Source organism: Myotis nattereri (assembly GCF_964212035.1).
Source record: "Myotis nattereri genome assembly, chromosome: X".
Lineage (NCBI taxonomy): Eukaryota > Metazoa > Chordata > Mammalia > Chiroptera > Vespertilionidae > Myotis > Myotis nattereri.
The window spans coordinates 119,041,693-119,185,871 of NC_138078.1; the positions used below are offsets into that span (position 1 = coordinate 119,041,693).

General features: G+C 44.3%; 3 protein-coding genes across 3 annotated transcripts; 2 read left to right on the forward strand and 1 right to left on the reverse strand.

The window, feature by feature from the left end:
- The first annotated feature begins 3,705 nt into the window (after nt 1–3,705).
- Nucleotides 3,706–19,123, forward strand: SASH3 (SAM and SH3 domain containing 3). The gene is made up of 8 exons (XM_081081213.1): nt 3,706–3,890; nt 12,111–12,206; nt 12,914–13,060; nt 14,595–14,736; nt 16,085–16,233; nt 16,365–16,574; nt 16,725–16,875; nt 17,584–19,123. Exons 1-8 carry the CDS (start codon nt 3,834–3,836, stop codon nt 17,772–17,774), a joined length of 1,143 nt encoding a protein of 380 aa, XP_080937339.1. The 5' UTR covers nt 3,706–3,833; the 3' UTR covers nt 17,775–19,123.
- Nucleotides 19,124–28,597: 9,474 nt separating this feature from the next.
- Nucleotides 28,598–60,023, reverse strand: ZDHHC9 (zDHHC palmitoyltransferase 9). The gene is made up of 10 exons (XM_081081831.1): nt 59,806–60,023; nt 57,949–58,249; nt 46,509–46,669; nt 41,355–41,513; nt 35,602–35,739; nt 34,600–34,648; nt 33,749–33,851; nt 32,605–32,708; nt 32,106–32,202; nt 28,598–30,158 (listed from the first exon to the last, which is right to left on the reverse strand). The coding sequence occupies exons 2-10, from the start codon at nt 58,113–58,115 to the stop codon at nt 30,045–30,047; spliced, it is 1,092 nt and encodes a 363-aa protein (XP_080937957.1). The 5' UTR covers nt 58,116–58,249; nt 59,806–60,023; the 3' UTR covers nt 28,598–30,044.
- A 43,622-nt stretch (nt 60,024–103,645) lies between these two features.
- Nucleotides 103,646–129,028, forward strand: UTP14A (UTP14A small subunit processome component). The gene is made up of 15 exons (XM_081081305.1): nt 103,646–103,772; nt 104,642–104,717; nt 105,400–105,470; nt 106,172–106,236; nt 108,993–109,135; nt 109,427–109,582; nt 115,325–115,444; nt 115,542–115,636; nt 116,548–116,671; nt 116,752–116,829; nt 120,342–120,735; nt 123,573–123,967; nt 124,928–125,121; nt 125,235–125,334; nt 128,422–129,028. Exons 1-15 carry the CDS (start codon nt 103,747–103,749, stop codon nt 128,683–128,685), a joined length of 2,301 nt encoding a protein of 766 aa, XP_080937431.1. The 5' UTR covers nt 103,646–103,746; the 3' UTR covers nt 128,686–129,028.
- The last annotated feature ends 15,151 nt before the right edge of the window (nt 129,029–144,179 follow it).

Genomic DNA, 144,179 nt, shown 5'->3' on the forward strand with positions numbered 1-144,179 from the left:
CAAATATAAGCTTGCTGCTCTGCCTACGATCAAACTTCCAGGTGCAAAGGACCTTGACAGCTGTTCCTATCACATCTTCTCAAGTTGCCTTAGCACTGCCTCTGCCCAGAGCTATGTCTGCCAGCCCATTATCAAATTTGAGTTGGCCTTGCTCAGTAAACTACTGACCTGCATCACTACTTTAGCTGAGGGCTCTGTGTACCTAGTAGGTAACCTATCAAATGCAAATATATTGCCCAGAAGGAACACCTATTTTAAAAGTGTTTAAGACCCATTAGCCAGCTGGGGCTTAACCTACTGGGACTCAGGCCAGAGCAATCTGCTGGGAGAGAAAAGCTGGGGGAAGGTAAGTCCGGTTGGGGGAGCCCTGGACCCCCAGAAGTTGGGTCTTTGGGCCAGTAGAGACAGATCTAAAAAGGCCACAGAGGGCGGGACTGAAAACACTGAAGGCTGGCCCTGGCTGATTTGGCTCAGTGGATAGAGCATTGGCCTGCAGACTGAAGGGTCCCAGGTTCAATTCCAGTCAAGGGTACTTGGGACATGCAGGAGGCAGCTGATCAATGAGTCTCTCTCATCATTGATGTGTCTACCTCTCCCTCTCCCTTCCTCTCTGAAATCAATAAAAATATATAAAACAAAACAAAACAAAACAAAACACTGAAGGCTAAACTTCTTCTGCGCTCCTCTCCAAGGTCCTCTCACACACCCGCCCCCCGCTGCCTTTTCCCAGGCGGCCTGGTTAGGTGGCTGCCTTTGAAGACTGCGGTTAGAGTGTGAGCTCAGCAAGCTGCCTGGGCTGAGCAAACAGGAAGCGGGCACATCCTGTGCGCGGGCTGGGGACACGGAAGGTTCTGAAGGTTCTGCGAGTGAGCAGCTCCCTGCCTGGCCGCTCCTGGCGCCCAGCCCCCGGTGCCCTCGAGGCCTTGCAGCCCCTGCAGCCCCTGAAGCCATGGCCCTCACTCAGCGTACCACGAGGCTGCACTCTGGGCCCCGATCGCGCCGCCCCCAGGCATCAGAGGCCCAATGGGTCCCTTGCATCGTTGTCAGGACTCCTTCCCACGCAGCGCAACCTCAGCAGTTTACACACTAGGGCCCAACGGACAGGACCAGGCAAACAGCGAGGGGCCTTCAGGCTGAAAAAAGCAGGCCCTCGGGGAAGCAAGCCTATCTTTTCATGTGTCTGCCCAGCAGGCTGAGCCAATGAAGTGTTGTTTCAGCTTGGGGAGGACTTAGTCTTTTCTGAGTTCACCCCAACCTATTCAGCGGTTCTCAACCTGTGGGTCGCAAACAATGAAAATACATCCTGCATATCAGATATTTACATTATGATTCATAACAGTAGCAACATTACAGTTATGAAGTAGCAACGAAAATAATTTTATGGTTGGGTCACAACATGAGGAACTGTATTAAAGGGTTGCGGCATTAGGAAGGTTGAGAACCACTGCGAGATGGTCGGAGGGCATGGGGCAGGCTAGAGAGGTAGGAGAGAGGAAGTCACGAGAACATCTTGGGAAAAGCAGAGGGCCAGATCGGGATTTCACAAGTGCTACAGTGCAGAGCTTTAAAAGATGTATACCTTTCAATAAATAAATTAAAAAAAGAAAAATGTATACCTTTTACTTCAGGATTTCCCTTCTGGCAATCTAGCCTAAGGGGAAAATCATGATTGTGAATATTTACCTTAAAGATGTGCAATGAAGAAGATATATATATATATATATATATATATATATATATATACACATATATATATATAATTAAGCCAACCTAAGATCATCAGTAAGGGCTCAGTGAAATAATCATGGTACAGCCACACAATGAGCTGCTTGGCAGCCATTAAAATCACGTAGTTGAAAAATATTTCATAGTGTGAGAAAATCTTAATGATACTATGTTCAGTGTCACAAGCAGATACCAACACAGTTTGTGAAGTGTGACTTTAATTTTTTTTAAATATTAATATTAACCAATAAATAATAAAAACAAAATAAAAATATATTAAAGCAGTTTTATTTAGGTATAATTGACGTACAATAAACTCACATTTTTAAAACTATATTTTTGTTGCTTTCAGAGAGGAAGGGAGAGAGAGAAGCATTAATGATAAGAGAGAAACATTGGTCAGCTACCTCCTGCATGCCCCACACTGAAGATTGAGCCCACAATCCAGGTATGTGCCCTGATTGGGAATCTAACTGTGACCTCCTGGTTCATAGATCAATGCTTAACCACAGAGCCACACCAGCCAAGCAAACTGCACATTTTTAAAGTGTATGATTTGAGTTGAGACTGTGTATATGCATAAAGCCATCACCACAACCAACATAGCAAACATATCCATCACCCCAAAAAAGTCCTTCCCCTCTCCACCCCCAGCCACTCATCTGCTTTCTGAGCAGTGTGACTTTTTTTAAGCACAAGCAAACGCGCTCACACACACAGGTAGTTAAATGCTCAAAAACAGAAAAAAAAATCCTTCCAAATAGTATTGAGGAATGCTTGTTGAGCATGGGACATTTGCTGATGGTGTGGAGTTGCCTGCAAATGCTTTTCTTTTTCATGTTGATGGCTTTTGTGGTGCTAAATATATAGGTGATGGCCAGAGGGTTTTTACTCGCATGGTTCTCAACCTTCCTAATGCTGCGACCCTTTAATACAGTTCCCAACCATAAAATTATTTTTGTTGTTACTTTGTAACCCTAATTTTGCTACTGTTATGAATCGTAATGTAAATATCTTATATGCAGGATGTATTTTCATTGTTGGCGACCCACAAGTAAGGTGTGACAGCTCTAGTGAGGATGACTGTAGGCTTAGGGTGGTAACTGAGAGGTAAGGGTTGTAGAGTTGATGACTCTAGGAGTGATGTTTGTAAGGGTGAGGGCATCAGTGGGGGTGACCAGCTGTAGCAATAGTGTTTGTAGGGGTAATGGCTGTGAGGTCATAGTGACAGTGATAAGGCAGATATAGGAAGGTGGCTGAAGGGTATTGACTATAGGTAGTTCTAGCAATGATGGCTGTAGCCATGCTGATGCAGTTGTAGGGATGACTGCAGAGGTGATTGTTGTAGGAGTGATGGCTGTAGGGATGATGGTTGTAAGAATTTTGTGGGGATACTGACTCTAATGTCTATAAGGGTGACAGTTGTGAGGATGATGATTATAATGGTGAAAGCGGCAATGATGATAACTATGTGGGTGATGGCTGAGGGTGTTGACTGCAAGGGTGGTTGCCATTGTGATGATGGTTGTAGGTGTGCTGATGGCAGTGAGGATGGCTACAGGGGTGATGGTTGTAGGGGCAATAGTAGTGGTAGCGATGGAAGTGGTGACTGTGATGCAAGATGGCCAGGAGCATTGGCCCAACAGGCAAAGAGATGGTCCAAATTCTGGTTTCTGGATTCTGGTCAAAGAGATAAGAGGCCTGAGTAAGTCATATAATGTCATGTTGATTGGCCACCTCTGGGGGGGATGAAGCAGAAGGATGATTGACATGAGATGGCAAGGTAGGGACTTTTCTCTGCTTGTTCAACCCAAGAGCCGTCTGCATCAGAATCTCTAGAGACTGAAGCTAGGACTTCCTTCCTCCCTAGGGGCCGACAGGGGCTGCGATTGCTGTAAGAGCAGGTCACGTGGTAGGGTTTCCTGTATGCTGCTGCTGCCGGGTGCCCATGGCCCTCACCCCCAAGCAGCTACTGCAGCAGTCAGAGTGGCAGCCCGAGGTTCGGTCCATGCTGTGCCCCCTGGACAGTGCTGGCGAGGCTGAGCAAGAGGCCACCACATCTCGACACCTCGGAGAGTAGGGAAGGAGTGTCAGCAGGGCAGAGGACCATGTTGCGCCGCAAGCCATCCAACGCCAGTGAAAAGGAGCCCACTCAGAAGAAAAAGGTGAGGAGCATCTCTGGGAACTCACTTCTTCCTTCCCTCTGCTCTCATAATCCAGCCCCTGGACTTATAGAAGTGGGAGGACCAAAAGCCATACCTTGATTCTGTACGCTAGGGCTCCCGAGAGCAATGGGACAGGAACCCAGAGGTTACTAGAATAACAGAAATACCAAAGAGACTTCCAGAATTCCAGAGATATGGAGTTATAAAATAGACTCTCAGAAGTCTGGAGTTATAGAATTTAATCCTATAATGATGGGCTAGAGACCTGATATTAAGGGCTAGAATCCTAGACTAGAATTTGAGAATCACAAAATGCAATTCTCAAGTTGAATCCGAAGACCGTACTTAATTGTCTCTCCCCTACACTGGTCCTGCCACCATTTCTGTGTGAGCATGGCCTCTTAAGAGCCATCTCAATCAAAGGGTCCTGCTGGGCCACCCCATTTGAGCCATGATGTTCCTAGGACCCCACTCTTCGGCTGTAGCCAGATTCTGCTCACTTGGTTCAGTTCTGTTGTAGCTCCCCTGGCCCACTAGAGAGAAATTATTTGTTAAGAATGGAAAATGAAGCTGGTGAGATGGGGAGTAGGAGTGGGGGTTGAGGAGGAACAATCTGACGGAGAGATTTTAGAGGCCAGGAATAAAAGCAGCTGCCATGGACAACTGAGGTATTCATATTCCTGGAGCTAAAGCCAATCTGGAAGATCCCTCGAAGGCTCTGCCAGATCTAAGCTTCTCTAGTTGAATTTGAGGATTTCCAGACTTAATTCTTTGATTTGATTATAGGATTTTCCCAGGCAATCGGCAAGTACATCCCACATATCCAGCAGAACCCTAAAACAATCTCAAAGCAGGCCTGAACCAGGTCCAAGAGGTCCAGGCCTAGCTGCAGGCCAAGGTCCAGGGCCTCCAGGCCCTCTCTGTTTCCCCGGAGCTTAGACCAGGGAGCCCCCTGGTCAGGTGAGCACCTCTTAGCCCAAGGCTGAGCTTCAGATCACTGGTGTGTGCATCCTGCCCCATCTCAGCTCCTGGGGTGGCTGCCACTTCCGCCTATAGTCTCCTCACCCCAGTTGCTTCTGTAAGGTTGCAATGGAGGTGGGGGGGGGGTGGCATGAGATTTATGAGTTTTCTCACAGTCTCTGTCGCCTGCCTGTTCAAGCTCTGCACAGCACTGGACCTAGCAGACTTGCCATTGACTGTCTCTCTTTGGTGAGCGGTCTGCTTCCCCTTGCTCTTTGCCTAATGGGGATGGGAAGCCAAGACTGCTCGAGACACTGCTGGGCCCCAAACCACAGGGTAGCTGAGCTGCAGCAAAGAGTCTGAGAAAGAGCTGACACTTTAACACTAGGGCCCTGCGCTACCTCAGGCAGAGGTGCAAGGCGCACACAGAAGCCAGATTTCCCATTTTCTTTCCTCACTTCCATTATCCCAATTCTGTGTTTGGCCACTGGGTCTCTGGAATTTTCTCCAGGCCTTTCCCAGGAGAAGCAAGTCCCATGTGGTCCTCTAGGGGAAGGTGGTCCAGGCAAAGCCACTGCTAGCCAGAGCCTGGGCCAGCCTTCAATGCGACTCTTCAAGCCTCAAACCTTGGAAGTAGCCTTAGAAAAGCCAAAGTATGCTTCCAGAAGGTGAAGACAGGATCTTCCCTGGGCCTGGAGGCAGTGGCTGGATTCAGCACTGTGACCTTGAGTAAGTCCCTTCCCCTCAGAGAGTAAAATGGCATGGTGGAGGAAAAAGCACAAAAGCAAGCAAGTCCTCTCTCTCCTGCCTCTGCTCCTCCTCCCGGGCCTGCCAAATTGAGAAAGTGCTGTGCAGGGGACAGGAAAGCAGAGTTGGAATCCTACCAAGTTCTAGCTGTAGGACCTTGGACAGTTCATTGACTTTCTTTGGGCCTCAGTTTCCTCATCTCTGAAAAGGGGGATAGCTCCTGATCTGTCCACCTCAGGAAGTTACATGGATCACCTGAGACAATAAATGTGAGATGCTTTGTTGAGTGTGCGCATGTGCATACGAGGTGTTGCATGCTGTCAGCATGGGTGGGGGTGGGGAGCACACGGCAAAGAAGAACAAGGCCTGGGTCCCAGCCCTGAAGTGAAGAAAACAAGACTTAATAGCATCAAGAGCCAGCACTGAGTAAGAGCTCATGAGGATCAGGTACCAAGCACTGTGCTGTGCACTCCACCCATCTCTTAGCTCCTCAGCTTCTCATGACACCTTGTGAGTTAGGGGCAAATATTGTCTTTATCCCTATTTTAGACCCAAGACTCAGAGATTTACCCAAGGTCACCCAGCTAGTAAGCTACAAAGCAGAAATCCAAACCAAGATTAGTCAGTCTCAGAATGTTAACCATTTCTCCTACTCTCTTGTCCACTACTGATTTCCAAAGAATGTGATGAGAATGAAAGACTGAACACATCGTTAAGAGAACTCTGCAGGGCAGAACCAGATGACTACTGATTGTGGGACTTTCCAGGCAGCAGAGGCAGGAGCAGGCCCTCTAGGATGGTGGGGTCAGGATGTGGCACCTATTGTTCGTAATGAAGGATTGAGGAGGCCCCTGAGTTGGGGGTGGGGACATGCCGCTAGGCAGATTTTTGCCTCTAGTGAGGTCTCTCTCTATCTATCTATCTGTTAGGGTGTAGGAAGTGGACTGAGGTTTGTCCTGGGATGGCACCCCTACTTTCCACCACACCCCAAACCTCCTACCAAAGGAAATGGAGAAGAATTCTAGTGTCCACATGTTCCCTCCTTCCAGTCTCTCCCTGCTCCTCTCTCCTAATCCCAGCACACTACATCCCTATGGCTCCCTTCCTATGAAACACCTCCAGCGGGACATGCCTACCAGCATGCATTTTGTATTTTCAGTGGCTCCACATTGCCCACAGTTCCTTGGCATAGCTGGCAAGGGTTTTCCATAACCCTTTCTGCTCTACCTCCCATCACGTGCACTGGCATACCTACCATTCCATTGCCACACTGGAGTGTCTCTAACTCTCACAATTGTTTAAACCTTTCCCTGCAACTCCTGGAAAAATCCTGGCTCCCCTACATGGCCTAGTTCAAATCTGCCTCCTCCTCTATGAAATTTTCCTGAGCCCTTCCTCTTCCATACTCCCACCTGCTCTCCCAGTTGTTCCCTCCAAATGCCACCTGAAGTCGCCACTGCACTAAATTCATTTCTAGTGTGTGTGTGTGTGTGTGTGTGTGTGTGTGTGTGCGTGTGTGTGTGTGACTGTGAGCTCTCAGTGCAGCAACATGCAGTTTCCAGAGCAGGGGTGGGCAAACTTTTTGACTCGAGGGCCACAATGGGTTCTTAAACTGGACCGGAGGGTCGGAACAAAAGCATGGATGGAGTGTTTGTGTGAACTAATATAAATTCAAAGTAAACATCATTACATAAAAGGGTACGGTCTTTTTTTCCAATAGTTTTATTCATTTCAAACGGGCCAGATCCGGCCCACGGGCCGTAGTTTGCCCATGGCTGTTCCAGAGTTATAGACATGGGTTCAAACCCCTGCTCTTTCTGCTGCCAGCTGTGTAACTGTCTAGTGTACTTTGTTTCTCTGTCTCAGTCTCCTGAGCTAGGAAGTGGGTATGTAAAACAGGGCTGTGGTGAGGTTGGAATGAGCTAGTACACATGAAGCACTTGACAGGATGCCAGGCACAAGGGAGGTATTTAACCTCTGATTACTGGATTCCCATGCACACATGGCCTGGTGCCTAGAGCTCAGAGGGTGCTAGGTATGTGACTGGTACAGGAATGAGCTGAGAGCATAGCTGTGGAGATACCTAGGTGGGGAAAGCCAAGCTTGCTTAGGAAGCAAGGTAAGAAGATGGCGCTGTGAGGTCCTGAGAGGGTGATCAGGGGAGGCTTCCTGCAGGGGATACTGCCTTTAAAACTGGATTTGAAAAATCTATTTATAATATTTTCACAAAGAAGTGCATAAATCATAAGTGTACCAATCAATGAATTTCCATAATGAACATCCCCATGGAAGCAGCACCCAGATCAAGAAACAGAACACTTGCCCTAGCTGGTTTGGCCCGGTGTCAGCCTGCAGAATGAAAGGTCCCAGGTTTGATTCCAGTCAAGGGCACATGCCCAGGTTGTGGGCTTGATTCCCGGTAGGGAGCATCCAGGAGGCGGCCAATCGATTGGTGATTCTCTCTCATCACTGATGCTTCTATCTCTCTCTCATTCTCCCATTCCTCTCTGGAATCAATAAAAATATATTTTTAAAAAAGAAAGAGCCCTGATCGGTTTGGCTCAGTGGATAGAGCGTCTGCCTGCAGACTGAAGGGTCCTGGGTTTGATTCCAGTCAAGGGCATATACCTTGGTTGTGGGCACATCCCCAGTAGGGATTGTGCAGGAGGCAGCTGGTCGATATTTCTCTCTCATTGATGTTTCTGACTCTCTATCCCTCTCCCTTCCTCTCTGTAAAAAATGAATAAAATATATTTTTTTAAAAAATAAAAAAATACAGAACACTTGCAACACTCCAGCAGCTTCCGTCATGCCTCTGCCAGTCACTACATGCCCTCTTTCTCCAAGGGTAGCCACTAGCCTGACTTCCAACAGCATAGATAAGTTTTTGTTTGTTTGTTTGTTTGTTTAATATATTTTATTGTATTTTTTACAGAGAGGAAGGGAGAGAGATAGAGAGTTAGAAACATCGATGAGAGAGAAACATCGATCAGCTGCCTCCTGCACATCTCCCACTGGGGATGTACCCGCAACGCAGGTACATGCCCTTGACCGGAATCGAACCTGGGACCCTTCAGTCCGCAGGCCGATGCTCCATCCACTGAGCCAAACCGGTTTCAGCAGCATAGATAAGTTTTGACAGGCATTGAATTTTCTATATGAGGAACCATATAGTATACTCTGGTGGCCGGACCCTTCTGCTCAAAGTGTGTCTGAGAGTCATCCATGTTGTTGGGGAGAGCTGTACAAAGCTCATCACCATGTCCTAGTGCCTCGTGTGACTGCCACTACTCATGTATCCATTCTTTTTTTAAAATTTTTCAAATATACTTTTTATTGATTTCAGAGAGGAAGAGAGAGGGAGAGAGATAGAAACACCAAAGATGAGAGAGAACCATTGATCAGCTGCCTCCTGCACACCCCACACTAGGCATAGAGCCCACAGCCTGGGCATGTGCCCTGGCTGGGAATCAAACCATGACCCCCTGGTTCATAGGTCGACGCTCAACCATTGAGCTACGCCAGCCAGGCTCATGTATCCATTCCACAGTTGATGAACCTATGGGTTGTTTCCAGTTAAATCGGATTTTGAAGGAAGGGAGAAACTTCGGTTGACAGAGTGAAGGGTGAAGTGTTCCAGGTAGGAAATGCCTGGTGAGAGCCTGGAGGTGGGTCAGAGGAAAAGCTAAGCCATACACAGACATTTGGACATCTGCTGAGGGGTGGCTGTGTCAGGCACTCACTCCCTTCATCCTCACAGCAACACGGTGAAGTAGGTGCTCTTGTCTTCATTTTACCCATGAGGAGACGGAAGCCCAGAGATGTGAGGAACTCACCCAGCTTTACACAGCTGGTCAGTGGCAGAACCAAGATGTGAACCTTTGTCTGCTGACACCAAGTGAAGAGACTGGGGTTCAGGGAGGTTAAAGAACTTGCTGAAGATCACACATCCCAAAGTTGAACTCAGCGAGCAACACCTGACATCAGATAAATACTTCTTTCTAAGAGGTCCACGAATTACCCTTAAACATGAAAAATAATGCTTGGTTCTACCACCCCCCTGGGCAGGACCCCCAGGAAGGCCTCCCCCCAAATGGAGGACAAGCAGAAAATCCAGAGGCTCAAGGATTTCAATTCATATCTTGGTGTCACTTCAGAGACACCCCAGGACATTCAGGATATTTGGGGCTGCCCCCGAGATTGGAGATCGGCCACTCTGGTCGGGCCCCACCCTTAGTCACCTGAAGAACTGTACAGCCTTTTCCATGTTCCTGGGCTGAGGATCCACCAGCAGCACCCAAGTCCCAGCACCACCCCCACAGTCCTTTTTGATAGTTTCCTCTGCTTTTGGCTAAAGCTGGGCTGGAGGGGCCCTGAAACAAGGTCCCAGGAGTCAAAGGCCCCCCTCCTAGCCCCCTGACTGCAGATTAATGACAGGAAAAGGAAAGAACTGCGATTAGAGGGAGGCCTGGCAGTGAGTTTACTCTGCCCCAACAAAGCTCACTTCTGGCCCCATGCCTGCCCTCCTGCTTGCTTTCCAGGCTTGCCAGTCCCTGGGGCTTCTGGGGCGACTCTCAGCCTCCTGGTCTGCAGACCAGGCCAAGAGGTGATGGAGAGAAGGTCACGCTAGGCCCCATTGACCTATAAATAGCAGCCCACTCTGTTGCCCACCCTCTCTCTGTTCCCTCTTTTCCAGGCAGTAAGAGGAGGAAGTCATCGGGGCAGCTGCATCCTAGCCATACAAGAGGAGGAAATCAACGGAGAGCAGAGAGAAGGGGAAAGAAAGGGAGAAAAGGAGGAAAAAATATCGGGTGGGGAAAAGCAATGAAGGAGGGTAGAAGGGATACATGGGAACCAGAGCAGCCACCCCACAGTCATGCTTGTCCTTCCCCACTCGTGGACCCCTTTTCTGGCTCCCTAACATAGCATGGAAGAGGCTTCCTGATGGAGGCTGCAGATGCCCCACCCAGGAGGCCCTTGTGGTTCCAGTGGCTAGCGACTTGGCCTGACTGCTGACCCAGTTTCTGGTCAGCTAGCTTGTTGCAACCTCTAGAATAGTGTGGCCCCTGACCCTGATTGCTGACTTGCCTTGGGTCAAGACCCACCAAGAGAACAGAAGTGCTCCACTGCAGTCCTGGGGAGCTGGGGCCAGTTGTGTGTGTGTGTGTCGGGGGGCAGGTGACATTGCCCCTGCCCTAAGAGGTTGTCACTGGAACCCCCTTCTTAGAAAAGAGGATGTGAAACTTTCAGCTTTGTGCAGGTTTGGAACTTTGGTTCCGCAAGGCCTTATCTCCGGTGTCTGCAGTCTATCCCGCTCTATCTGTCTGGCCATCTGTGAACCATGGTTCCTGTGTGTATCTGTAGTCTTGACTGTTGATCTTGATTCAGGCTCAGCCTCTGCTTCTTGTGTTGAAAGCCTGCCCTCATTACCTGTCTGGCCCTGCTTCCCGTGGCCGTCTTGGCATGTGCACACATACACAGTTAAGAAAGGTCATTTCCTGAAAACAGTCTCATCAGCACAAACAATAGGTCAGGCCAAAAAGTCCAAAGCCCAGCACCTGTCAGCAGTAGTCATGTCATCACATTAGTGGCTCAGATTAAAAGCTGGGGTGAAGAAAGAAAATGGCAGCTTTCTTTTACTCAATGATTGCCAGTCATTTGTGTCTCAAATCTGTGGGCACCTTCTCTGATGGCTTCTTTGTTGTTGTTGTTAATCCTCGCCAGAGGATATTTTTCCATTGAGGGAGAGTGGAAGAGAGAGGGGAAGACAGAGAGAAATAGCCATGTGAGAGAAACACATCGATTGGTTGCCTCCTGCACTCTCCCCGACCAGGGACTGAGGAGCCTGCAACCAAGGTACCTGCCCTTGACCAGAATCAAACCCAGGACCCTTTGTTCTGCAGGCTGACACTATCCACCGAGCCAAACCGGTTAGGCTCCAATGGCTTCTAATGTGATTTTCCAGAAAACCTAATGCCACGTCTTACGGACTCCTGGGGGGAGTGCTTTGCTCTTCTTGGGACAGATTCACCAGGGTGGGGGCCCTAATGTGCTTACTGCTGTCACTGTGACAGGAGACTATTCTTGGAGCTGGCCCAGAGCCCGGAGGCCAGGCTGTGGGGCTTGGGAGGGTTTGCTCTGTTACATAAATGCGACGCTATTGTTCTTGCCAAGGTATGTCTAGTAGAAAATATGTCTTTGATTCATTTAGTCTTTCACGTCAGGGTTCTGGGGACCAAACTTCAGGTATTGGTGGAAATGCGGCCTTCATCTGAGGCCTAACTGAGGCTCCTGACGTCAGGAGCTTGCTCTGGGGCAGGTATTCTCTGCTGTGAAACAGGATAAAGCCAGGTATCTCCAAAGTCATCTTGGTGTTTTACCTCAATAACGCTGGGACCTCAGGGCACATGTGGCTCTGTTCAGCCCTGGGGTGTGTGCATGTGTGTTGGGAATGGGAACAGCTCCTTACAGCCATTTTAGCACCACTGATTGCAACACCTCTGCTTCTTCCAGCTCTCACTGCAGCGCTCCAGCAGTTTCAAAGATTTTGCCAAATCCAAACCCAGCTCCCCAGTGGTGAGCGAGAAGGAATTTAATCTGGATGATAATGTAAGTTTCAGAGCTTCCTTGGAGTTGGGAGGCTGGCTGCAGGCCCTGGGCAAGGGAGTGGCTGGAAGGGAGAAAGGGAGGGAGGAGGGAAAAGAGGAGTTTTTTAAATTAAATCTTTATTGTTGAACGTATTACATATGTCCCCTTTTTTCCCCCATTGACCCCTTCTAGCCTACTCCTACCTCCACCCCCACCCCAGGCCTTCATCAGCCTATTGTCTGTGTCCATGGGTTATGCATATATGCATATAAGTTCTTTGGTTGATCTCTTCCCACCCACCCACCACTACCTTCCCGCTGAGATTCAACGGTCTGTTCCATATCTCTGTGTCTCTGGGTCTGTTTTGTTCATCAGTTTATTTTGTCCATTAGTTTCCACATATGGGTGAGATCATGTGATACTTGTCTGGGAAAGAGGAGATTTTAGGATTGTTGAGGCAAAGTCTGCTTAAATACAGAAGGTCCACCTCTCCCACCCACCAAAATCCTGGACCCCAAGAACTCACCTGCATCCTTTTCAGTTACAAATTAACTATAAAATTAATTACCCATTAATAAGGCTGAGGACAGGACTGAAACTAAGAGGGAAGGGGACAGGAACTTCCCATTCCCACCCCTCCATCCTCTGCTGGGGCCCGAAGCCTCCTTCTATCCCTAAATCCTAGACACAGGCAGTCACCAAGGTTCCTGGACTTCTTGTTGTCACAGATTCCAGAAGATGACTCAGGTGTCCCTACCCCAGAGGATGCTGGGAAAAGTGGCAAAAAGCTGGGGAAGAAGTGGAGGGCTGTGATTTCCCGAACCATGAACAGGAAGATGGGCAAGATGATGGTGAAGGCCCTGTCAGAGGAAATGGTGAGGCCTGGGATCCAGGGGAGGGGTGGGGACAGGTCCCACTCTGACAAGGTATGAGCATGGCTACCTTGACAGCCACTGCTCAGATACCATGTCTGAAGTCTCCATTAAATATGAGAAGAAAGGTCACATGGGAGGAGAGCTCACTCAGCCATGGACAAGGCACTATGGTCCAGAGGGAATGGGGTTAGGGTGTAATGAGGGATGAAAGTTGGGGTAACTGGAGCTTCCTGAGGAGGCAAGCCTGAGGAGAGTGGGCATCTGGGATCGGGAAGACTTGATTCAAAGAGGGGCCCCTACGAGAGAAAATTGGAGAAGGCTGGCTTTAGCCCAAGGAGGGAGGGTATGACAGACATCTGTAGGGCAGTCACAGCCAAGCAGCTGAAGTCACACAGTGAGTCTGGCATGTTCTGAAGTCAACTAGTACTGGCTTATACCAGCTCAGGAAAGCAGCTGGCCAAATTTTCAGGAATTTTGCATGACACATAACATTATTGAAAATTAAATGATATAAACTAAGAATTACATAAATGATATTAAAAACAAAGGGACTACAGTCAATGCTCAAAACTGATCCCTTCCTAATTCTTGGACTCCCTTTCATTGTTCTCTATACCCCTGAAGTTATTTGCATCTGTAGTTTCTGTGTGGAGGAAATAGCCTCTGATGATGATATGCTGCTTGGTCAGTGACTTCACTGTGGTAGCATGACATTGGTCATGGTGGGGAATATTAACAACACAGGAATTGATGACCTCTACACATAAAGGAGGAGTTCCCTCTGCACTGAGGTATGGTGAGGCGAGGGGTGCTTTGGAGTCAGGTGGACTTGAATGGGGCCTGGGGCCTGGCCTTGGGAATGTTCCTCCATTCTCATCTGAAAACTTGGGATAATCACGCACTTATCCTCAAGTGAGGATTGAATGAAATGACAGATGTGCTTGGCACAAGGGAGCACAGTCAAAGGTAGTAACTCTTCAGCACTAGTGTCTGCATGACTGCATCCCAGTGACAGCTCGGAGTCCAAGCTCTGGCACCAGCCTTCTTTGTATGTGTACTTTATTTTTTAATACATTTTCATTGATTTCAGAGAGGAACGGAGAGGGAGAGAGAGATAGAAACATCAATGATGAGAGAGAATCATCGATTGGCTGCCTCCTGCACACCCCCTACTGGGGATCAAGCCTACAACCCAGGCATGTGCCCTGACCAGGAATCAAACCTGGGACCCTGCAGTTCGCAGGCCAACGCTCTATCCACTGAGCCAAACCAGCTAGGGCTACAATGGCACTTTAAATGGACAGAGTACATTCACAGGGCCTCATTCTGTGAGATGGGCAGGGCAAGGACTTTTCATTCCCAACTTACAAAAGAGGAAGCTAGGGCTCCGAGAGTGCCATGCCGCCTGTAAGCTGAGGATCCAGCCAGGGCCCAGTTCTCTGTCAAGCCCAAGCCTATTTCCTCTGCACCTGGGCTGCCCCACGTGCACCCCAACAGAGACTGCTCAGGGCTTCCTGTCGCCCTTCCCCTGCAGGCAGACACTCTGGAGGAGGGCTCAGCTTCCCCGACATCTCCAGACTGCAGCCTGGACAGTCCTGGCCCTGAGAAGATGGCACTGTCATTTTCTGAGCAAGAGGAGCGTGAGCTGCCAGCACTCAGCCGCCAGACATCCACTGGTAAGTAGGGGAGGTACAGGGACATCTGTCCAGTCTGGAGAAAAGGATTGGGTTAGGGCCCATTGTCTGGGAGGGGCTAAGAGAAATGAACCTTTACGGCTTACCTGCTGGGAACTTTCCGAGCCCGCTTCATGTTAAATCTTTACGACTTCATGGGGCCAGTACTATTATTATCCCCACTTTATTGATGTGGAAACTGAGGCTCAGGGAGGTTCAATGATTTGCTCAGTTCATTTTTGTTGATTTCAGAGAGGAAGGGAGAAGGAGAGAGAGATGGAAGCATCAATGATGATGAGAGTCATTGATGGGCTGCCTCTTGCACACCCTGCACTGGGTTGGAGCCTATAACCTGAGCACATGCTCTTGACTGGAATCTGGAATCAAACCTGAGACCCTTCAGTCTGCAGGCCGACGCTCTATCCATTGAGCCAAACCGGCTAGGGCTCCCTTGCCCTCTTGAACCAGCCCACCCCCACCCTTCTAAGCAGAGCTAGAGGCTCCAGCTGCCTGGGCCTCTCTCATCCCAGGCTGGTGTGGGGGTATAGAGCCTCCAGCTGTGAAATTCAGCCTCTTGGACCCCAGACCTTGGATTGCTGAACTTAGGGCACCACTTGGCATCTTCTAGATATCCATGGGGCTAGGCAGGGGATTCTGACAGCCCTGCCTAAAAGAGTGACTGAGTCCTCTGGGCTGCAAACCTTCAGAGGCACTGCCTTTCCCACCCCTCAGGCTAGTTCCAAGTTACCTGTTCTTTCTCTGGTTCCCCAGACCTGCCTGACCTGTCCCCCCTCCCCTGCACTGAAAGCCATTTAAAATAAGCTTCATCCTGCTCTTCCCTGAGAGAAAGACCCCATCTGAGTTTCCAGGTAACTGGACATTTAAGCAAGTTAAATATTAATGAAGGGTGTGGCTTCCTGGGTGGAAGGAGCACTAGAATGGGAATCAGGAGACCTAGAGCATAATAGACCCAGTGCTGCCAATTATAAGATGAGATGGGCAGGTCACTTGGCCTGTCTGGCCCCAGTATTCCTCATCTGTTTAGTGGGGTGTTGGCCCAATTGGTCTCTAGAGGCCTCCCAATTTGCCTGTTCTTTGGACTCTGAACCGTTTCTCCTGTGGTCAGCTATTCTCATGTCTAAAGCCTCAGAAGTGAAGCTGTGCTCCTGCAGGGTGGCCCAGGGGATGGGCCAGAATCTCTGCCACAATGTGAGACTAACCAGAACCTAGCTTTTCCCCCCACCGTGTAGCCCTGGGACTCCTAGAAAGGCTCCCTGCAAGGCACCTGCTGAGCGCAGCCCCAGCTGTCCTGGGACAAAGGTGACTCTCCTCCCTGCCCCATATCCTGCAGGCAGTGAGCTCTGCAGTCCCAGCCCAGGCTCTGGCAGCTTTGGAGAGGAGCCACCTGCCCCCCAGTACACAGGGCCCTTCTGTGGCCGGGCCCGAGTCCACACCGACTTCACTCCCAGCCCCTATGACCACGACTCACTGAAACTACAGGTAAGATTGGAATCCAGGTCCCAGGCTGCACGCATAGAGGGGGCTGGACTGAGTCGGGGTAGGACAGTGTCAGCAGAAGCCGCGGGATCGCCCTGGCCTCTCTCCTAATCCACTCTGTTCTTCTCCCACAGAAAGGTGATGTGATCCAGATCATTGAAAAGCCGCCTGTGGGCACATGGCTGGGCTTGCTCAATGGCAGGCTGGGCTCTTTCAAGTTCATCTACGTGGATGTGTTGCCCGAGGAGGCTGTGGGGCCTGCCCGCCCCAGCCGCCGACAGAGCAAGGGCAAGAGGCCCAAGCCCAAAACTCTGCATGAGCTGCTGGAGCGCATTGGCCTGGAGGTCTGACCTTGGGCCTGCATTAGTGGCTAGGATCAAAGGCGGTGCCCTTATCCCAGGGATGGTGGCCAGGGCACATCAGCTAAGTGGGGAGGGAAGGATTGGTTGGGGGGCTTGTAAGCAGCCTAGCTGGTGGCCTGCATCTGCCCACAGGAGCACACATCCACCCTGCTGCTCAATGGCTACCAGACACTGGAGGACTTCAAAGAGCTGCGAGAAACACACCTCAATGAGCTGAACATCACAGACCCACAGCACCGGGCCAAGCTGCTCACTGCAGCCGAGCTGCTGCTGGACTACGACAGTGAGTGGGCTTTGGAGCTGGGTGGGGCACCACTGGCGGTCCAAGGAGGGGAGGCCTCTGCCCCAGGGCCCTGTGCAGTGGATGGGAAGGCACTTTCCACACTTATTTTATCTTATTTTTTTATTTTTTTAAATATTTTTATTGATATCTGAGAGGAAGGGAAAGGGAGAGACAGAAACACCAATGATGAGAGAGACTCATTGATTGGCTGCCTCCTGCATGCCCCTGGGGATTGTGCCCGCAACCTGGCACTTGCCCTGACCTGGAATCAAACCATGACCTCCTGGCTCATAGGTCGATGCTCAACCACTGAGCCATGCTGGCTGGGCCCCTTTCCACATTTTAATCCCAGTCTCAGGCAAAGTTTGTGGGGAGAAGGGGTTTTAGGGATGATCGGGCCCCACTCCCTTTGGAATCCCAGGGGAGACTTAAGGCCAGAGAAGGTAAGGCAAGTACTCAAGGCCTCAAAGCTGGGCAATGACAGAGGCAGGTTTTGGGCCTCCGGGCTTAGTGCTAAGAAGTTAAGTTCTTGAGCCTGTAAACTACAAGAAGGGCAGAGATGGTGACAGGTGCCCAGAGGGTGAGACTGCCTACAGTGTTCCTACCCCCAGGGCCCCTACTCCCATGCAGGGCTCCCTGGGGCTTCTGATCCACTCCCTCCCAAGGCCCAAGGCCCCATATTCCATCTCCCATCCTTGTCCCTGGCAGCCGGCAGCGAGGAGGCAGAAGAAGGTGGCGACAGCAGCCAGGAACCAGCAGTGCACACCCTGTCAGACCCCAAGGGGGACATCCCACGTGACTCAGGCTGCTTCGAGGGCTCAGAGAGCGGGCGTGATGAGGCAGAGCTGGTGGGCACTGAGGAGCAGCTGCAGGGCCTCTCCCTGGCCGGGGCACCTTGAGCGCAGGTGATGGCGGGCCAAGGCTGGGCCCGAGCAGCACATTCAACAGGGATGGGCCCGGCCTCCAGAGGTGGCCCGGGCTAGAGGACTGGCGCCTAGCCTGGCCCTGCTCCCCTCCCCTCCCCCCTTGGCACCAAGGGTCGCAGCAGCTGTCCAGGGCCTGCAGGCTTGGCTGGAGTGGACAAGGAGCTGCTGAGGACACACCACACCTGTCTGGCCCCCTCTCTCCACCAGCTACTGACAGTACAGCCCACTCTGGCCACGGCTACAGCAAGTGGAGCACGGAGGGGTCACCTCACTCATGTCCCTCAGCAACAAAGCCTCCAAGTCCTCCTCACTCCCACAGCACCTTCCGCTGTCGCACTGTTTCTGAAAAGAGACCAAGTATTTCAGGTCTGTCTCAGGACCCTAAGGAAGTTGGCCATTTAAAAGGACTCTAATTGATCACGGAGAAATCCAGATTGTCCCCAATAAGGTTTGAAGAGAGCAACATGTACCTTTTCTACTTTCCTTCTCCTTAACTTCCTGTGAGGTTTAGCCACTAAATCACTATGTGACTCGAATCAAGTGCCTTCCCCAATTTGGGTCTAGGACTGGCTGGCATTAGAATGGATAGACGCTGAGGGCCTTGCCAACTCGGACATTCTGTGACAATAAATGTCTGCTCTCCTGTTACCTGTGGCCCAAGATACCAGTGGGGCTTACGAAGGAGGCTGGGGGACCTCAGGCTCCCAAATGAAATGCCTGCTCCCGCTCATCAATTCTATATCTCCCCACATAACTCAGGCCACGCTGCAACTTACTCCAGCTTAAAACAATGCCCATACCTTTTAGAGTATGCACTCTCCCTTTCCACTCCTGGCCCCCTCCAATGACATTTCTCTCAAGGATGATGGCAGATGGTCAGACCTGGCTTCCAAAGATAAAATGGTCCCTCAGAAGCTAGATGCAGGTGCCAGCCCTGACTTGGCCTCTTGTGTGGGTCCTTGCAAGCCAGGAAAGCACAAACTTGACATTGGGGAATCCATTACCCCACTTTGCTTGTTAAAGGTTTTGATGTGCCCTGAGCTCCTGAAGGGGAGGGATAATATCTACTGGTGGGGGGGGGGGAGGGTCCCTTGACCCCAGTACCAAATCTGTGCTCTGAATTCCAGAGTAACCCTTCCCCAGGGCTAAACTGGCTCAGGGAAAAACAGTGCCTACTATATCTAGGACTGCTGGCTTAATGGACACACTTCTGAACCTACTACCAGGAACTTGGTAAAGCTAGCTTGTGCAGGAAAGGGATTAGTGTAAATATGAGGCAGGTGAGGGGAGATAGGTTGGCAACAATAAACATAAGTAGAATGAAATTACCATCTCATTATCTTTCTTTTTGTTGTTGTTGTTCTGTTAATCCTCACCCCAGGATATTTTTCCATTGATTTTTAGAGTGGAAGGGAGGGGGAGAGACCAAGAGAGAGGAACATCAATTGGTTGCCTCCCGCATGTGCCCCAACCAAGGCTGGGGCTCCAGCCTGCAACCAAGGTACCTGCCCTTGAACAGAATCCAACCCAGGACCATTAGTCCAAGGGCCGACCGACCCTCTATCCACTGAGCCAAACTGGCTAGAACTCCAGTTATCTTTCTTATGGGGAGAGGGTTGGGGGAACACACCAGTTCCCTTCAAAGCTGGACTCAGCAAAATGTCCTCCATTGTCCTTTCAGGGACATTTGTCCCTTCCCTGCAGACCTAAAGCTCCATTTTGAAGCTCTAGCTGACTCTGCCCTTCCTGCTAACCAGCCCCTCCCTCCCATCTCAGGCTCCCAGGGCTACAGTCCTTTGCTGTGGTCTGAGAGTTGGGAGTATCTTCCTGGAAAAGTGGTTCTCAACCTTCCTAATGCCACGACCCTTTAGTACAGTTCCTCATGTTGTGGTGACCCCCAATTTCATTGTTACAAATTGAACGTAATTAAAGCATAGTGATTCATCACAAAAACAATATGTAGTTATATATGTGTTTTCCGATGGTCTTAGGTAACCCCTGTGAAAGGGTCGTTTGACCCCCAAAGGGGTCGCGACCCACAGGTTGAGAACCGCTGTCCTAGAACTCTTCATTTAACAAGAGCCTTGAAGACCTCTACTCCAATGAGAAAGGGCCTGAACTGGGGGTTGTCCAGTGTCCACGAAGGGGAACGTTGAATTCAGCTGGGCCTTTCCTCTGAGGCCACCTCTTCCTGAGGCCTACCCTGTGATCACTGAAGCTACGTCATCTCTTGGGAGGTGGAACTGAGACGAAGACCCTGGATTCCTTTGTTTCTGTCAGTATTAACTCCATGAGAGATAGAAAACTGGAGTGAGAGCTGCCACCAGAGGGGAGACAAGGCCACTCTGCTTCCAGGCTTTGTTCTCAGTTGCACTTGCCCCACTGCTGTAAGTGGCAGCGGGCCTCAGGAAACTGTAAGCATTATCTTCACTAAAGAAGCAAGGAGGAGCCCAGATGACCTCAAAACCCCAAAGGCACTGAATAATGCCTGTAATTTAGTGAGTACTGACACATTTGCCAGGCATCAAGCGCTTTGCATTTCTTCTCATAATCATCATGGTATCCCCAAGGTAGGTACCTTCACATTCCCAGTTTACAGAGGAGAAAACTGAGCAGCAGACAAGTTGAGGTTGAGTAGGAAGTCCAACAGCTTTCAGAGGCCCCCCCAGCCCTCCAAAGGGCAATCTGACCCTCGGTAGTGTGCCTTTAACACCCTTTAACCCATTCCCCTCCAAGGATTCAATCCACAGAAAGCCTTACAAGTACACACAGATACATGGACACAGATATTTGCAACAGCTTTGTCTGTAAGACACTGAAAACACGAATGGGGAATTAGATACATTATGGTTACTTCACGCAATACCACGCAGTCATTAAACATGATGTTGTAAAAAAATATTTGACACAGGGAAAATCTTTGTAATTTTTTATTGTTTAATTTAATATTTTAAATTATTCAATAACATACAAATGTTCTTACTGCAATAGAAGTCTCTGCTATGTTATGGGGAAGATGTTAAGTGCTAAAACATTATTTATAGGGTGATTTAAGAAAAAGAAAAACATACACAAGAATTAAGACCAGAAAGATCTGAATCAAATGGTAACTAGTGATGATCTTGTGAGGTGAGCCAGGTGCGATTGGTGGAGTAACGGAGGGAAGTGTTCACTTTCTACATTCTTGCTTTATTTCCATTTCAAAAATATCTATTTTTTCCTTTTTTATCTATTATTTTTATATATATTTAAAAAGGAAAAATATTTTAATTTGGGGGAAACTAAATAAAACAATACATCCAAGTTTCTGGCCTCCAATTTGGGGTAGCAGCAACGTCATTATCCTGCTGCCTTAAGCTCAGGCTTCTGGAAAGATGGGGAGTGGAAGTGAATAATGCCCAAAGCATTTTAAAACCACAGGCACACCAAGGATATTCCTAACCCTTTTAAAACCCTGGGTAGCACCTATCTATTAAGTCTAAGCTGGGGAAAGGAAAATATCAGAAAAAGAAAAGTCAGGCTGAGAAAAGTATGTTTTGAACTCCTCCTCTGCCCTGGGGAGGGGGCTGGAGGAGCTATAGGGCCTATAGGCTGAATACAGGCTGAAAGGACTCTAATGAATGCAGGTGAAGAGGGGCAACAAGGAAATGTAGACTGAAGGCCAAGACCTGAGGGGCCAAAAAGACAGTGTCAGGTGGGGCTACAGCCCAGGGTCCAATGCTCTTCCTCCAGGCAGGGCTGCGGGCCCCTCCTGTCCAGCCCCATGAACATCCAGAAGATGGAAAGTGGCTCCCTGAGCCCTACAAACCAAGATCTGGGGTCCAAGAGGCTGAGTCTTCACAGACAGAGACCCTATACCCCTACCCGCAGCCTGGAATGTCAGAGGCCCAGGCAGCTGTAGCCTTTAGCTCCCCTTGGAAGGATGGGGGGTGGGCTGGTTCAAGAGGGGCAGTGGGGGCCCATGGTTGAGCATCAACCTATGAACCAAGAGGTCATGGTTCGATTCCGGGTCAGGGCACATGCCCAGGTTGTAGGCTGGATCCCCAGTGTAGGGCATGCAGGAGGCAGCTGGTCAATGACGCCATCTCGTCACTGATGTTTTTCTCTCTCTCTCCCTTTCCTTTCCACTCTGAAATCAATAAAAATATATATTTTTTAAAGAGGGCAGTGGGGCTCTTCCTCTGCCCTCGAGTCCTTCAGGGCCTGGGGACAGCAAGTGGAGCTCCTCTAGGGCAGGTAAGGCTTAGCCGCTAGGAGTTAGGCCAGCCGTGGGCAAACTACGGCCTGCAGGCCGGATCTGGCCCATTTGAAATGAATAAAACTATTGAAAAAAAAGACCATATCCTTTTATGTAATGATGTTTACTTTGAATTTATATTAGTTCACACAAACACTCCATCCATGCTTTTGTTCCGGCCCTCAGGTCCAGGTTAAGAACCCATTGTGGCCCTCAAGTCAAAAAGTTTGCCAACCCCTGAGTTAGGGCCTACTCGAGTTCAAGTCTTGGCTTTGTCACTCACTTAGCTGGATCATCCTGGACAAGTCACTTAAGCTCCTTGAGTCTCACTTTTCCCATCAATAAAGTGGGAATAACAATATTAGCACCAAGAGGTTGTTACGAAGATTGAGTAAAGTAGTGTATATGAAATATCCGTAAAATCAACATTCAGTGAATGGATCCCCTAAATCCGCAATACCCTGTACCTGCATTTCACTCCCTTCAAGGCCAGTCTCACCTTGGACCCCTAGAGGTTAGTGTAGTGACAAAGAGCAAAGGCTTTGGAGTTAAACTACAGTGTCTTCAAATCCTGGCTCCACCACTTACTAGTTACCTGACTTCGAGTAATTACATACATACACATTTCTGAAAATAAGAATGATCTAGCCTGGCCGGCGTGGCTCAGTGGTTGAACATTGACCTATGAACCAGGAGGTCATGGTTCCATTCCCGGTCAGGGCACATGCCCGGTTGCAGACTTGATTGCCAGTGTTGGGCGTGCAGGAGGCATCTGATCAATGATTCTCTCTCATCACTGACATTTCTCTCTTTCAATCTCCCTTTCTCCCTTCCTCTCTGACATCAATAAAAAAATATATTTAAAAAACAAAGTTAAAGGAGGTTTTTAAAGGGAAAATAGGGCACTGATCACTATAGTCTCAGTGAGATCCAACATCTTCCCCCCCCCCCACACACACCCCGCCAAGTCAGGAAATTCAGGATGAGGTATGAGGTTTCCGAGCTGGGGAAAAGAAGTAGCTCTCCCACCTCCTTCACAATAGAGGCTACCTTAGCTTCTCACACAACTTCAGCCTCATTCTATACTATTCAGCCAACAACACAATCAAGTGGGAAGGAACTGCCTCTCCTCTAGACCCAGCCAAGACTCCTCCTCTAGGAAGGCCCTAAATAAAGGAATTCTATAGCATTTGATATGTAGGCTTCACCTTTTCCTATAACTTCACAGTTACCAATATAGCATTTGTATACCATTGCCTCTGGGACCTGCCAGGGATAGCGTCAGAAAGAGCCCAGGCAGTGGCCCTCACAAAGGGACAGCCAACTTGACTGTGGGAACCGACAAGGCAACTTCCTGACTTCCTGTGCTAAAGAAACCCCACCATCAGTTCAACCTAAGTGCAGGGGTGTGGGGAGAAAGTTAAGAGATTTAAGTTTAACACAAAGCCCAACAACCACCCCCATATCAACTCGACTATTTATAGTAAGCCCTCTGTATGCCTAAAATGGAGAGACCATTGGTCAAATGATTCCAAAATGGCACCAAAAAACTTCTAAAAATCATTGCTGGTTCTCAACTCACAAGAGAATGGGATCAGCAGTGCAATTTCTCCTAAAGTTAACCCTAACACATGGTCAGTTTTCAACAAGTATTTATTGAATGTTAAATGAAAGAAAGGCTCATTTCAGTCAAGTGACACTTGGAGTTACTCAAAATTCTTTGTCTGTACCTGGGTTACGCCAGAAAGCTCTCTGACAGGGATTCTCAGCACCTGGGGTTCTGGTCTTAGCTCTACCAGTAGCTGTCTATGTGACCTGTGGTAAATCAGTACTTAATTTGAAGAGAGAGAGAGTGCAAGCGGCACCGCTACATGATCAGTATTTTCCTTTCAGGGATATCATCCAACAGATGCTGGATTTTATGGCAAATAATCATCATGTCTGAATTTGAGTAAAAAAGTACAATCCGCCAAAACCGGTTTGGCTCAGTGGATAGAGCGTCAGCCTGCGGACTGAAAGGTCCCAGGTTCGATTCCGGTCAAGGGCATGTACCTGGGTTGCGGGCACATCCCCAGTAGGAGATGTGCAGGAGGCAGCTGATTGGTGTTTCTCTCTCATCGATGTTTCTAGCTCTCTATCTCTCTCCCTTCCTCTCTGTAAAAAATCAATAAAATATATTTTTTTAAAAAAAGTACAATGCTTTTGGTCATGTTGGAAGAGCCACGTAGCTGTAAATGGACAGGGGCAGCAGGCTTGAAGAAAGTGAAGGGGGCGCTAGCCAGTGTTTCTCATTGGTTGGAGTGTAGGCCTATGAACTGAAAGTCGAGGGTTCAATTCCCAGTCAAGGGCACATACCTGGGTTGCAGCTTCAATCCCCAGGCCCTGATCATGTAGCTGTAGTAGGCAACCAATTGATGTTTCTCTCTCATATTGATCTCTCTCTCTCTTTCCTTCCCTCCCTTTCTTCCACTCTCTCTAAAATCAACGGAAGAAAATATCCTCAGGTGAGGATTAACAACAACAAAAAGAGCCAGGCTGAGGTGGCTCAGTGGTTGCGCGTCGACCTATGAACCAGGAGGTCACGGTTTGATTCCTGGTGAGGGCACATGCCCGGGTTTCAGGCTCAATCCCCAGTGTGGGGCGTGCAAGAGGAGCTGATCAATGATTCTCTCTCATCATTGATGTTTCTATCTCTCTCTCTCCCTCCCCCTTCTTCTCTGAAAGTAATAAAAAATATATTTTAAAAAGAAATGAAAAGGCATGGAATGTTAGGGAAGTAATTCCACTCTAGGTTCCAGAGTTATAAAACCACTTCTAAATCATGGCCCCCTCATTTCCTGGCCCATGGTGGAGTGTGAGCTATCAAACTCACAATTTATGAACTGAGTAGCAAATTTCCTAATACCAGAAGGAAAATAAACATGGGATTTGGACAGCTAAGTCACAGAATAAAAATGGCAAGAAAGAAGGCAAAGGTAGATGTGGAAAAATGTTTAAACTCATTAACAAAAGAAATAGAAATCAAGTGATACTGAGATACCAGTTTACAATGATAACATTATGGAGTGTTTAAATGAGATGTGTTTAAATGTTTAAATGAGACATGAAGCAAGCTCTCTGAGACACTACTTGGCAGGACAAACTGGGACAGCCTTTGTGTGAAGCAATTTGGCCATATTTGCCAAAAGTCTTTCAAAGAACACTCCCTTTGACTCAGTAATTTCACTCCTCGGAATCTATCCTAAGGAAATAATCACAGATATGTTCACAGATTTTTTTAAAAAGCTCATCGTGGCATTATTTATATTAATGACAAATGGGAAACTCTTAAATGTCTTGACAATAGGGGAAGAGTAATGTACATATTATGGAGTCATGAAGAAATAATTTCCAATGATATGAAAAATGCTAATTTAAAAAAGCAGGATTGTAAAACTATATTCACAGTTGAATTCCAGTTATGTTTAAAAGTATACATGCACAAAAAGGACTACAAAGAAATACACCAAAACACTGACAATGATTATTATACCTTAGTAATGAGGTTATGGATGATTTTTTAAAATCTTCTTACTTGGTTATACTTTCTCAATTTTCAATAATGGACATGAGTTACTTTTAAAATTAAAAAGCACATTACAGGTATGAAGGGAGGAAGAGATTTGTTTATTTTCTAAGTTTTCCAAATATTTAGAAGTAGAACAGGACATTTGAGAGTCCAATGGTTCTCAACCCTGTCAGCTCCAAACCTCCCTGGATATATACAATGTTTTGTAATAAACCCTTTGCCACCCTGAAAGAAATTTCATAGTTATTATAACCTGCATATACACATAATTTCCAGAAGAGCAGTATAATACACTAACTATAATATAAAGGAGAAATAAAGGGAAAGTAGTTTATAATAAAATAATATGTATTTCAATATGTAAATGCCTGGGCAATACTATACTTGAAGTCAGATGCTTCCACTTATATATGTAGATTCACTGTGGATTCAACTGCTACAAAGGAAGATGAATACAGGTACATTATAATGGCAACTTAAAAATCCATAATGGCATTGCTATTGGTGACACAATTTTCAAAAGTGACAAATGTTATTAAAGTTTTGAACAAAATAAAGTACTATCTTCCCTGAATTTACACAATGGTTGCATTCCTGGAAATTCACTGTATATATTAAAACTGTAAAAACATGTTTTGTGTTTATTTGTAAAATAATTAGGCCCAGTTAATTACACTAGGTTTTTCCACTTCCATTGATGTTCTATATGCCATTCGAAAGTTTACAGATACAGATTTTTAGTTCCCATTCTCCTTTCATATTTATTTGAAACATGAAATTTACAATGACTATCTTTTTTGCAAGTTGGGCTTGCATCTTTTAAAGGTAATGAGAGTCACAATTTTAGTCTTTGATACTATTTCTAAAACCTATCACCTAAGAACAGCAAGCGATGGATAAAATGTATTCTCAAAACTGACACAAATGTTTTTTGAATTATTAGAAACATTGCTCTTCTTTAATAGCACCAAAGCACAAGAACAAATGATCATTTTTTAAAAACTATTTACTGTGATCCCTTGGTGATTCTCCCTAGCCTGGCCCCAGCCTCAGGAGTATAAAATAAACTGAGCTGGAAAAAAAAGGACAAACAGGGCCAGGACACAGAGAGAGGGATGGGGTTGCTAGGTTACCACTTGAGCCAATCCAAGTGGTCCCAGAGGGGTACCAGATACTAGACAGGCTCCTCTCTCTGCCCCACTAGGCTGAAAGCCCTCTCAAAGGAAGAGGGTCAAAAGGTGGGGGAGGGGGCCAGCCACTCATGCTAGGCACAAGTAAAGAAATGAGACAGAAGCACAAAGAAGCACACATCCCTGTATTTCTAAAACCATTCAAGTCTTCTTCATTAATTGGCTTTCCCCGAAAAGAAAGGGTTCTTTATTAAGAAATACCAGAGAGTGAAAAAACCACCACACATACATATTTGTAGGTTCACACACAAATGCAGAGATTTACATATTAAATTGCATTTAAGTTAGAAAATAGATTTAAAAACAAAATACTTTTTCTTTCCCCAAAAAGGTAAAGCAATTTGGTCAGTAGGAAAAGGGCCCTTGGGATAAAGGCAGGTAGGTTAGCACAGGAAGAATGGAATTTAGCTGCTATAGAATTAAAGCCCACCACTTGCCCCTGGGGAAACAAGCAAAGGGAGAGCATATGCCTTCTGCTAGGGCAAGGAGGGCCCCAGAGCCAAATGGACATGAAGAAATGGCCCCAAATAGCCAAACCCCACCAACCCCCAAAGCTTTTGGACCTGGACCAACCATCCTCACATGGGGAAGTGGGGTGCATAGGAAACTGAAGGAATGCAAAGGAAGGGAAGAGAGGGAAATAATGCAAGCCATTTAAAAAGACCAATTCTTCAATCTCCCCTCTGATCAGAACTCAAATGAAGGACAGTCCCAGATGGTGCATGGTACGAATGGAATAGATCTTCAGGCCAAGGTCTTAAATACAGAAGATTTATATAGGTAAAGAAAGAGGGCAGGAAGCATGAAAAAGCAGAAAGCTAAAATATATTATTTTATACAAGAGATAGGAGATTTCCATGTTGACCCTTCACCTTAGAAAGAGAAAGCTCCTCTGACTGACATAAGGGTCAGCAGAAGAGTGGTTGAGGTAAGTTAAGGGAGGAGAGAAATCCGTCCTAATCCGGGAGAGAAGATGGGCTGAGACAGGGTGGGCTCAGAACTGACTAAAAAGAGATTCATCTGAGTGGTAGGTTAACTGGAAAAATCTAATAGCTTCCAAACTCTCCAGGGTTGGCGTTTTTTTGAACTAACTAAAATGTAACTATAAGGACTGAGAGAGCCAGAAAGAGAATGGTAAAGTAGAGGCAGAGAAGAGAAGAGCCCGAGTCTCTCTCTCTCTCTCTCTCTCTCTCTCTCTCTCTCTCTCTCTCTCTCCCTCCCTCCCTCCCTCCCTCTCTCTCAACTCAAATCCTGGTATAAGGAAAATAGAAAGACATAGAGAAAAATCTGGAAGCAGCCAAATTTCATTCATTCTGATTAACTGGAAAGAGTAAGATAGGAATTGGCAAGGAGTCTTGATTATAGACCACTTAAAATGAAATATATACCATCACTTGTAAAAGATCACTAACGAAGTATTTCCCAGGAGAGGTGCTGATGTGCCTCCTTTAATAACCAAGGCTCATTTACAATTAACGGCATTCATCTGCATTAACACAACATCTCAATAAAGAACTTGCTCTCTTAAGTGAATATACCCCCAACCCTCCCCATCTTGCTAACATTGTATAATGCCTTGAAAGCCCTTTCTTTAGAGTCCAGAATAAGGTGAGCTTTGGCCCAGAATGTAGTAGAAATCAATGGAGAGTTTGGGAGCTATCTCTCCCACTGAAGGGTCCCCCAGAAAATGGAACTAGCAACCCCTTCTACCCCCACCCCAATCCCACCCTACTACACAAAGACACTCACACCCCCATGATGATTCTTGAAATGGAAAGGGGAAGGAGGAGGCAGGCAGTTTGCATTAGACACAGTTTAATCACTTTCAAATAGATTAAAAGTTCTGATTTACACGTCCCCCTCCCCGTAAGTCATCCAGACAGGACCCTGGCTTAGAAAGAGAAAAACACAGGTGCTTTAGGAAATATAGCCACATATAATACATAAATCTTCTTCCCTGAAATAGAGCAGGTCCTGAGCAGAGCTGACTGGGGGGTGGGGGGGCGGTCACAGCCCGCACCCAGGGGTGAAGTGGCTCTGGGACTCTGCCGGTGGAAGTGCTGGAAGAGCGAGGCTGGCGGAAGCCCCTGGTGTGGTTATCAAGCCCGAGATGGGCCAAGGCCTTGGAGTGGGTCACTCGGGAGGGCAGCAGTGCTGGGCTTTCCCTCCTCACTCAGCTGAGGCCTACTGGAAGTACTAGCTGTCTTTTTTTACTTTTTCTTTTTTGAGGGAACATAGGAGAAGGAGAGGAGGGGAGGGGGAGGGAGGAGAGGAGAGGAGATCCTCTCTGTGCCTTGGTTTCCCCATTTGTGCATTCAGGGCCTCTGCAGGCCTCACACAGGGAGTCTGGGGGGTGTAGTGTTTAAGTGAGCACTCGGGCTTATTCTGAGGAGAGGAATCGCCAAAGTGCAGACTTTTATTACTGCCATTCCTGCTCCTAAAAGAGCAAGAGTCAGAAGGAAAACAAATTAAATGGGACTAGTGAGAAAGGAGGAGATAAGAGACAGAGAGTGCAAGGGGTGATGCCGTTGGCATCTCATGAATTCTTAATGAGAATGGCACGGGTATTAAAAAGTTTCCGGGTAATCTATAAGACATGTAAATTGTTATCTATACTGCAACTACTTACATATCTCTAATTGGAAAAGAGTGGGGCTTGGGGGTTAGAAAGTGGATGGGGGACAAAGGAGAAACTACATGAATAAATACAACAAGTGGAAGCTACCTGCCCCATTCCTGAAAGGATTTGTGGGCAATGTTGGCACTTTGTAGCCAGGAGAATCCTCTAACTCCACTCTCCATCCTCTTCAATTATGAAGCCTCAAGAATCCAGTTAGGATTCCCTAGCCAGAGTTCTCTGTGATCACCTCTGGACTCTTGCCATGCAGCAGTTGGAGATGATCTGAGCCAGTCTCAAGAACCTTTAACCCCACAAATGGGCCAACCACACCAAGCAGGAGAGCTAAGATCTGGAGGGAAGAAAGGGGAGTCCAAGGAGACTCCATGGAAAACCAGTGCGGGGGCCCAAGAGACCCATTTGTCCAGTTACCAGAGGTTACTGACATCTTCTGTGACTGCCTTGAGTCCAGGGAAAAAAAAATTTGCAGCAAGAAAATGCCAGTGTGCAATTGGCTGAATAAAGACCAAAGAAAAATAGCTTACTTGTTCTCTGTCTCAGGCTTATCTTCTCCCCTTAAATCTCTCACAGCCCTAATTAAACACAAACAAAAGTCTCTTCCATAGATGGGCTACTTGTCAGCTTCAGCCACCTCCTGTGGTGGCTCTGGAGGTTCCGGGGGTGGCATCTCTTCAGGAGTGCTGTCCTCCGGCATCTCATTTGAGCTCAGATGTTCTGTTAGGGCCTAAGAAGGGAAAGATAACAAATTCAATACAAAGCCCATCCTTGCCCAGCCAGTGTAGCTCAGCGGTTGAGCATCGACCTATGAACCAGGAGGTCACGGTTCGATTCCTGGTCATGGCACATGCCTGGGTTGTGGGCTCGATCCCCCATGTGGGGCGTGCAGGAGCAGCCAATCAGTGGCTCTCTCTCATCATTGATGTTTCTATCTCTCTCTCCCTCTCTCGTCCTCCCTGAAATGAATAAAAATATATTTTTTAAAATAAGCTCATCTTCAAAATCCAAATGGAGATAATCAGTAGACACTGAGCTCTTCCTCTGAACCCATCAACCACATGATGTTACAGATATGCAACCACCAGCACCGAACTCAGAACCAAGACCAGACTATCCTTGTCTTCTCAGCAGAGTACAACTGATGTTTCTTTGAATTCTATTCTTAACTGTTAGGAGAGATGCTTCCATTATTATTCATAATAATAATAATAATAGAGACCACAGATCATTACAGAGGCCCCTCTCCTTCACAAGAAAATGTTATAACGTACTTGTATAATAAAACCTGACTCAGTGGGTCTCAATCTTGTTTCTGCCCTAACACTTGGCTCTCCAAAACAGTGATTCTAAACCAAAGAGTGTGGGGTGGCAACATTTTTAGATGATATATGTGGTCTGAAAATGCCCCCAGAGCGATTCTAAAATATCATCTTTCCCACATTCAACTAAGAATTACTAATCTAAATTGTTAGGATTTAAGACCAGACTTATCAGAAACATTATATCCAAAATGATGATGATAATATATAAAAATGGGTTTGCTATAATTCAAAACAGAAACTTCAACATATAGGAAAACAAAGTAGAGAACAATTATCTACTTTACAGAAAGCATTCGCCTCACTGGACAGTGAGCTCCTTGAGAGCAGGGACATGGTTTGCCTTGTTCACTAGTGTATCCTGCGTCTAGCACAGTAGAATGTCGAAGAAATGAGTAGATCCTAATCTATACCACATGGGCACAAAAATCTGTGCTGGGGTCCAACCCCAGCGGGTCCAGGGGTCCCCAAAGGTGTAGACAGAGTCGGCGAAGAAGGAATGACACAGAGACAGTGTTCAGTTGATCAGCAGCCTAGCCAGGATCTCTAGCCAGGATCTGTCCAGGTTCTCCAGCCAGGTTCTGTAGCCATGTTCCCTCGCTAGGTTCTCCAGCCAGGTTCTGTCTGAGATCTCCAGCCAGGTTCAGTCACCAGGTTCTAGTCAGGTCCTCTTGCCAATTTCTGTAGTCAGGTTCAGTCCAGGATCTTTTGCCATGTTCTCTCGCTAGGTTCTGTCTCTAGGTTCTGAGGCCAGTTTCTGTCCAGGATCTTTTGCCATGTTCTCTCCAGCGAAGTTCTTCTGTCTCTAGAGAACGTTCTGTGTAGGTTCTGTGCCTAGGTTCTGTCTCTAAGTTCTGTCTTCCTAGTTCCGTCTTGTTACATCTGTATTTATACCAGTTGATTCCAATCCTATCAATCTCTATTCCAAAGGTTAGGGCGTTTATCTCCATTCCAGGGAGTAAAGATTATGTAGCTTAAGCATGATTGTTTGTAGTTAAAGTGATTAATTACCCGCCTGGCACTTAGTTAAGAGGTTTTATTCCCTCCCTAACTTCAGGGGAAAATCCCTACCTGGGGAAACAACCTTTCTCGGAGAGGTGACCTTGGTTAAAACACATAGTGCCAAGAAGGTGAGCAAACATATAAAGAACAGTATGCCATACACTCCAGGTCCCTTGAAACAGCAAGGATGGACTGGCTCCCGGCAGATCTGAGGCAATGTCAGGGCAAAAGCAGAGACAGGGAAGCTGGGGCTATTGAACACGAAATTGCCTAACTGTATCTCTAAGGTGTAAATTTAGCTACACTCTCCATCACCAGCTTACCCTTAATGTCTTGAAGTCGGGAACACTTACTGGGCTCTGTGGCAAGAGGCTACTACTGGTCTCTTGAGTGCTAGGAGGTCGACTTCCACTTTCCTCCAGTGGTAAAATTCCTCTTCTATCCAGCACACTGAAGGAGACAGGACAGTTAATAAAGCACTTCCCATTCCCCCCTCCAGCCACCCACCCTCTGAACCTTGCTGTGTGGACTGGAAAACATAAACCTGCCCTTTGGCAGTCTAGCCTGATCCTAGCACATGCCTCCTATCTTCCACTCACTTTCTCTTCCACAACCAGGGCATACTACATTAACCAGGGCAAGAAACAAATGAAATAAGAATGAAAGGTCATCTCTTTAAAATAATCATCCTGTGGTCTATGGTCCATGTAGATATGGCACCAAGGGACAATCCCTGGGAAGTCCTATTTGACACCAAAAGGTCACATTCAGAAGGAGGCATCATACCAGGCAACAGGAATGGCTTGAGTTGCTCAACCCAAGAGTCCCAGGACCTTCTAGTCCCCTGAGTACCTGGGGGGCAAGGGGCCACACAGCACTTCACAGCAGTTCTTCACAATGTTGCCATGGCTGTAGGGATTCTGGACTCGATTCTTCCCTGTCCATGAGCCTTTGATCTGCAAGATAAAAGCCAAGGCTTACATTAAAATTTATGTTGAAGAAATACATGTAGCATGGGAAGATGAAAAAGTTCTGGCGATGGGTAATAGTAATAGTTGCACAACAAGATGAATGTACTTAATGCCACTGAATTATACACTTAAAATAGTTAACATGGTACATGTTATATAATGAATATCTTACCACAATAGAAAAAAAAGAAATACAATGCATAGCCATTGGAAAATATCCACAATAGAGTGAAAAAAAGCAGATAACTAAACAATAGTATATATTTTCATTTAAAAATTCAAAATATATAGTCACATAAACAAACAGGAACAAGTCTAGACAACTCTAGATTATAAATCATACCATTAACAGTGGTAATGTATAGAAGGTAAAGTTACAGGGACTTATTTGATATTTTTGTTCATCTGTATTTTTTTATTTTCTGCAATGAACATGGGTTAATTGGTAACTTTTAAAAAGCAAGGATTTATTCCGTGCACCTGTCCTTGTACATCCCTAATCCAGAAGCACCAATTAGTCTTTAAAGACCTATGAATAGCTAAAGACCTTGTACCTCCCCAACCATTCAACCTCTTCTTCTTAATTCTCTACAGGCATTCAGTTCCAAACAAAGCAGTCTGCTTTCTTCTCCACACTTCAGATTTAATAGTCTCCCACGCTAGGTTTCTGCCTGCCTCAACCTCCCAGGCCCTGGAGACTCAGTTCTCTAGCAGGTAACAAGAGAATAGGCTTTAGAAAAAGAAGAATATGTGATGAGCCCTAGCCAGTTTGGCTCAGTGGATAGAACATCGGCCTGCAGACTGAAGGGTCCCAGGTTCGATTCCAATCAAGGGCACATGCCCGGGTTGCAGGCTCGATACCCAGTGGAGGGGGCGGGGCATGCAGGAGGCAACCAATCAATGATTCTCTTTCATCATTGATGTTTCTATGTCTCTCTCCCTCTCCCTTCTTCTCTGAAATCAATAAATAAATATACATTAAAAAAAGAAGAATATGTGATGAGAAGATGGGAAGGTTGACTCACGTCTTCATTGGTTGTCTGGTTGAGAGCCACAAGGAAAGTGTGAAATCCAGTTAGTCCCACGACGGACCAGAGTGTGAAGAAACAAATGAGTACTTCTAGAACAGTGAGGTGATGTTAAGGAATGTTGAAGCCACACCAGCAGACTCAATGCTTCACCCTTCTCATGGCACCAGTCTTTACCTCTCGGAACACGTCACAAATGGCCAAGTATCCATACATAACAGATGAATTCTAAACTCTCTGGGTACATCCCTTATGACAGGTAAAGGACTCCTGTCTGTTCACTATGAGTAACTCTCTAACATCTCTAGCACATTTAGGTGTCCCTCTGTTTTTAGATCATTAGCTTTTTGAAGGGGATGTTTAGGAGGGGGCCAAAACTAAACAATGCTGGCCATCACTGCTAATGGAAAATCCATCCAAAAATAAAACTTTATAAATGAAAAATTGGTGGAAAAAACAGGATGTGATTTATAGAAATCCCATCTGAATATTCTTTTCAGAAATGCAACTGCTCTACAAAGTAAACATTAGCTGTAACAGGAAGGTGGACTTCCAGCAAGTGACAGAAGAGATATATTGAGGCATAGATAGCCCACTCAGAGGCAGGGGTGAGTGTGTGATCAGAAGGAACTGAAAGGGAGGCAGTAGAGAAGGGGGTAAAGCAAACGCCACCCTTTAAGTCTTGGTCATCTTCCATTCTGATTGCTACCACTAAGACTACATTGTTTTCCAGAATTTGGCACTCTCTGTTGTCTGAAAAATGCGATGATGGGAGAACTGCAGAGAGAAAGCATGCTGGAAAGTAATTTAAAAAGGATTCACAGGGACATACTGCCAGGGGAGGATATGTTCCAGGAGTTTCTTTCAACGTCTCCAGGAAGCCAATTTTCAAGGATTCTATGAAATTGGGAGTAGTAGTAGAGAAAAAAAAAAATTAGTGGCTTTAATTTTTAAAAAATGCACATTTATCCTAATACTGTACTTACTCACTTCCTCCTCCCTATCCCTTGTTACAAGCTGGCAAGAAATAAGCCCTCGCCCAGACAAGGGACTCACACCCCCAAGGAGGTAGTCTCCTGACCAAAGGGTTCACATCTCCAATGCAGGACCTGGAAATGGTCTAGAGAGTCGGGCAGAAGCCAAGCATCTGGCTCCCCTCCCTTTTCCTTAGCCCTCACTATGGGCATGGAGGGGGATATTCATTCATAGATAAAATAAATAAGAAACACCCCTAAAAATCATCTCTCCTCACCAATCCGTGTCCTCCTTTGTTCAAAATCCATCTGAGAACTCGTCCCTTCCCAGGAAGTTGTTTTGATTAAGACCACTCGTTTAATTCCACATTCCCTCTGCTCTTATTTGTTATCCGCTGATTTATGTGTGTGTATGTGTTTGTACACATGCACACACATAGGTGTGTATTTTCTATCTCCCAAAGTAAACCAGAAGCTACTAAAAGGCATTTCTCAGATATAACCCCTTCTACCACGTGGCACAGGGCAGATATTATAAAGCGGAAGAAGAGAGGATGCCGACAGCCAAAAGACATCCCCAACCTTTGGGATCACCTCAGAAATGCCCAGTACTCTGGGTACAAACCAGTTATTATGGCCATGGTCCCCAGCAGAGGCCAGTGAGAAGGCCAACTCACTCAGTAAATACTGATTGATGTGAGCTGAGGTTTGGAGCCCTACTCAAGAGCAGACAGTAGTGCTTATTTCTAGCTGGTCCTAAGGTGCCTTCACAATGGTAAAGTCCCATCAGGAAATGCAACCACTCCCCTAAGCTGTCCTCAAGTCTTCTCCCATCCCACCCCCACTCCAACAACAGGCACTGCCCTGCATACTCACTGAGGGCCACATAGACGATATTGAAGGCGAAGACATAGATGGTGAGGAGGGAGAGAGAAAGGATGAAGAGGTAGAAGTAGCGGTAGTTCCTCTTTCCAACACAATTCCCCACCCAGGGGCAGTGATGGTCGAAGCGCTCTGTGGGAAAAAGAGAATCTAGTGTCAAAGCCTCCAAAACACAGTGCAACCCCACCATTCACATCTGAATAACTAATTCAAAGACCCACAGATCATTGCCTATTTCAATTGTAAAAAACTGGTTTCCATTTTTCACTTTTTCACAATGTTTTTTTAAAAATATATTTTATTGATTTTTTACAGAGAAGAAGGGAGAGGGATAGAGAGTTAGAAACATCGATGAGAGAGAAACATTGATTCAGCTATCTCTTGCACACTCCCCACAGGGAATGTGCCCGCAACCAAGGTACATGCCCTTGACCAGAATCGAACCTGGGACCCTTCAGTCCGCAGGCCGACGCTCTATCCACTGAGCCAAACCAGTTAGGGCTCACAATGTTTTCATAGCCATCTCATTTGATCCCCACAATCACCCTAGAACAGGGGTGGGCAACCTTTTTGTGAGTGCATGCCAAAACCAGCAAAATCTCTGACTCAAAAATCTTCTGCGTGCCAACCCTAATTTTTTGAGAACATGTTACGCCTACTTGATATCTCTTAAGGTGTACGTATGTGAAGAACCTTGAAGAAATAATAAAATTCATTCGAGCGACAAAAACTCAGTATATGATGATGAAAACTACATTTATTTTTTAATGTATATATGTACATTGATAGTCCGACAGAAAACTTTATGACTCCATTTGATATTATCAGTGGGACTTTGCTGCCAAGAGAAACAGAAATTTATTCCCCTTTCGTTAGTACTGGTGGGCAAAGCAAGAGAGAAGGTTTCATTTTTATAGAGTGAAATTTTAAATAAGTAGGTGAGGTGGTTGTCTTGTCAATGAAAACCCGTCGCGTCTGAGGCTGAAACCAAAACACTGGTCGGATCTAGGAAGGCAGGGAGAGTTAAGGCAGAGGCATAGAAATTGCTCTTCCCCTCTCTCGTCAATCCATGTCTATGGTCTTTAAGATAACTTGTTATGTAAAATTATTTATTTATCTAAGATGCACCTACACTGAATTTATCTGAAAAATAAAAAAGTCGATATTAAGGAAAAAATTGTAAATGTAAGATTATAAGAAAGGGTTTCGCGTGCCAGCAAAAGTTACTGGCGTGCCATGTTTGGCACGCGTGCCAGGGGTTGCCCACCCCTGCCCTAGAAGTTGAGCAAAAGAAGATATTCTTTTCCCCATTTTACTGCAGAGGAAACTAAGGAACTGAGGGGTTAAGTCCCACTGCCAGTTAACAGCAGAGACTTTGCTTTTCAAAAAAAAAAAATCTTAGTAGGTAGGCCTACTAAGTTAGGAAGAATAAATAGGTGAAAATAGCCAAGCAATTTTTGAAAAATGAGTAGTGTGGTTTTTCTTAACCTCCAGTTAGTAAAAGACTATAAAATTATAATACTTAAAATGGTGTGGCATAGCCAGAAACAGACTCTAGAATGTGTAAGAATTTACTGTCTAATAAAAGCAGCATTACAAAATCAGTGGTGAAAGGAAGTACTTTTCCATAAACAACACTGAGACAATTGGCTATTTGGTGGAAAACTTAAAATTTTCCCCTTCACACTATTTATCAAAATGAATTCCAGATGAATTAAAGAGTTAAATGTAAAAACAAAGTGACCTCAGCAACGTCCCATGCACCAAGAAGTCATCAGTTAGATTGCCAGTCAGGGCACATGCCTGAGTTGCGGGCTCAATCCTCAGTGTGGGGCTTGCAGGAGACAGCCAATCAGTGATTCTCTCTCATATTGTGTTTCTCTCCTCTTTCCCCCTTTCTCTTCCTCTCTCTCTCTAAAATCAATAAAAAACACATTTTTAAAAAAATTACTTTTAAAAAAGAAGGTGACTACCTGTAAGACAGATAGGGAAACCTCACCAGAAATCAACCCTGCCAATACCTTGATCTTGGACTTCTAAATGTCAGAATTAATTTCTGTTATTTAAGTCACCCAGCCTGTGTATTTTGTTATGGCAGCCCAAGCAGACTAATGCAAGTATATACCCAAGAGTGGAATTGCTGGACCATATCTTAACTTTTTGAGGAACTGGCAAACTTTTCCACAGTGGCTGAACCATTTTACATTCCCACCAAAAATGTATGAAGGTTCTAACTGTACCATATCTGTATATTAAATAATTTTGATTACAATATTACAATAATGAATAAAATGGAATCATGAATAATATCTAATGATAGGAAACTGCCTTAAAAAACTAGACTATAGCCATGTGATGGATTATATACAGTCATTAAACTAAAATATTCAAAAGACATGAACTAAAGATGTAAAAAATGCTTAAGATATAATGTTAAATGACAAAGGTAGGAATAAAAACTCAATCATGTATGATCTAATTTCACAAACAAGAGTGAGGCTGGAAAGAAATACAGCAAAATGGAGAGTGAGTTTGGGATTAGATTTTATTTACACTTTCTGAACTCCCTGTATTTTCTACAATAAACATGTATTATTTAATGAATCAAAAAGGCACAAAGAATAATGCATATCATTTTTAAAGGACAATGAACTGTATACTGACAAAAATAATAAGACTGTAAGAATGATACCTCTCCCAGTTAAAGGGCTACAATATATCTTTTCAGAAAAGAGAAGTAAAATGTAGAAAAGAATGACATGTTCAAGTCTTACTCTAAACCAGCGGTTCTCAACCTGTGGGTCGCGACCCCTTTGGCAGTCGAATGACCCTTTCACAGGGGTCGCCTAAGACCATCCTGCATATCATTACGATTCATAACAGTAGCAACATTACAGTTATGAAGTAGCAACGAAAATAATTTTATGGTTGGGTCACAACATGAGGAACTGTATTTAAAGGGCCAGAAGGTTGAGAACCACTGCAGTCTAAACAAACCTATCATATAAAAATACTGGAAATGCAGGTTTATACAGATATATTTTTACTGTACTTTAAATCACTTTTTTTCTTATAATATATGCAATACAAGGAAACATCATCACTCATAATCCCACAACCTATAGATAACAAACTAAGAGCATTCTGGAGTATTTCCTTTCATATCTCTTTACACATATTCATATTTTTTAAATGTCTAACTGATACATATAGCCTGTCTTCTATTTTATTTCATTTCACTTTCTGGCATAAGGTTTTCCCATAAAAGTCCACTATGTGAATGTTCCACAATTTATTCAACCATTTATCTACTGGTTATTTACTGGTTAAAAATTCAAATTTTCATTATTATATTAATCCTGAGGTACATATTTCCACACCTAAATCTTTTATCACATTCTTGATTATTTTCTTAGGAATTTCTAGAAAGGTAATCATTGACATCAAAGGGTATAAATGTTTTAAGGTTTTTATCAATCTTATTAGGTTGCTTTCCAAAAAGTTTGTTCCAATTTACACTCCTATGAATGCAGCACTAAGCATTATCAGGTTTTCCTTGCTTATTATCTAGATTTTAAAAGGTCCTGCTTTAATTTTTATTTCTTTGATATTTAGTAGGGATAATTTTTTTTCATGTTAACTAGCTAATTGTATCTTTTGTTTTGTAAACTGTCCATATTTCTACTGAAATGTTAGTGGTTCTTTTTTAAAAATCAATTTGTGCCCTGGACTGTTTGTTCAGTGGTTAGAGCATCAGCACACATTCCGAATGGTCTTGGGTTTGATCCCTGGTCAAGGGCACATACCTCAGTTGCAGGTTTGATCCCCAGTCCCGGTCAGCATGTGCAGGAGGCAATCAATCGATGTGTCACTCTCACATCGATGTTTCTCTCTCTCTCCCTTCCACTATATCTAAAAATATCAATGGAAAAAATATCCTCAGATGAGGATTTTAAAAAATCAATTTGTATGTGTTCTTTATATTTAAGAATATTACCCTGACCAGTTTGGCTCAGTGGATAGAGCGTCGGCCTGTGGACTAAAGGGTCCCAGGTTCAATTCTGGTAAAGGGCATGTACCTTGGTTGCCGGCACATCCACAGTGGGGGGTGTGCAGGAGGCAGCTGATCGGTGTTTCTCTCTCATTGATGATTCTAACTCTCTATCCCTCTCCCTTCCTCTCTGTAAAAAATCAATAAAATATATATATTTTAAAAATAATATTAATAAGGAGAGGGAATTCTTTATGAAAACCTTCACATCAGACATTCATGAAACATTAAGTTTCCTGGCCCATTTAAAATGGGTTTCAGTTCGCTTGGCCAGTGTGGCTCAGTGGTTGAGCCTCAACCTATGAACCAGGAAGTCACGGTTTGATTCCTGGTCAAGGTACAGGACCAAATTGCAGCTTGGTCTCCAGTGTGGAGTGTGCCAACTGATGATTCTCATAATTGATGTTTCTATCTCTCCCTCTCCTTTCCTCTCTGAAATCAATAAAAATATATTTTTTAAAAAATAAATAAATAAAATAAAATGGGTTTAAATTTCTAAAAATACTACCTACATGTAGCTTTTTACCCTATAAAGTAAGATATATTTTCAAGCTTTGTCTAAAGAACTGGCTAATAAGAAGAAAACAATGTACCCAGGCCTATTCTATGGCACATATAAAGAACACGGGAAGTAAGCCTAGTAATAATATAAGGAATTGATCATATGTGCCTATTGATAGACACATTTACTGACTGTTTCTGATCTTTCCAGGGCTCAGTACACAGTAGGCAGTAATTACAACTAAACCACATACATGTGGCTAAAAGCACAGATACATTATGCACACACATACACCCAAAACCCTTGTAACAGCAGCAGAGAAAGAAAAAATGAGAGTTTGGGAATCATACCTGTTCCAGCTTCATCTCTTACTAATTATATGAACCCACATAAAGGTGCTTCACCTATTTCCTCATCTGTAAAATGGGGATAATACCTATCTCCTGGGATTCTTACAAGCCTTAAATGAGAGAAAGGGAAAACACTTCACATAGTGCCTAGTTACTAGGGCCTAGTATATAGTAGGAACTCAATAAATGCTAACAACTTTCTTCTTGGGAATACTACTTCTTACAAAGTCCTTCCTTCCCCAATGCTGCCCTCCAGTAGACTCTCCTCGACCCCTATGCAAGGTGGGTTCCACTTGAAACAGATCCAGTAAAGAAAATATAGATTTGAAAAACAGGTCATTTGCCTTAGCCGGTTTGGCTCAGTGGATAGAGTGTCGGGCCAAGACTGAAGGGTCCCGGGTTGGATTACGGTCAAAGGCGTGTACCTCGGTTGCAGGCTCAATCCTCAGCACGTTCAGCGCATGTGTGGAAGCCAACCAATTGGTGTGTCTTTCTCACATCAATGTTTCTCTCTCCCTGTCTCTCCCCATCCCTTCCACTCTGTCTAAAAATCAATGGAAAAAATATCCTTGGGTGAGGATTACTAAAACAAAAACCCAACAGGTCATTTATTTCCCCATTTACCAAAAAGGTTGTTTGTTTGTTTTTTTTTAGACTGGCAGATATTTAAATTCCAATTTGATCTACAGAAGTACAGTTGATTTACAGTTGTTCAGATGCTTGTTTCCTGTCTAATTCTAGCTTTCCCATCTACCCCTACTAATTTTTTCAAGAAAAAATTACCCTGACCCTCTTCTTCAACTCAACCTTTCCCCCCAGACAATGCCCTAATGATTTTACTCACCCACACAGTTGTCACAGATGCTGCAATGGGAGGCCCGGGGAGGCCGGAAGATCTTGCACGTATAACAGTATTTCAGCTTTACAATCTGGTTGTTAATCTGGAAATTCTTGATACGAGGGGGTGGTCGTTGGCCCTGGGGCACCGCACCATTGGTAGCTTCTGTAGATCAGTAAAGACTGTTAACATCACTGCCAGCCATTGTTTGAACCCAAAGGTCTCACCAGTTGTCTAAAAGCAATGGGAGTATTCAAAGGTTCCTTAGGCCCACTGTCTTCTTCATACTAACATTTCCAGGGTAGACTCTCAACATCAGATTCCACTGAGTGCCATGCAATTCTTTTGTGTGCATGTGAAAAATTGTTTTGAAGTTTTTGGCTGATTACAAAGAAAAATATTCATAAAAGAAGAAATAAAATGGCTAAAAACAGGAAATGAAAACATCCAACTTCGCTCATAATCAAAAAAATAAGAATTAACACAAAGATACCACTTCCACCTACTATATTAACACATATTTAAAAGGATAAAAATACCTAGTGAGCCCTAGCTGGTTTGGCTCAATGGATAGAGCATCGGCCTGTGGACTGGGTACCAGGTTCAATTCCAGTTAAGGGCACATGCCTGGGTTGCAGCCTTAATCCCCAGTGTGGGGTGTGCAGGAGGCAGCCAATCAATGATTCTCATCATTGATATTTCTATCACCCACTCCCTCTCCCTTCCTCTCTGAAATCAATAAAAATATATATATTTTTAAAATGCCTAGTGATGCCCTGGCCAATGTTTCTAAGTTCTGCGAGTGTCCACCGTCACACTGAAATGTCATGGGTTTGATTCCTAGTCAAGGGCATGTACCTGAATTGCAGGTTCGATTACCAGACCCCTCAGAGCACGTGCAGGAGGCAACCAATTGATGTGTTTCTCTCACATCAATGTTTGTCGCTCTCTCTCTTTCTCTCCCCGCTCTCTCTCCCTAAAAATCAATGGAAAATATCCTTGGGTGAGGATTAAAAAATACTTAGTGTTGGCAAGGATGGGGAAAAGGTATTTTTATACATTACCAGTAAATAATGTAGCAGTGGCTATCAAAATTTTAAATGTGTTTACTTTTTGACCCAGGAATTCTACTTCTAGGAACTTATCAAAATTACAAAGAGTTGTATAAAAGATATTGACATAAGGATATTTGTCATGGAGTCCCTTTTATAGTGAAAATCTGAAATAACTTCAATGTCATAATAGGAGGTTGGTTAAGTAAATTATGATACATGCATAGGATGGAATATTATGCAGCCTTTTAAAATGGTGTAGACAAGCGAATGATGACAAGAAAAGATTCACAATATCTTGCAAAAATAAAATATATGAAGGAAAAAAGGGTAATACTTAGAAAAACAATTATTTTAAAATAAGAGTAATACATGTTTATTGTAAAAATTTTGGAAAAATAGAAAATATAAAAAAATAAAGATATTTTTTCAGCTCAAGGATATGCATGCATTTTAGTGTATTTCCCTTTATCTTCCCTTAACAGATAAACATTTATGATTTTTTTAAAATTTGAGATCATGTTATAAATGCAATGTTAGACCCTGTGTTTTTCACTTAAGATTATACAATAAACATTTTTCTATTATTATTTTTTCTGAAAACATTATTATTGGCCATATAATATTCCATCATATGCATGTACTATTATTTATTTACTCATTCCATATTGTTGGGGATTTAAGTTGCCTCTGGTTTTTTACTATTTAAATTCTGCTGCATGCAAATAGATGTGTATTTCAGAGGGAAGGGGAGAGGAGGGTGGGAAGAGATTAACCAAAGAACTTATATGCATATATGCATCACCCATGGACACAGACAATAGTGCGATGAAGGCCTGGGAAGGGGATTGGAGTGGGGCAGGGGGGAAGAAGGGGCAAGATGGGGTCAATGGGGGGGGAAAGGGGGACATCTGTAATGCTTTCAACAATAAAGATAAATTTAAAAAATTATGCTACATTAAAAGTTATAATATTACAAATAAAGCTAAATCCCCTTGAACACCACACTCTGATCCCAACCCCCTCCATCCTTCCTCAAGAATACATTCATGTGTTAAAAATAATTTCTAAAACATACAGAAAAAAGAAAAGCATGTTGAAGTCTGAGCAGTAATATATGAAGTTGCCAGCATTAAAATAGCTAGTGCCATATTAAGATGAAAAAGAAAAAAGAAAAAGAAAAATGATGCGCTAAAAATCCTTCTACAGTAATTTGTGTAAATCTGTCTATTTCCTTTAGCTAAACCCGGACAGAAGTGGAATTACTGGGTCAAAGGGTATGAACCCTTAAAGCCCATATTACTATTGCCAAACTGCTTCCCAAATTGATAGATTTGCACGCCGCCCATCTGCAGCATATGAGAGTGCCTGTCTTATTGCACTCTCCCTATGCAGGGTAATTCTAAAAACATAATATTTTTTAATTCGTTTTGATTTTAAAAATATCTGCCATATGGAACATTTTTCCCTTTTTTGCAGAGTGGGGTGGATGCTGTGAAATCAAACAATAACAGTGTTTCACAAGTCTTACAAGGATGGGGATGGCTGTTCATTAGAGGATATGAGTACCAGCATGGCACCTGCCACCTTAATATTCCTTTGTATGTGCTTTACATGAAGGCACCTGGAAGACAGAGTTCATGGTTCATCCTCCCTATGAAGTGCTATGATGCAAGGGAATCACCCGCCTTCTCTCGTTTCTCCTCACCCATAGCATACCCAGTACAGTAAGTTCTCACTTAGCATCTTCGATAGGTTCTGTGACTTTAAATGAAATGACATATAATGAAACCAATTTTACCATAGGCTAATTAATATAAACAAGAGTTAAGTTCCTACGGTATCTCACCCATGTTATAATGAAACTATGTTATTCAAGGACCTGCTGTACAGAGCTGAAAACTGAATGTAAGTTGACAAAAACTTGTTAGCATAAAAATAAACATATGCATGGGTATGAACTCAAGAATGCACTCTTCTATCGAGAGAAGCATGTTAAATGCAGAGGTCACAAATATGATGTCTCGCGCTTGGCCCCCAAACCCAGTGATCTGTCAAAACAGAGCTAACCTTGCTAAGGAACCTGTTGTGACATGCACAAAGACAAGTCAATTAATAATTTTTTTAGCCCGGCCAGCATGGCTCAGGGGTGGAGGGTCAACCTATGAACCAGGAGATCATAGTCTGATTCCCAGTTGGGACACATGCCCAGGTTGCGGGCTCAATTCCCAGTGTGGGGCATGCAGGAGGCAGCAGATCAATGATTCTCTCTCATCATTAATGTTTCTATCTCTCTTTTCCTCTCCCTTCATCTCTGAAATTATATATATATATATATATATAAAATTATTAATGGACATAAAATTCAATCTGAAAATATAAAAGACACTATTTTTTGGATAAGCAGATAATATAAAAATGTAAACTGTCGCCCTAGCCCAGGGTGGGCAAACTTTTTGACTCGAGGGCCACAATGGGTTCTTAAACTGGACCGGAGGGCCGGAACAAAAGCATGGATGGAGTATTTGTGTGAACTAATATAAATTCAAAGTAAACATCATTACATAAAAGGGTATGGTTTTGTTTTTTTTTTTAGTTTTATTCATTTCAAACGGGCCGGATCCGGCCCGCGGGCCATAGTTTGCCCACGGCTGCCCTAGCCAGTTTGTCTCAGTGGAAAGAGCCTGCGGACTGAAGGGTTCCAGGTTCGATTCCAGTCAAGGGCACATGCCCAGGTTATGGGCTCCGTCCCCAGTAGGGGGCGTGCAGGAAGCAGCCGATCAATGATTCTCTCATCATTGATATTTCCATCTCTCTCTCCCTCTCCCTCTTCAAAATCAATACAAATATATTTTTAATGTAAATTCTCTCAAAAATAATACATAACTGTAGCCCTAACAGGTTTGGCTCAGTGGATGGAGCATCAGCCTATGGACTGAAGGGTCCCGGGTTCAATTCAGTCAAGGGCACATGCCCAAGTTGCGACCTCAATCCCTGGTAGCAGGCGTGCAGGAGGAGCCGATCAATGATTCTCTCTCATCACTGATATTTCTATCTCTCACTCTCTCCCTTCCTCTCTGAAATCAATAAAAATAAATAAATAAATAAACAAACAAACAAATAAATGTAATACCTATTAGAACCCCGACAGGTTTGTGTTTTGAATTAAATAAAATAATGTTAAAATTTAAAAAAAAAAACACACAAGCAAACACACACCCTAAAAGAACTAAAGGCTAATCACAGACTGGTGCTCAACTGATGTAGCTTTTAGTCTTTTAAGTCCTGGGTCCCTTTCTTCTACTCTATTTGGCTTGTATGCTGACTCAAGCTACTTGGGTACTGGAAGTGAGAACAATTTAGGCAGGCACTGCTGTTGGGTCTGGTGGGCTCCCAGTTCCTGCTAGCACTGGCATCGTGGCCTTCTTTCCCAGTGTGAGTTCCCAGAATATCTATCCTCTCTAGCCCTGGGATGTCCTGCTTCAATTCCTGAAGCCACCCTGGCTCCTAGGTAGTGTAATACTCTATCTCTATCCCAGAGAGTCCTACCCTTAGCTGCAGACTGCTCTGTAATGAAACTGTAACTGCTTCCTTATCATTTCTAGAATTCTCAATGGTTCCTGGCACCATAGTTGACCCCTCTCACCTTGTGTGTTCTCCTAAAGCAGGAATTCTTGGTCATGGACCCATGAATGTGCTTTAAAAGTTCTATGAATCCTTGAAATTACATACAAAATTGTATGTATGTGCATGTATGTAAGGATATTTTTACTAAGAGAAGGTTTATAGCTTTCATGAAAAAATCAAATGAGTTGATGATGCCCAAAGAGTAAAAAAATAAATAAATAACCATCCTCTTGGGAATAGTACAGCAGACCTTGGTAACAAATCCCTCCCGAAAAGCAACCCAACACAAGAATAAAAAAGGAAGCATGACTTTCAAACCTTGCTTCAGCTGCCTTAGCAAATGCACAGGGTGGGCATGATCTCAGATTCAGGATCTCAGAGGGAAAAGCCTAGAAATGATTGTTAATCTGCAACCACTATTCTGATGCCATTCCCTTACTAATTAAAGCACAGCATCTTGCCAGCTGGTTAGAAAACCCACCTATCTCCATTTCTATGAAAGCTGCTTCATCTGGTAGGGCTCGAGGGATCACTCCAGGGTCACTGAAGCTGGTCCTCAACAGTGTAGCCATGGAGAAAAGGAAGAGCATGGCAGCAAACACAGGGATGGCAGGAGATAGCTGGACAGCCAAGTAACGGCATCTGGAGAAAGCACGCAATTGAACATTTAGTTATACCTAATCCTACGTGGACCACGAATTGTTACCAGTATGTCAACAAAACAAGCAATACCTTGAGGGCAGGGACCATGCTTTTTACTTCACCTGAAACACCCAAAACTCCTAACAGTAGTTCCGTACATAACGGGAGCTCAACAAATACTTAACTGATTGATGCCATCTATAACATACAGAAGACAGTCTCAAGGGACCTCTCCTACCCCCCAAGCCCAGGCCCTCCTTGTCAGCCTGCTGGGAGTCACATTTCCTCTGTGCCTTAGGAAAGGCTCACAACTGTTAAGATCAGGGAAGCCACCGAGCCTGGACCTGTAAGCATCACAGGTTGCTCTCACTCTGGGAATGTCTTGAGCTTTTCCTATGCACCCATATGGCATTAGGCCTGAACTCCAGGAGGAGGAAGAAAGATCAGGACTAGTCATGAAGAAAGGTCCAAGTGTCAGACAAAGAACATGTTCAGCATGCTTCAAGGCCAATAAAAAGCTTCAGCATGGCTCGGTGGTTGAGCATCAACTTGTGAACCAGGAGGTCATGATTCAATTCCTGATCAGGGCACGTGCTCAGGTTGTGGGCCCGATCCCCAGTGTGGGGCATGCAGGAGGCAGCCAATCAATGATTCTCTCCTATCATTGATGTTTCTATTTCGCTCTCCCTTTCCCTTCCTCTCTGAAATCAATAAAAATATTTTTTTAAAGCTTCAGGGCTGCTGACTGACTTTGCAACATCCATTCCTCTTCTCTCCTCAATTAGCTCAGCTAGTAGGTAACTAGTGACCATAAGGAAATAAGAAAATTGTTTCTCCTGAGCACCCCTTCCCAACATCATGTTTGTTCCCCACTTTCTTCATAATTCACCTAGAAGGCCATACCTCTTCCTCTCTGGATATCTCAACCCTACTCATCTGTCAGGTCCTAGAGACATCAATGCCATCATTGTCATCATCACAATCATAATTTACTGAGCACTCACCATATGCCAGACACGGCACTAAGCTCTTTATATGCATGATATCATCCAATTCTCACACTAAATCTATGAGGTAGAGTCCATTATACCCATTTGATAAATGAAGAATCTGGGATGTAAAAAGGTCTTGTCTCCTCCAGAAGGCTTAACCTAAGCTGCACTAATCTGTCCACATCATCCTCACTGCCAGAGCCTTGTATTGTTTTCTGTTTTTTACTATGTTGACCTCATCTCCCCCAACTGGACTTCATAGGAGCAAGAATCTTCTCTTTTTGGAACAGGAATGCTTGGGTTTGAATTCTGGCTCTACCAGGTCCTAGCTGGGTGTCTTAGTTTCTTTCAGTCTCTTTATCTGTGAAATGAAGATAATAATAGAACTTCATGGGGTCATTGTGTGGATCAGATGTATGAATATAAATAAAGTGCTTAGAACTGCACTTGACACACAGTAAATGCTAAGTAAATGCCAGCTATTAACATTATCATCACAGTTCTATATCTCCCAGAGCCTAATCCAAGTATGTGAATAAAGAAGCTATCAACAAATACTTGTTGAGTCAATTTCCAACCAAATAAATGGGAATGTGTGATGAGAGTTACCACTGACCTATTTTTATTCTCCTCCTCCTGGCACATTTTCTCCTTCAACACAGAGATCTTCTCTTGGAGGCAGACTATAACTGAACAAGCAAGAGCCAGAGGGAGAGTGGAGAAAGTAAGCTAAGGAAAAAGGCTTACTTCATTGGCATGGGGATCAAGTAAGCTGCTGTCCACTCTAAATGTTTAACCCTGGGTTGTACATTCACTGCAGTTTTGGAACAGTCCCCAGGAGATCCTCCCTGCTTTCTTGCCGCACACATGACTCCATGGGTGTGCAAGCCAACTATACTATAGGCTGAGCTGTTTGTCATGAAGCTGAACACATATAGTGAACTTGCAAAATGATTTCTGTGGCTTTTTGTATGCTTGCCTGCTTATTTGTTTTTTTAAGAAAATCCTTGGTCATAGTTTGCTATTGTATGGTTGACTTCCTTCTCCTAAAGGCCAAGGGTAGGGGAAAATGTTGAGAGAAATGAAGGATATGGCTAACTGAGTTCAGGGTAATTAAGTACCCTCTTCTTCATTGTTCCCCTTCACTATCACAGATAATCAAGAAGTAAATTCAGAAATGAAAGTCCCCTCTACTTATCAGGGACCCAAAGGCCACAGTAAAAACACAAGACTCCAGTTCATGAACAAGCCAAGTGAAATCACCACGCTAACAGAAATCAGCCATCTTCCTAAGATCATTATTGAAAACAAAGAAGTAATGTCTCCAGGACTCGCACTGCCTTGGACAGGACTCGCACAGTCTCCAATCAAAAGCCTTAGAAAAATCAGAGCCATCTCATTGGACACCAAAGGGAATGTAAATTGCTTTATTATAAGGAAAAAATACGGAGAGAGTAGAACAAACACACATATACAGATACACACACACATGCACGCACACACAAATTAATGTTGCATCCATGCACAGAAGGACTCGCCCAAGCTGAACTAAGTCCCCTTCCAACACCTGCTTGTCAATCAGACAAAGAACAACTTAGATTTGAATTACGCTACACCATCACAGATAAAGGTCTCTGTAATCTCCACACAGCCTATCTTCTGCACCTGCTAAAACAATCCACTCTGTATGTCAACAAGTACACAACAGGCCCATTGTATTGTTCTCCAGAGATGAGGCTACTGGCAGCCACTAGTGAGTGGGTGTGGCTGGGAAGGCAGATGTGGGACTAGCAGGCCTTTCTACTCTGAGTAAGGGGAAGCTTAGAGAGCCAGCAGCTAAGAACCCATCGGGCCTGTCTTTAATAGTTATGATACAAAATATCCCCCCGGTTAGTCCCATCATTGCAGTAAACTGGAGGTCTGTCTCTGACAGGAATAAGCTATGGGAAGATTTGGGAGTAATTCCCAATATCAACCTCAAAAGTCAAGAGTATCCTCATATATCGCTAATTTATCTTAATGAAAGACTGGATCTGTCATTCACATAAGCTAACTGTTTTTAAAACTCCCTAGTAGTTTCCATTGATATTGTATCTTGGAATAATGATATCCATACACTCCTGCAAACAGAACTCCTCTTTGTCTTCAAAATACCAAGAGGCCTTCCCCTTCCCAGGGGGTTGGAAGTTGCTTTTCTCCCTTGTAAATTTCATATATACAACCCTGTCCCCACTAAGTCTTCATTTCTGCCACCTGAAGAGGCATCGTCATGATAGGTCCCCCTCTACCAAATTCTTAACTGGCCTCAGGCTTCCATAGCTGGTTTAGATGACTGGACTCCAACATGTCCCACAGACCACATGGTGGTACTGACCAGCAACAGCCAGCAGTGCCAGGCTGGGCTGGTGTGTCATGTACCATCCCCCATTCCTAGCATGCTAGTTCATTGGAGGGACAATGATAATGACACAGACTTCAATTCATTTGAGAAAACTCAAAAGAGGTTCATGATTGGAGCTAGTAAAAAACCAGACAGATTCCATGGCGGGGCTCTGCCTTACAGACTGGTAATGTGGACTGATTATCTATATAATACTCTGCTTCCAAGTCTGCCCAATAACTTTCTTGCTATGTTTTTTGTTGTTGTTCTTTGATCAGTACACTCAGTCAACCAACAAGTTTTTATGGGTCTAACAAATGAAGAACAAGAGAAATAGGAGTTAATTTTGTTGGAGAAAACATAACTAACATATGAAACAGCTAAAGAATAAGATAAGACCAATGATGATGTGTTAAGAATAGCTGCTTGAAACTGCTCCCATAACAGCTGTTAAGGGTGGCTTTAAGGAAGAGCTGTGCTGGCAACAGCAGGAAGCACTCAAAGATTAGAGAGAGTCCCACAATGGCCCTTGGTCCCACCTAATAGAAATAAGCCTTTGGTATAAGCTTCTCTGATATGGATGGCTGTCTGTCCCCTTAAACACAATAAACATGTAGAAACACCCATAAGACTGGTTCAAGTTTCTTCTGATGACAGAGTCTACTGAGAGGAAAAAGTTTCCTTAGACACTAAAAACACAATTTAAAACCAGCCTCCAGATTTACTGCTATGTAAAGGTCAGAGGAAAATGCATAACACTGTTTTGCTCCAGTAGCAATGGTGAAAATGAACCAAACAGGGACATTTTCTTTCTTTTCTTTTTTCTCTTCTTTTCTTTTTTCTTCTCTTTCTTCCTTTTAAATCCTCTAGGATATTTTTCCGTTGATTTGTAGAGAGAATGGAAGAGAGAGGGAAAGACAGAGAGAAATATCGATGTGAGAGAAACACATCGATTGGTTGCCTCCTACACACCCCTGACCAGGGCCAGGGCCTGGGAGGAGCCTGCAAACAAGGTACATACCTGTGACCAGAATCAAATCCGGGACCCTTAAATCTGCAGGCAGACGCTCTGTCCACTGAGCCAAACCAGCTAGGGCAACATTTTCATTTTTAAGGTAATGAACCAACCTCTAACTTAAGGAGGACCAAAGTTTCTATCCAAACCTGCTAAGAAGTTGCCAAATTTAAGTGATAAAAAATTTCACATTTCAATTATAACAAATTTTAAATATAACACATAACAAAATTCAATTATAACATACTCCTGCTCAAGAACTTAGAACAATTTCCTGCTGCCTATTACATTAAGCCCCAAACTCCACAGGCCAGTATTCCGAGACCCTTCATCAACTAGCCTTATCTAATCACCATTATGAGGTACTTGTCTTCTCATTGCTCCATTCTAGAAGTATCCCGCTAATTACCCTGAATTCACTAGCTTCTTGCAAGAAGCATAAGGTGCCGCCTTAAGCACAATACTTTTGAGGAGAAAGATTTAGGAGGTCTTCTCTCTCCCTCAATAAACACTTCAACCGATGTCAGCATCATGGGGGACATCCCTGTGCTTTGTGCTTGCTTTCCCCAAAACAGAAGTTCACTACACTCAATTAAGACTCATTCTGCCCTGGCCAGGTAGCTCAGTTGGTTAGTCATCCCTGTATGCCAAAGTTGCAGGTTTGATCCCCGGTCAGGGCACATACAAGAATCAACCAATGAATGCAAAAATAAGTAGAACAACAAATCAATGTTTCTTTCTCTCTCTAAAATCAATAAATAAAAAATGTTTTAAAGACTCATTCTGAAAAGATGGGAGATGCATACAATAAAGATTGATAACATGAAACTCATTACCACTAAAGGTAACTGAGGCTGAAATATTCAGAAAAATTCTGAATGACAGAACCACAAAGAATTGTTCAGGAAACATAACTCAATCCTTCTCCAGGAATGTGCTCAATAGGAAAGTTGAGCTTAGCTAAGTACTACAACAGATTGATATCAAAGAGGCAACTACTCCTTTCTAAAACTTTCATTTGGTTGGCCACGTCACAGACAGAATCTTGGGCTAGATGAAGCACAAGACTGAACCCCTACAGCACAATTCTCTATAGAAGGCTATGTTGGTTAGAGATCATGAAGCAGTCACTCTTTCCTCTTCACAATCTTACTTAATGAACTTCAGGAACCCAGACCTTGCACTATAAGCACACATATTCTGTCACATGAGAGTTTGGCTTTAGTCTGCATAGTCCTGTGTCTCCTCAAACCTGGTACCTTTGTGTTTTTGCCTTTTCTCTTCCATCTGCCCTAAGGGACATGGTGCCCCTTTTATCAGGTTCACCCACAGAGTAGCAAAGTATGAATTTTGCTCTGAGCCCTCCTCATCCTGGCCACAGAGGTGATAATCCCTCATAACTCACTAAACTTACTTTCTAGGTTCACCTTAGAGATGGGCTTCCCTGTTCTTCTTGCAAGTCTATCAGAGTACCACGCCAGCATGCTATCAGTGTTCCACAAAGATGCCTTCATTTTCTAGGAGCATGAGCTGGGGAAGCCCAAATAGCCTTGATGCTACTAGGTAACAAACACTAGCTACCAAGAACCCAGAATATGCTGGTCTAGCATTCGGCCCTATGTACAGCTTTAGCAATCTGAACATCTTCAGGGCTCCATATTCAAAAGCTAACAATGAGATGAAAGGTAATGTCATATAAAGGCAGTGGCTGGCCAACCGATCTTGATGAAGAAATCTCACTTCTGTGGGCCTTGTTTCCTCACCTGCAAAAGAATGGGCATAGTCTCCAAAGTCCTTTCCAGCTCTATTATTCTATGACTAGAGCCCCGGTGCACAAGATTTGTGCACTGGGAGCGGGGGTCCCTCAGCCCGGCCTGCACCTTCTCGCAGTCTGGGACCCCTCAGGGGGATCTGGCCTAAGCCAGCAGGCAGACATCCCTCCCGCAGTCCAGGACTCTCTCAGTCCGGGACCCCTCACTCCTTACTGGAGCAGAAGAGGCTCCCACCACTGCCACTGCTGCTGCACTCGCTAGCCATGAGCCTGGCTTCTGGCTAAGCAGCGCTCCCCCTGTGGGAGCACACTGACCACCAGGGGCAGCTCCTGCATTGAGCATCTGCCCCCTGGTGGTCAGTGCAACCGTCGCTGTTAGGTCAATTTGCATATTAGGGTTTTATTATATAGGATTCTGTAAGTCAAGACTGGTACATTTTAATTGCATCCAGGATGTATTCATTCTGCAACATTTATTGACCACCGACACTGTCGGGGCCACAAAGACACAGGAAATAGTCCCTGACATTGAAAGAGCGCAAAGTGCAATGACCATAGAAATAAGAAATGTAAGAAATGTCATATGATTATGTGTTAAATGAGTGGTATGTACAATTAGTCCCATGAATGCAGAAATTACTAGAAAGATTTCATAAAGGAAGATTCAAAGACTTGAAAGAGAGGTAGAGTTGTAAGAGGCTAAAAGTGGGACAATTACTAGGCAGTGCTACAAAGCATTTTTCAGTTCATCCAATTCAGTGGCTCCTCTATATATCACAAGCACCCATGTGGATCAGTCCAATAAGATTTGATAGCCTTGATATGACTTCTTCTATTTACAGCGGTGGTTCTCAACCTTCCTAATGCTGCAACCCTTTAATACAGCTCCTCGTGTTGTGGTGACCCCCAATTTCATTGTTACAAACTGAACATAATTAAAGCATAGTGATTAATCACAAAAACAATATATAATTATATATGTGTTTTCCGATGGTCTTAGGCGAGCCCTGTGAAAGGGTCGTTCGACCCCCAAAGGGGTCTCGACCACAGGTTGAGAACCGCTGATTTATAGCAAAGTGAGGCATACGCACTAATCATAGCAGCAAACTGCTTCTACTTCAGTGGTCAAGAGTCATACAATTATTCTTGCCACAAGAGATGTCTTGGGACCTTGACCCCACTAGCAACCTGGTTACAAAGTTAAAAGAGGCAGCTAGGGACCAGCTGGTGTGGCTCAGTTGTTGAGCGTTGACCTATGAACCAGGAGGTCACGGTTCAATTCCTGGTCAGGGCACATGCCCGGGTTTCAGGCTTGATCCCTAGTGTGGGGTGTGCAGGAAGCAGCGATCAATGATTCTCTCTCATCATTGATGTTTCTATCTCTCTCTCCCTCTCCTTTATCTCTGAAATCAATTAAAATCTTTTTTAAAAAGGCAGTTAGGAAGCCAATTCCAAAAAACAGTGCACTCAGTCCTTTCTCCAAGCTTTATCATGAAATGGAGATTAACTAAATACCACAATCGCCTTTCAGTAGCTGGAAAGCTCACAGGTTGTCAGTGTCATTCTGCTATACGTTCTGACATTCCTAGCCATGTTAGTGGCTATGTGTTCATCACACAAGAGGGACAGAGTTTGGGCAGAAAGGACGGAGAAGGGTTCATGTGCTCAAAGCTGAAACTGGCAGACTCACTCACATTGCCTAGATCGCTCACCCTGAGAATAAATCAGGAAATCCTTTTTTTAAGCGCTGTACAATTTTCATTCTGCTTTAAATTCAAATACATTTACCATGGATACAATTATACTTGAATACATAAACATATTTAAATACACTACCTACCTGTAATCTTCTAGCCTCTCCTTTTCTATATTTGACTCTTACAGACAGTCACAAAAGTTCTACAGAATTTCAGATTCTCAGAGTTGCGAGAGGCTTATAGACAATCTAGCCCAATTTCCCATTCCGGGCAAAAACCCACTCTGTGACAGCAGCCCTGAGAGATGATCACCTGGCTTCTTTAGAAACACTCTGAACAATACAGAGCTAACTAGCTACTGAATGAACAATCTCTTTTCATTCTATGTCTTCAACCTACTGTCTGTCCACTAAAAAGTACAGGTCCCTCCTTTGAGAAGTCTAAACATGTAAAGGCAAAATCCAAAAATAAAACTATTTCCATTGGCACTACTAGCACTGCACGTTTTTCATCAAGGGGCACACATATGCCTGACCAGATTTCTCAAGACATCTGGCTGACCCAGGGCTGTGCCACAGGCAGCTATAAATCAACTCACACTTGTTCCTAAGCACCTGCTGCAAGCAAGACCCTATTACTAAAATGCAGATCCAGATACACATCAGGATCTGGGCTCTCTTCCCCAAGGCAAAAATGCAGCAGCCAGAGGAAGTGATGTCTATGCTTCTGGACAAACTGATGAAAATAACCAGCCCTTTGTCAGCCTCACCTAGCTTGATCAGCTGACTTTCTGAGGTCTCCCTAAGTTCTAATAATATCAAAGGAGCCCATATTTTACCCCCCAGCCCCTATCCCCCACTGTGTGCTTGGTAGTAAATTACAGACTTCAAAGAAAAAGGTTGACCAGAAAGTGACTCCATTATTCAGAGGCATGCTGGTTTCCTTTGTATAGTCTGTCATTGGCAAGGCACAGGCAGTCAGCATGTAGAGTATCTGCGTGTCTGTATGTCTATATATATCACACACACACACACACACACACACACACACACACACATTCACAAACACAGATTCCACCATTCTCAGTGAAAAGGATTCATCACCAGGGTCCTCTCCCCTTTGGTCAGAGTTATACTTCCCCATTCCATTCCTCATCTAATATATTTACTTCCTTCTCCTCCCCCCTTCTCCCTTCCCCAGCCCTGCCCTAAAAAATATTTACTCTATTGCACAGACATCTGGAACTCTGAGCAGTTTACAAACAACCTCACCCTTCATATCTGAGGACAAAGTGTGAGAAATAACTTGGGGGGAAAAGTCATTTGGCAGAAAATATAACCTGCCTCTGTCAAACTGTAACTTGGCTAATTATAAGCTCATCCCACAGGCAGTTTTCTTCAGAAGCCTTTGGGTCTAAGTGGTACAGACCCAAATCAGACTCTGTCTGGATCCCAGATACAAAAAGGACCAAACACCAATAGCTCCAAATTTCAAATCCCCCTAGCCAGTCAAACCAGAGGTTTCTGAGCCCAGAATTATCAGCTCACTCAGGGTCAGGAAACAAATCTCATGGTTTCAATCACAACAAATTAACCCCAAGGCAAAGGGGGTGGGAGTAGGGGCAAAAAGAGCTAATGATTTCACAGGGATGACGCACAAGACAGGGAGGATAATAGAGACCAGAGTTCAGCTCTGCACTTCCAAAAAGAAACAAGGCAGGAATAAAGCAAAGAAAACTTGGAGAGCCCTGACCGGTTTGGCTCAGTGGATAGAACGTCGACCCATGGACTGAAATGTCTCGGGTTCGATTCTGCTCAAGAGCACCTACCTCAGTTGCAGGCTCTATCCCTGGCCCCGACTAGGGCCGTGCGGGAGGCAAACAATAGATGTGTCTCTCTCACATCAATGTTCCTCTCTCTGTCTCTACTCCTCCTTTCCACTCTCTAAAAATCAATGGAAAAAAATATCCTTGGGTGAGGATTAACAAAAAAGAAAAAAGAAAAAAAGAAAGAAAACTTGAAGAGATGGGTCAAGAGAGGCGGGGGGGGGGCGGGAGATTATTTTGACGTTATGCATATGCCTGCCTGACTGCACATACTCACTTGTACCTCACACAAGTACACACACACACACACACACACACTCAGCTATGAGACTCAGACTGGAAAGCAGCTAAGAAGCCATGACCAAACTGCCTGACTCTGCCAAATACTTCACAAAGTCCACAGCAAAAGCAGCAAAAGTGCCTTTGACAAAGAGCTCTTCTAACCTTACTTTCCTAGCCCTGTTATAAACTGGGTCCCCTTCCTCCCCCTGCTGTTACTCAAGCCAGCTGCAACCAACAAGAAGTTTAGCAAAGCAGCTCAAAAAATATCACTCTTGATGCACTGGAAAAGCCTGAAGCTCTTACAGAAGAAAGACAAAAATGAGCCCCAAGAGACCAAAGCTCATTTTAATTACCCACAAAGGCTGGCCAAAGAGCCCTCTCTTCCCTGCCATGGCTATGCTGCAGCTTGAAAACTCCAGTTCCAGGTCACTCATGTACATGAACTACATGTACATGAGTGCAGGCCCAAGTTAGGTGTGGCTTGCAATCTACACACACTTCTTGGCTCCTCAAGGCTCTCCTCATAATAACCCCAGACCAATTAGCATTGCTCCCATCCCCAGAGTGCATAGCATTCTCAGAACAACCAGCAGCGATGTCACAGCATCCTAGAATCCAACTAGCCACCTCCCTAGCAGGTGCCCTACACAGAACAGTGGCTCTAGGATTGGCTATTATATCACAGAGAAAAAAAACAACTCCAAGGCTGGTATCAAGCACACACAAAATAGAGGGTTATGTTGCATGATTTTAAGTGAATAAAAGAACAACTCACAGTTAATAAGCACATATGTGCCACACACACAGCTAGTCTGTAGCATAGATGAGGCTGGAACCAACCTGCAGGTTCCCAATTCAGTTGCCTTTTCAATTTAATAGCTAGCTGAGAGCTAATCCCTAAAGTACATAGGACCCAGAATAACAGAATAGGTGACTATGGTGGGGTGGAGTTATGACCATAAGGGGTGCCCCTGGGCTTGGGAGGAGTGGGGAAGAGGCAGCCTGTCGCTAAGAACCTAAGGAGACCACTGAAAAGGGGAGGTAGGTAATAAAAACAAGTTATTTTATTTCCCAAGGGTATCAGGAGTAGCCCCAAGTCAGTGCTATAATATTGGTATCAAAGGTCTGGGTCTTTTTACGCAACACATACTCTGCTATGAGCATAAAGCAATGAATTCAGTTGACATGATCTATAGACACTGCTCAAGAGGACAGTGACAACCATCCAAGGACCACCCACAAACTTCCCAGAAAGAAGGTTCTTCCCCTAGATTCAAAGTAATCATTGTCAGGTGACTCTACTCAATGGAAACTTACTCGAAGGCAAAGAAGAGTGTACATGTCCCCAGGATGAGGAAAAGGGTCAAGTAGAAGATGCCCTTTTGCCGGGCCATCATGACACGGCCATCGCAGCAGAAGGTGTTCCTGCCTGGGAGTTTCTCCCACTTCCGTGTCACCTTCTTTCTCACCACCATCACAGACATGATTGGAATTCCTGGTCCAGATGCTTTTTGTGATTACAAGATGGAAAAAACAGAAGCTGAGCTCAACTTTAAAATCACGTTGCCTGCTATTGCTGCCGCTGGGTCAAACATCATCAAAAGTCCAACTTCTAACCCTAAGAAAAAAGACCAAAAAAAAAAAATGAGGCAGGAACATGAAAACGCAGTTCAATCCTCCTTCCCCAGAAGCAGAAGACAAGCCTGAAAGGGTGGGGGTGAGGAAGTGGGAAAAGTTTATTTCCAATCTATGTTTGTCCTCTAAATGGAGAAAAGTTTACAGGTTCTCCAGACAAAAAGAAGAGGGCTAGTATATCTTCTTAAAGAAACCCCATGGTTCCAAATATAATACTGGTGGTTTGTTCATCATAGAACCTTGGAGCTAGAAAGGTTTTTATAGGTGATAGCTCCAATTAATTGGTTTAAAATGAGGAAAGTAAAAACCACATAGAGAAAATAACTTATCCAGGGTCACACAACTGCAAAGCTAAGTAAAAATACTTGTCCGCAGACTTTTAATCCAGAGCACTTTCCACTGCACCACACTGTTCTATAACCATCATTAAAAGGACTAAAAATAATAGTTTATGTCCTTAAGGAGCCATCCCCTCCCCTCCTCCACTTCTTCACCTTCTTTCTTCAATTAGCCACTCAAATATGAATCACACCAGGGAACAAGTCATCCTCTGGCAGAGCTAGGAGGTTCTGGACACTCTGGACACACATCCAGGTACTTACTCAAAACAGATTTCCCCTAATCAAACCCTTGGTAACTTCCTGAGTTCGGGAAATGAAGCAATGTTGGGGGATCAAGCCTAACATTTGTGGGAATCTTAATGAAACCACATCACACATCTATAGGTGGAAGGCTGCCTAAAACAGGAGAGGTCTTGAAAGGGTTGGAGGGGGAGGAAGAAGGCAGCAATTAAAAAGTCATAAAGGTGTTTTCTGGGATATTTCATAAGTACTTAGCATCCGGAATCCCCAAGCCCAACCTTTCTCAGCCACTGCCACCCTTCTCATCCTCTCAGGTGTGGTGCTGTGGCCTGTACTTACTGACACCACATGCCCCACGCTGGCACGACTGAGGCGGAAGCCTGCAGCCTGACTGACTGATGAGAAACAGCCAACTTGAAATCATCCCCAGCTGCAGAGGGCAAGGGTCCAAACAGAGACTGGGCGATATGCCTGGCAATCAGAAGGTAGAGGGCTTGGGGAAGGGGAGGGTGCACTAAGGTGCAGAAACACTTCCTTTGTGTAAAACTAACCTGGAAAACAATCTCCCAATAACCCGGCCCAGCAGGAGAAGAGACCAGGAAAGGGAGCCAGGCCAGGGAGAACAAAGATCAAAATCCGTCCAGAACCAGCGACCGCCCACCCGCCCGGGGCCAAGGCCCGAGTCCGGGACAGGCAGCGGGCGCGGCCTCGGGAGGCCCGCCCTGCCTCCGCCACGCAGCGGACCACCGCCCCTGGCAGCTCAGGACGCGCGCCACCTCCACACGCTAGTACACACACACACACACGCTCCGCCACGTGCAGTCACCTCGGCTGGAGGCTCCACCGCTGGCACCCTGAGCCGGGCAATGCCCAGGTCCGCGCGTCCCGACGCAGCGGAGGGGTTGGCAGCCCACCATGCGGCCAAGCCCAGGAGACCCCAACCCCCACCCCTTGTTACCTGAACCTGGGAGCCCAAACTCGGCCCGAGACTGAGGGCAGGAAGTGGACTGTCCCAGGGGACCGCGTCGGCCGCCCGAGATGGCAGCGACTTCTCCTCCCAAGCCCGGAGGCTGCCTCCTCCAGACAAGGAGCCCCTATGATGGGGGCCCTAAAACAGCTGTGGCAGCCGCCTACTGCTGGCCGAATGGAACGCTCCTCACGTCACCAGGTCGCTCCAGTAGTTGCTCGCCCTCCATTGGCTGATAGACCTCAGTGTCTCCGCCCCTGCCACTGCTGCCCCGAAGTACTATTGGCTACTCCGAACGCCACTCAACAGTGTCTCCGCCCCACTTCCCCACCCATCTCCTGGCTTCGTGCCCACCAGCCAAGCGCTGCAAGCTTCCTTTTGGGGTCCAATTGCCTGTACGTCAAGTGTCGCCTTCGATTAATATAGTTACACAGAGACGGAGGTGAAGGATAGTTGGGGTAGGACAAGGGAGGACTGGGGACCAGTCTCCCCCACACACACCGTGAGACGCTGAAGCAGCACTGGCTCTCAGATCCGGGTGCTCAACCCAAACTGGGCCTCTGCTGTCCTACTTGCGCGAAAGCAACCGCGACTGGCATTTTACTCTTGCGGTATAAAGCAAACAAATATAAAAAGGAACTTGAAAGAGATAACTGTCCTCAAGAACATAGAATAATTTTTGCAGTACCTACTACATATAATTGACAGCACAGAAATTAGAGAAAATTAACTGACAAGAGCATAGGTAGGTAATGAAGTAAAGATTGTCAAAAAGGTTGGAAATTACTACTCGTTTTGGAGAGTTCATGATAATTGGAGAGGGGGAAGCCAGGATCCAAGGCAGAATCCCCACCCATCAAACACATTCATTCTTTTTTTCTGCCCCTTCCTCTGCAGTTATTGCCACAATGAGTCACTGCTACTGATCCCAGTGAATCACATCCTTTAGAAGTTCAAGATTGGAGTGGGGGAAACAGTCCAGAATCATAGCATTGATATTATGCGAGGGACTTTAAGAAGCACTGGTCTGTTTCCACTAGTATGGCTCTGGGCTTCCAAATATAAGGAGAAATATGAGAAAGGGCTGAAGGTGGCCTCTCCTTACCTGAGCTTGAATAAAGTTTCTCTAGGGTGAGGGTGTTTGTAATTAATACGGAAGACACTGCCAAAGGTCTTCCCAAAGCAGTTTTTTGTGTTAGTTGAAGAACCATGTCAAGAACTATTTCTCCTTTACACTATTTGTGTCCCACATGATATGAAGCAAAAAGCTACCTAATGATAATTACATTTACCACTTTCATACACCCTTCCAAAAAACATTTAAAAGGATTAAAAAATCACTAGGTAATTTTTTATGACAGAAATGTGTTATAATTAATTTGTAGGAGAAAGTATGTTTTTATAAAGCTTCTGTTGTTCCTTAGCATTCATGCTGGTTAGAGTCATATATATATATATATATATGATTATATATATATATATATATATATATATATATATATATATATGAGAGGGAGAGAGAGATAGAAGCATCAATGATGAAAGAGTCAAGCCTGCAACCCAGGCATGTGCCCCGACCAGAAATTGAACCATAACCTCCTGGTTCATAGGTCAACCCTCAACTACTGAGCCACACCAGCTGGGCCATCAGTTTCTTTCTGATAAACCATGTGATGGATGCCATTGTCTCCAATTCTCCCCACTTTGAATCCTGGAAGGTGCTGATATTGTACACACTTGGTATGGAAGGGAGAGGAACTCCCACATCCCTGGATTCCTGAGCCTGTGTACTCAAGACGCCCATGGTCAGCCCAGCTGCCATCCTCCTGACTGTGGAGCAGTCAAAAATAAACCCAGACATACTTTGTCCATATCTCAGGTGCAGGTGAAGCCTAGGGGATCTTGGAATCGATGTGTCATGGCAACACATTCCTGAGCTCTGTCCCTCCCTGCTCTGGGTCACATTCCCTCTGGGATTAAGTGGCTGTGTAGGTCAGGCTTGTTTTAATACAATCTGTTATTTGTGTTCACCACTAAAAGAAAAATAAGGAAAATTTCTATGGACAAGCATTCCATAAGACTTCCTTCTATGTAATTACATCATTTTATATAATCCCAAAAGTATTAATACACATACAACTAAATTGTGACTATAAATTGAGTTTCTTTTCTGTTTTCTCCTCTCTTTTCAATAAAACTCCAGACTTTATGCATCCAAATTAGGGTTGGCTTCTTTCAAGGGGAGGCACAGCCTCAGTGAGCATTAGAAACACCCCTGGAATAACGGTACAAGCTTCCACAGTGTGATGGCATACATTCTGGTGAGCTTGTTTAAAAATGCTCGATGCCCAGTTGGCATGGGTCGAGCTATGAACCAAGAGGTTACAGTTCAATTTCTAGTCAGGGCACATGCTCAGGTTGTGGGGTCGGTGGTCCCTGGTATGGGGCATGCAGGAGCCAGCCAATCAATGATTCTCTCATCATTGATGCTTCTATCTCTCCTTCTATCTTTCTCTACCAAGGCATAAGAACAAAGATAATAAAAGTCAAGAAGATAATAAAAAATACATAAGAACAAAAGGATACAGATAAAAATGGTTATCTATGGGGAGGGGAACTAAATAATGGGAAATAAAGAGAATGGTGACGCAGTGTAAGTGAGCTAAATCCCCATCTATTAGAGCGGGAAGTCACTAGATAATGTCTAGAGCTGGTAAACCAAGGAAGTGCAGTATAGGCATGTCATTTAGAGAAAGTGGAGTATTACAACACTCCCCGTACTGGTCTCCCTGCTCCCACTTTTGCCCCATTTGGTCTATTAACACGGCAGTTAAAAAGATTATTTTAAATGTTAACTCACACCTTGCCACCCATGACTTGTCCAATGGCTTCCCATCTGTGAAATAATATATCTCTGCCCACAGTTGCTGGAGCAGAGTTTCTAAAACCCTTGTAAATTTCTAAATGATAAGAACAATAGGAGCATCTTTTTTTCTAATACTTTTTCTTTGACCCCAGTTCCTGACACAGGGTTCCTGAAACCCTTGTAAGTTCCCTGGGTGATAAGAGCATCTTTTATTTATTTTTTTAAATATATTTTTATTGATTTCAGAGAGGAAGGGGGAGAGAGAGAGAGAGAGAGAGAGAGAGAGAGAGAGAGAGAGAGAGAGAGAAACATCAATGATGAGAATCACTGATCAGCTGCCTCCTGCATGCCCCCCATTGGGGATGGAGCCTGAAACCTGGGCATGTGTCCTGAGTGGGAATCGAACCGTGGCCTCCTGGTCCATAGGTTAATGCTCAACCACTGAGTCATACCGGTTGGGTGGAGCATCTTTTATTCTAATGAGGTGACTCTGTGTGGCTCCTGGATGAGGGCTATTCACCTGAAAAACCAAGTCATGGAATTAGAAGCTGAAATTTCCACCACCACCCCCATTCTCTTGAAAAGGGAGGACTGTAAATAGAGTTAATAATTGATCATGCCTAGGTGATGAAGCTTCCATAAAAATCCCAAAAGTATGGTGTTCAAGGAGCTTTTAGATTGCAGAATACACCATGTACCTGATGGGTGACACATCCCAACACCACAGGGACAGAAGCTTCAGATCTCACCCTATGTATCTGTATCCCTTCATCTGGCTGTTCATCTGTATCCTTTATCATAACGTTTAATAAACTGGTAAACCTAAGTAAGTAAATGTTTCTCTGAGATTTTTGTTTGTTTGTTTGACTGATTCTTTTTTTTTTAAAGCAAGTGTGGTTTTTTAAAAATATTTTTTATTACAAAGGGTTTTACATATGTGTCCTTTTTTTTTTTTTTTTTTTTTTTTTTTTGCATCAGCCCCTAAACCAGGAGATGGCAGTTCAATTCTGGTCTGGGCATATGCCTGGGTTTTGGGCTCAATCCCAAATAGGGGGCATGCAGGAGGCCCCTCTCATCACTGATGTTTCTCTCTCTCTCTCTCTCTCTCTCTCTCTCTCTCTCTCTCTCTCTCCCTTCCTCTCTGAAATCAATAAAAACTTATTTTTTAAATGCCCCCCAAAAATATTTTTTATTTATTTCAGAGAGGTAGGGAGAGAGAGTGAGAGATAGAACCATCAGTGATGAGAATCATTGAAAGGCTGCCCCCTGCATGCCCCCTACTGGGGATCAAGCCTGGAACCAGCGCATGTGCCCTTGACTGGTATCAAACCTGGGACCCCTCTGTCCATGGGCCGACACTCTATCCACTGAACCAAACCAGAAAGGGCTCCCTGAGTTCTGTGAACCGCTCTATAAACTGAATCAAAGCCGGGGAGGGGGTCATGGGAAGCTCAGATTTATAGCCGATCAGTCAGAAGCACAAATGACAGCCTGGATTTTCCATTGGCATCTAAAGTGGAGTAAGAGCAGACTGGTGAGATGAGCTCTTAATCTGTTGGGACTGATGCTATCTCCAGGCTGATAGTGTCAGAATTGAGTGAAAGTGTAGGACACTCAGTTGGTGTCACAGAAAACCGCTTATTGTAGAGAAAATTCCTCACACATTTGGTATCAAAAATGTTGTGAGTGTGGTAGTTGTGGGAGAGGAAAAGAGAAACACAACAGGGAAGAATGAGCTTTTTCTAACACACCATCTCACTCAGAACAAAAGCCAAAGTCATTATAATGACTTACTAGACCTGATACAATCATCCACCCCACTACCCCCTCATTCCATATTCTAATAGCTAATTACCCCCTCACCACTGCTAACCCATCCTCATGCTCACTCTGCATGAGCCACAGGGGTCTCCTTGCTGTTCCTGGAACAAACTGGACATGTTCTCCCACAAGCTCTTTGTACCAGCTATTCTTTCTGCCTAGAATGATCTCTCTCTCCCTAGATATCTGCACCGCTTGCTAACACCTCGTTCAGGTCCTTATTCAAAGGTCCTCTTCTCAGAGAAGTTTGCCCTGGCTACACTATTTGAAATTGCAACCCCCCAACCAGAACTTCCTTTCTCCTTTCTCTACTTTATTTTTCTCCATAACGCTTACTGTCTTTTAACATACTATATATTTTAATTATTTGTTAAAATATATTTTTATTGATTTCAGAGAGGAAGGGAAAGAGAGATAGAAACATCAGTGATGAGAGAGAATCATTGACCAGCTGCCTCCTGCACACCCCACACTGGGGATTGAGCTCACAACCTGGGCATGTGCCCTGATCAGGAATCGAACCATGACCTCCAGGTTCTCATAGGTCGACGCTCAACCACTGAGCCATGCCGGCTGGGCTAATTACCATGCTTATTATTGCTCTCCCCACTAGAATATAAAGTCAATAACAGAGGGGATTTTCATGTTTTGTTCACTGCTGTATCCCCAGTGACTGACAACAGTATGTGTTCATTTTGGGATGAATTGCTTTTCCCCAAAAATTCATATGTTGAAGTCCCAACTGCCAGTACCTCAGAATGTAACCAAATTTGGAGATAAGGCCTTTAAAGGAAGTGATTAAGTTAAAATTAGGCCTTTGGGATGGGGCCCCAATCCAGTATGACCTGTGTCCTAAGAAGATGAAGAGATGTTAGGGGTGCTCATACACAGTGGGACAATCACGTGGAGAGACAGCAAGAGGGTGGCCATCTGCAAACCAAGGAAGAGAGGCCTGCAATGCCTTTTCTGCACCTTCGAGCCAGGGTTTCTCCCTTCAGTCATTTACACAGCACCTCTCTGATTAAATCTCCAACTCCTTGGAAAAGAGAAAACAATTTCTCACTGATTCCATCTAACATAGAAACAGAACCTCCTCCTTGCTTTATAACCTACCAAAAGCACCTACTTTTTTACATACACAACTAAGTATATTTTTATACATTTGTATTGATTTTAGAGAGGCAGGGAGAGGGAGAGATAGAATCATCAATGATGAGAGAGAATCATTGATTGTCTGTCTCATGCATACCCCCTACTGGGGGTCAATTCCTCAGCCTGGGCATGTGCACTGACCAGAAATTGAATGCATGACCTCCTGATTCCTGGGTTGATGCCAACCACTAAACCACAGCAGCAGGGCACAACTAAGTAAATATTTAATGATTGCATCTGTTAGGTGTTTCGGTTGTTGTGTATGCATGATAAATGTGTCTATGTTAGTGTTATGTCCAGTTAGAAGTTTTGGACAAGTATCTGGTGATCAATTCAGGGAATATGGTTTCCAAGGAGGGGTGTGAGAAGGAACAAGGGTTGTCACTGCTCCATGTTACTGCTCAGAGCACTAGTTTTGCCTCACAGAACAATATTTTGATGCTGCCAGATACTGAGAGCCTGCTAGGGAAGGGGAGAAGATCCTATTCCAGAATCAATGCACTGTGGAATATATCTATAAGGAAACACAAGAGACTGATAATAGTGCTTGCCTTCAGGGGTGGTAAGTGGAGAACTTGGAGATAAGGGAGTGGGAGAGACCTAATTTTTAGTGTATACCCTTTTATATCTGGAATTTTGCTCCATATGAATATATTAGCTACACAAAAAATATTAAGTTTTATATCAGTACAAAACTACTGTATTTACATCTCAAGCCAAACTTCTACTCAGCTACAAATGAACGTAAAACTATCATGTTTCATATGTTCAAAACTCAGTTATTCTGGCAATCTGTTAGCCTCTGAATCCCACACTGAGAAAAAAAACCCTAAAAAGAAATTAATGTATTCATTGGTATGTTCCTGTTGATATGATTTTCTTTAAATTGTATGGAAATAAGCAGAAGAAAACTGATCTAACTACAGTATCCATATACAGTGGGGCCTTGACTTACGAGTTTAATTCATTCCGTGACGGAGCTTGTAACTCAAATTACTCATATGTCAAATCAAAAAGTGAACGAGTGAGACACGTGATGCTAGGCTGATGTTGTGGCGTTCACTGGGATGTTCACTGCACCAACTAGCGGTGGGGTATCTGAAGCTGGCTCATAACCCGAATTTTAGCTCGCAACTCAAAGCAAAAAATCACGTATCTCGAAAAACTCTGTGGGGAGTCTCTATAGGGTTAAGCCTCGGACTGACCTGTGGGCAAAGTCACAAACAATTCCCAGCTTAGAGGGCACAGTCCTCTTAGCATAATTAGGCTTGACCTTATGACGCTCCCTAGATCTTATCTGGGAAGCTAATGGGCTGAGGAAGTGCCGGAAGTATAACCATGGTGTAAACAAGTGAAACTCACAAGAACAAAAACAAGTGAAACTCACAAGAACAAAAACAAGTGAAACTCACAAGAACAGTGTAACTTTGGTAACCACTACCTTGTTTACCTCTCACTATAAAATAAAGGCTCAGCGTGCCTCGGGATCTTTCTCTGTGGCCTCAGCCAGGCACAGGAAGATCACAGAGACTAAAGAGAGCTAGAGAGTTCTGAATGGTGTCTCCGTGTAAAACATTCTTTCCGACTCCGTCCACATCTTTGGGAACCTCTGGACCCCCGGGGCTGGACCCCAGCAAAACTCGTTAGTTGGGACACTCGTAAGTCAAGGCCCCACTGTACCTCAACGCACAACAATTTTAAGGGTAACTGGAGGTCTGAAATATGCAGTGACAAAATTTTAGCTACATTTTAATAAGATATATAATTGATTGACCAGGAGGTTTAAGCTTTCTTTGTTATAGATGACAAAAGAAGATTATTCTACCGAGGAATAAATAGTTCCCTGCCTTGTTTGAATTTGTATGTAATAATAATGGAGACTAAATCTCTTGGGATAAAAGAATGCTTTATTGAGAACTCCATTTCCACAAAATTTCCCTATTACCCCAGTGACTGTAATACTGAATATCACAAATAAAAAACAAAACAAAACATGGAAATGTCCCTTGTCCAAACTGAGCCTCTAGTATGAAGATATACTCCTTTTTAAAAAATATTTTTTATTGATTTCAGAGAGGAAGGGAGAGGGAGAGAGAGAAGCATCAATGATGAGAGAGAATTATTGATCAGCTGCCTCCTGCACGTCCCCTACTGGGGATGGAGGCCATGACCCGGGCATGTGCCCTTGACCAGAATCAAACCCAGGACCCTTCAGTTCATAGGCAGATGCTCTATCCACTGAACCAAACCAGCTAGGGTGAAGATATACTCCTTTTTTTATCTGACCTCTAAGGCCTTTCTAAACTTGATCATGTCTACCAGACCTAGCCATCCAAGGTAGATGGTCAACATTCTAATGCACCTTCCCCTGGCAACTCCAGAGAATTGACTTTCATTCCCACTGATGAACCTCACTCTGCTGGCACCTCCCATCACATCTTGCTTCTAATCTTTGAATTCATTTGCACAGAAGGTAAACTGAAGACTAATTTTCAAAAGGTGATTTATGTTTTTTTTAAGTGTTTCTTAACCCCTTTTCTAAATGAGAAAGGAATCAGACTAAGCTGAATCAGCTAAATGAGGCTATCTACCAACCTAGAGCTAATCGGTATACCTCTGTTCCTCTTGCGTTTCTGTTTTGGATTAAATAATATCCCATTGGCTATTATATTTTTTTGTAGAAATTTAAACTTTTATTCTAAAATAAAAAGTCATCTCCCCATCCCCCCACCCGAAGTCTGTTCCTAACTCATAACAGCTTAATTGGTTATGCATATACACTGATATATTCATCTACTCTAGCTGCCATAACAAAATACCATAGACTGAGTGGCTTAAACAACAAAAAATGTGTTTTCTCACAGTTCTGGAAGCTAGAAGTTCCAGTTCAAGGTGTGGGCAAATCTGTTCCTGGTACAAGCTCTCTTCCTTACTTGCAAACAACTGCCTTCTTGCTGCATCCTCACATAACATACAGAGAGTAAGATCTCTAGTGTCTCTTCTTCTTTTAAGGATACCAATCCTAACAGATTAGGGCACCGCTCTTATGACCTCACTTTACCTTTATTACCTCCAAATAGGCCTTATCTCCAAGTACAGTCACAATGGGGGGTCAGGGCTTCAACATATGAATTAGGGGGCACAACTTAGTCTATAACAACTGGTTCAAAACTAAAACAGACTGTTTTGTATTTTGGTAAATTAGCATGTTATCAGAGATATATGTGGGGAGCATGTATCTGCCTACAAATATATACATACCTTTAAAACTAGCCAAGAGGTGAAGTGAACAGGTTGTTTTGGAATTGGTGGGGATGGTGCACAGAATGCATTTGGAGGAGGAAGAATAGAATGTTATGGAGGAATGGGGGAAATATGCTGATGGAATAAGAAAGGAGGAGAAGCAGCACCCTATACTGGCTGTCTTTAACCAGCAGAGTGTTCAGTTTCTAGTAAAGTCTTGCATCAAAGCAAACAAATTCCACGGGATTGAGTAAGCTTCTTTGAATTCTAACTCCTCCCAATAATCATTAGGGCAAAGTGATGTGCTCTGCCTGGCAGGCTGGAATATGAGCATTGGCCTAACCTGTCCCATCCTGATTGCAGGCTCACAGGAGCATGGCAACTATGTCCCTTTAACTCATTCTACAGTAGTATTGGCCAAAGAAGCATTTAAATGATTTTGATGGTGCCCGGCCAGTGGTTGAGCATTGACCCATGAACCGAGAGGTCACCAGTTTGATTCCTAGTGAGGGCACATGCCCAGGTTTTGGCTCAATCCCCAGTAAGGGCATGCAGGAGGCAGCCAATCAATGTTTCTCTCTCATCGATGTTTCTATCTCTCTATACTTCTCCCTTCCTCTCTCTCTAAAATCAATAAAAACATATTTAAAAAATAAATGCTTTTGATGGTGATGATTATAGAGAAAATGGAATATAAATGGCTACTGACAAGTTTCATTGTAACAACTTTTATAACCCCATCATTAAGTAGATGAATATCTTCATACTCCTAAACATGAGATAATCACATGTCTAAAGTCTCTTCACACCTCACTTATTTTGTTAAAATGCTATTCTCATTTATTCTCCATCTTTCTAGCCTGGGTGTACATTAGTTACTATGGAAACATTGGGATACCATAGTTTGAACATATCAACATTTCCAAGTTCTCTTATACCAATTTATGATGAAGCCAATTTATATCAGAGTATTAGTGAAGGGAGTGTTGCTGGGGGTTGTAAGTGAATTCAAGTCAAAATGAAATGTATGGCACTGGTAGACAAACACAGGCCCCACTTAGCACCACAGAAGGGTTAAGGTTCTTTTCATTTGCTCACTCCATGTACCAGAATCCTAACTATAGTTATCAATGAGGCTATCTTTTTTTTTAAATATATTTTATTGATTTTTTTACAGAGAGGAAGGGAGAGGGATAGAGAGTTAGAAACATCGATCAGCTGCCTCCTGCACACCCCCTACTGGGGATGTGCCTGCAACCAAGGTACATGCCCTTGACCGGAATCGAACCTGGGACCCTTCAGTCCACAGGCTGACGCTCTATCCACTGAGCCAAACCGGTTAGGGCAACGAGGCTATCTTAATCAGTTCATGCTGCTATAACAATATACCATAAACTAGAGGCTTATAAACAATAAACATTTATTTCTCACAGGTCTGGAAGCTGGGAAGTCCAAGATCATGGTGCCAACATATTTGGTGTCTGAAGAGAAACTGCTTCCTAGATAGCTGACATCTTGTCAATGTGTCCTCACATGGCAGAAAGAATAAGGGAATTATCTGGGGTCTCTTTTATAAGGGCACTAATCTTATTCATGAAAGCTTCACCCCATAATCTAAGAACCTTCCAAAGAAACATTGCTTAACATCTTAACCTTGGGGGTTAGGATTCAACATACAAATTTGTGGGGGACGCAAACATTTATTCAGTCTATAACAGACCTTTACTAAGTGAAGATATTTATATATAACAACATCAACATAGGTTTTTTTCCATTTATTACTGTAACTAGAGGCCCGGTGCACAAAAATTTGTGCACTCGGGGGGGAGAGGGGGTCCCTCAGCCCGGCCTGTGCCCTCTCGCAGTCTGGGACCCCTCGGGAGATAACAACCTGCTGGCTTAGGCCTGCTCCCGGGTGGCAGAGGGCAGGCCCAATCCCTAGGTGCAGCCCCTGGTCGGGCTCAGAGCAGGGCCGATTGGGGAGTTGGGGCGCCGCCCCCTGTCATGCACAGAGCAGGGCGGATCTGGAGGTTGCGATGCCACCCCTAGTCACACTCAGGGTACGGCCGATTGGGGGGTTGGGGCACCGCCCCCTGTCACACTCAAGGCAGAGTCAATAGGGAAGTTGCGGCACCACCCCCTGTCACGCACAGAGCAGGGCAGATCAGGGGGTTGGGGCACTGCCCCCTGTCATGCACAGAGCAGGGCCCATCAGGGGGGTTGGGGTGCCGCCCTCTATCACCCACAGAGCAGGGCCAATCAGGGGGTTGGGGCGCCGCCACTGTCACACTCAGGGCAGGGCCGATGGGGAGGTTATGGCTCTACCCTGTCACACACAGAGCAGGGCCTGTTGGGGGTGGGGGGTTGGGGCGCCACCCTCTATCACCCACAGAGCAGGGCCAATCAGAGGGATGGGGCGCTGCACCCTGTCACACACAGAGCAGGGCCGATCAGGGGGTTAGGGCGCTGCACCCTGTCACACACAGAGCCGCAGGGCGATCAGGGGGTTTGGGCGCTGCCCCCTGTCACACTCTGATCCCGGTGCCTGGAGGCCTCGCGGCTCTGCTGATCCGGTGCCGGGAGGCATATTACCCTTTTACTATATAGAATAGAGGCCTGGTGCATGGGTGGGGGCTGGCTGGTTTGCCCTGAAGGGTGTCCTGGATCAGGGTGGGGGTCCCACTTGGGTGCCTGGCCAGCCTGGGTGAGGGGCTGATGGCTGTTTGCAGCTGGTCACACATCCTTCAGGGTGAGGGTCCCCACTGGGGTACCTGGCCAGCCTGGGTGAGGGGATGATGGCTGTTTGCATCTGGTCACACACCCTTTAGGGTGGGAGTCCCCACTGGGGTGCCTGGCCAGTCTGGCTGAGGGGCTGAAGGCCGTTTTCAGGCTGATGGGTGACTGAAGCTCCCAACCGCTCCTTTTTTTCTTTTTTTCTTTTTTATTCTGGGCCAGCTTTAGCTCTGAGGCCTCGACTGCTGAAAACAGGTTTCTGGCCTTTGTTTACCATCTGTATTTGATACAATGTTGCGGTCCGGCTGGCTGAAGTCCGGCTGAGTAAAGCAGGTTTCTGGGTTTTGTTTATCTTCTATATTTGCAACATAGTTGCTTAGAGTTGCAGCTGAGAGGCCGGCAAGTCAGGCGGGGAATGTTGGAGTCCTCCGTCACTGAAGCAAGCAAGCCTCCCTGTTCGCATCAGCTGCCTGGCTGCCGGCCGCCATCTAGGCTGGAAGTTAATTTGCATATCACCCTGATTAGCCAATGGGAAGGGTAGCGGTCGTATGCCAATTACCATGTTTCTCTTTTATTAGTGTAGATTATTATCTACACTAATAAAAGACAAACATGCAAATTGACCATACCTTTGCTATGCCTTAAGCCATACCCACCAGCCAATCAGAGCGACTATATGCAAATTAACCCAACCAAGATGGCAGCCGGAAGCCACGGAGCTGGAGCAAGCAGGAGGCTTGGTTGCCCCAATGATGGAGGAAGCCAAGCTTCCCACCTGCCACAGCCGGCTCTGAGCTCCACTCAAAGCAACAAAGTCTCAATTATAGAAGGTAAATAAACCCCAGATACCTGCTTTCAGCTGGCTGTGGCCACGGAGCTGGAGCGAGCAGGAGGCTTCCCTCCCGCCCACCCTGGCCGGCTCTGAGCTCCTCTCAAGGCTACAAAGTTTCAATTACAGAAGGTAAATAAAGCCCAGAATAAAAAAATGGAAGAAAAAAAGGAGAGGCTGGGAGTTTCCATCGCTGGTGGGGCTTGGCCAGCCTGAAAATGGCCCTCAGACCCTCACCCAGACTGGCCAGGCAACCCAGTGGAGACCCTCCCACCCTAAAGAGGGTGTGGCCAGCCTGAAAAAAGCCATCAGCCCCTCACCCAGGCTGGCCAGGCACTCCAGTGGGGACCCCCACCCTGAAGGGGGTGTGACCAACTGCAAACACCCATCAGCCCCTCACCCAGGCTGGCCAGGCACCCCAGCGGGACCCCCATCCTGATCCGGGACACCCTTCAGGGCAAACCAGCCGACCCCACCCATGCACCAGGCCTCTATCCTATATAATTAAAGGGTAATACGCAAACTGACCCTAACAGCAGAATGACTGGGAATGACTGGTCACTATGACACACACTGACCACCAGGGGGCAGACGCTCAATTCAATTCAAGAGCTGCCCCCTGGTGGTCAGTGCACTCCCACAGGGGGAGCTCTGCTCAGCCACAAGTCAGGCTGACTGCTGCCAGTACACAGCGGTGGTGGTGGGAGCCTCTCCTGCCTCCTCAGCAGCGCTAAGGATGTCTGGCTGCAGCTTAGGCCTGCTCCCCGCTGGCAAGTGAACATTCCCCGAGGGCTCCCGGGCTGCTAGAGGGATTTCTGATTGCCATCTAAGGCCCAATCCCCCGGGAAGCGGGCCTAAGCCAGCAAGTGGTCATCCCCCGAGGGGTCCCAGACTGTGAGAGGGCACAGGCTGGGCTGAAGGGCCCCCTCCCCCCGAGTCCACAAACTTTTGTGCACCAGGCCTCTAGTTTATTTTTTTTTATTTTTTTAAATTAAATCTTTACTGTTCAGATTATTACAGTTGTTCCTCTTTCCCCCCCCCCATAGCTCCCCTCCACCCAGTTCCCACCCTACCCTCTGCCCTTACCTGCCTCCACTGTCCTCATCCATAGGTGTACGATTTTTGTCCAGACTCTTCCCGCACCCCCCACACCCCTTCCTCCTTCACCTCATAATAGTCAGTTTATTCCCTTTCTATGCCCCTGATTCTATTATATTCACCAGTTTATTATGTTCATCAGATTATTTATTCACTGGCTTTTAGATTCACTTGTTGATAGATGTGTATTTGTTGTTCATAATTTGTATCTTTACCTTTTTCTTCTTCTTCCACTTCTTAAAGGATACCTTTCAGCATTTCATATAATACTGGTTTGGTGGTGATGAACTCCTTTAGCTTTTCCTTATCTGTGAAGCTCTTTATCTGACCTTCCATTCTGAATGATAGCTTTGCTGGGTAGACTAATCTTGGTTGTAGGTTCTTGCTATTCATCACTTTGAATATTTCTTGCCACTCCCTTCTGGCCTGCATAGTTTCTGTTGAGAAATCAGATGACAGTCGTATGGGTACTCCCTTGTAGGTAACTGGCTGTTTTTCTCTTGCTGCTTTTAAGATTCTCTCTTTGTCTTTTGCTCTTGGCATTTTAATTATAATGTGTCTTGGTGTGGTCCTCTTTGGATTCCTTTTGTTTGGGGTTCTCTGCGCTTGTAAGTCTATTTCTTTCACCAAGTAGGGGAAGTTTTCTGTCATTATTTCTTCAAATAGGTTTTCAATACCTTGCTCTCTCTCTTCTTCTGGCACCCCCATAATTGTCTTAGCTCAGGCGGCTACAACAAAATGCCATAGAGTGGGTGGCTTAAACCACAGACATTTATTTCTCCTGGTTCTGAAGGCTAGGAATCTTAGATCAAGGTGCCAGCATGGTTAAGTTTGATAAGAGGTCTCTTTCTGATTTACAGATAACTACCTTCTCACTGTATCCTCATATAGTGGAGAGAGCTCTAGTCTCTTCCTCTTCTTATAAGGGCACTCATCCCATTATGGGGGCCCCATCTTCATGTCCTCATCTAAATCTAATTATCTCCCAAAGATCTCATTTCCAAATAACATCACACTGGGGAGTAGAGCTTCCACCTATGAATTTTGTGGGGACACAAACATTCAGTCCATAACAACCCTATTGACATTGAACATGTCTAGCACCCACATCTTGGTTTCTAAAATACTATTTTCCACTAAAAGGAACCAGAGCTCCTTGGATAAAAGGCTAATTCTGGGACTGGGGCAAAGAAAGTATAAACTGAGTTTGAAATTTCTTTTTGTCCTTACAAGTAAAGAAAGGCTCAAAGAATAATGGGGAAATGTCAAAAGAACACAGAAGCCAGCGTCAAAGAGCTCCCACTAGCTAAATTTTAGCATCACAGTAAATGATAGCAATAGCTTAACACTCATTAAATACAGTAGGAAGTCATGAGTCCATACTGACATGAATGAATGAGAAGTTTGATGAGAAGCTGGGGATAGAGATAGATAGATGATAGATAGATAGATAGATAGATAGATAGATAGATAGATAGAGTTTCAAACATATCTCTCCACAAAGTACGTATTCAGATATACCTCCTCACAAAATACTTATTAATTGCAAAGGGAAAAAGAATAACCTTACAGTGAAGAAGCCTAGAAGACACCACCTTAATTCAATAAAAGAACAAAGCATCACTTCTGTTGCCATCCTGCCAAAAGCTTATAAACTGAATATAATTGTGAGGAAACATCAAGTAAACCTAAGTTGTAGGACATTTTATAAAAAAAAAAAAATAACTAGATTATAATCTTCAAGTGTCAAAATCATGGAAGTCAATAAAAAACAGAAATGATTGCATATTGGAGGACACCAAATAGACATGACAAACAAATGCAGTACTTGGTTCTGAATTTAATTATTTGGCTGTAAAGGACATTATTGGCAAAATTGACAAAACTTGAATGGAATCTGAGTATTGGATAATAGCAACTTACCGATGTTAATGTTATGATTTGATGGTTATATTGCAGGTTTTTTTTTAAAATATATTTTATTGATTTTTTTACAGAGAGGAAGGGAGAGGGATAGAGTTAGAAACATCCATTAAGAGAGAAACATTGATCAGCTGCCTCCTGCACACCTCCTACTGGGGATGTTGCCCGCAACCAAGGTACATGCCCTTGACCAGAATTGAACCTGGGACCTTTCAATCCACAGGCCAATGCTCTATCCACTGTGCCAAACCGGTTAGGGCTATATTGTAGTTTTGCAAGAGAATTCCCTTTGCTTTGTTTTAGGAAATAGACATGAAAATGTTTTAAAATGATAGGGCATCACATCAGTGACTTATTCATAAAAGGTTCAGGAAAAAGTTCTTTGTATTGTACGTAAACATTTCTGTAGGTTTGAGACTCTTTAAAGATTTTTTAAAATGTCTCATGGGGTTTAAAAACATGATGAATTAAAATTCATGACATTAACTGCACATGGCAACAGCTCAATTTACAAGGGAATAAATTGAGTTAAAGTGTTGATAGATCCTTACATTAAGAAGTAGTAAAAGTATTAATTGCAGGTAGGTTTTAGTCAGGAAAAGAGGTTGTATGTTTTAGGTTAACAACTAAAAGAATAATAAAATAATATGTTAACTAGTAAACTAAAAAATGGAAAATAGAATAATAAAAAGTGCATCATATTTAGTAACTCACTTCCAAAGAATAAAGCTTGGGAAGGGAAAAAAAGCAACTTTACAGTGGAGTAAACTGGAAAACATCACCTTAATCAAGGTTTATATGACCAGTAATAAGTCATGTTTATAGCATGAAACCTCTAAAATGATGAGTTGAAAAATGCACTTCATCTCTGTGGTATTATTTCTCAAAACCCATTAACCCAATCTAATCATGAGAAAAACAGCAAATAAACTCAAATTGAAGGACATTCTACAAAATACCTGTCAAACTGTGCTCAAAACTGTTAAAAGTCAAAGACAGGAAATGGGACAAATCAGAGGATTATAAGGAGACAGGACAATTAAATGCAATGTGGTACTGTAGATTGGATCCTGAAGCAGGAAAAGAACATTAATGGAAAAACTAGTGACACCTGAATACAATCTGAAGTTTAGTTAATAATGATGTGGCAATGCTGATTTCTTAATGTCAACAACTAATAGCATTAAAGTAAAGTGAAATTAAGGGAAATTGAAACTGGGTATATGGAAACTCTGTTTAATCTTTGAAACTTTTCTGTAAATCTAACAATATTTCAAAATAAAAAGCTTATTTAAAACAAACTTCATAAGGGACTCATAGATAACGTGAGCAGATGTATGGTTACCAGAGGAGAGGGGGGTGGGGAGCCTGGGTAAAAAAGTGAAAGGATTAAGAACTACAAAATGGCAGCCACAAAACAGTTCCAGGGATGTCTGACCCTTTGCAACAGCATGGATGGACCTGGAGACCATTATGCTAGGTGAAATAAGCCAGTCAGAAAAATACTGATATCACATGATCTCACTCATATGTGCAATCTAATGAACAAAATAAACTGACAAACAAAATAGGTCCAGAGACATGGATGCATGAAACAGTCTGACAGATCTTAGAGGGGACGGGGGAGGAGAATGGGAAGAGATTAACCAAAGAGCTTCTATTCATATATGCATAGCCCATGGACACAGACAATAGTGTGGTGAAGGCTTGGGTTGGGGTGGGGGTTGGGTGGAGGGGGGGAAGAGGGGCAAAATAGGGGATATCTGTAATACTGTCAACAATAAAAATAAACTGAAAAACATTAAGTACAACATAGGAAATATAGTCAATAATATTGTAATTACTATGTAAGGTGCCAGATGGGTACTTGAAATATTGGGAAAACCATTTTGTAAAATATGAGATTGTCTAACCACTATGTTGTACACCTTAAACTAATACAAAATAATATTGAATGTAAACTCCTTGAAAGATAAAATTTTTAAAAAGAAAGACACTTTTCACATATTTGAAGGAATATTAGAGGAAAAAAATATGCTGTTTCACTTCACAATAGACCACAAGCACATTTGCATTTTTAATTTCTTTCAATTAAAGTTTACATTCAATATTATTTTGTATTAGTTTCAGGTGTACATTTGCATTTTGCTGTTGTGTTGCTGTTTTTTGTTATTTTAAAACATATTTTTATTGATTTCAGAGAGGAATGGAGAGGGAGAGAGAGAGAAACATCAATGATGAGAGAGAATCATTGATCAGCTGCCTCCTGCACACCCATCACTGGGTATAGAGCCCACAACCCGGGCATGTGCCCTGACAGAGAATCAAACTGTGACTTCCTGGTTCATAGGTCGACACTCAATCACTGAGCCACACCGGCCAGGCTGTTGTGTTGTTTTAACTACCTGCCCAGGTATCCTATGGAGCAGTCAGCTTGACTGTCCTTACACATCCAAGCCTTACACATCATCGCATGCATTACCATGATTTATACACAGAAAGGGGGAGGATGGGATTGTTATTCTACACGTTTCTCTGCTATTTGTCATATCACAGAACATATCACAGGGACCTGCCAGGTCAGGTCAGGAGCTGTAGCTTCACTTGTGTTCATAATATTCCATTAAAAAATAAAACAAACTTCATAAATCCAAAATTAGACAACAAAGGGGAAAAGGAAAATGAAGAATAGATATGACAAATAGGAAACAAAAAGATGGCACATATAAACCTACATGTGTCAATAATTACATTAAACATAACTGAATTAGCCTTAACCGGTTTGGCTCAGTGGATAGAGCGTCGGCCTGGGGACTGAAGGGTCCCAGGTTTGATTCCGATCAAGGACATGTACCTGAGTTGCGGGCACATCACCAGTGGGGGGCGTGCAGGAGGCAGCTGATCGATGTTTCTCTCTCATCGATGTTTCTAACTCTATCCCTCTACCTTCCTCTCTGTAAAAAATCAATAAAATATATTTTAAAAAACACAACTGAATTAATTCTTCAGTTAATGAAACAGTTCAACTATATGAAAAAAATAAACCATATACTGCTTGCAAGAGACACATTTTTTAAAATGTGAATACACTGCTTTTATTATAATTGTGGCTGTTAGCTGAATGAAAGCAAACAATAGCTAAAAAAAAGTTTCAAATGATAGAAAAACATTTGGGTAAATTTTGACACAATTTTTTGAGTACTCAGGCAATAGACGGGTATTACATTTTTATAAAAATTGCAAATAAAAAGTTAACAATGAAATCAAGGAATTAAAAGGTCGAAAGGGGCCCCAAACACATTCACTATCTTTTAAATTTTAGAAAAATTAGCTGAGAATAGGAAAAAAACCAACATCTACACTGTGGGAACCACGCCAGGGTTCCTGGATAGTCAAGACCAATGGGAGCACAGAGGCCTTGTTGTCAATACACCAGAATGGCCAAGGCCACTCTGAGCATGAGCCTAATTGGAGTGCCCAATGCCAAGATACCATGAGCGGGTGCAAGGATACATGGTACCCTGTGCCCTTCTGTAACCCAAAGAATTGATGTCACTGTTGGCAACTAGCCTTCTTTATCGCTGGCGTAATATACAGGTTACTAATGAGAGAGCAGCTGGGCAGAGAGAGCTCAGAGAAGCAGAGGCAGTAGACACAGAGAATGTAGCCTCTATGTGTGCAGGAGAGAGGAAAGCTCAGATGGAGCTGAGAGCTGCTACAATGTAAGACTAAGACCAATCGGAGAGCTCAGATGTGGCTACCATGTTAACCAGCCAATGTGCAGGGGGGGGGGCACGGCGGGGGGGAATGAATCTCACTATATGCGGCTACAGAGACCAGCCAGTGTGTGCTGGGCAGGGGAGACAGGAGAAGCTTAGATACTGCTATGTGAGGCGGTGAGTCTAGGGGGCAGCATGCGGCTGCTCAGATAATAGCTATGGGTACAGACTAATGTTGCTTTGTAGAAAAGATATGTATTCACTAGCCGGTGTCCGGCTGCCTGCCTGTATGGATTTTGCTGTGAAGAATTATCTTGTCTGACGGCTATATGGCCACTGGCTTCTGCAATAAAGACTCATTCTTATACACCCACAGCTTCTCATGGCTTTTCCATCTGAGACCCAGTGTCCAATGAGTTCCACCCCAGGCAGGGGGACTCAGACCCTACACCTGTAACTAGTGAGCAGGGGATAAAGGAGGAACTTGGACTAAGCTCCCAACAGTGCAATGGGCAGGGTTCAAGCAGGAACCAGCCCTGGCGTAGTCAGGAAGAATTCAGAACAACTCAGACCAGCAGTGCTCCTGCTGGCTCTGACATACACCATAAGTCTTTTTATTAATTACTTCCATTTTTAACTCTTTTCTGAAAGCATTAAGGACCTCGAGACCCATTTTGTAGATTATGTACCATCTCCTCTTTGGCTATGAGATGTGCAGTTTTGTTACCTAGAGACATCAATGAGTTCAATTTCTGAGACCAGTCATTTAATAAATTATTTGGATCCTCAGGACTCTGGAAGTTGATAATTCCTGACAACCTGTCTACTTTAACAAAGATGGAAAAGACACACTTTATTTTACTTTATTATTTCAGAGAGGAAGGGAGAGGGAGAGAGAGAGAGAAACATCAGCCTTGCAGGCCCCACATTGGGGATTAAGCCCAAAACCCAGGCATGTGCCCTGACCTGGAATCAAACCGTGACCTCCTGGTTCATAGGTCAACGCTCAACCACTGAGCTACACCAGTCGGGCGAGACATTTTATTTTTTTTTTTTTCCTTTTTTTTTTTATTATTAGTTAAGGAATTACAAATGTGTCCTCATCCCCCCCTTTAACCCCCAACCTCCCCCCCACACACAAACTCGTGCTCCCATCCCCCCGTTGTCCATGTCCATTGGTTTGGCTTATATACATGTATACAAGTCCTTCTGTTGATCTCTTCCCCTTACCCCCACCCTAACCTACTTTCCTTCTAGGGATTGATAGCCTGATCGCTGTTTCTCAGTCTTTGGGTCTGTCCTTTTTCATCAATCTATGTTGTTCTCTATAATCCACAAATGAGTGAGATCATGTGGTATTTATCTTTCTCTGACTGGCTTATTTCACTTAGCATAATGCTCTCCAGTTCCATCCATGCTGTTGCAAAAGGCAAGAGTTCCTTTTTTTTTACCGCAGCATAGTATTCCATTGTGTATATGTACCACAGTTTTCTAATCCACTCATCTGCTGATGGGCACTTAGGCTGTTTCCAAATCTTAGCTATGGTGAATTGTGCTGCTATGAACATAGGGGTGCATATATCCTTTCTAATTGGCGTTTCTGGTTTCTTGGGATATATTCCTAGGAGTGGGATCACAGGGTCAAATGGGAGTTCCATTTTTAGTCTTCTGAGGTAGCTCCATACTGTTCTCCACAGTGGCTGCACCAGTCTGCATTCCCACCAGCAGTGCAGAAGGGTTCCTTTTTCTCCACATCCTCTCCAACACTTGTTGTTTGTTGATTTGTTGATGATAGCCATTCTGACAGGTGTGAGATGATAACGCATTGTCGTTTTGATTTGCATCTCTCGTATAATTAGTGACTTTGAGCAGGTTTTCATATGTCTTTCTGCCTTCTGTATGTCCTCTTTCGAAAAGTGTCTATCTAGGTCCGTTGCCCATTTTTTTATTGGATTGTTTATCTTCCTTTTGTTAAGTTTCATGAGATCCCTGTATATGTTGGAAATTAAACCCTTATCGGTGGTATCATTGGTAAATATGTTCTCCCATGTAGTGGGTCTTCTTGTTGTTTTTTTGATGGTTTCCTTTGCTGTGCAAAAGCTTTTTATTTTGATGTAGTCCCATTTGTTTATTTTCTCTTTAGTTTCCATTGCCCTAGGAGCATTATCAGAGAAGAAATTTCTTCGGCATATGTTTGCGATTTCGCTGCCTGTGGATTCCTCTAGTATTTTTATGGTTTCCCGTCTTACGTTTAAATCTTTTATCCATTTTGAGTTTATTTTTGTGTATGGTGTGAGTTGGTGATCTAGTTTCATCCTTTTGCATGTATCTGTCCAATTTTCCCAACACCATTTATTGAAAAGACTGTCTTGACTCCATTGTATGCTCTTGCCTCCTTTGTCGAATATTAATTGGGCATAGTGGATTGGGTCAATTTCTGGGGTTTCTATTCTATTCCATTGATCTATATGTCTGTTCTTGTGCCAGTACCAAGCTGTTTTAAGAACAGTGGCTTTGTAATACAGTTTGATATCTGGTATTGAGATCCCACCTACTTTGTGTTTTCTCAGGATTGCTGCAGCTATTCGGGGTCTTTTTTTATTCCAGATGAATTTTTGGAACGTTTGTTCTAGATTTGTGAAATATGCCATTGGTAATTTAATGGGAATTGCATTGAATCTATAAATTGCTTTGGGTAGTATGGACATTTTGATGATGTTGATTCTACCAATCCATGAACACGGTATATTCTTCCATCTGTTTATGTCTTCCTCTATCTCTTTTTTCAGTGTCCTGTAGTTTTCAGCATATAAGTCTTTTACCTCCTTAGTTAAGTTTATTCCTAGGTATTTTAATTTTTTTGGTGCAATGGTAAATGGGATTGCTTCTGTAGTTTCACTTTCTGTAAGTTCACTATTGGTGTAAAGAAATGCCATGGATTTCTTAGCATTAATTTTGTATCCTGCTACATTTCCGAATTCATTTATTAAGTCTAATAATTTTTTGATGGAGTCTTTAGGGTTCTGTATGTACAGTATCATGTCATCTGCAAATAAGGAGTTTTACTTCTTCTTTTCCAATCTGGATGCCTTTTATTTCTTCTTCGTGTCTGATCGCAATGGCTAGTACTTCCAGTACTATGTTGAACAGGAGTGGTGAGAGGGGGCATCCCTGTCTTGTTCCTGTTTTTAGGGGGAATGGTTTTAGTTTTTGCCCATTGATTATGATGTTGGCTGTGGGTTTGTCATATATGGCTTTTATTATGTTGAGGTATGATCCCTCAATTCCTATCTTGCTGAGAGTTTTTATCAAGAAAGGGTGTTGGATTTTGTCAAATGCTTTTTCCGCATCAATTGATATGACTATGTGGTTTTTTTCTCTCAATTTGTTTATGTGATGTATCACGTTTATTGATTTGCGGATATTGTACCATCCTTGCATCCCTGGGATAAATCCTACTTGGTCATGGTGTATGATCTTTTTGATGTACTGCTGGATCCGATTTGCTAGGATTTTGTTGAGGATTTTGGCATCTATGTTCATGAGGGATATTGGCCTATAATTCTCTTTCATTGTATTGTCTTTATCTGGTTTTGGGATTAGGGTGATGTTGGCTTCATAGAATGAGCTGGGAAGTGTTCCTTCCTCTTGGATCTTTCGACATAGTCTGAGGAGGATAGGTTTTAGGTCTTCCTTGAATGTTTGGTAAAACTCCCCTGTGAAGCCATCTGGCCCCGGGCTTTTGTTTGCCGGAAGCTTTTTGATTACTGCTTCGATTTCCTCCATAGTTATTGGCCTATTGAGATTTTTAGATCCTTCCTGGTTAAGTTTTGGAAGGTTGTATTTATCTAGGAATATGTCCATTTCCTCCAGGTTGTCTAGTGTGTTGGAGTAGAGTTGTTCATAGTATTTTCTAACAATCCTTTGTATTTCTATGGGGTCTGTTGTTATTTCTCCTCTTTCATTTCTGATTTTGTTTATTTGGGTCCTCTCTCTTTGTTTCTTGGTGAGCCTGGCTAGAGGTGTATCAATCTTGTTTATCCTTTCAAAGAACCAGCTCTTGGTTTTGTTGATCTTTTGTATTGTTTTTTTGGTCTCTATGTCGTTTATCTCCGCTCTGATCTTTGTTATTTCCTTCCTTCTGCTTACGGTGGGCTTTTTTTGTTGCTCTCTTTCTAATTCTTCGAGTTGTAGAGTTAGGTCATTTATTCTCATTGTTTCTTGTTTCTTGCAGTAGGCTTGTAGAGCTATGAACTTCCCTCTCAAGACTGCTTTTGCTGTGTCCCATAGGTTTTGGATTGTTGTGTTTTCATTGTCATTCGTTGCCATGATGTTTTTTATTTCTTCTTTGATCTCACTGGTGACCCAGTCGTTGTTTAACAGCATGCTATTTAGTCTCCATGTGTTTGATTTTTTTGGATTATTTTTGTTGTAGTTGATTTCCAGTTTTATGCCTTTGTGGTCTGAGAAGATACTTGATATGATTTCAATTTTCTTGAATTTGAAGAGACTTTGTCTGTGACCCAATATATGGTCTATCTTTGAAGATGACAAATGTGCACCTGAGGAGAATGTATATTCTGTGGCTTTGGGGTGAAATGTTCTGAAGATGTCAATTAATTCCATCTGATCTAGTGAGTCATTTAGGATTGATGTTTCTTTGCTGAGTTTCTGTTTAGAGGATTTGTCCAGTGGCGATAATGGGGTGTTAAGGTCCCCTACTATGATTGTATTGCTGTCAATCTCTCCCTTGATCTTCTCCAGAAGCTTTCTTACGTATTTGGGTGCTCCTATATTGGGTGCATATATATTTACCAGAGTTATTTCTTCTTGTTGGACTGCTCCCTTTAGTATTATGAAGTGGCCTTCTTGATCTCTTTTTATGTCCTTCACTTTGAGATCTAATTTGTCAGATATAAGTATTGCTACCCCGGCTTTTTTTTCACTTCCATTGGCCTGAAAAACCTTTTTCCATCCCTTCACCATCAGTCTGTGTGCGTCTTTTTTTCTGAGGTGGGTTTCCTGTAGACAGCAGATATATGGGTCATGTTTTCTTATCCACTCATTTACCCTATGCCTTTTGACTGGGGAATTTAATCCATTTACATTTAAAGTTATTATTGATAGAAACTTGTTAGTCGCCATTTTTGTTCTTTACCGCTGCGTTCCTTCTTTGTTTCCTGTTTTTTCTATTTACAGCAGACCCTTTAGCATTTCTTGCATTGCTGGTTTGGTTGTAATAAACTCCCGTAGACCATTTTTGTCTGTGAAGCTCCTGATTTGACCCTCAATTTTGATTGATAGCCTCGCTGGGTATAGTATTCTTGGATTCAGACCCTTCCTTTGCATGACTTTGTATATTTCATTCCATTCCCTTCTTGCCTGATGTGTTTCTGTTGAGAAATCGGTCGCTAGTCTGATGGGGGATCCTTTGTAGGTAACTTTCTGTCTCTCTCTGGCTGCTTTTAAGATTCTTGCTTTGTCGTTGGTGTTTGCCAATTTAATTATTATGTGCCTTGGTGTCGGTCTTTTCGGGTTCATTTTGTTTGGGACTCTGTGAGCTTCTTGGATTTGTGTGAGTTTTTTCCTCCCTATATCAGGGAAATTTTCTGTTACTATTTTTTCAAACAGGTTTTCTATTCCTTGCTCAGTTTCCTCTCCTTCTGGCACCCCTATTATTCGGATGTTGTTTCGTTTAGCATTGTCCCAGAGTTCTCTTAGGCTCTCTTCCTGCTTTTTAATTTTTTTTTCTAGAAGCTGTTCTGTTTGGGTATTTTTTTCTACCTTGTCTTCTAGCTCGCTGATACGGTCCTCTGCTTCTTCTAGTCTACTGTTGATGCTTTCTATTGAGTTCTTTATGGCAGTGATGTCGTTTTTCATTTCTTCTTGGTTTCTCTTCATTTCCTCTTGGTTCTTCTTCATTTCCTCTTGGTTCCTACACATATTGTTGAATTGGTCTTCCATTCTTTTCATCCACCTTATGACCATTACTCTGAATTCTTTCTCTGACAGGTTGCTTGCCTCCATTGCCTCTATTTCGTTTACTTCCTTTTCTGATGATGTCTGTTTTTCTTTCATATTTGGGTTGGTTCTTTGTTTCACCATGATTTCTCTTCTCAAGGTGTTTGGTTATGTAGATCTCTCTCTGTTGCGCTGATTCAAAGGCACAAAATACAACACAACAAGGCACAACGTACAAGGCACCGAACTAAATGCATTCACAATATTAATAACCCCAAATAAAGGTGACCCCCCCGAGCGAAGAGAATTAGGGGATAAAGAAGAAAAAAGAGAAAAATATTAGAGAGAAAAATAAAAAACAAAAAGGAGTGCTGAAATGAGATTGGGAAAAGGGAGAGAAAAAAAAAAAAAAACACAAAAAGACCAAAAAAAAAAAAAAAAACCAAAAAAAACAACAACAACAAAAACAAACAAAAAAAAAATTAAGAGAATGAAATAGAGGTGGGGAAGAGGCTATTTGTATGGGGAGAGCGAGGGATTGGAAATTAGATATATAAGTAGGGTGAAATTTAGACAGTGGGTAGAAAGAAGGAATAGGTAAAATCCAAAGCAGGAATAGGGTAAGAGAAACAGGACAACAAAAGGGGAAAAGTGAGGAAGAGAGTTTTGGCTTAAGGGTAAATGTGAAATAGAGAGAAATGATGCTAAAGGAACGATGAAAATAGAGTGTAGAACACTAATCCCAAAATAAAATAAAGAAAAATAAAAAAAAATAATAATAAATAAAATGACACTTGAAAAAATGGTAAAAGGATAGCAGTAATACTGGTTAAAAAATGTAGTAATTAAAAAGGTAAAATCAGGTGATGAAAAAAAATAAAAAATAAAAATAAATAAAATAGGTTCTTAATGAAATGGTGAAAAAAGAATTAAAAAAATATATATATAAAAATATTCGGAAGTGAAGGTGCTTCAGATCTTCCACTCTTCTTTTTGGCACGCCTCAGTCCTGCCAGGCATTCAGGGGAGTGTTGAACTTCCCTGCGATACACTGTCCCTCCGTGCAGTAAACCACAGACCTGATTTTAAGGCAGGTTGTATTTTTTTACCAGACTGCCTTTATTTGTGATCGCAAAAGAGACAGTTCGTGGCTCTGCCTCTGGGTGGCAGTGTGTCTGGATTTACCACCGAGGCTCTAAGTCCTCTCTATCAGTAGGGTTTTGTCCTCTATGGTATTTGAAACTGATTCGGGAAAGACCACTGCCCAGAGCTGGTTCCTTGCCACTGTCCGCTGTTTCCCAGGCTCCCCAAAAAGAACTTTCCCCTACAGGCTCTGCGAATGACCCCAACTGGGGAATCCCATGCGCTGGGTTTAATAATCAAATGCACGGATCTAAGGGGAACTGTAACAAGAGCCTGATAGTTGTGCGAATTCGCAAGCCTCCACCTTCCAGGTCTGCGCACAGTCTCCGCGCGCGCAGTCTCCGCTCGCCCACTCGCCCCTGGCACCAAGCAGCCAGCAGATTGGCAAAGTCCAAGGCTGCTCCTTTACATCCAGTCCAGCTATGGGCTCATTTTTCGCGTTCCCTTCTGCCAGCAGCCCTGTGGGGCCCTTTCCCCACTCTCGGGTCACGCTGGTCCCAGCGGCTGCGGACTCTGTGGGGCGCAGATTCCGCCCCGCGCGCGCGAGCTCGGTCCTCCCTCCAACCCGAACTGCAAACCGCACCTTTAGGGGATGTCCAACCTTTCCGTGAGAAGAAGCAGTGCTCGTCTGAGTTCACGCAGTCACGCTGCTTGAGATCCCTTGTTTCCAGGTTAGTAGCTGGTCTCTGGATGCCGGCAACAATCACCCAAGATGGCGCAGTCTCCGCTGCTTAGCTGGCGCACCAGGAGAGGCTTCAGCCGCAGTCTCCAACCGTCCTTTTTTTTCCCTGGGGGGTTCTCAGTCTTTCCTAGCTGCAGACAATCTCTCAGCTGAAAATCCTCTACCTATTCGGGCTGAATGTTACCCGTTTCAGCTGCTCACCCTTATCTGCTCCAGGACAAGGCACAGGACACGTCCGCTTATACCTCCGCCATTTTTTCTTCCTCCGAGACATTTTAAATGTAAGGATATAAAATGGTTCTCAGTCTTTCCTAGCTGCAGACAATCTCTCAGCTGAAAATCCTCTACCTATTCGGGCTGAATGTTACCCGTTTCAGCTGCTCACCCTTATCTGCTCCAGGACAAGGCACAGGACACGTCCGCTTATACCTCCGCCATTTTTTCTTCCTCCGAGACATTTTAAATGTAAGGATATAAAATGGTTAAAAATAAACAAATGGCAAAAATGACATATCATGCAAACAATAACCAAAGTAAATCAGGATAACTATATAATATCACACAGAACAGACTTTAAGGGAATCTTCAGTATAGAGATGCACAGGCACTTTTCACAATTATAAAAGATTTGATTCAACAGGAAATTATAACAATCTTAAAATTGCAAATACCTGATATCATAGAAAATATACACATAAAAAGTGACAAAAGTAAGAGAATAAAGAAATTTACAATCACCCCGGCCAGGTAGCTCACTTGGTTAGAGCACTGTCCTGATAGGTCAAGGTTGCAGGTTTGATCTCCAGTCAGAGCACATATAAGAGTCAACCAATTAATGCAAAAATAAGTGGAACAACACTTTCTCTGTCTCTGTCTTTCATCGATAAATTTTTAAGAAGAAAGTTACAATCAAGTTGATAGATTTCTATACATGTCTTCCAGTAATTGGTAGAAAAGGCAGGTAAAAAACCATTAAGCATATAGAAGAGTTGAAGGACAACAAAGTTGGCCTGATAAATATAGAACACTATACACAATAATTGAACAATACATAGTTTACTCAAATGCAAATGAAACATTCATCAATATGTATCATACTATGGTCTCTAAAGCAAGTCTTAAATTTCAAAGGACTGAAATTATATTATCTGACCACAGTAGAATTAAGCTAGAAATCAATAACAAAAATGTAACAGGAAATCTCTACTTGAAAATTATATAATACACTCCAACTAACCCAGGGTTCAAAGGAGAAATAAATGTACAGCATAGGGAATACAGTCAATAATATTGTAATAACTATATATGGTGCCTGCTATGATGACCCAAGGCTAAACCTAGGTAACTAGGCTTAAGTTTAACAACAAGAACTTAAAAAAAAAAAAACTGAGCAGAGATTCCAGTTGTCACACACTGCGGGTTAAATAGACACTACATAATTAGTCCAAGCACATCATTAAAATCAGGGGTCCTCAAACTTTTTAAATAGGGGGCCAGTTCACTGTCCCTCAGACCCGTTGGAGGGCCGGACTATAGTTTAAAAAAAAAACTATGAACAAATTCCTATCCACACTGCACATATCTTATTTTGAAGTAAAAAAACAAAACGGGAACAAATACAATATTTGTATTTGCATGTGGCCCACGGGCCTTAGTTTGAGGACCCCTGATTAAAATAAATAAATATTTAAAAACAAAGAAACAAGACATAGCCCATACAGAGGAAAAAGCAGCTTATATACATTGTTTCTGGGTGGGCCTAGATAAAGATTTCAAATAAGCTATTACAAACATGTTTGAATAACTAAAGGACACCATGTTTAAAGAATTAAAGCGGGGGCAGTGGGAGCAGGCGGGGAGAGGTCAATGGGGGGGGGGAGAGGCATATATAAAGCTTTCAACAATAAAGAATTTTTTAAAAAATTAAGTATATGATTATAATGACTCATCACATAGAGAATATTAATAAAAAGATACAAATTATAGAAATGATGGAAATTCTGTAGTTAAAGGGTATAGCAAATGAAAAAAAATTTACTCAAGGGGCTCAACAGTAAAAAAGAACGAAGAAAACTGAATAATCTCAAAGGCCTGTGAGACACCATCAAACACACCACATATGCTTAATGGGATTTCCAGAAAGGGGGTGGGGGGGCAATGACATAAGTATTTGAAGAAATAATGGGTAAAATTTCTCAAATTTGATGGAAAACTTTAAGCTACACATCCAAGAAGCTCAATGAATTCCAAGTAGAACAAACACAAAGATATTCACAGCTAGATAGGTATTAATCAAGTTGTTCAAAGCCAAAGCCAAAGAGAAAAACTTGAAAACAGCAGGAGAAAAATTATATATATGCAAAGGAACCGCAATAATATTAACAGCTGCCTTGTCATCAGAAACAATGGAGACAAAAGGAGGCAACAGGTGCCCATCAATAGATGAGTGGATCAAAAAACTTGTGGTTCATGATTACAGTGGAATATTACTTGGCCATAAAAAAGAATAAAATCTTACCATTCGGGACAGCATGGTTGGACCTAGAGGACATTCTGATCAGTAAATAAGCCAGTCAAAGAAAAACAAATACCATATGATTTCACTTATATTTGGAATATAAATAACAATATAAACAAACAAACAAAACAGAAACAGACTCAGAGATACAGAAAACAGACTGATGGTTGCCAGAGGGGAGGGGGATTTGGGACTGAGTAAAAAAGGTGAAAGGATTAAGAAGCACAAGTTGATAGTTGCAAAATAATCACAGGAATGTGAAGCATAGCATAGGGAATATAGTCAATAATATTGTAATAACTATGTACTGGGCACATGCCCAGGTTGCGGGCTCAATCCCCAGTGGGGGTGTGCAGGAAGCAGCCAATCAATGATTCTCTTTCACTCTCCCTATCTCTCTGAAATCAAATCAATAAAAATGTATTTTAAAAAAAGTTTAAGAAAGAAAGAATCAATGGAGACAAGAAGGCAGTGTTATGACATGTGCAGGGTGCTGGGTTGGGGGGACTGCAGCCAAGAATTCTAGAATTCAGTTCACCATGGTAACAGCTCATGACAACACTTTCTTCTCAGCTTTGGGTGAGCCTTCAGGTCTTCTGCTCAAAGATGTGCTCATGAGAAGGGCGTGGAGAGGTCTCTGACCTGACACTATGGGTGACAACTTTGAAGGTATGAGCATTGAACAACTGAAACTGGAGTTACTGGAAGAAATCCATAAGAAAGACTAGTAAAACTCTCAATAAATGAACTAACATAAGGTAGCAGAACAGAAAGCCAACTTCATTAAAAACATTGAATGGAAAATGCTTTATGAGACACAACTTGAAGTGAATTATCAACTGAGAGAGCAAATAGTTACTCTGAAAGAGAAATTGGGAAAACTCAGTGGAGATCCCTCAGATATACAAGGTACTATTGAAGTCTACATGGAATTGTCAACAAGATATTTAGTGAAATTACTTAGAAAACTACTCCAAGAGAAAAGGCGTCTTGAAAATCAAGTGAAGTACTATTCAGTTAAAGTGGAACAAGAAGAAAGGGCTTACAAAAATGTCGAGGATGAACGCCAAAAATACCTTAATAGCCTATTTCAGGTCTCTCACTTATACGAAATTTCTAGAAGACAACATATGGATGAATTCCATAGAAGGAAAGAGATGCCAGTGGAAATGGGAAGGTGCAATACAGCTAATCAGAAGATAGGAAATGCCAAGAGAGAATCAGCAAAACAGAGTAGAACAGGCGTCCTCAAACTACAGCCCGCGGGCCACATGCGGCCCGCCGAAAACATTTATCCAGCCCGCTGGGTGTTTTTGCCGCCGCTGCCTGTCCTGCTTAGCAGCTGACTGGTCCCTGGCCCGCAGTGCGCATGTGTAGAATGTCTGAGGGACAGTGAACTGGCCCCCTGTTTAAAAAGTTTGAGGACTTCTGGAGTAGAAGATCAAACTGTCTTCCAAAACTCAATCCATGATTCAAGAATTGGATGGGTTTCTATTTCTTCCCCTTTTTCATTTGTTATATTCACCTTGTGAAGTTAATACTCAACATGTTTTTTCAGGGAATGAAATAGATAAGAGCTATTTAACCTCTTTCGCTTCTCTTTCAGAAGTTTGTCCCTTTGTCTGTGTGAAAGTAATTTTCCTAGTAATTTGGTTTAGTTTCAAAAGTTATTTTAGAAAGTAATTTTGGTGACCCTAAAATTATAATAGCAGTGTTTGTAATTCTTAAAATATCCTAAGGAACCTGAGTGAACTATCCCAATCATTACAATAGCGTATTAGTTGCACATCTTATCATGGGGACTCACTCCATCATGTTTAAGTGTTAGCTCTACAGGAGCTACTTTGGAATACTTTCCAGATGTTAGAAAATGTCTGTGTTAGAGTGATGGCATGCATGTTGGTGGGGTACTATAAAGAACTGAAATGGGAGACACTCTAAGATCTCTATTCTGTTATCAGTTTTGCCACTGACACTATGGATGACAACTAAGAAGGTATGAGCATTCTGACTTTGAGTAAATCACTTTGCATTGCATCCCTTTCAGCATTTATACAGTTGGGAATATTTACCTACTTCCTTGAGATTGCTGTGCAGATCAAGAATACTTAATAAATATTTATTTATTTATTTATTTTGTTATACTAGAGAAAAAGTGTTATCTCATTCTAAGCTCTGAAGATAATTTGTCATGTGAGGTTTTATAAGAAAATGAAATTATTTATTGCAATAATAAAAACAAAAAATGCAGGTTGTGGGCTCAATCCCTAGTAGGGGGCTTGCAGGAGGCAGCCGATCAATGATTTCCTCTCATCATTGAAGTTTCTATCTCTCTCCCTCTCCCTTCCTCTCTGAAATCAATAGAAATATATTTAAAATATGTATTAATATCAGTATATTTAACTTCAGAATTCATAGAGCAAAAATTAGTATAACAATATTTAGTATGTTTTTTACTGATTTTGGAAAGAGGTAAGAAAAGAGAGAATGATAGAGAAGTATCAATGTGAGAAAGAAATATTGATCAGTTGCCTCCCGTACATGCCCTACTGGGGATCGAACCTGAAACCTGGTTGTATGCCCTAACTGTAATCAAACCCTTCACCTTTTAGTATATGGGAGGACACTCCAACCAACTGAGCCACACCAGCCAGGCCTTTATATGTTAGAAAGTTTAAAATGTCTAAATATTTTACAAAATATTAAGAACTACCATTTATAAAAACAAATGTTGCTATAATAAAGAAAGACATTAAAAAAGGGTGCTAGCAAGTATATGGAGAAATTGGGACCCTCATACACTGCTGGTGGGGAGGTAAATTGGTGCAGCTATTTTGGAAAATAGTTCCTCAAAAATTAAACAGAGTTATCATATGACCCAGAAATTCCACTCATATATATAGACAAGAGAAATGAAAACCTACATCAACATAAAAAGTTGCACACAGCCCTAGCCAGATTGGCTCAGTAGATAAAGTGTCAGCCTGTGGACTGAAGGGTCCTGGGTTCAACTCCAGTCAAGGGCACATGCCCGAGTTGTGGGCTCAACCCCCAGTAGGGGGCATGCAGGAGTCAGCCAATCAATGATTCTCTCTCATCATTGATGTGTCTCTCTCTCTCTCTCTCTCTCTCTCTCTCTCTCTCTCTCTCCCCCCCTCCTTTCCACTCTGAAATCAATAAAAATATTTTTAATTAAAAAAGTTGCACACAAAAGTTTACAGCACTATTATTTATTCATAATAGCCAAAAAGTGGAAACAACCCAAATGCCCATCAACAACCCAAATGAACAAATTGTAGTATATTCAAACAATGGACTGTTATTCAGCAATAAAAAGAAATTAAGTACTGATATAGGCTACAACATGGATGAAACTTGAAAATAATATCTTGAGTAAAAGAAGCCAGAGGGAGGGTGGGTGATGGGAGTGACTGCAAAGGGTACAGGGTTTCTTTTTGGGATGATGAAAATGTTCTAAAATGTATTGTAGTGATGGTTGCACAACTCTGTGAATATATTAAAAACCATTGAACAGTACATTTTAAATGGGTTAATCATATGTAAATAATTTATATCTTAATGCTCTTATTTTGTTAAAAATCTATACCTACCAAAATAACCCTTAAAAAATAAAGACCCGGAGGATTAAAAAAGAGTAAGTGGATGCTGCATGGACAAGCTCCCAGAAATTACAACTAAAATACAGAAAAACTTCCTGAATAATCAACAAAACTCGCAGGAGAGAACCCAGATACCCGAGGACCGAAAGTGGAGACCACGCAGAGACTGAGTAAATAAATAAATAAATAAATAAATAAATAAATAAATAAATAAATAAAATAAAGGCCCCAGGAAAAGGCAAACCCAGAAAAAGAAAAAAGCCTTAGAGAACTAGTTGCTATCAGACTTGCCTTATAAGAAATAAAAGGAATTCGTAAGGCTGAATAGAAATTGTAACCCAAACACCAGTAAAGGTAATTACATAGGAAAACATAAAGTACAATATAAGTATATTTTCTTTCCTTCTCACAACTGCTTTAAAAGACATCTGCATAAAACAATAATTGTTAAATATTGTTAGCTTTAGAATACATAAAGATATACTGTCTATGATAATAATAGCACAAAGGGCGAAGAGGAAAGGGAGCTATATTGGAGCAGTTTCTGTATACTAGCAGAAATAAATTAGCATTAATGTGAAGCATATTGTTTTAAGTTGTATATTTTAATATCCAGAGCAACCACTAAGAAAATAATTCAACAAATAGAGTAAATAAAGAGAATTTAAATGGCACGTTAGAAAAGGTCTAATAAATGGAACAGTAAGCAGTAAAAAAGAAATAGAGGAGAAAATATACATGAGACATACATATAGAAAATAGTTATAAGTAATTACATTTATATTATAACTAATAACTATATTAAATGTAAGTGAAATAAGCACTACAGTAAAAAAAAATAAAAGATTATCAGGCTAGATTAAAAACAGAATCTAACTCTATGCTGCCTAAAATATATACACTTTATATTTTCATTTTATATTTTTAAATATATTTTTATTGATTTCAGAGAGGAAGGGAGAGGGAGAGAGAGAAATGGAAACATCAATGATGAGAATTATTGATCGGCTGCCTCCTGCACCCCCCACACTGGGGATTGGGCCCATAACCCGCGCATGTGCCCTGACCAGGTATCGAACCATGACCTCCTGGTTCATAGGTCAATGCTCAACCACTGAGCCACACCAGCCAGGCTTTTAAATATGTTTTTATTGATATTTTAGAAAGAGAGGAAAGGAGAGGGAGAGAAAGATAGAAACATTGATTGACTGCCTCCCGCACACCCCCTACTGAAGATAGAGCCTGTAAGTTGGGCATGTGCCCTGACCAGGAATCAAACTGGTAACCTCTTGGTGCATGAGGCAATGCTCAACCAACTGAGCCACACCATCTGGGCTAAAACCTATATACTTTAGATTCAAGACACAAATACATTGAAAGGAAGGAAATGATACATAAGAGGAACCATAAGGGATCTGGAGTGGCTCTTCCAATGCATTAGTTTTCTACTGCTATGTAACAAATTAACACAAATTTAGCAGCTTAAAACAATACCCGCTAACTAGCGCACAGTTCTATAGGTCACAAGACCAAGGCAAGTTCTCTGCTTAAGTTCTCAGAAAGCCAAAATCAAGGTGTTGGCCAGACTGCCCTCTTGATCTGGGAGCTCTAAGGAAGATCTACTTCCAAACAAACAAAACAATCTGCTTCCAAGTTCAGATTGTTGCAAAGTGTGTTAGAAATATGCTCACTTCAAGGTGGCAGATCTGGCAGTTATGTTGTTGGGGAGTATGAACTGATATCTATCTACACTAATAAAAGACAAACATGCATATTGACCATACCTTCGCTACACCTTAAGCCATGCCCACCAGCCAATCAGAGTGACTATATGCAAATTAACCCAACCAAGATGGTGGCCAGCAGCCACGGAGCTGGAGCAAGCAGGAGGCTTGATTGCCCCAATGATGGAGGAAGCCAAGCTTCCCGCCTGCTGCGGCCAGCTCTGAGCTCCACTCAAAGCAACAAAGTTTCAATTATAGAAGATAAATAAACTCCAGATACCTGCTTTCAGCTGGCCGTGGCCACAGAGCTGGAGCCTTGGGTTGCCCCTGGCGATGGAGGAAGCCAAGCTTCCCTCCAGCCTACCCTGGTTGGCTCTGAGCTCCACTTCAGGCTACAAAGTTTCAATTATAGAAGGCAAATAAATCCCAGAATAAAAAGAATAAAGAAAAAAAGGAGAGGCTGGGAGCTTCCGTCACTGGTGGGGCTTGGCCAGCCTGAAAACAGGCCATAGCCCCTCACCCAGACTGGCCAGGCAACCCAGCGGGGACCCCCCAACCTGAAGGGTCTGTGGCCAGCCTACAAACAGCCATCAACCCCTCACCCAGGCTGGCCAGGCACCCCAGCGGGACCCCCACCCTGATCCGGGACACCCTTCAGGGCAAACCAGCCAGCCCCCACCCATGCACCAGGCCTCTATCCTATATAATAAAAAGGCAATATGCAAATTGACCCTAACAGCAGAACAACTGGGAATGACTGGTCACTATGACACACACTGACCACCAGGGGACAGATGCTCAATGCAGGAGCTGCCCCCTGGTAGTCAGTGTGCTCCCACAGGGGGAGCTCTGCTCAGCCACAAGCCAGGCTGACGGCTGCCAGTACAGTGGTGGTAGTGGGAGCCTCTCCTGCCTCCTCAGCAGCGCTAAGGATGTCCAACTGCAATTAAGGCCTTCCTTCCCCTGGCTGCTGGCACCAGTTTTCCTCCAGCACCCAGGCCCCAGGCCTTTGCTCTGGCCGCAGTGGAGAAGCCAAGCCTCTTCAGTCTTCAGCCGTCTTCAGTCTTCAGTCTTCGCTGGGGCCAGAGCCTTCAGTCTTCGCACCGTGCCTGCATATGAAAATTAACTTTCATCTTTGTTGGGTTTATTTGCATATTCATCCTGATTGGCTGGTTGGCGTAGCGGAGTGACACCAATTTGCATGGTTCTCTTTTATTAGTGTAGATATGCATAATAACCCATAGACACAGACAATAGTGTGGTGAAGGCCTATGGAGGGGGTGTGAGTGGGGAGGAGGGGCCAGTGGGGGTAACAAAGTAGGGCATCTGTAATACTTTCAACAATAAATCTATATATATAAAAGCCCAAGCGACCAGCCAACTGGCCGACCGCACTGACCACCATGGGGCAGACACTCAATGCAGGAGCAGAAACCACATGCATGGAAACATGGAACAGACTGATGACTCTCAGAGGGAAGGGGGAAGGGGGGAGGGCAAGAAGAGATTAACCAAAGATCTTATATGCATGCTAGAGGCCTGTGCATCGGTGGGGTCCCTTGGCCTGGCCTATGCCCTCTCACAATCCGGGACACCTCAGGGAATGTCAGAGAGCTGGTTTCGGCCCAATCCCCGCAGGCCAGGCTGAGGGACCCCACTGTGTACAAATCCGTGCACCGGGCCTCTAGTTTTAAATAAATAAGAATTCATAAAAATATATTTAGAAAAAAGATAAGTTTAGTGGGATAAAATAGAGATTCGTTTAGGAGCTTATTTAGACTTAAATTTGAAAAGGAATTGAGGAGACTATTATGTCTGTTAGTTAAATGGGCTATTTGGGACCTACTAAGGACATGAAAGTTGTATTGAATGTTTTTTTTTCCCTCAAGAGCCCGGCATTGTGTATTTTCAGAAGTGAAATGTGCACCTTGATTACTATTGGTAATATTTATAACTGCAAAGGTAATGAATGTCCTGGCAAGACCTTATATTGTGACCTTAATATATAGAAAACATGTGATTTTTGTATTTTGAGTATCTGTGAGGCAAGAAATTCCCATAGTTGTTTAATCTGAAAGAGACCATTTTTAGGCCAGGGATCAAGCCTGCAACTGAGGTACATGCCCTTGACTGGAATTGAATCCAGGACCCTTCAGTCTGCAGGCCAATTCTCTATCCACTGAGCCAAGCCAGCTAGGACCAAAATAGTATTTTTTAAAAATTTTATCTTGAAGGTGATGAGGATCTATTTGCATCATTTCAGTAGGGGAAGGACATGGTCAGACTTTATGTGACTAGATGAAGAGAGAAAAGACTGAAAAGCTAGTAAAAAAATAATTATAAAAGCTAACATTTATTGAGCATTTAATGTGACAGGTATTATTCTAAAAGCTTTGCATTTATTCTAGTGCTTTATGTATATTAATTCACGTAGTTCTCACAATTAGCCAATGTATTATCACAGCCATTTTAAAAATGAGGGGAAAAGACACAGAGAGGTCAAGTGACTTACTCAAGAATTACAAAGCTAATAAGTAGCAAAGATAAGATTCAAACCGAGTCCAGTTCAAAACTCATGCTCTTCATCAATATGCTTTAATGCTCCCCTTTTCTATAATAGATTAGGGCAATAACACAGGCTGGAAATCACAAGGTTCTGCTACATGGCAAAAATGATGGGAAGATGGAGAGATTATGTGAAAGAAATTTAGGAAACAAAAACTGACAATGTGAGGGAACAACTGTGAAGCATAAGGGAGAGAGGAATCTAAGATGACTCTGACTTTTGCCTGGCTGGGGGTGGCTCAGTGGTTGAGCATCGACCTATGAGCCAGGAGGTCATGGTTTGATTCCCAGTCAGGGCATATGCCTGGGTTTCGGGCTCAATCCCCAGTGTGGGGCGTGCAGAAGGCAGCCTATCAATGGTTCTGCCTCCCTCTCATTTCCTCTCTGGAATCAATAAAAATACATTATTAAGATGACTCTGACTTTTGACTTGACTAACTGGGTAGCTGATGATGTTAGTCATGGAGATGCAAATATACATAACTCTGGCAGGCAAGATAGAAATTATTGGACACTTAATATTGATGTGCCTCTGTGACCAAAAAATGATTGCCAGGAAGCAATCAGAGATACTAGTGTGGAGCTCAAGGAAAAGATCTGAACCACAGATGGAGATTTAGAGTTCTCAAGCAAGTGTTAAAGGCTTAGGAAGAGCACATGGGATAAGCAAACAGAGTTGAGAACACAACTTGGGGAGCATTATCATTTTGAAAGTAAGAACAGAAAAAGTAGCCAGCAGAGAAGACTAAGGAAGATGGTCATAAAGCTAAGATACCAGGAGAGTCGAGTCATGAAAGTCCAGAGTGGAATTTCAACAAAGAAAAAATTGTGTTTAATCCCATTAGAAAGTAGATTATGTAGCCAGGAAAATGTCTGTTTTGTTCATCAAAGTACTCCCAGTGCCTAGAGGCATGAAACATAGTAAATGGTCAAAAACTTTTCCTGAATATGAATTAGAAACCAATAGTATCAAATACCACACAAAGTTCTGGGAAGGCAAAGACTGAGAAGTATCCATTTTATTTAACAACCTCAGGTGTTACTGATCTTGTCCAGAGCAGTTTCAGTGGAATGGTGGAGGGAAAGCCAAATGGGAGGGGTTTAAAAGAATCAATGCCAAGAATGTTTCAAACATTACTTTGCTATTTTTCTCTCATTTAAAAACTTTTCTTTTTGTGTGTTTTAGATTATTAGAACTCTGGCTTTAAAGATTCTGTCTGTGGTAATTCATTGAAGTATTTTGAGTAGAGGAATAATATTATCTGACATTTTAACAGGATTCTTCTGGGTGCTTGCTGCATTGAGGATAGACTCAATAGGATATGAGAGGCATGGGCAGAAGTTGGCAGATCCACTTGTGAGGTTACTGCAATAATTCAGGCAATGGGTAATAGTATATGGGACCAAGATGGTGGTAGTGGGAATGATGAGAACTGTTAAAATTCTGGATGTATTCATCATGGCAACAAATGACAATGAAAACACAACAATCCAAAACCTATGGGACACAGCAAAAGCAGTCTTGAGAGGGAAGTTCATAGCTCTACAAGCCTACTGCAAGAAACAATGAGAATAAATGACCTAACTCTACAACTCGAAGAATTAGAAAGAGAGCAACAAAAAAAGCCCACTGTAAGCAGAAGGAAGGAAATAACAAAGATCAGAGCGGAGATAAACGACATAGAGACCAAAAAAACAATACAAAAGATCAACAAAACCAAGAGCTGGTTCTTTGAAAGGATAAACAAGATTGATGGACCTCTGGCCAGGCTCACCAAGAAGCAAAGAGAGAGAACCCAAATAAACAAAATCAGAAATGAAAGAGGCAAACTAACAACAGGCCCCACAGAAATACAAAGAATTGAAAAAAAATTACTATGAACAACTCTGAGCCAACAAACTAGACAACCTAGAGGACATGGACATATTCCTAGAAAAACACAACCTTCCAAAACTCAGAAAGAATTTAAAAATCTCAATATGCTGATAACTATGGAGGAAATCAAAGCAGTAATCAAAAAGCTTCTAGCAAACAAAAGCCCGGGGCCAGATGGCTTCACAGGGGAGTTTTACCAAACATTCAAGGAAGACCTAAAACCTATCCTCCTCAGACTATGTCAAAAGATCCAAGAGGAAGGAGCACTTCCCAGCTCATTCTATTAAGCCAACATCACCCTAATCCCAAAACCAGATAAAGACAATACAATGAAAGAGAATTATAGGCCAATATCCCTCATGAACATAGATGCCAAAATCCTCAACAAAATCCTAGCAAATCGGATCCAGCAGTACATAAAAAAGATCATACACCATGACCAAGTAGGATTTATCCCAGGGATGCAAGGATGGTACAATATCCGCAAATCAATAAACGTGATACATCACATAAACAAATTGAGAGAAAAAAACCACATAGTCATATCAATTGATGCGGGAAAAGCATTTGACAAAATCCAACACCCTTTCTTGATAAAAACTCTCAGCAAGATAGGAATTGAGGGATCATACCTCAACATAATAAAAGCCATATATGACAAACCCACAGCCAACATCATAATCAATGGGCAAAAACTAAAACCATTCCCCCTAAAAACAGGAACAAGACAGGGATGCCCCCTCTCACCACTCCAGTTCAACATAGTACTGGAAGTACTAGCCGTTGCGATCAGACACGAAGAAGAAATAAAAGGCATCCAGATTGGAAAAGAAGAAGTAAAACTCCTTATTTGCAGATGACATGATACTGTACATACAGAACCCTAAAGACTCCATCAAAAAATTATTAGACTTAATAAATGAATTCGGCAATGTAGCAGGATACAAAATTAATGCTAAGAAATCCATGGCATTTCTTTACACCAATAGTGAACTTACAGAAAGTGAAACTACAGAAGCAATCCCATTTACCATTGCACCAAAAAAATTAAAATACCTAGGAATAAACTTAACTAAGGAGGTAAAAGACTTATATGCTGAAAACTACAGGGCACTGAAAAAAGAGATAGAGGAAGACATAAACAGATGGAAGAATATACCCTGTTCATGGATTGGTAGAATCAACATCATCAAAATGTCCATACTACCCAAAGCAATCTATAGATTCAATGCAATCCCCATTACATTACCAATGGCATATTTCACAAATCTAGAACAAACGTTCCAAAAATTCATCTGGAATAAAAAAAGACCCCGAATAGCTGCAGCAATCCTGAGAAAACACAAAGTAGGTGGGATCTCAATACCAGATATCAAACTGTATTACAAAGCCACTGTTCTTAAAACAGCTTGGTACTGGCACAAGAACAGACATATAGATCAATGGAATAGAATAGAGACCCCAGAAATCGACCCAAACCACTATGCCCAATTAATATTCGACAAAGGAGGCAAGAGCATACAATGGAGTCAAGACAGTCTTTTCAATAAATGGTGTTGGGAAAATTGGACAGATACATGCAAAAGGATGAAACTAGATCACCAACTCACACCATACACAAAAATAAACTCAAAATGGATAAAAGACTTAAACGTAAGACGGGAAACCATAAAAATACTAGAGGAATCCACAGGCAGCGAAATCGCAAACATATGCCGAAGAAATTTCTTCTCTGATAATGCTCCTAGGGCAATGGAAACTAAAGAGAAAATAAACAAATGGGACTACATCAAAATAAAAAGCTTTTGCACAGCAAAGGAAACCATCAACAAAACAACAAGAAGACCCACTACATGGGAGAACATATTTGCCAATGATACCACCGATAAGGGTTTAATTTCCAACATTTACAGGGATCTCATGAAACTTAACAAAAGGAAGATAAACAATCCAATAAAAAAATGGGCAACGGACCTAGATAGACACTTTTCGAAAGAGGACATACAGAAGGCCGAAAGACATATGAAAACCTGCTCAAAGTCACTAATTATACGAGAGATGCAAATCAAAACGACAATGCGTTATCATCTCACACCTGTCAGAATGGCTATCATCAACAAATCAACAAACAACAAGTGTTGGAGAGGATGTGGAGAAAAAGGAACCCTTCTGCACTGCTGGTGGGAATGCAGACTGGTGCAGCCACTGTGGAGAACAGTATGGAGCTACCTCAGAAGACTAAAAATGGAACTCCCATTTGACCCAGTGATCCCACTACTAGGAATATATCCCAAGAAACCAGAAACGCCAATCAGAAAGGATATATGCACCCCTATGTTCATAGCAGCACAATTCACCATAGCTAAGATTTGGAAACAGCCTAAGTGCCCATCAGCAGATGAGTGGATTAGAAAACCGTGGTACATATACACAATGGAATACTATGCTGCGGTAAAAAAAAAAAAAGGAACTCTTGCCTTTTGCAACAGCATGGATGGAACTGGAGAGCATTATGCTAAGTGAAATAAGCCAGTCAGAGAAAGATAAATACCACATGATCTCACTCATTTGTGGATTATAGAGAACAACATAGACTGATGAAAAGGGACAGACCCAAAGACTAAGAAACAGCGATCAGGCTATCAATCCCCAGAAGGAAAGTAGGGGAGGGCGGGGTAAGGGGAAGAGATCAACCGAAGGACTTGTATACATGTCTATAAGCCAAACCAATGGACATGGACAACAGGGGGATGGGAGCATGAGTTTGTGTGTGGGGGGGAGATTGGGGGTTAATGGGGGGGATGAGGACACATTTGTAATACCTTAACTAATAATAAAAAAAATAAATAAATAAAAAACTCTGGATGTATTTCTTTAAAATATATTTTATTGATTTTTTACAGAGAGGAATGGAGAGGGATAGAGAGTTAGAAACATCGATGGGAGAGAAACATTGATCAGCTGCCTCCTGCACACCTCCCACCGGGGATGTGCCCGCAACCAAGGTACATGCCCCCGACTGATGCCCCTGACCGGAATTGAACCCGGGACCTTTCAGTCCTCAGGCCGACGCTCTATCCACTGAGCCAAACCAGTTAGGGCAAAACTCTGGATGTATTTTGAAGGTACCGACAAAATTTGAGGGTGTCAGTGAAGAAGAGGTATCAAATAGGTATTAGAATGACAGGAAGAGGAGTCGATTTTAGAGTATATTTTAAAATAATAGCACAAATACATACACACTGACAACCATATGGTGATAGCCAGAGGCAAAAGGGAGTGAGGGGAGGTGGAAGAGGGCAGATGGGGGATAAATGGGGATGGAAAGAAACCCCGCTTCGGGTGATGGGCACATGATGCAGTATGCAGACAATGTCCTATTGAGTTGTACAGCTGAAACATGCATGGTCCTGCCAACCAGTGTCACCCCAATAAATCCAACAACAAAAAATAAATAGCACCGTTGATACGATGTTGCAAAAATTGTGAAACATAGTAAGTCAGTGACCCCAATGTTTTTAGTCTGAACAAGTGTAAGGGTAAAGTCATATTATTGCCTGTACTTGTCTATGTTTGAAATATTTTCTAGCCCTAGCCGGTTTGTTCAGTGGATAGAGCGTTGGCCTGCAGACTAAAGGGTCCCAGGCTCGATCTGGTCAAAGGCATGTACCCTGGTTGTAGGCTACTCTCTGCAGGGCCATGGTCAGGGCTCCTGCAGGAGGCAACCAATGGATGTGTTTCTCTCGCATTCATGTTTCTCTCTCTTTCCCTCTCCCTAAAAACCAATGGAAAAATACTAGTATCCTCGGGTGAGGATTAACAAAAAACAAACAAAACTTATGGGAGATGAGGGAGTTGCAACCACCGATCCTGGATGAAACTGTTACATAGGGAAGGAGGAACCTAGAGAGCTGCGATGACAAGAAGGCACAGGAGGAGAGGGGATTTTTCCTGAAGAGAAAATTTGCTTTGTTCACTGATAAGTCACAGGGGCATAGCACGCTGCTGGCTACCACGCAGGTGCTCAGAAAGCCTGCAGTTGGCCCGAGGCGGCTGGCAGAACGCTGTCCAACACGGACGGGAGCTGGAGCCTGGATCCAGCAGGGACAGCGAATTCTCGGCCCATCCCTGGCCAGGCAGCACCCGCGCCCTAAGGATCTCCCACTTTGGGCCGCTCGGAAGCCAGGGGCAGGAAGGAGGGACAACCATGCTGGCGACACAAGAGGGGTGGGTGGGTCCAGCAAAGCTCCGCCCACTGGCAGGCTTTACCGTTCAGGCTCCGGTGTCCCAGCAGGCCCCTCCCGAAGCAGCTCCGGTTCCTTGCAAGCCCGGGGCGGGCCGGAAATGACGCGACTCGTCACACGTGATTGGATGAAGCAGAAATTGCTTTTCGGCCGGTACGGAAATTGCCTTCCTTTTAGCTTCCGCTCCTGGTCCATGTGAGGGACAGACGGCTGAGATGAGCGGGGTTCGGACTGCGAAGAGGTGAGGGGTAAAGAAGATTCGGGAGGCTGGGTTTCAATGGGGGTCGGATTTTGAGACGTGGATGCCTTTTAACAGATTACACTTGTTTCCCTCTCAAAAATTCACTATTCGTTACTGTTTCCGCGATCCATCTTTTAAAGCCCTTTTAATTTAACTTAATTCTCTCCCTAGCTGTATTCTTATCCTTGTGGTCCTGATGCGGTTTCTCCCTCTCCAGCTAAGTTAATATGTTGCATTGCTCTCATCACGTGACTCTTTTCTTCCGCTTCTTCCGCGAGTTTCAGTCCTCTGTGCAAGCAGTGCCAGTGCTGTAAACTCCCTTGTCTTGTAAACCTTTGCTGATGGGAGCCATCTGCGACGTTTTCTCCTGTGATGTTTCATCCCACCCAACAGGGGAACTAAATATAATCCGTTCAGCACAGCTTGCCTTGCAAAGACTGATGCAGATTCCATAACTCATTTCTGGGTACCAGCAGTATTCCTTAGTTAAGCGTCTGCTTTGTTGAGAAGGTCCCAGGAAAAACTGCTTACTCATCTGCTTTCATCCAGTTCTGTTTCCTCATTCCTGGGAACAAGTCATCAAGATGTCACTTCTGAGTAAGTTGCACCTATAAAGATTTCTTCCATATGGAGGATGCTTAGTAATATTAAATGGTGAAACTGCCTTGCCTCGGGCGAGCAACAGCATCTTCTGCCGCCTTCCCTAGGGTCTGATATTTTTACAGCCTCCCAAAGGTCAGTGGGAAATGCAGTGCCAATCACTGGAGGGTGTTATATCTTCTTCATGCAGTTCTGTGTGGGTATCACCAATCACTGTTCACCTCTTGTTATTTCAACTGATAATATTTCTCTTTTATCTCCTTTAACAGCCTTCTGGCTCTAAGGGAACAGGAAGAACTAGAAGATTTGCCAAATGACTACCCCTTGAGCACCAGTGAAGATGAGGTGGGCAACAGTCGCTAAACTGTCTTCTCCAGTTCCCTTCCGCCTCAAAGTTAGGCAGCACATTCCTGGAAAGGAAATAGGTGGCAAAATTGTTTACATTTGTGCAGATCTTGCAAATAAATTACAACCACTTGTTTAGTGTTTCATGTAGAAGATACTATATTAAGTGCTGTGGGAATTTGAAGACTGTATAAGATACAGTCACTGTCTTCAAGTTGATTACCTATAGTTGAGTATATAAGAACAAAACATATGGTCCTCATTATAGGATTTTCCTATTTCCCAGATTTGGATTTCTGTAGAGAGTTATTTAAGTGTCTGACTGTAATATACATAATTAAGCTGGATCTCCAACAGATGCTCTAGGAATGCCAGCTCTTTATTCTCTTGACAAAGCTACTTAGATTGGTTTTTTAATTTGAGAGTTTCTGAGTCAAATCACATTATGTTGCATACAGAAACATTATTCCCATAGCATTTTTCTTCCCCAAACAAGTTAAGACAGAAGTATAACATTACCAAGGCTCTATAATGAGGGAGTTTGGTTTTTGAAGCAGTTCTTTCAAACCTCATCTGGTTCCCCACTGACCAAAAGATGGAGAGATTTTACATGGAATTCAATTTCCACACTGCCTTTTCCCTCCCTTCATCATTCTGATGGTTTTTCCTTTTCTGTGTCTAGGGGGACGGTGGTGGAGAGCGAAAGCATCAAAAGCTTCTGGAAGCAATCAGTTCCCTTGATGGAAAGAATAGGTAACATTCCCGTCATTTGGACAGGTTGTAACCTGATTCCATGAGATTTATCTGCAACTAATATTCATTGAGTACCTACGACAGTGAAGACACAATGCCAACATCATTAAGAGCACATACTTTGGAGACAGACTGCATAGGCAAATTTTGTGATCTCTCTGCACCTCAATTTCTTCAATTAGAAAATAAGATTAATAATGGTACCTACCTTATAGGGTTGTGACATTTAAATGAGTTAATAAATGTAAAGGTCTTAAACTAATGCCCAGCATTTAGTAAACATTATGTAATTGTTAGCCATTATTGTGTTAGACCTCTGTGCATATGAACTCTTACTGAATACGCATATTTTTGAAGCATTGAGTAGACATTACTTATCCCCTTTAGAGAAGTTAATTGACTTGCCCCACAATCACTGCTCATAAGTAACATCCAGTATTAAAATCCAGGTATGTTTTTTGTTTTTAAATCCAGGTATGTTTGAATCCAAGTCCAATACCTTTTCCACTATGCCTACCTATTGCCTTGTGTTTTTGAGGGTCTGAGTCTACATTAAGAGATGGTTAGACTACCAAGTCCAGGTTAGGAACAGATTTCCTGGTTGCTTTGTGACAAAACTCTGGGAGAGAAATACAAAGAAGTATTTGTCCCCCAGCAATATGTGTCTGTTCTTTCTATATTTTGTTTTGCCTAAATTTCAGGCGGAAATTGGCTGAGAGATCTGAGGCTAGTCTGAAGGTGTCAGAATTCACGGTCAGTTCTGAAGGTAAGTTAACAAAAGAAGCTATCTGTGCATGGAGCTTGTGGAGTTCCAAAAGTATAATGTCAGTGATCGGAAACCCAGGGGGGAGCTAAGAGCTGGGGGGCAGGGCAAAGGCGGCCCTGGGGCCGCCTTTGCCCTGCCCCCCAGCCATGATCAGAGAATCAGGCGCCTTTGCCGCCCTGGCCAGTGATAGCAGGAAGTAGGGGTGGAGCCAGCGATGGGAGCTGGGCACGGTCGAAGCTGGCAGTCCCAGGAGCTAGGGGTCCCTTGCCTGGGCCTAAAGCGAAGCCCACGATCGCAGTGCCCCCCACTGCCACTGCAGGTCCCCGCTGCCTGGGCCGGATGCCTCGGCCAGAGGCGTTAGGCCTGGGCAGGGGCGGAGCCTGCAACCGCGGGGAGCTGGGGGTCCCCTGCCCAGGCCTGACACCTCTGCCGGAGGCCTCAGGCCTGGGCAAGGGGCCAATCAGGCGATCGGAGGGTGATGGGGGTCAACTCCTCTGGCCGAGGCATCAGGCCTGGGTGGGGGGCGGAGCCGGGGATTGGGGGGATATGATGGTCCCCTTGCCCAGGCCTGAAGCCTGGGTCAGAGGCGTCAGGCTTGGGCGGGGGGTGGAGCAAGCGATCAGAGGGAGATGGGGGTCCCCTGCCCAGGCATGATTCCTGGGCCAGAGGCCTCAGGCCTGGGCGGGGGCCAGAGCCAGTGATCGGGGGGAGATGGGGGTCCCCTGTCCAAGCCTGACACCTCTGGCAGAGGCATCAGGCCTGGGCAAGGGGCCGATCAGGCGATCGGAGGGTGATGGGGGTCAATGCCTGAGGGCTCCCAGTATGTGAGAGGGGGCAGGCTGGGCTGAGGGACACTCTCCCCCCCCACACACACACACACACCCAGTGCACGAATTTCGTGCACCAGGCCCCTAGTTTAAATATATAAAATATCAAAAATATAAATCTTTGTTTTACTATGGTTGCAAATATCAAAAAATTTCTATATGTGACACAGCACCAGAGTTAAGTTAGGGTTTTTCAAACTGCTGACATGCTGAGCTAGGTCCTAGTACAATGTTTCAACCTTTTTTTCTCTTTTTGGCTTCCTGGGGAGCCTTTTTATATACTTTGTTTCTTCACTATCTCCCCCACCCCCTTTTAGGATAGGGTTGAGCTTCAGAGGGACACAAAACTGTAATATCCAAGATTCTTTTCACACACTCCCCCAAGAACCAATTTTCACCCCCTGGGTGGGGGAGTGACCTCACCCCTGTGAGAATTCATGATTGAGTAAATGGCAGAGTTGGGATTTCAACCTGATACCAAGTCTAGATGCCAAAACTTTGTAACCATATTCACAACTTAAGAAGCTTAAATGAGTTACATTCTTTTAGTAACCACTACCTATCACTTCCCAGAACAAGTAACAATGTATTCTCCCAGGCCTGTTCATTCAGCAAATACTTCCTGTGCTTCTACTATGTATCAGTTTCAGAACAGTTTAGATCAGTGCTTTTCAACTGGTGTGCCACAAGAATTTTTAAAAACGTGCAATACCTATTTAGTCAGTGACACTTGACCTTCTTCCCCTTAGATTGTCAGATTTAAAAAAAATGACAGTGACAACAGCCAACACAACAATAGCCATCCAGTGTGAATGAATCAAAATTATACCTTTTCTTTGTCAGATCAATATATATATTTTGGTGTGCCGCAGAATTTTAATAATTAGTTTATGTGTGCTTTGAGATGATAAAGGTTGAAAATCACTGGTTTAGATATTGGGCTATATAAAGAATAATACACTGATCTCATGAGGCTTACATTCTAGTGGGATGTGGAGACAATAGAAAATTAAAACAGGATGATGCAATAAAGAGATATGAATGACAAGAAAAGTCAATCATGCAAACGGGGGAAAGCATTCCAGGCCAGAGGGCAGCTGGTACAAAGGCTGTAAGGAAGAAATAGGATCGTATGTTTGAAGAATAGGAAGTGTGGCTGGAACATAGTGGAGGTGGGGGGGACACAGCATTGGAATGACAGACCAAGATCCCATATAGGGACCAGATCCCATAGGGCTGTGTCGTTTAGATCCATGTGGTTGGCCTTCCATATCCTTGGTTATCACATCATTGCCTTCAACCAACCATGGATTGCAAATATTTGAATTAAAAAACACCAGAACATTCCAAAAGGCAAAGCTTGAATTTGCCACACACTGAACACTAGGCTGAATCCTTGCGAATAAAGTGATGTGTAGGCATACCCTCCTACAGCCTATATGCAGAATATAGGTTACAGCAAATATGACACCATTTGATGTAAGGGACTTGAGCATCCTAGATTTTGGTATCCACAGGGTCTTATAACCAAACTGCCATGGATACCAAGGGATGATTATAATTCCAAGTATAATGGGAGCCATTGGAGGATTTTCAGCAGGATCGTGATATGCTGTAATTTGCATTTTCAAAATATCACTTTGGATGCTGTGTGAAGAATGAATTGCAGTGGGGCAAGAGTGAAAGCAGAAAGACCATCAGAAAAGCAAATGGCTTTTGAAAATTAATTTTCTTCTACCCTCCCTACCCATGTGAGAATGAAGGAAAGTGATCATACCACTATAGCTAGTGATTAAAGTAAGAGAATTATTCCTGCTTCCCTGCATATTTGCCTGTCTGCCGGCATTTTCTACCCAGATATCCGCCTGTGTGATAATTGAGATTTGGCCTCACTTATCAGTCTGACCAGAAAGTTTGGCCTTTCTACAGGATCAGGAGAAAGATTAGTCCTTTCAGATCTGCTTGAGCCCGTTAAAACTTCATCCTCATTGGCCACTGTGAAAAAGCAACTGAATAGAGTCAAATCAAAGAAGACTGTGGAGCTACCCCTTAACAAAGAAGAGGTTGAGCGGGTGAGTTAAAAAGTATCCAATAAGAGGAAGAAATTGAACTAATGAGGAAAAACAGGGTAAGAAGGGAAGGAGGGGGAAAGCCAGACTAATGGAAGGGGAAGTTGTGATTGCCTCACCCTGAAACAGATTAAAACTAATCCTGGGGAAGGTGCATTCCTGAGAAGTAAACAAGAGCTTATCTCTAACATCCTGTTCCTTCCTTGGGCTAAGAAACTTTGCCTCCTAATTTCCCACTAGTCCTTTGAGTTTGTTGCCTAATTTTGTGGCTCTTGTATTTCTTGCCTGTTTCAGATCCACAGGGAAGTGGCATTCAATAAAACCTCACAGACGCTCTCCAAATGGGATCCCATCGTTCAGAAGAACCGACAAGCAGAACAGCTGGTTTTCCCCCTGATGAAGGAGCAGTCAGCCTTTGCTCCCATTGAGCATGTGCTCAACGGCTGGAAGGTAAGTGCTATGCAAGGAAACCGCACCTTGGAAAGTGAAGTTACGTAATGTGGAGATTGCAAGGTCTGCCATTGATTTGGTTGGGCATGTTAAACTGAAATTCCAGCTGCGGCCATTGTAGTCTGTCAGTCAGAAAGGGAGAGAAGGGGGTAGCAAGATTCATTGTCAGCCGTGCAATAGCCAGTCACAGTGGCTCTATAGTTGCTTTTCATCAGTTTGTAGCATATAATACACATGGTTATTTCTGTGTTTTTGTGTTAAAATATCCAATTGCCATTAGAGAAGAAACATGATGCATTTTTTTTCACATCCCAGTTTTTATAGTAAAAAGCTTTCAAAGCCACATTCTGATCTGGGGGAAATCAGGAACTCAGCAGACCCAAAGTTTGCTTATAAAGGAATATCACCTTAAAATATAACATTGTGCCCAGCTGGCATGGTTCAGTGGTTGAGCCTGGACCTATGAACCAGGAGGTCACGACTCAATTCCCAGTCAGGGCACATGCCTGGGTTGCGGGCTCAATCCCCAGAGTGGGACGAGCAGGAGGCAGCTGATCAATGATCTCTCTTGTCATTTATGTTTCTATCTTTCTCTCCCTCTCCTTTCCTCTCTGAAATCAATAAAAATATATTTAAATTTTAAAAATAAAGTGTGGCTGTAGGAAGGAAGGGAGACTTCAGGAAAAAAAATTAAGAGATAATATAATTTGTACGATTCAAAAAAGTCTGACCTACCTCTGACCCCATCTGATCATTTTTACCCCATAATCATCCGGATGTAACCACTTCTGTAAGTTTTTTTGTTATTGTTAACTTAAGAGTTTTACTGATATATTTGTGTTTACCTTATTTTTGTCAAAAAGGTAGTATATGCTACTACACACTCTGCACCTTGCTTTTTCAAAAGACAGTGTAATTTTGGAGATCGCAGGAAAATGATGAGATGAGAGGTGAAGGTGGCACTAATAATGGTACCTCTACTCCCCAGGAACTCCCTGTGCAAGAAGATAGAGTGGCCCAGAGACTGTCTATTGAATCTGTTGGACCATTCATGCCAAGATTCATTTTTGAGAAATGACGCCAGTGTGGCACAAATAAGGAAATGCTTAGGTCAGGGGGTGCTTTCTAGCTAGCAACTCTCAGTTCTCTTCTTACACTTAGAGTGCAAAGTACCATGGACTAGTAATATACTAGTATTTCTGAAGATTAAGAATCCAAAAAGTCACCTGGCCAGTGTGGCTCACTTGGTTGAGCATCATCCCATGCACTGAAAGGTCACTGATTTGATTCCAGATTGTAGGCTTGATACCCAGTCAGGGTTCATGCAAGAGGCAGCTGATGGATTTCTCTATCATAGCAATATTTTTCTCTCTTTCCCTTCCTCTCTCTCTCTTAAAATTAATAAAAACATTTAAAAAAAAAAGCAGCCCAGCCAGAGTGGCTGTTAATTGAGTAGTTCAGTTGGTTGAGCGTTGTCCTGTACACAGAAAAGTTTCCAGCTTGATTGCCAGTTAGGGCACATACCTGGGTTGTGGGTTCGATCCCCAGTCGGGACGCATATGGAGGGCAACCAGTCGATGTTTCTCATATTGATGTTTCTCTCTCTCCCTCCCTCTATGTATGTCCTTGGGTGAAGATTTAAGAAAAACAATCCAAAAAGTCTTGGTTCAGCTTCCTAAAATTCCATTAGACTCTAGCTAAGAAGAATTAAATGGGATAATGCATGTGAAAGCATTTGTAAACTGCAAAGTGCTAAAAATGATGTAAGATAACTCTTCTCAGCCCTGCTCTCCTTCCCTCCACTAGCAGTTTGCAGAGTTTTCACCTCAAAACCTGCTGGGGGCCAGCCCCAGTGGTCCAGGGGTTCCCAAAGGTGTGGACGGAGTCTGCGAAGAATGTTTTACACGGAGACAGCGTTCAAAACTCTCTAGCTTTCCTTAGTCTCCGTGGATCTTCCCTGTGCCTGGCTGAGGCCAGAGAGAGAGATCCCAAGGCAAGCTGAGCCTTTATTTTATAGTGAGAGGTAAACAAGGTAGTGGTTTCCATTAGTTACACTGTTCTTGTGAGTTTCACTTGTTTTTGTTCTTGTGAGTTTCACTTGTTTTTGTTCTTGTGAGTTTCACTTGTTTTCACCATGGTTATACTTCCGGCACTTCCTCAGCCCATTAGCTTCCCAGATAAGATCTAGGGAGCCTCATAAGGTCAAGCCTAATTATGCTAAGAGGACTGTGCCCTCTAAGCTGGGAATTGTTTGTGACTTTGCCCACAGGTCAGTCCGAGGCTTAACCCTATATCAGCTCCCCACAAAAACCCTTGTTTTTCAATATGCCCTCAAAAGGGGAGGGGGAATCCCATTGCTAGAAAATGCTGCCTGCCCCGATTGGAGATTGGCAATTCACAATATACATTAGCTTTTTAAAGGCTATGAAAAGATAGTAAAGAAATCCCTTTGACTTACTCTAACCCAGAGTGTACAAACTGATATTATTAAAAACCAAATAAATTAATTCTTAAACTTTTTTTAATGAAGTGAATCTTGTTAGCTGATGAGGAAGGACCGTACTTTGGGAAGAGCTGGCCTCTACTGCTTCTGTGTTCTCTGTCCTTCTTCCCCTACTGCCCTACTGCAACTTCTTTTTTATTTATTTTTTATTTTTTAGTTAATCCTCACCCGAGGATAGTTTTCCATTGATTTTTTAAAATTTATTTATTTATTTATTTATTCATTCATTCATTCATTCATTCATTTATTTTTACAGAGAGTAGGAGAGACACAGAGAGAGAAACATCAGTGGGAGAGAGACACATTGACTGGTTGCCTCCCTTGGGCTGACACACTATCCACTGAGCCAAACTGGTTAGGGCCTAAAACTTCTTTCAAAGGCCATTAATGAGGGACCTCCTAGTCACCACATCCCATGCCCTCTTCAGTCTTCAACCAATTTGACACTATTTTATTGATTTTTTTACAGAGAGGAAGGGACAGGGATAGAGAGTTAGAAACATCTTGCCCTGACCGGTTTGGCTCAGTGGATAGAGCATCGGCCTGCGGACTGAAAGGTCCCAGGTTCGATTCCAGTCAAGGGCATGTACCTTGGTTGCAGGCACATCCCCAGTAGGAGGTGTGCAGGAGGCAGGTGATCGATGTTTCTCTCTCATCGATGTTTCTAACTCTCTATCCCTCTCCCTTCCTCTCTGTAAAAAATCAATAAAATATATTTTAAAAAATAGAAATAAAAGAAACATCGATGAGAGAGAAACATGGATCAGTTACCTCCTGCACACCCCCTACTGGGGATGTGCCCACAACCTAGGTGCATGCCCTTGACTGGAATTGAACCTGGGACCCTTCAGTCCGCAGGCCGACGCTCTATCCACTGAGCCAAACTGGTCAGGGCCAAATTGACACTATTGACACATTGTTAAAAATTCCTGCCTTGGCTTCTGTGATACCCTCCTGATTTTTATCTATCTGACTTTCTTAGTCCTTTTTATTCTTGCGCTGTAAGTTCCGTGACTTTTGACTATCAACTGTATATGCTACAGATTATTCTCAAGCCCTTCCTTCTGAGCTCCAGTCCCAGATTCCGTATGACTAGCAGGCCTCACCTGGGTCTCCCCTATGCATTTTAAATTTCACACACAACAAAGTAAACCTGGCATTTTCCTTCCCCAGACTCCCAAACCTGTACCACCACCTTCATTCTATAACTCAGTCACTTTGGTTGGAAACCTCAGGCATCTCATTTCTCCTTCCGTTGACTCCTCCCCAGCCCAGGCAGTGAGCTAGTGTGTGAATTCTGTCTCTGTGACAGCTTTCAGATCCCTGGCTCTTCTTCTCATTTTCATTTTCAGCTTTCATTTGCAACTTTACATACAGAGTAGGGCAAAGGTAGGAAAAGAATAACAATAATTGATAAATAATAATGCAAGAATAAACTCTGTGTTTCGTGTACTCATAATTGTAAACCTACTTTTGCCCCACCCTGTATACCCTCTTACACAATCACCAGGATTTGCTTTCTGAAACAAAACTAATTGTCACGCTCCTGCTTAAAATCCTTCAGAAGCTCTCCAATTGTAGAATGAGACAAACACTGAGCATTTTACTGCACTGGACAACACACTGTCCGCTTACACACTTCTCCTTTTCATATATCTGTTTTTGCTTATACTCATATCTCCACTTGGCCCTCTCCTTTACAGAACTGTACTTAACTCCTCAAACAAAGCCTAATTCCAAAAGTAAGTCTCTTCCTTCCCAAAGCCTAACTCACCCCCCAATCAGAATTAATTGTTTCTCTGTGATTACTCCTTTGGACTAACATTTAACCTATTGTGTTGTTAGTGATGGATTTGTCTCTTTCCTCTGAAAGGCTGTGAGCTCTATGAGGACAGGAATGAGCTTAATCAATTGTGTATTCTAGCACCCTCTACAAGTACCTACAATGTAGCTGCAATCAATAAATGTTGAATTGGAGGGAGATTACAATATTGTAATATAAATCACTTTGTAGCCTGTGATTGATCACTACTACAAATACTAAAAATGGAAGAATGTGTACCTTTACTATTCAATAGAATAGGTTTATGGTTAAATCAATAGCAGTGTGTAATGTATGATGATGTGTGTTTATGCATTTGTCTAGATATTTGTAAGTTTGAGACTGACCATGATATATATGAAAACCACATATAAAGTGTGTATGAGGTTTGAAACTGGCTCTGTTGCCTAGGGCTATCTTTGTACCTTGCCAAAATGGACTGTGTCGTGATTGGCCTGACTATTTTAGCCACCCTTACATTATCGGTCAAGCAGTAAATGAGGTGTTTGGCTGACAAGTGAAGTAACTTGTTCACAGTCCATTCGTTCCATGCATGTAGACACTACCTAGCATGCAAAGTTTACTGCAAACTGAGGAACTAGAGCCCAAGTTAGAAGATGACTAGAATTAAATTTGAACTCTCAGGAAGCCAGTTATGTGAAGGTCATATTTTTTTAAAATATATTTTATTGATTTTTTACAGAGAGGAAGGGAGAGGGATAGAGAATTAGAAAGATCAATGAGAGAGAAACATCGATCAGCTGCCTCCTGCACACTCCCTATTGGGGATGTGCCCGCAACCAAGGTACATGCCCTTGACCGGAATCGAACCTGGGACCCTTGGGTCCGCAGGCCGATGCTCTATCCACTGAGCCAAACCGGTCAGGGCTGAAGGTCATATTTTTAAAGGCAGTGTCTTTTTGTGCTCATCTTAGACCTAATCTCCCCTTCCCTCTAGAGATATTTTTAAAAGGAACCTTATATGAAATCTGAGATTCCTATCTATGCCATATGTGTAACAACACAGGGGCCATTTTGTTTTGCAACTATCAAAACTGATATTTGGTACTGCTTTTCCTCTTTCCTGCCAGCATGTACTTTAAGGGCATCCTGTTTCTATTCTTAAGAGAATGGCATTCTGTTTTAAATATATTAATAATCCAAACAGAGTGATACTCAGTAATATTAGAAACTAGCCTCAGAGTCTCCTTGCTGAAGTTGTCTTAAATCAGAATAAAATAAGGCTTTATCTGCACAGCTGGGCAGCAAAACTGGAACCCCTTCTCTTGCTGTAATAGCCAATCCTATCCAGTTAGTGATTCCAATTATGGCATCAAAGTAGATGGTCATAGGACTGGAAAGAGGAAGACAGTGGGAGCATGGCTTAAGACTCAGGATGTTTTGTTATGTCTTTAAGGCAAGAACACCCCTGGAGCAGGAGATTTTTAACCTCCTTTGTAAGAACAAGCAGCCAGTGACAGACCCTTTACTGACCCCTGTGGAAAAGGCCTCTCTCAAAGCCATGAGCCTGGAAGAGGTAAGTGTGATAGGCCTTTTATACACCCAGGCAGGGCCTGTTTCTCCCAGCATTTGCTCTCAAGCCCAGGAGTCACTGTAAATCTCATTCACTGTAGGCTAAGATGCGCCGAGCAGAGCTTCAGAGAGCCCGGGCCCTGCAGTCTTACTATGAGGCCAGAGCTCGAAGAGAGAAGAAAATCAAAAGCAAAAAGTAAGGAGCTATACCTAAAACCAATATAATTTTATTAACCAATAAATTCAACAAAAAAAGTTAAAAAAAAAAAAAAAGGTGGCCCGGCCAATGGCCAATTTGGCTTAGTGGTTGAGCGTTGACCTATGAACCAGGAGGTCATGGTTCAGTTCCCAATCCGGGCACATGCCCGGGTTGTGGGCTAGATCCCCAGTGTGGAGCTTGCAGGAGGCAGCCAATTAATAATTCTCTCTCATCATTGATATTTCTATCATCTCTGAAATCCATAAAAATATATTTTAAAAAATAAAAATTGGTATAATTACCATTTAAAATAATAATTTAAAAAATAGATATGGAGACCCATGCTAACTAGCCTTGGGTTCCATGAAAGAAAGTGAGGTGAAAAGAACCTTTGACGTGGCAATTGAGGTCATGTAGAAGAGGTCACAAATAGGCGTGACTAACCTTTCTTTTCCCTGAGACCAATCTCATAAAAGTGTTGCCTGCTTCACTAGTGCCCTCTCCACTGGCTTTGGCTTTCTATCTTGGTTGTTGATAAACAAGATGTCTGCACAATTACTTTGTCTCCTTTCCAGGGTGTGACAGAGGGATTCTGCAGAATGAACTCTGAATTCTATAGCTGTTGAGGCCAGCAGAGCTTCCTTCCTATCTTTTTGCCTGTTTGGAACATGTCCTATTCTTCCTTGCACTATAGGTTTGTTCTGCAGAGGTCGGCCCTGTGGGCTGCAGGGACTGAGAGGCCTGCCAGCGCTCTCAGGTCCCAAAGTGGCTCCCTCCCATCACCTAGCTCTGTGATGTCCATTCTGGCTTCCACATAGGGAAACCTCTTGGTAGTAGGGACACTTTTGTGTGTGGCATCAGTGTTTCCACTGAATCTCTTTCCTTGTACCTCTCTCATTACCCTGTAGGTATCACAGAGTTCTGAAGAAAGGAAAGGCCAAGAAAGCCCTAAAAGAGTTTGAGAACCTGCGGAAGACCAATCCTGCTGCTGCACTGGAAGAACTGGAAAAACTTGAAAAGGCCAGAATGATGGTGAGGCTGCCTCTTGCCCTACCCCTGAACCACCTTTCCCCAGAAAGCAATACGGATCTCACTCTCTCCTTTCTTTCCAGGAACGAATGAGCCTTAAGCACCAGAACAGTGGAAAATGGGCAAAGTCAAAGGCAATTATGGCCAAATATGACCTGGAGGTAAGAGACCATCAGGATGAGAGAATGGGTGGAATTGGAGGAAAGAAACAGAGTTGGGTAAGAGCCATGAGAGTGGATGGAAAACCAGGAATCTAAAAAGGTATCAGAAAAAATAATAATCTATCCTATCTAATAATAGACAAACATGGTAATTAACCGTACCTCCAACACGCTTCCCATTGGCTAATCAGGGTGATATGCAAATTAACTGCCAACCAAGATGGCGGCCGGCAGCCAGGCAGCTGAAGCAAACAAGAGGCTTGCTTGCTCCAGTGATGGAGGAAGCCAAGGTTCCCCGCCTGCTGCTGCCGGCCTCTGAGCTGCAGTCTAAGAAACAATGTTGCAATTATAGAAGCTAAACAAACCCCAGAAACCTGCTTTCAGCCAGCCGGGCCTCAGATCTGGAGCTGCAACAGTGTTTCAATTATAGAAGCCAAACAAACCCAGATACCTGCTTTCAGCAGCCAAGGTCTCAGAGCTAGAGCCGAGCCTCAGAGCTAAAGCCGGCTCTCAGTTCCAGTGAAATCCATAGAAGGTAAATAAATCCCAGAATTTAAAAAAAAAAAGAAAAAAAGGAGAGGTTGGGAGCTTCAGTCACCCGCCAGCCTGAAAACGGCCCTCAGTCCCTCATCCAGACTGGCCAGGCACCCCAGTTGGGACCCCCACCCTAAAGGGGGTGTGACCACCTGCAAACAGCCATCATCCCCTCACCCAGGCTGGCCAGGCATCCCAGCAGGACCCCCACCCTGATCCGGGACACCCTTCAGGGCAAACCAGCCAACCCCCACCTGTGCACCAGGCCTCAATCCTATATAGTAAAAGGGTAATATGCAAACTGACCCTAACAGCAGAATGACTGGGAATGACTGGTCACTGTGACACACACTGACCACCAGGGGGCAGATGCTCAATGCAGGAGCTACCCTCTGGTGGTCAGGGCGCTCTCACATGGGAGGAGTTCTGCTCAGCCACAAGCCAGGCTGATGGCTGCCAGTACAGCGGTGGTGGTGGGAGCCTCTCCTGCCTCCTCAGCAGCACTAAGGATGTCAGACTGCAGCTTAGGTCTACTCCCTGCTGGTAAGTGGACAACCCCAGAGGGCTACCAGGCTGCCAGAGGGATGTTTGATTGCCATCTTAGGCCCAATCCCCCAGGGAGTGGGCCTAAGCCAGCAGGTGGTCATCCCCTGAGGGGTCCCAGACTGCCAGAGGGCACAGGCCGGGCTGAGGGACACCCACCTCCCCCCCGCCCCGAGGGCACAAATTTTTGTGCACCAGGCCTCTAGTCTACACTAATAAAAGAGAAAAATGGTAATTGGCGTACGGCGATACCCTTTTCATTGGCTAATCAGGGCTATATGCAAATTAACTGCCAACTAAGATTGGCAGTTAACTGCCAACAAGATGGCGGCTAATTTGCATATGTAGGCACAATGCAGGGAGGCGAAAGGGAAAGCAGGAAGAAGCCCCCTGCCACTGACAGTGATTGGAAACCCAGGGGGGAGCTAAGAGCTGGGGGGCAGGGCAAAGGCGGCCCCCCCAGCCATGATCGGAGAATCAGGTGCCTTTTCCGCCCTGGCCAGTGATAGCAGGAAGTAGGGGTGGAGTCAGCGATGGGAGCTGGGCAAGGTCGAAGCTGGCAGTCCCAGGAGCTAGGGGTCCCTTGCCTGGGCCTAAAGCGAAGCCCACGATCGCGGGGCCGCTGCAGCTGTGGGTCCCCGCTGCCCGGGCCGGATGCCTAGGCAAGAGGCGTTAGGCTTGGGCAGGGGCGGAGCCTGCAACCGCAGGGAGCTGGGGGTCCCCTGCCCAGGCCTGACACCTCTGCCGGAGGCCTCAGGCCTGGTCAAGGGGCCGATCCGGTGAGGTGATTGGTGATCGGAGGGTGATGAGGGTCAACTCCTCTGGCCGAGGCATCAGGCCTGGGCGGGGGGCGGAGCCGGGGTTTGGGGGGATATGATGGTCCCCTTGCCCAGGCCTGAAGCCTGGGTCAGAGGCATCAGGCTTGGGCGGGGGGTGGAGCAAACGATCAGAGGGAGATGGGGGTCCCCTGCCCAGGCATGATTCCTGGGCCAGAGGCCTCAGGCCTGGGCGGGGGCCAGAGCCAGTGATCGGGGGGAGATGGGGGTCCCCTGTCCAAGCCTGACACCTCTGGCAGAGGCGTCAGGCCTGGGCAAGGGGCCGATCAGGTGATCGGAGGGTGATGGGGGTCTATGCCTCTGGCCGAGGCATCAGGCCTGGGCAAGGGGCAGAGCCAGCAATCGGAGGGGTCTGGGGGCCCCCTCCCCAGGCCTGATGCCTGGGCCAGAGGCATCAGGCCTGGGCTGGGGGCAGAACCAGTGATGGGGGGAAATGAGGGTCCCCTGCCCAGGCCTGACACCTCTGTCAGAGGCGTCAGGCCTGGGCAAGGGGCCGATCCTGTGATTGGAGGGTGATGGGGGTCAACGCCTGAGGGCTCCCAGTATGTGAGAGGGGGCAGGCTGGGCTGAGGGACACTCCCCCACACACACACCCAGTGCACGAATTTCGTGCTCCGGGCCCCTAGTATATATATAAAAGGCTAAGTGACTGGCCGTCCATCTGACCATCCGACTAACTGATCTGCTGGTACATACGATGCACACTGGCAATTTAAAAATAAACGTTTACCACACAAATCTTCTAATTAATTTCCTTTCATTGTGCACGAATCTGTGCACCAGGCCACTAGTAATAAAATAAAGTATCAGAAAAATCTCTAAGGCAGAGAGGAAAATGACCAGGAACAAGGTGGAAAAGGAGACATGGAAGGGGAAAAGAGCATTGAAGGTAAATCCAGTTAAAGAGGAGAGGGAAAAAAAATTATATATATACACACACACACACATACATACTAGAGGCCTGATACACAAAAATTTGTGCACTGGGGTGGGTCCCTCAGCCTGGCCTGTGTCCTCTCGCAGTCGGGGGCCCCTTTCCCTGGCTGCTGGCACCAGTTTTCCTCTGGTGCCCGGAACCCAGGCCTTCGCTCTTCACTGGGAGGGGCCCGGGCCCCGGGGGTGTGGCCGAGGCCGGTGCGGCGGGCTTCCCTCTTCCCTCTTCCCTCTTTGCTCTTTGCTCGCCACGCTGGCCTTCGCTCGCTGCTCCTACCCGGGGCCAGCCAGCTTGGCACCTATGTATGCAAATTAACCACCATCTTTCTTGACAGTTAATTTGCATATCGCCCTGATTAGCCAATGGGAAGCGTAGCGAAGGTACGGTCAATTACCCTTCTTGTCTTATTAGGATAGATATATATATATATATATATATATATAAATAAATATAATGTTTCACATGTTGGTTCCTTGAGGACAAAGAATTTGACTTCCATTTTATTCCATAGCTAGTAACACAGTGGTATATGTAGTTTAAACAGTAAGCACCAGTAAGAAATACTTAAGTCAGATTGAGAGGAGGCAGCTTTAAGAAATGGACCAGGAAAGGTGTTATTGCAATCACTAATGACAAGGCACACGTGCTATCACTCCTTCCTCCAGGCTCGCCAGGCTATGCAGGATCAGTTGGCCAGGAACAAAGAACTGACCCAGAAAGTCCAGGTGGCCTCTGAGAGTGAGGAAGAGGAGGGAGGTGAGGAAGAAGAGGGTGATCTCCTTGTCCCTGATGCGGTGAATGAGGCACACATGACTGCAGATGGACCGAACCCCTGGATGGTCAGGAATCACTCTGGTGATGCAAAAGAGGCTGAAATCCAGAAGGACCCTGAACAACTTCCAGAGCCCATGGCCAACGAGGCTTCTGAAAGTGAGGAAGAAGAAAGACCAGTGGAAGAGGAAGAAATTTTGTTGAAAGAATTTGAGGAAAGGCGATCGCTTAGGAAAAAGTCGGGGCTCAACCAGGATGCCAAGCCAGTGGGCAGACAAGAAACAAAAGGTGAGTTGTGGTGGACCGGAAGGGAGAGCTTAGTACAAATGCTATGGACCAACTGTGAGAGGAAGACCGTGCCCACCCACACACACCGCAGAATGATGAGGCTCTAGGGACTTTCAAGAGAGTGTTGTGGGTCCTGAAGAGAAAACAGATGATCATAATTACCATTTTTCTTCAAAGGCATTTAATAAGTGGTCATCTGCATGGCTGTATAATGTGTGTTCCAACACGCTTTCTGCTCTTGAGGTCTTGCACTCTTCAGAAAGGCAGGGCTACAGCATCCTTGAAGTCAGGGCAGCCATCACCATTGCTGGTACCCACAAACCAGAAAGAAGTGTACATGGGGGGATGGCAACTCTGAAAATCCCTCACACCCACAGACATAGGTGATTTTGTTTTTGTTAATCCTCACCCAATGGTATTTTTTTCCATAGATTTTTTTTTTAGAGAAAGTAGAAGGGTGGGGGAGAGACAGAGAGAGAGAGAAACATTGATGTGAGAGAGACACATCAATCAGTTGCCTCCTTGCACATGCTGGAGATCGAGCCTGCAACTGAGGTACATGCCCTTGACTGGAATCACACCCACGACCCTTCAGTCCGTGGGCTGCCGCTCTATCCACTGAGCCAAACTGGCTAGGGTATGAGGTATTATGAAGCATCTTCAAATTATGGCTGTAGTGTTCTGTATTGTTTGTGAAGTAGAAATAGCATTTTTAGCACTTCATAAATGCTGGCTGATACATGATATGGGGTAAGACTTTCCGGACAGGAATTAATGACTTCATAAGGTATGTGGTAAATTAGAATTTTTACCCCAATGCTCAGATTCATTTGCATATTATATTTTCTACTAGTTATCTTGAAGAGATTTTACGGTAACAGTGTTAGGTTAGCACCTTTAGGCAGGTCAGAGAGCTCCCGTTCTGGGGAAAAAGCAGGTCATCAAAGCCTGCTTGGGAAACTACCTACATTCACAATCATCTGGCTATCTGGACAGAATCTTTGGTCTGATTGTATTTCCTATAGGAATAATGCATTTGGGTGACAGCAGGAATCTGTTTTTATGTTATTTTTAATATATGTTTATTGATTTCAGAGGGGAAGGGAGAGATTGAAACATCAATGATGAGAGAGAATCACTGACTGGCTGCCTCCCGCACGCTCTGCTCTGGGGATCCAGCCCGCAACCCAGGCATGTGCCCTGACCGGAAATTGAACCATGACCTCCTGGTTCATAGATTGGCGCTCAACCACTAAGTCATGCAAGCCAGGCAGGAATCTGTTTTTCCGTGGCCAAAAATGATAAGAGCTGTCACTTAGAATGTTTTATAAGGCCTTTACTTGGGATTTTCACCTGGAGAGTTCTGGGGTTAATAGTTACAATCAGTTACTTCCAAGAGGATTTTGGAGAGCAGTGCTGTAGGCCAAGGTCATGGGGCAGTGTCTCTACAACCACAGGAAAGCAGCCACATCCTCCTGAGCCCCCTCAGAAGTTGGCCATCTAGCTAAATGCGTAGAGCAATTGCTTGTGGTATGGAAGGTGGATTTGGATTTCCTTGGATGATAAAAATAGAATGTTGCCGAAACCGGTTTGGCTCAGTGGATAGAGCGTCGGCCTGCGGACTGAGGGGTCCCAGGTTCGATTCCGGTCAGGGGCATGTGCCTTGGTTGCGGGCACATCCCCGGTGGGAGATGTGCAGGAGGCAGCTGATCGAGGTTTCTCTCTCATCGATGTTTCTAGCTCTCTATCTCTCTCCATTCCTCTCTGTAAAAAATCAATAAAATATATTTAAAAAAAATAGAATGTTACCAACCCTTTGGGGAAATAGTGGGAAGTCATGGACCCCACACAAAATGGACAAGGAAACTTGGTCCTTGAAGAATAAACGTAGATGTATCCAAAGTCCAGATCTCAAGTAGTTCTTCCAGTGGCTTCAAGCCAGAGCTAGAGAGCAGGGTGAACTTGGGAATGGAGGCAACTTGAGTCAATTTAGAGGACAGTTGAGAAGTGTGTCACTGCCATGTTTTCCTCGGGGCTCTCAGAGACCAGTGGTGTTTACTCATATGGTGCTGGTGACTGGAAAGTGCAAGCTAATTGACTCAGCCACAACAGGTCATGAAATACTGCTTTAAGATAAAACAATGCTGGATAAGGTTTTTACAAATAGGACATTACAATGTAAATTATAAATAGTAAATCACACTTTTTAGGAATTACAAATATTAAATTACAATGAAGTTGCATTCAGAGGCCACCTGCTCATTAAAAAGGCCTTTTTAAAATTTGGGACTTGGACCTTGGCCAGTGTGGCTCAGTTGGTTGAGTGTCATCCTGTGCACTGAAAGGTCACCGCTTCAGTTCCAGGTCAGGGCACATGCCCAGGTTGCTGGCTTGATCCCGGGTGGGGGAGCATGCGGGAGGCAGCAGATCAATGTTTCTCTCTCACACTGATATTTCTCTCTCCCTTTCCCTTTCTCTCTCTCTTAAAAAAAAATCAATAAAAGCATATATTTTTTTAAATGTTAAAATTTGGGATTTGAGGCCATTTCCCCAACCAGGGTTTATCTACTGTATGAGGCAATTAAGTCACAGTTCCTGTTATAGAGTGAGTCATTGGCAAAGTTGGGAATAGGGCCCAACATGCTGCTTTTAACTACTCAACTCCATTACCTTGCTACTTGATAGGTAATTATTAGTGCGCTCCTCTTCATTGGGATGCCTCGGTGCCCAACCCCCAGTGGGTGCTCTACAGATGCTCACTGAGAGTGTTCAGTAAGTGCTCATTGACTAGGCAACATCCAACCTCCTTTTCTGACAGCTTTCATTTCTTCCTCCAGATTCTAGCACCCAGGAGGTGCTATCCGAACTGAGGGCACTATCTCAGAAACTGAACAAGGATAGCCATCAGTGCAGGAAGCAAAACGTGGGTTCAGCAAGGACTGTTTTGTCTGTCCAGAGAGAGGAACCTGCTGGGGAAGAAGAGGAGCCCCCGTTGCTGCAGAGGCCGGAGAGAGCACAGACTCTGGAGGAGCTAGAGGAACTGAGCAAAGAAGGCTGCTTTCAAAATGAGGAGCTTCCCAGGCCTGCGTTAGAAGGGCAGCAGTTGGAGAGGAATAATCAGCCTAGTGCTCCCAAGAAGAAAACGAAGGAACAAATGATAGACCTACAGAACATCCTAACCACCAAATCTCCTTCCGTGAAGTCTTTGGCTGTCCCCACGATAGAGGAGTTGGTGAGCAGAGCCAGGGTCCAGGGTGTCTTGGGCCATTGTGGGGGATCAGAGCTGGTGAAGAAAGTGCCCTTTTTGCACAAGGAATAGAATCAGTGAAGTTTGTTGTGCTGGGATCACATATCGGTAGTTGAGAGGCCCAGAATAGTATGGGGCCACACTGGATCCGGTAACAATTTGATAGATGCAAATCTGTGAGTGCCGAGACTCCAACATCCTAAATCCTGAACCACCAAACTCTTTCTGGGGTTACTCTAAAACTGCCCTCAGAGGAAAGAGGGAGGCACTCAAAGCTCTGATGAGATCCCAGGCAGGACATTCGAAGGTGAGTCAAGGAGTTCTTGCCAAGGTTTTGTGCTATTCAGTGGGATCTCAAACGGTCCAGGACTCCCTGAATAAGTAATAGAAATTGCTCAAGTCAGGAGCCCTGGCCCTCCTTTTGAGGACTATAAGCTGAAGGATGCCTGCATACTGGCCAGGCCACTTGGAGCTCCTCCTCCTAACACAGTCCATTCATTACTCCACCCTGCAGCTTCCTTACTGAAAGTTTAAAATTGTGTCATATGATAATGAGCTGGGGATATTGACCCTAGAGAGAAGAAAATTGGAGCATGATTGGCTACCAATCTGTATTGCAAGACCATCATTGTTCAGCACTTTCCCCCTAGAGGGCGCTAAAACGACACCACCCAAAATTCAAGCGCTGCTGCCCAAACCACTACTGTAAAGCAAGCTGTAGCTACAGAACCTCTTAACCACAGTAGCTCCCTTCCTGAAGTCTTTGGAAGTCCCCCTGACAATAGAGAAGTTAATAAACAGAGCCAGGATCTCGGACCATCGTGGGGTGGGGGGGTCAAAGCTGATATAGAAAGTGCCAGAAAAAAGATTTTGTGGTTAGGAGGTTCTGTAGCTCCTACTTTACCCCAAACTCCCCTCTCTGTTCTCACTCTTGTTTCTTCCCAGGAAGATGAACAGGAGAGAGAGCAAAAGCAAATGATAAAGGAAGCTTTTGCTGGTGATGATGTCATCAGAGACTTCTTGAAAGAGAAGAGAGAAGCTGTGGAGGCGAGTAAGCCAAAGGACGTGGACCTGACTCTGCCTGGCTGGGGCGAGTGGGGCGGTGTGGGCCTGAAGCCCAGTGCCAAAAAGAGACGCCGGTAAGAAAGCCTGTCAAGAAGGGCACCAGGTTCGCCCAACTCACCGTCAATGCCCTCCCAGCCCTTTTGACTAAGTCCTAAGGCTCTTAGACATGCTGCTGTTTGCTTTCCAGGTTTCTCATTAAAGCACCTGAAGGTCCTCCAAGAAAAGACAAGAATTTACCAAATGTGATTATCAATGAAAAGCGAAACATCCAGGCAGCAGCTCACCAGGTGAGGGATGGAGAGCTCTTTTGCTGCCTCCTCTTTGCTGCCCAGCTCTCTTGCTTGGGAGGGACATTCTAGTGCTCTGTGGTCTAGAGGGACGTGTGATCTTGACCACGGAATCAAATCTATTTTTGTTTTTACTGACTGGCTCTGAGATGAATAATTCCAGATCGACTCTGCTGTTTTAATTACTGACCGGGAAGAAAGGTTGCGACTTACAGGGATAATCTCTGCAGCAATGGTGAGGTCTTCAGATCTGTGTTTTCAACTAGTAGCCCAGCTAACACTGGTGCAAATGGGTCTCACCAAAGGAAGAATTATTGTTCTTCAGGCTGGTATTTATAGTCAAGGTAATGTCTAAAGACTATAACATTTTTTAAAAAATATATTTTATTGATTTTTTACAGAGAGGAAGGGAGAAGGATAGAGAGTCAGAAACATCGATGAGAGAGAAACATCGATCAGCTGCCTCCTACTGGGGATGTGCCTGCAACCAAGGTACATGCCCTTGACCGGAATCGAACCCGGGACCCTTGAGTCCACAGGCTGATGCCCTATCCACTGAGCCAAACCGGTCAGGGCAAGACTGTAAAATTTGAGCTACATCTTAAGAAAAACGAAGACGAATGGGCACTTGTTCAGTGTAGTGCAAGAATTTTAAATTGTGTCATATGATAATGAGCTAGGGTTGTTTACCCAAGAGAGAAGCAAATTTGAGCAGTATATTGAAGGCTGTTGTATGGAGTGGAGTCATATAAAGTAGAAGTTAGAGGAAAGGCAGAATTCAATTCAAGGAAAAACTTTCTGCTAGTCTAGAGAGAATGTGTTGCTCTGGGGTATGAACATGTGTAGAGAGGACTCAGGAATGAAATTAGACTCAACGACTTCTATGTTCCCTTCAGTTCTGAAAGTCTGTGACCCTAAGATCTGCCCCTAGCCAGTATATATTAAAATGACTTGTATGTTTCTTTCTGAAAAAAAGAGGGGGAGGGACTATTTAATAGGTACAAAAAGAGGTGAGGAAATAACATTTCAATAACACTTTATTGATTTCATTTTGTAAACCAGTCACTGCAGAAATTGAATTATAAACACTGTATTCCCAGTTGAGGCTACATAACCAGAAAACGCAATGAACAGGCATGTATAGGATAAGAGCGAGAGAAAAGGAGTGCTTCACCAGGCCAGGATTCTAGATGAAGGGCCAAGTGAGGAACTCAATAAAGACCACCCTTCCCTTCCAGGGGTCTTAGCTATTTGTTTTTTAATGCAGTCACAGCAAATTGACAAATAGTTTTCCAGAATCTCCCTTGATTTTTCCTCTTTTTTTAAAAAAAATATATTTTATTGATTTTTTACAGAGAGGAAGGGAGAGGGATAGAGAGTTAGAAACATCGATGAGAGAGAAACATCGATCAGCTCCTCATGCACACCTCCTACTGGGGATGTGCCCACAACCAAGGTACATGCCCTTGATGGGAATCGAACCCGGGACCCTTCAGTCCACAGACCGACACTCTATCCACTGAGCCAAACCAGTCAGGGCTTTTTTTTTTTTTTTTTTTTACTGATTTCAGAGAGGAAGGGAGAGGGAAAGAGAGATAGAAACATCAATGATGAGAAAGAATCATTAATCAGCTGCCTCCTGCGCGCTCCCCACTGGAGATCGAGCCTGCAACCCGGGCATGTGCCCTTGACCGGAAACAAACCCAGGACCCTTCAGTCCGCAGGCTGATGCTCTATCCACTGAGCCAAACCAGCTAGGGCTGCCTCATCTTTTAAAATAAGCTATAGACTGCAAGTCCCAGCATGCAATAGAATAAAATGTGCTTTATACTAAAGGGGAGACCTTCCAGAACTGAACACTCTATCCAGGTGTGTTTGTTCCTCTTGACCTGGGTGACATACAGATCTAGCTATCAACCCCAATAAAACTTTACCTTACCCTAAAGAGAATCTGTCCTTCACTACCATCAGGACCACCTGGCAGTACTCGGCTTCTTTTGAGTGTGTTCCATTGAATATCTCCAAAGACTACTGATTGTAACTTCCCCCCCTTTTTTTTTCTTACATCTTTTTCCTCCTCTTTGGCAATTGGGGAAGTGTTTAAAGATTATTTAAATGTCTGAAGATAGTGCTGTGGTGAGTGGCGAAGAGTGCTGGGCAAGGCGAGGAGCCTGGGTTCTGCTCTCCCTTGAGGCTCCTATTTTCTTAGGTAAATCACTTCCTGTCTCTAAGCCAAACTGTGGGTCTGAGGCAGATGACCTTTGTCATTACCTTGAGCTTTCTAGCTTGGACAGTTTGTGATGCCAATGGAGGATGAAGCTAACTAAGTGTAGCAGCCTAGTAGAGTTTAAGGTTCAGGATTAAACCTCTGGGTTCCTTAAAACATCAGTCCTGGCCCTGGCTGGTGTGCTCAATGGTTAGAGTGTCAGCCCTAGCACCAACGGGTTGCAGGTTCAGTTCCCAGTCAAGGGGATATACCTGGGTTTCAGGGCTTGTGCAGGAAGCAACCAATCGATGTGTCTGTCTCACATCGATGCTTCTCTCTCCCTCTTCCTCTCTCCCTCCTTCCTTCCCTAAAAATTAATGGAAAAAATATCCTCAGGTGAGGATTAACAAAACAAACAAGAACAAAACATCAGTCCTGTTTATCAAGGAGAGAGTAAGAGGGTCACAAAGTCTACAGGGATACACAAATGCCCGGGTGTTTCTTGGAGTTGCAAGGCACAATAGGAAGGTTGTGTAGAAGACCCACTTGAGAACATAGCCATGGAGCTACTGTAGTGTTCCTACAGCTATGGGGGCAGTATCAGGGTGTATTTTCAACCCCTTAGATTGTTGGAGAAGCTTGGGGAGAGAGGGGTCCTAAATCCAAATTAGGCCCCTCTACTCCCCAGTGTCTTCAGCAGATTAGGACTCCTAAGGCTAGATGGAGGCAATGGGATGCCTTGACCTCTCAGTAGCTTCACCCACTGCCTCCCTAGAGGCAGTAGAACTGTGGCCCGTGTGCCAACACTACCTGACCAATTGCCATTGTACACCTGCACCCCAGGCGAGGCTCACGACTAGTCACTCTGCCTTCCTTTCCAGGTGCGGGTGCTTCCATATCCATTTACCCACCATCAACAATTTGAGAGGACCATCCAGACCCCTATAGGATCTACATGGAACACCCAGAGAGCCTTCCAGAAGCTGACTACACCCAAGGTTGTCACCAAGCCAGGACATATCATTAAGCCTATAAAAGCAGAGGATGTGGGCTACCGGTCTTCCTCAAGGTCGGACCTCTCTGTCATACAGAGGAATCCAAAACAACTCTCCATACGTCACAAAAAACAGCTGAAGAAAAATTAAAGATTGAGTTGCTGGAAGAGTGACATCTTGGTGCCTAGAACCAGGACCCCACCCAGAGTGCTCCTCCATTGGCCGGGTTTTACTACAAGCTACAGAATCAATTTCAGAATTCATCAGCACACATTTTAGGAATAAAGGCATTTTTATCTATTTAACTAGAGTATATTCTGTGTCATTTTCAAGTCAGACAAAACGCCTTTGAATGTTCCCCATTGCACGTCTCTAGGTGTACTTGTCAGGGGAACTCCATTTTCTCACCAAGGATTATATAGTTAGTGCTAGGTTGGAGTGAAGTAAACCTAAACTATGATCTTAAATATATCACATCAGGCATGATCTACTGTAAATAACCACTTTTTTTTACACTCGGAGATAGTGACTAATTATTGTATATTAACCTCTGAACTTATAAACAATATGCACAATCCAAGCTATTGGATTTGGGGCTGGTCGTAAGACGATGCTGAAGCTGGGCTCAGCTTTAAGTATAGCCACTGTCATTTTCTTGGCGAGTGAGCCTCCCAGCTCGCACAGGTCTTAGAGAAGCTAGCACTTTTCTCATTCTTAAGATACTGAGGTTTTACCCCTACTTTACAGATGAGGTAGAAGAGCTTTCAGAAGTAAAGCTCTATTCTCTTCCTAACTCAGGGCCAACTCCTCCCATTGATTTGATTCAAGCAGTAGTCTGCTCTATGATAGTTCACCTGGGCTTCTCAGCTCTGAGGAACCTGCGTTTCTTTGGGTGACAAGAAACAGAGTTATGGACAGGGTCCCCGCCGTCACGATTCCCAACAAGGAATTGGAGAACCCCTCTCCCCTGATTTCAAAGGAGGTAGCACTATTGTGCTTCACCTCCTGCCTTGGAGGTTAGTGCCTCCAGCCTCTTTAGACCAAGACTGGGGGGTTATTTTTGTGTATTACAGACCCCTCTGAGAATTTAATTAAATTATGAACCCTCCCCAGAAAAATGCACAAATATATCTACCATCTTGCCTACAGTTTGAGGAGCTTTACAGACAGAATCCCTGTGCCAAAAGTTCTCTGCCACTGTTTTCTTTTGCTGTTTACCCCATCAACACGGTCCCCTCTTTTTCCAAGCATACCACTCGCCAAATAGGTTCCAAAATGTTTAGACCTCCAATGTAACTAGTCCTGAGGCCTTTATTTTATAGGCAAGATTTCAGAGTAGAGGTCTCCAGTGTTACACATTAAATTAGTGGCTAAGTAGTCACTAGGACCCTAGACTAACATTGAAGCTAAAAAGCCACGCCATAAATTTCTATGAAATTCCCGTGGTAGGTGTGGGCCCCTATTACTATTGCTTATCCCCTCAAAAACCAACCCGGAGCTGGGAATTAAGATAAATACCTTGATCGTGTTTAGAGCCCAAGGGGCATTTTAAAGTTATCTACTGGACTGATATATCAGCGATCTACTTGCTGGGTTGACACCTAAGTCAGTGGTCAGTGCGGAGGAAGGGGAGATGGGGAACTCCTGCCTCCGTTTAAAACACCATAAACTTCTCTTTAGAGTACAAAGCGGCCACCTCCGTCCCACCCACCACCCCCCCAAATTGAAGCGTCCAATCAAGTGCCCCCAGTAAACGGCCAATCCCCTTGTACTTTCCCGGGACCCTCCTTAGCTCTCAGTACTCCCCGAAGCCAGGAGTGATGCAAGCGACCCCATCCTTCAAAGGGGAAGGCAGGCGCCAGAACATTTATAAACGACGCCCACTTCCAGCCTTCTAAGCCCCCAAACGGATTCGACTGTTGTTCAGTGGGGCTTTTTTTTTTCTTTTCTTCCTCCGAACCTCCGAAGTGTTCTCCCTTCCCATTGGCCGAAGCTGCCCCTTGACGCCACCCTGGCTTTGCTCGTTGATTGGTCCATTCTGGATGTGCCCAAGCCTTTTTCCCAGGGTGTGGCGCCCCCCCCCCCGCCCCCAAGAGGGCTCTGACCCCTGGCTCCTCCCTTCCCCCCCCCCAAGCCCCCCTCTCTTGTCCGAATGGTACTGCCCTGGCTTCGCTCCCCCGCGGCCCAGGCCGCTGCCCTTAGGGCCCCCGGACGGGGCGGGGCACGCTGGGGACGGGCAGAGGGCGGTGGTGGCGCCTTCCTGCCGAGCCCGAGGCCGCCCCCGCCACCCTTCTCCAGCCCTCGTAGGTCCCACTTTCTCTGAAGCAGTTTTTGTCCTGCCTTGGTAGCCCCGTGCCGTCTGCAGGGCCCCCGCCGTGATCTTTGGGCCATCCCGATCAGCAGCGTTAAATCCCTGCCCTCAGCGCTCCCCACACGCCCATCTGTCTCCGCCCTCAGGTCGTCGCTGCACTCCCTTTCGCTGTGTCTCTCACCCATACCCTCCCGAGCCTGCTGAAGCCCCGGGCCCCGCTTCCTCGCTGACTGACCATCAGCAGGGTACCCCTCCCTGTGTGTGGCCATTCCTCCCAAGCGGCCTCCCCTTCGCGGCCTCCCCTCCTCTCTGTAGCCAACGTGGTGGAGCACTCCTGGCCATCCCCCCACCCCCGTCGTCCCGTAGCCCCGCGCTCCCTTCATGTGTTGTCCCTTCACGTCCCTAAGCCCCTCCCACACCATGCCCCCCCCAACACACATATCCCTCCCTCCTAGGCGTCCCTCGGCGCCCCTCCCCTACCCCTACTAGTCTAAGCCCCTCCCACCCACCCCGTCCTTTTGTCTCCTCTTTGGTCTCTAAGTCCCCCGCCCCTCCCTCACTCCCGCCCTCACTCCCCGCGAGCAAGCTCTTATCACTCCCAGGTCCCGGAGCCCCGCCCCCGGGCCGCGCCCCGCAGGCCCCCTCCCTCCCGCGCCCCCTTCTCCGCCCCCGGGGCTCCGCCTCCCTCCCCCCTCCCACCCTCAGCACGGCTCGCCCGCCAGCCCTGCGGACCGCCCAGGTTCCCTGCTCGCTCCTCCCGCTGCCGCTCCCTGACCCGCCCTTCCCCGGCCAGCTTTTCGCGCTCCCGCGCTCCCCCCTCCCGCACACCCACTCCCTCGGCCCCGCTCGCCAGCCCCTCCAGCGGCCCCGCGCAGCGTGCAGCCCGCCTTCGGGGCAGCCTCGGCACCCCACGGCCACTGGCACCGCAGGGGCCAGCGCACTGCCAGGAACGCGAACCCGGCCGGGTCGCTCCCGCCCAGCCCGGCCCTTGCAAGCGGCCCGGGACTCAGGCGCCCGTCGGAAGTGTTTGGGGGACGGGCCTCCTGCGCCCTGGCCTGGCAGGCGCGTCCCCGAGAGAGACGAGGTGAACCGACCTCCGGGGATGACTTTACCCCGAGCCTCCTCCGTTGCTCCCGCCCCAAACCGGTGCCAGAAGCGCACGGCGCGCAGCTGGGGTTCACAGCTAGTGGGACAGGGTTGGAGGACTTGTCCTGGAAATGCCGCAAGCAACCTTAGCTTGGGACCCTGAGGCCCAACGAGGCGAGGACCGGTGACACGCCCCGACCACCCACGGAGAAAGGGCGAGCCCACGCCCGGCGCCTGAGCCCCCAGCCTCCTGGCCCTGGTCTCCCCACCAGCGGCGCAGTGAGAGGTTGCCTCTGGTCCTTTGTATGGACCCCGCACGATCAGAGGGCTGGAATTACACCTTCAATCGAGGGTGGGACGCGGCTCAAGTGGACAGAAAACCCAGACACATGTCAATAGGCACTTCTTAAAAAGCTATTGGAGAATGCCCAAGTTCACCATGTTTCCTCCCCTGAGCCTCTTCTCCCAAACCTTCACTCAGTCTTACCTATTTACCCACCAGACTGGAAGCTGTTTGAAGGGGGCCCAGCTTGTTGCTGTGGCTCACTCAATGGATCCCTTGTGATTGGCAAACAAGTGGATGCATTTGTTAACTGCCCGCCTTTGGGATCTGTGTCATTATTGTGTGACTTAAGGTTGTAAACTCGGGAGGGCCACGACTGGGTCGGGATTACTAGCTCGTGCCAGGCGCAGCATGATGCCCAAAAGGACCAGCGATCTTTTTTTTTTTTTTTTTTTTTTTTTACTAATGTGCAGGAGACAGATGCCTACCTCCTCTTGGTTCCCAGAACTGGCAGTTCCGGAGCTGGAGGTCCTGAGTGAGGAAGAAACTAAGAAGCTGCCTTAGCTCTTTCCCAATTCAAGCCAACTTGCTGGGGTCAGATCCAGCTGCATTCACCATCTGAACACACAGGGTGATGTGACTTTCTAGCACTGGGGATTGGTTTGCAGGGAGCCCTAAACTCCCCCACTTTAACTCCCAAGAGTTGGCAACTGGAGCTGAGAGAAAGGAAGTAGCCAGTGTGAAGCAAACTGTCCATATAAGGATCAAACCTGTAGCTCTTCAGCCATTTGCCCCAAGGTTGAGCTGAATCCCATGCAGAGGAAGGAGGCTGCAAGCAAAGGGGACCCGTCAATAGCAGTTAACTCCAGTGCTCCTTCCTCCCATTCCACTACTTCTCTGTCACGTGGCCACTTTAGAGTCAGTCCAAGCTCCCTGCCCACCTCACACATCAGCCCCCAACCAGACAAATCTCTCTGTCCTTCCTGAGCCCTCCACTGTCCTCACCCAAGCCAGCCTGCTCTAAATGGACACTCAGTGATCCAAGCAGAAACTGAAACAGTAACAATCAGATAGTGTCAAGAGACTTGGGCAGAGATGCCTCTGAGCGCCCGGCCTCCTCCTCTGCCTTGGCACAGATGTTCTTATTGTCCTGGAAAGAAATACGAACTTCCCTCCCCAGGCATGGAGTGGGGACACTCCAGGACTTAGCCCCCCGAGGACAGAGTTGCGGACCCAGCACAGCCTCCCTGTGCCCTAATTATTCAGAATGGGACTGTCACCATGCCTCTTCCCCATCCTAGCTAAGGCTGGCCCTCTGGACCATTTGTCCTCCTCATCAAGGAGTTTAAGGGTAATGGGGCTGGAGCTGCATGAGATGATTACTGAACTATTCCTCAGTCCTCTTTAGGTACCGTTAGCACATCAAAATACATATGTGGAAAAAGCTCACAGTTAACACTGGAAGAAAAACAGTAAACACAGTGTCACTTTGCCAGGTTCAACAGTTTTGTTTTGTTTTGTTTAAATGCTAATGGCCTCAAATGGGGAGCAGCATCCATCAGTTAAATAAACAAGCCATTAGACAGAGACTAGAAGTGTCAACACATGACTAATATACTAATTGGGAGACTGCATCACTCGTGAGGAGCGAGGCAGCAAAGCATGCTGGAGACTGTGGAGCAGACTGATGAAGCACATGGTATGTGGGTGTTGGAGCCAACATGACCTGAATTTGAATCCTGCCTCTCTACCAGTTGTTAGCTGTGTGGCCTTTGGTGAGTTATTAGTTTTTACTTCCCTGAGCCTCTGTTTTCCATTCTGTAAAATGGGGACAATAACAGTATCTACAGCACAGGGCTGTTATGGGGATGAATAAATAATGTAAGTCATGTTCTTAGTACTGAACCTGCCATATCATGTGTTCGATATCTCTTAACTATTATTGATCTTACTAAAGTACCTAGTACATAGTAGACACTCAAAAATGTTAGCAATGAAAATGAAAAAAAAATGCTATCGATGCCAGATATTAGCCATAAGAAGTGAAGATGAACCCAGACCCCCCTGCCCGCCCCAATACAACTGGCAAAGGGATGCTTTGGGTTGGTTAATTCCAACTTCTTAAGGCATCCCTTTAACCTGGGATTAGGTCCAGCCCTTAAGGATCACTATCCTGTCCCAGAGTTACTGTATTGTGGGGCCTAAGAAGATTGAATTAAGCTGGCCTTCGCAGGCTGAGACCAACCGAGCAGCATCCTAGGCATCCTTCCCCAGCCATACAGATCCATACTGTACAGAGTATTCTGGGCTGTTCTTGATTGCATCCTTCCTGTGTGGAGACAGGTGGGGATGTTAGAATTGAGAGGGGCCAGAGTAAGGAGGAAGGGGGCAGAGAGGGGCACACAGGGCCTCCAGGATAAATAATTGACCTAGACAGAGTTGTTGGTCTAGGCCAGCCGTGGGCAAACTATGGCCCGCGGGCCAGATCCGGCCCGTTTGAAATGAATAAAACTAAAAAAAAAAAGGACCGTACCCTTTTATGTAATGATGTTTACTTTGAATTTATATTAGTTCACACAAACACTCCATCCATGCTTTTGTTCCGGCCCTCCGGTCCAGTTTAAGAACCCATTGTGGCCCTCGAGTCAAAAAGTTTGCCCACCCCTGGTCTAGGCTTCCTTGCCCTGCCCTTTCCTTTTGAAGCCCACTGCCCTTCCTCCCTGTCACCTGCCAAGAAGGATTCTTCCTCTTGATTTGCCAGCCCTGTTCTGCACTGTCACACTCTTCTCCCCTCTTCCCTTCCTGTTTGTTCCAGGAGAGTATTGCTCTTATCTGAAAGGTTGGTTAACTACTGGTTTGGAGAATTCCCTCCGCATAGGTAAGGCGTTAAGCTAATAGTGGCTTAACGTGCCACCCCCTCTTCAGGTCTTGTAATTGCATAGAAGCCTCTTTAACTTGAAAAAAAATCCTCAAGGTACCTGGAAAAGAATGAAAACAGATGGCGGGGGATTTCTGGGCCTTCCAGGCTGAGGTGACATGCGCAGGAGAAATCTTTTACCCTTCATTGTCCATCATGTTGTTGTGCCTCCTTGTAAGTTCTGCCTTGAGCTCTGGGAGTTGAGCAGACCCACCCGACCCCATCAGGCACTCCCCTCTCCAGTTCTACACCTGGAGTACCGCCCCCTCACACACCACACACCCCTAACCCCCAACCCCCACCCCGACCCAGTACACACTTATACCCCAGCAACTAGTTTAGTTAGCAAGCTCCATTCTCCTTCATCCACATCTTCCAGCTGAGCCCTGACATCGAAACCCTCCTGGCTCTACACTTAACTAGCAAAAAGCAGGTTAGCCTGATCAATGAAGCCCTCTGCACAACTTTTTTGAGTGCTAAGGGGTTAATGCATGCTCCCTCCTGCCACACCCAATTGGACTGCAGTTCTCAAAGCACACTAGTCACGTTCTGTTCCAGAGCCTGTGCTGTTACAACTACTCTCTCGGAGCCTGGACCACTGTAACCAGGTTCCCCACCCTGTTCTCTGCAAATCAAGCTCTCCTTCTCAAAGGATCAGCTGAACTGCTCCTGCCTCCAAGAAGCTGCCCAGCTGCCCACAGCGCTGTAGGTGAGGTGAAGTCAGCCTCCCCTTTCCCCCACCCCCACCCCCATGGGTTTACAGCACTTCAAAGTCCCTCTTGGAGGGCCTCCTTGCACATTCGGCCTGGCATAAAAATTAGTTGCAGCTTTTCCTGTCCTAAGAAATATACATAACCTTGTGGAGAAGAAGTCCTTTGCTTCTTTTTTGTTTGTTTCGGTTCAAATGTACACAAACAAGTGGACCCCATTACTTGTTGTTCCACAACTTTGCTACATTTGTTTCAGCTTCCTGTTTTTATCTCCAAACACACAAACAGTGCCTAGCACTGCCTTGAACAGCATTTTCAACAACGGAGCTGGGGTGTGGGGGGAAATGGTGAGCATTCAGGCTTGCAGGACAGGCTTCTGGGGGTGACATAGCCTGGGGGAGTGGGGAACTATTATCAAAAATTATCCATACTGAGTAGCTATGATGAGCCAGGTGCTTTGCAATTTATCTCATTTCATCCTCACCACCTTATGGGGTAGGTACTGGTATCCTCATTTCACAGAAGAGGGAATGAGGCTCATAGAGGTGAAGGGTCCCCCAGGTGGGCAATAGCTGAGCAGAGATTTGAATCCAAGCCCTGAGCTCTTCTCACTGTGCTATGCAGCCTGCCTCAAAGGGACCAAACAGGCTGCCACCTGCTCTGCTTCAGTTATGAACAGTACAAGACATGCTTTGTGTGTGCCCCTGCAGAATAGGATACACACACACAAGCATGCACACCCACAGGTTCACAGTAGGACTGTAAAATCATTGCACCAATTTTTGTTTGTGGAGTCAGTCTCTTCATCCTATAAGTACCCCTTAGTCCTACAAGCCTGGAATAGAGGGGAGAGGTGGGAGGGGGCTGAGGGCTGAGCCTGTGGGAAGAGGCAGGAGTTGAGGGAATTGGTGAAGAAGGCTCCACCAAGGTCTCCTGGAACCACGTGGTTTTCAAAGGGGAAACAAAGTCTCTTTCCTCCTACTAGCACAGTACATTCTCTTCAGAGCTCTATAATGACCTTGCAACCCTCATCCTCCTCTTCAGCCATGCTGCCTCCCTCAACAAACATTGCTCTTTGCAGCCTTTGTTCTGTCACAACACCCCACACCCCACACGGATCCACCCCCACCCCCCACCCCACACAGATTAGCGTTGTTCCTCTAGCCTGGGATACCCTCTCCACCACTCTCCATACCTAAATTCTCCAACTCAAGGTTCAAGACTCACCTCGTCCCAGAAGTCTTCCCTGATTTTGATCACCTCTTAACTTTCCCATCTGGTATAATTTTTAAAAATATATTTTTATTGATTTTAGAGAGGGAGAAACATCCGTGAGAGAGATTGATGCTCTGCTCTCTGGTCTTGTTCTCTAGTTGTTTTGTTTTTTTTCTTTTTCTTTTTTTAATTTTAAAGAGGAAGGGAGAGAGAGAGAGAGAAATATAAATGATAAGAGAGAATCACTGATAGGCTGCCTTCTGCACGCCCCCTACCAGGGATCGAGCCCAAAACCTGAGGATGTGCCCCTGATCAGAATCGAACCGGGACCCTTCATTCCGCAGGCCAACACTCTATCCACTGAGCCAAACCAGCGAGGGCTCTCTAGTTGTTTCTTTAAAGCCATTTCCTGGCCTCTTGAACTCACAGTTTCTGCTACAGAGAAATAAAGAAGGTCTTTCTTTTAAACATTTTTTTTTATTGATTGCTTTTTTAGGCAGAGGGAGGAAAGGGGAAGAGAGAGAGAGAGAGAGAGAGAGAGAGAGAGAGAGAGAGAGAGATCAGTTGGTTGTTCCACTTATTCATGTATTCATTGGTTGCTTCTTATATGTGCTAAGGGAATGGAGTTGACACTCGAACCAATTGAACTACCTGGCCAGCTCAGGAAAGTCTTTCAAGAAAGACATGTGCCAGGCTGACATGGCTCCGTGGTTGAGCTTCCACCTGACCTATGAACCAGGAGGTCACGGTTCAATTCCCAGTCAGGGCACAAGCACCCGTTGTGGGCTGGATCACCATTCCTCTCTAAAATCAATAAAAATGCATTTTTTTTTTTTTAAGAAAGTCATGTGATTAGCTTCCCTTTTCCTCCCATGTTCCTCTTGCTTCCTCCATGTTGTTGCCTGGGTTTCTAGCTTTGCTGCCACTGGCATCTTTTCTACAAAGATCTGAGATAAAAAAAGATTCACATGTTTACCTTGATCTCTTAAACCACAGAAAATTCCTTCTGAAGCTACTCTATGGGCTTTGCTAGTCCTTTTGTCCAAGCATTTGTAGGAGGGGAAACAATCTAAGTGGGCATGTTAATATATACAACACTACCTCTCACTTCCCTCCCCTTTATCTACCTCAGCCCCTCCCCTTTACTCTCCACCAGCCTCACAATAAACAACCCCCCCCCCCATACATAGTTAGAGCTAGAAGGGACAGCCCATTTTCCAGATTTGGGGAACAAGCAGGGAGGTGCTGGGCAACAATGTTTCACAGACTCAAGATAAGGCCACCTCATGCCACCAAAGGAATTCTTTCCAGTTGGCAAAATGCTGGGCATTGAGGGGTCACCTTAATCTTTGAGCAGTGACAGTTGGGATAGGTCTCCCCTGATACACTGGGGAAGATAGACAAGATTTGAGCCCCCTTTCCACTCCCCACCTCTGAAATTTAAGCGGGGGAGCATGTGCTAGCCCTTACAAGGCTTAGGCCAAATGTCCAGCCTTCCAGTGCCTATCAGTAAAGGCACCAAAATTGATTGCAACTCTCTTAGTCTTCCGTGTATCTCCCTCTCAGCTGATCCTGAAACTAGAGATGCCTCAAGAATGTTGTACCTGATTCTGTCTTATGCATTCTCACATATCCCCCCCCCTCACCCCCGCCCCAGGAAGGCTGTTGCTGCCACATTGCGCAGATGGGGGTAACTGGGGCAGTGAGGGAGATAAGACTGGCCCAATTATCTTGAAGGAAGGGAGATTCCTTTCCATCTTTGGGGACCTCCTTATTCCTGGGGCAGTGCCAGTCACCTCCGCTGGGGTTCCCGGCACTGGGGAGTTCAGACAGAGCTTCCGGAAATAGAAGTGAAGAGGAAATGGATGGTCCACTGTTTTCTCTCTCCAGTTCTTTAGGCAGGTGTCAGGGGTCGAATCTTCTCCCACCCCCACCCCCCGCCAGCGATCTTTTCTGGTGCTCCTACAGCAGCTCTCAAGACTCCCTGCCCCTGCATTCCACCCCTGTTTCCTAAAGGCCTTTCAAGAACCGACCTAAGCCTGGCCACTCTCTCCCCTCAGCTAACTCGGAGACCTAGAGAAAGGTCTCTGGGCCTGGCCCTTATGATGGAGCAAGCTGAGAGCCCCAAATGGGTACATGGACCAGTGAGAGAGATGTTCTCAAAAAAAGCCAGGCTCTCCCCACGTAGAACATTGCTTCTGAGCATCCTCTATAGGAGCTGTGGACTTGCCCTTGCCCTTCTAGTTAAAAGGTGCCTGCCTGACTGCCTATAAGGAAGTGCTACCCTTGACCCTTGAGGGGAGGAGGTTGTACTGATTCACCCATATACTACTCCTTTCCCTTTCTTTTCTCTTTCTCTCTATATTTTAGAGAGGAAGGGAGAGGGAGAGAAAGAGATAGAAACATCAATGATGGGAGAATCATTGATCAGCTGCCTCCTGCACACCCCATATTGGGGATCAAGCCCGAAACCCAGGCATGTGCCTGATGGCCTTCTGGTTCATAGGTCAATGCTCAACCACTGAGCCACACCAGCCCATCCTGTCCCCCCTTTCAACCATACAGATTTGTATGATGGAAGAGGGGGAATGGAGGGAGGAAAAAAGGCTCATTGTGCAACATAGATCAGAATTCAGACTCGCCTGGATTGGGGAAATTGTTCTGTGTGAAGTTGAGTGGTCCATTGCCCCCAGCCCAGATTAAAAGAGAGGAGAGGGTTCAGTCTGTGGCCAAGGTTAGAACTAAGAGTAGATGTCAGGGCAGTTGTCCCATCTTTGAGGCATCCTATTCAAGAATGTGTGTGTGATGGCATTAAGCAGGTTACTTCCCCTTTCTGATCCTCAGTTTCTTCATCTAAACAATGGGTAATCTGTCTTTATATCTAAGGTTCCATCCAGTTCTGAGAATGTAATACTTTGGGTCTGTGGGAATATTAAAAAAACCCCAAAAACTCTTGTATTGATCTTGTAGGGTTAAAAATAAGACAATGTAAGGGAAAGAATCTGAAAAAAAAAGTGCAAAGTATGAAAAAGAAATGAAATACTATTTTTTCTCCAGTAAAATATTATAACAGTATCACATTCTCACTGTAGAAATTTCATTTGTAATCATACCACATAATTTACTATCATTAACATTCCAGTCTTTTATTTGTATTTAGTATATATTTTAAATAAAAATGGAATCATACCGTCTTTAATTGGTTTGTAACCTGCATTTTAAAAATACATCTTTATTGATTTCAGAGAGGAAGGGAGAGGAAGAAAGATAGAAACATCAATGGTGAGAGAGAATCAATTGATTGGCTGCCTCTTGCACGCCCCCCACTGTAGATCAAGCCTGCAACCCAGGCATATGACTTGACCAGGAACTGAGCTGTGACCTCCTGGTTCATAGGTCGATGCTCAACCACTGAGCCACACCAGTCAGTAACATACTTTTTTTTTATTTTTTTTGTAACCTACATTTTTAATATAAAATGTGTATTGCATTTTTCCTTTTTAAAAGTAAATTTTCATTGATTTTAGAGAGAAAGGAAGTGAGAGGGAGAGAGAGATAAACATCAATCAGTTGCCTTCCTTATGCACACCAACCAGGGACCAGACCGAAACCTGGGCATGTGCCGTGACCGGGATAATGCTCAACCAACTGAACCACACCAGCCAGGGCTGTATATTGCATTTTTCAATGTCATTGAGTATTCTTACTTTGTAAACATGATTTTTGAAGACTCCATAGTATTCCATTTCATGAATGTGCCATAATTTATTTACTCAATCTTGTGTTGGGTAGTTAGATTGTTTACTCTTTTACTGTTATTATAAATATACTACCTTATGAACATTCTTTGTGCATATATGATTTTAGGAACAACTGGATCAAGAAATATGTGTATTGAAGTTTTATGATGGAAACTTTCAAACATATACAAAAATAAAATAGTATAACAAACTCCTATGTACCCATCTCTTAGTTTCAATACCTATCGACTAATAGCCAATCTTGTATCACCTACACCCTCACCCATTTCTTCCATGGATTCTCTTTGAAGCAAATCCTGGACTTAAGGTAATTTTGGTATGCATATTTTTAATATTTTGACATATGGTACCAAATCGATGTATTTCAGTAGTTTACACTCCCACCAGAATGTTCATACTAGCTTTGTTTAAACAGCCCAGTTGCCACAAACTGGAAATAACCCAATGACTATCACCAGGTGAATGAATTAAACATGACATATTTATTACATTTGAAATACCACTCAGCAATGCAAAGGAACAAACTACTGATACAGGCAACCACATAGATGAATCTCAAAAATATTATGCTGACTGAGAGAAACCAGACCAAAATACTATGTACTGTATAATCCCATGACATACAATTCTTGAAAATACAACTGAAACTGTAGTGACAGAAAGCAGATTGATGGTTACCTCCTGGGGACAGAGGTGGAAGAAGTGATAGACTATAAAGGGGCATGAGCAAGTTTTGGGGGATGGTGAATATGTTCTGTATCTTGATTGTTGCAGTGCTTTCTTGAGTGAATATATATGTCAAAACTCATTAAATTGCATAATTTAAATGGATGTGGTTAATTGTAGCTAAATTATCCTTCAATAAAGCTGATTTTTAAAATGTGCTTCCCTGAACTCTTACTGGCAGAGTATTATATGTATAAATAAATAAACAAATATTAAAATGTTTATATATGTATTTGCCAACTTGATGGGTAAAAAAAATGTATATTGATATCTCAATATTTGAATTTGTGCTTCTCTAGTAATATTGAATATTTTCCCTAGTTTATTGGCCACTAGTATTTCTTGTTTTGTGAATTGCCAATTCTGGTCCTTTATCTAGTTTTCTAATGAAATGTTTGTTTTCTCTTATGGATTTGTATGTCTTCTTTATATATCAGAGATACTAACACTTTGTGATATATTGCAAATACTCCTTGCTAGTAGGCCTTCTAATTTTGCTAGTGGTGTTATCATTTTTAAAATATAGAAGTTGATTTTTTTTGTCAAAGACAAATATCATATGATTTCTTTTTATGTGGAATCTTTTTAAAAAGCTCATAGATGAAGAGAACAGATTGGGGGTTGCCAATGTTTGGGGGGGTGGGAGAAATGGGTGGAGGTTAAAATGCAGAAGTTTGACACTTTTACATAGTCGTGTCTATATTTTTGTGTCCTTTATCATTTATTCATTTACTTTTACGTCTAGAAAGACTTTTCCTACTCTCAAGACCAGATGAATACTCATCTATTTTCTTCTAGGTTGCTTATGGCCTTATTGTTTGCCATTCTTTACCACTCTGGAGTCAGACGGACCTAGGACCAAATTTCAGCTCCACCCCCCTTACTTACCAGCTGTGTGGCCAAAGGCATCTTCACCTTCTTCCTGTATAAAGTGGGGATAATAATAGTTTCCAACTTACAGGATTGTTTTCAGGATTAAAAGAAACAATATATGTAAAGCAGTTGGCCCAGCTAGCTAGTACATAGCCAGTAACATCAGTGACTGTAATTGGGACACTTTGGGTTTTGTTGCTCTGTATCTAAACACCCTGATAATCTGAAGAGAATCCTGAGAGGCATGGAGGCAGATATTCTCTCTCCCTATCCACTGACAACTGGGCATAGGGATGTGGCCCAGGGTCTGCCTGTCCTTTGCTAGTTCTCCCTCTGGACTTTGGAACTTGATCATTACAGCACTGTAGGGGGACAAGCAATTATTCCTGGAGGTCTCAGAAGCCAGGTGTCCAGAAGTGCAGGGGCAAGTCTCTGAAGGGGACTGTGTGGTCAAGGCATCCTGAGTAAGCCAGTCCTATGTATGATCCTGACTACCTACTTCCCTTGGTTCCTATCCTTTTCCTGAAGTAGGTTCTACACAATTCCAGTCACAGTGAGATCCCACTAGCCTTCCAACAAAGTCCTTTTCTGCTGGTTAGTTAGAATCAGATTCTGTGGTTTGCAACCAAGAACTTGACTGATCAGGCTAGTATGATTTAACTCTGGAATTTACTTTGGCAGATGGCATGATGTGCTAACTCTTTTCCCCCAAATAATCAGGTATCACCGAAACATTTGTTAAATAACCCATTCTTTTCCCACTGATTTGAAGTGGATGGCATTTTCCATTGAATGAGCACTAACTCTTGGGACTGCCCCATTTACTTGAATCCCATACATCTCCTAGAACCCCAGAGGTTTTTTTTTTTTTTTCTCCCCAAACAAAGTCTCATGTTCTAGAACCCCCAAATGCCTGCTTGATACCAACTCCTCTGGGAATCTAAGGATTTCCCTGTCTTGAAGCTTGAGGACTGTATTCAGAAATATGTCTCTGCCTTTAGGTCTCCCCATAACAAGCCATCTATTTGAAAATTCCAGCCCCAATTTGGAAAATCTCAGAGGGGTTAAAAGAAATGGTCCAAGAGAAGTGCCCACTCCCACTCCATGCTCCTTACTGGCTCCCTGTAATTCTCATCCTCACCTGTGGCAAGGTGAGAATCAAACAGATTGACCTTCCTCCAGACACGGGAGCTTGATCTGACCCTCCCAAGACCTGTCAGTGTCTACAGTGCTCACCTCCTGGCCTACTTTCTGGGTGACATAAAAAACGAGTTTGTGCCCAGCCGGCATGGATTAGTGGTTGAGCATCGACCTATGAACCAGGAAGTCATGGTTCGATTTGCGGTCAGGGCACATGACTGAGTTGCAGGCTTGATCCCCAGTGTGGGGCATGCAGGAGCAGCCGATCAATGATTCTCTCTCATCATTGATGTTTCTATCTCTTCTCCCTCTCCATTCCTCTCTGAAATCAATAATATATTTTAAATATGTTTACAATAAACCAAATTTGGAAAGCAGTGGAGGTGTCATCTCTGGCTGGAAGGGTGGGAATGGGATGATGTCCAGAGAATCCTTGAAGAACCGTTAGCCCAGGTTTAGGGGGGAGGGGGAGGCAAAGATGCCCAAAGGAAGGAAGAGAGGGTCCTCTGAAGCAGGGGTTGTGTTGAGTTACAACACAGTACCACAGATCTGAAAATGTCTTAGTTGCCAGTGAGTGTATGGGAGGACAGACACTTGTGGAAATGGCCAAGTAAAAGGACCC

What these genes read in the sequence shown, in the direction of transcription:
- ZDHHC9 (XM_081081831.1), bottom strand. Translation starts at nt 58,115, where the DNA reads ATGTCTGTGATGGTGGTGAGAAAGAAGGTGACACGGAAGTGGGAGAAA. An exon ending in CATCTGTGACAACTGTGTGG is followed by an intron (nt 35,740 to 41,354) that starts GTGAGTAAAATC and finishes TTTTTCCCACAG; the next exon opens with AGCGCTTCGACCATCACTGC. An exon ending in TATCGTCTATGTGGCCCTCA is followed by an intron (nt 34,649 to 35,601) that starts GTGAGTATGCAG and finishes CCAATTTCATAG; the next exon opens with AATCCTTGAAAATTGGCTTC.
- UTP14A (XM_081081305.1), top strand. Translation starts at nt 103,747, where the DNA reads ATGAGCGGGGTTCGGACTGCGAAGAG. An exon ending in AAGCCATGAGCCTGGAAGAG is followed by an intron (nt 115,445 to 115,541) that starts GTAAGTGTGATA and finishes CATTCACTGTAG; the next exon opens with GCTAAGATGCGCCGAGCAGA. An exon ending in AGTGCCAAAAAGAGACGCCG is followed by an intron (nt 125,122 to 125,234) that starts GTAAGAAAGCCT and finishes TTTGCTTTCCAG; the next exon opens with GTTTCTCATTAAAGCACCTG.
- SASH3 (XM_081081213.1), top strand. Translation starts at nt 3,834, where the DNA reads ATGTTGCGCCGCAAGCCATCCAACGCCAGTGAAAAGGAGCCCACTCAG. An exon ending in CAGCCGCCAGACATCCACTG is followed by an intron (nt 14,737 to 16,084) that starts GTAAGTAGGGGA and finishes CATATCCTGCAG; the next exon opens with GCAGTGAGCTCTGCAGTCCC. An exon ending in TGGAGCGCATTGGCCTGGAG is followed by an intron (nt 16,575 to 16,724) that starts GTCTGACCTTGG and finishes ATCTGCCCACAG; the next exon opens with GAGCACACATCCACCCTGCT.